Here is a 144,179-nt window from a genome sequence, read left to right on the forward strand (position 1 = left end):
AAGATATTCTCCATTATTATAAACTTAGATAGAAGTAAATGTCTGTGTATGCATAATCATTGGTGGTACTGATTTTGTGTTATTTAAGCTATTTAGAAAATTTTAGGTAAGATACAGAATGGCACTTTAAGACTTATGTATGAAAAATTGACATTGGAACCTAAGAATCGTAATATAATATTCTGTTGCTTTAAAAATCTAACCAACAAAATAGAACAGAAAAAAGTAAGCTGCCCTTTGCAAACATTGATGTTCATGATTACATAGTTAAAGCTACTATATCATTCTGAAATGCATGTAAAGACTTTAAAGCTGTATATTTCTATGATTATGTTGGTTTCCTGTGGGGAAAAAAAAACAACAAAAGTGCACAGTGCAAAAAAAACCATAAAAATGAATGTCAACAAGGAAAACCACTTAATGTATTAAAAATAAACCTGAAGCAAAGCCAGATTAATGTGAAGCACACAATCCTTAATTGTGAGCCTTGACTATTTAGACAGGGTGAGAAAACTATACAGCACAAAAGGAGAAAATATATGAAATGGTGCTTCAGCCGATAAAAATACCTAGATTATTCAAAGCCTTCCTGGTGCTATACTGTTTTCTAATATAAGTCCTTTCAGTCTTGTGGCCAGATGCAGTACAACATCATGCAAGTGATCCAGGGTTTGACAGAATATTCTGCGACGGACGACTGCTTTTGCAGAAAAAAACTGAGCTTGCTTCATGTGGAGCTTCGAGATTTTTTCCATCACCAGGCTGTTTTTTTTTCCTCTGCCTGGTAATAAGTTAAATTATTGCCTTGAGAGAAATAGAATTTTGTTGCTGATGCAAGCTGGGCTTGAACTGACCAGGAACAGACAGGACACCTAAGCTCTGGGCTTGTGTTTACAACATCCTTCCATTTTCAGGCCATTTGTCTTAGGGCTGCCGTAGTGTTTACAAGCCAAAGGGTCAAAATTGTTATTGGTCAGACAGATGGCAGGAAGGAGAAAGTGCTAAAAGTGGTTCAGAAAATGACAGACTTTAAGGAAAATCACAGATGCTAACACTGCAGCTTCACTTTTTTATGTCTGCCTTGCCAAATGGAACTGGTAAGTCAGATACTTGATGATTTATTAAACTAAATGCTCCTTTAAACTGTTAAAATGTTCAAAAACTTCTCAATATACTCACACGGAAAGTCAGTGTTTTTTTTTTAATAAGTACCATGTATCTGTTGCCCTCTGAAGTAGAACAACGTGCATTTCTGTTGAATAAGTTCACATACTTGGGAATTAATTTTGAAAAATGGTACTGTCCTCAGGATTTACAACCGAGTCCTACATTATTCAATATACAGGCTGTGCTTTCAAATAAACATTTGTAAAACAGTATCCAACGCAGAATTTATAAGTCCCTGATCTAGTTTTTAAACAAGGAAATGTTAAACTGAATATTTGAGACTCTTTCCACAAGCAGAACCTTTTTTTTGGTGAGGAAATGTAAAGTACAAGTGTTTTAAATTATAACATAGTTAACATGTCTGTTCTTTCTCCTAAGGTGGTTTAATTATGTGGCATTTATTTATTGAATCACCCTTCCCACCTTTGATCTTCCAAATTTTCACTGTTCATCCCCTGTTTTGATAGTCATACACAAAGACAGGCCATTATATTTTGCACTGAATAAAAGCAAAATTCCTGCTCAAAATGTTTAAAATATTGCAGTTTTAACTATGATAGTATCAGTATTGCTTCCTGGTGTCCCTTTTCATTTGTTACTCGTATGTCCTCTTCATTTGACAAACTGTAGTTTTTTTATTAGACTTCTCTATAATATACATATATATAATTCACAAAACTGAATGTCATACACAGTTTAAAACATTGATACCAATTCATTTTGCACCAATGGTTTATTTTATTAATCATTTCAAGGAAAAAATTACTCTGTGAATTACAATAAGGCATAAAGAAAATATATATATAAAAAAAGATACTAATAGAGTAATTTAATAATAGAGGACCCTAATTAGGGTGGTAAACAATTGGAAAAGAAGTATAAAATGCACTATGGACAACGGTAAATAAGGATTTTCTTTCACATTTGAATTACATTTCTAAAACCTTCTGCAAATACGTACACACCTTATGTATAATACTTATTAAAGCTGTAATGGATTTCTATTTTATCCAATTATGTGACCCTTCTAGAAGAGAAACAAAAGAAAGGGTCTTTATACTCACTTAAACACACTGACTTCAAGTCAGATTTATGTGGAGATTACCATTTTAAATAACAACTTATTGCAAAGGTAACCTGAAGGACAGAAAATGAGACATTCCATTGCATATTAAAACTTAAATATGAAAGCCAGAGAAGTCTGCTGTACAAGTAACTCCAGCTAGAATTTGAGTTATCTGATCTTTGAAAGTCTTTATCATGGTCAGTTATTTTGCAATTGTCTTGCCGAGTTGAATGATTTCTAAGAAATAACCCAGAGCCTACTATATTGGGTCTCGCTGACCATTTTTATGAAACACAGATAGCTTTCTGTTGAAAACTCATTTGTAACCTTGTCTTTCGCCTGAAGCTACAGCATTCTTGCTTCCAAGTTCCTAATAAGTTTTAAGGGCTTCAGCTCAAAGGAAAAAAGGCAGTATCGCAAATAGCTTAATTTCAGCAAATAGTTTCCAAGAAGGATTTATTTGGAGGAAGATAGAAAAAAAAAAGGTTGTCTATCGAAGCAATAATGCAACATCTCTTGGTCATACATATGAGTATGTTTTAAGAAAAACAAAACACAAAAATATTCCGTACTGCTGCACATTTCATAACAGACTAAATATTATGACATTCATGATATTGCAGATTACAAAATTTGCTTTTTCTTAGGATCAAAGGCTTAACTGGGTTCTAAAGGGAAAAACATGAGGAAGATACTGCACTTAACGTATAATAAATATGAAGACACTGTAAACTAGGCTTTTAAGTGGTACTATGAAAACTCTGTACAGTCTTTGCATTTCTGTTGTATGAAAAGAATCTCCAGATGGGTTATAGTTCAATATCCTTGTATTGGGCCCCCAGTATTCCAAGCCCTGTATCATGCAGCATTGCACAACATCAAAAGATGACAAAACACATCAGTGAACATCACGTCACATGGGCACATGGTGGCAAGTTCCCAGCGTGAACTAACTAAAAGTCTTTACTGTTAAAGGCGCTGGTTTCTATGGAGAAGGGCAAGCACAGATTTAAGCCCCTTTTTACAAGAGGATTTCATGCATAGCTATAACAAGTCACCATGCCTTAATATGGACAGCGTTTCCATCTCTTAAACTTCAGAATTCAGACTTAGATTTGTTAACCTTGGGTCAGTGTTGATTTCATATCTGTAATGATATCCTTCCATATGATCCCTGCAGGCATCTCTAATGTTGTAAAGCCACTTTTTGATGCCCTTTCTATTCAGGTACAGTACTAGCAGAAAAATCACTCCGATTAAGGCTAGTACAATTCCCAGGAAGACATATGAAGTTTGCAAGACACCTTTCATATCCTCAGAGAAAGTGCACTGGAGTTCAGATGCATTCATCTGGAGCAATCCTGTGTTTCTCAGGTTTTCAGGGAAAGCACAGACTAGGTCCTGCTTGTCCAGTACAGATTCAGATTTCTGTAGCCAAAGGAGAAAATCCTCTATGTTACAATTACAGAGCCAGGAATTGCCTGCTAGCAGGATTTTAATGTCTGGGTGCAGATCAAGCTCATTCAAAGTGTCATTTGAGAGTTCCTTCAGAGAGTTCTCTCTCAAATCTAGATTTTCCAGACGCTGATTTTTTAAAGCGCCCCTTTTGACGCTGACTATGGAATTGTTTCTCAAGTCAAGATTCTTCAGGTTTGGCAAGTTGGAGAACATCCCCTCTGGGAGGTAAACAAGGTCGTTATACGATAGTTCCAGGGTGGTCAGGTTCAGAAAAGTTCCGATTCGAAGCACATTTGAGATTTCCTCTATGTAGGAGCCATTAAAAATCGAACTGCTCAGATTTAGCTGCTGTAATACATTGTCGGCGCTGAACGCTTCAGAACTGAACCTGAAAATCCTGTTGTTGCTCAAATCAAGCTGTCCGAGCCTTGGCATATTGGTGAACACCTTTGGGTCTATCTGCTCAATTTTATTTCCACTGAGATTCAGGTAGGTCAACTGTTCCAGTGTCTGCTGGAAAGAATCTCCCGTAAGGTGAGAGATGTTATTCCCGGTGATGAACAAAGTCTTCACGTTTGCCGGCAAGGGATAGGGAATGGCAGACAGACCGTTGTTCACACATTTTGCAATTGTTGTCCTCTCCGAAATAGAGCACACGCATTTTTCTGGACAAGTGTTTGCCTGAGAGGAGGTTATAACCAGCACATGAAGGAAAACCACTAAACCAAACCTCAAATGATTTAGCGTCTTCTGGTTCGGAAAGATCTTAATACAAATCAAGGAATCGGCAACAAGCATTTTCTTCAACTACTTTACAAAAAAATCGTATTTATCGAAATATCCCAAAAATGCTGATAAAAGAACAAGGTCAGAGTGGGAAATTAGGGTAAGAAAGCCCTCCTTCGGTATCTGCTCACACCAGAGGAAAAAAAATGTTTCTCATGTGGGTAAAGTTTTCGAACTTTTTTTCTTCATTAAATTCGCACAAAAAAATGAAACAGCTTTTTAACGTATTCCAATCGCTCCACCTAATAAATTTACAGAACAGCTTCCATTTGATGGTCCAATTCATCACACGGATATGCAGTTAAAGTTTACAAACATTTCGTTGATTTTGGAAGAGAAGAAAACTTAAATGACTCACATATACAGTACGTGTTGTTCAAATCCTCCCCTCTTTCCGTGCTTAAAGAAACGGGTGGGTTTCTCAGGCGGTATCCTGTTGCAAAGATCCTTTGATCTCTCCTCGCTCTGCGCTTTTCTTACTTCAGAACTGTTTCAGCTTAACTGCAGAAATAAAGTTGCCATCGGATGTAAAAGTTCAAAAGGTTACAAATACATTTATGCATTCGTACAGCCGTATGAAATAAAATCTAAACAGATGTTTTACAAGTACATAATGACGTCTGCTAGCCCCAACCTTTTTCAAGCAGCTTCCTTCAAGCTACTGACCGCAGCTCTCCTCAGTTTCGTTGAAAATGAATCTGCCCGTGGAACTACACTGGGAACAACTCCTTGGGATGTACCACTTGTACAGAGCTAAGGTAAATAATACAGCTCCACCAAAACCTAGACTATTTAAAGTATTTCTTAAGGGATCTGTTGCCACGACTTATTGAAAGTTTCTTATTACACCGCCATTTTAATCTTACCGAGGTTTGAAACATATACGGTTTATTAACACCTAGAAAGTGAGACGCCTCATCTGCGTGCTCCAAGTCCTGTATTATCTGTAACAACAGCCTACCTAGAATTTCAATAATGCATCTAGCAGCGGTAATGAAAACTTTGGTTTTGGTCTCTGTGTACTCTTTAAATCCAACAGTATGTGGCCTCCGAATATGATTTCAGATGTCTTTAAACAATTAAATAAAAATGCTATAATTCTATGATTTTAAAGATAGTATTTGAATTTATTGACTTTCTAAATAGCGCAGAGATCTAATTTCTGAATAGCGTATCATTATTTCTCATAGTGGTTCCTCAGTGACAAGTTGTAATAATATCCCACTTCGAAATGCGTTCCTACTTAAATATTTACCCCTTGAATTATTTTTATCCTGTAGGCACATTTTCACCTCAGATTCTGAATAGTGGAAATAAGAAGTAGAAGCCCTTATGGCAGAGACATCCAATCTCACTCTTGTAAATATTAAACAATATGGAACTGAACACTACTTACAGCACGGAAAAACAGTAGTTCGTGCATGTTCTTTATCGCATATACTGTAGGCCCCATGCATTAGTCTTCATAGCTGCCCGCAGCTCAATCCGGTATTTATTTTAAGATGTTTTACTACTATTTTTACATTTTAGATATCTGTTTTAAGGTCCACCCTGATTCCATGAACAGTGTGATGTGTTAAATATATAATTAAAGTATTAGCCAGTGTAGAATTGTGCAAGACGCCGTGTAAGCTGCTCAGGGCGTCCCCGCTCTGCGACCTGAGGGTCGGCCAGAAAGACCATGGTCTTGTGTACACAGACCCCAACAAAGGTAGTGCAAATTTTGCTTTTAGGAAAAGAGAAGTGTGCAGAATAACTGTTAATAATGATAATGCAATGGTCAGTAATGGATGTGGTTTCCTACTTGTGTGCTTCTGTGAATATTTTCAGTCTGTCTTCTTAAAGAGAAGGAATACCGTAACATCTTGTACTAAAAGTATCAAGTATCATTCAGTTGTCTTATGCAAAATGTTACAAGACATTATTTAAAAAAACACCTTAGTTCATTTGTTTTCTTTATCTCTCAGTGACAATTGCTCGCGGGAATTAAACGAGCCGTTTTTTTACCTAACGACTACAGTCAAAAAGTAACTTAACGGCGAATTAAATGAATGAAGAGTTTTGGGTGCGATTAATATTACATGTGGAATAAAAGAGTTGTATTAAAAGCTTTGATGATAAAAAAATGACATTTGAGATATGTCCTTTGCCCGCTAAAGCCAGAAACGACCTGTGATGTCTGTGACCATGCTTAGCCTCAACAACAGTATAGAATGACCACGTTTTCACTGGCTAAAACTTTCTAAACACCCAGAAACATTTCCCTATTCCTCAACAACCTCCACAGCCAGAAGACTTGGCCCACTGTAGCCTGAAAAGATAAGTATGCTGATGCTTTCTCTGCAACATGCTGAGGACCAACTGTACATTACTCCGTTTACTGGTACAGGTACAATATTAACAGCATGCTGATCTTCATGTCATGTGAGTCATTGACACACAGATTTCCAATTGGACTAATGAAACAAATGATTTCCATTCACTTTAATTGATTTCTACAGTTACAGATAGCAAATTAGTGATCTGTGCACATTTCTATTTTAGGAAATGTTGAAAACTATGCTTCCTAATCTATATTTGCATGATAAAATTCCACCGTATAAATCTTGAGTATATAATGACTTATTGAATGAAATTCAATTGATGTGTTATTCTTTGAGAAAGTAATGTGGTGATACCGTATCTTGAACATTTGCAGCACATGAAACTTTACTCTACTTTTCACCTACAGATAAATCACAGATTACAGAATGATGGTTTCCACGTCTTCACTTAAACAGAATATCACCTTTATGAGTAAAAAATGATCAGGTATTACAGTTCTCTTTGGGTCATCTGTTGTAGTGTAAATATTTTAGTAATAACACTAAAAACCAAGTTAAACTTTTGCATTACACAACAAAAACCTTCTATGGTTAATCACTACCCAAAGGCACTTTAGCAAAACAAAACCTCAGCACAAAGAAACAACCATCTGTTTATTTGCCCAAGATGTAAAATGCATACCAATAATAAAAAGGGTGTGTTTAAATAAATATAATGAAAGAGAAGAAAACTCATTCAAATCTAAAAGAGAAACACTGAACAAGATACTTATTACAGGCTTTAATTAAGTGTATGGAAATGTTTCTTGCCAAAATGCAGGACATCTGTCGAGGTTTTCTGTTCCTTCACTTTATTTAAACAAGACATATTTCACAATGTTATATTGTACATGAATCATATTTTATTCAACTGTGCTGGAAAAAAAGTGTCTTCCATTTCAATTTTCACAACTTTCTGGTTTCGAAATAAATATTTTCCTTGTTTCTGGAAAGGAATCAGAAGTGAACAGCTCATTTCTTTCACATATTTCCACATACTTATTTCTATGTTTTTTTATTCACAGAATCTAAAATCTAAACATGAGAATTTTATGCATAAGCATGTCAAACACTTTGTAGATTCCTCTCCTGTAGACTAAGCATATTTTAATAATTTAACATGTCTGTGTATGCCATTCCTTTAAGAACATTTAACCTTGTATGAAGTGATTCCAGATCAGCAATGCCCTATACCTATAATTATATTTACTCTATAAATATAAAAGTCCTGCAACTATTTTAAATACCAGATGGATTATCCCCCTGCAGTCAGAAATGAAAGCTGACAATGTACTGTTTACCACATGATCTCCTTTTCTTTTCCCTCAAAATAATGTGATGAGGTATAACGAGGAGGCACAAACTTCAAAACCAAACAAACAAAAAAATACAATTCACTTCAAACTAAACATGGAAATTCATTTTTACAAGTTGCAGGTTCTAAAAGTAAATCTTCCTTGAAATAAAAAAAACTGTCTCCCTAAATTCACTTGTGGTCACTTTAGTGCTCAAAAATTCTTGTCCAGTTTCAGTTCTCAAGATGTAGGCAGATTCTGTTGTAGCTTTGGTTCAATTTTTTGTTCAAAGGTAGAACATACTTGCAATATTTTGCTTAATCGGCTCCAAGATTTCTGATTGGTGGCTAGTTGCAGAACCACCTTAAAAAACTCCCAACCTTACCTGATGGCTGTCTAGATGTAATGGAGTCACTGAACAACTGGTCAGCCAATGGTATCTGTGTCACGCTCTGTACACCTAGAGGGCGCTCTGCCTTTGTCCTGTTCCTAGTTCCCTGTGATTATTCTTGTCTTTCCGGTGTGTCCTGTTGTGTAGCCTGTTTACTTCCTGTGTCTGCTCTGCTCCTGGCTCAGCATTGAGGGTACGGATGTCTTGAGACCCGCCTAGTACCAGGTTGCCTCTTCTGTGGCCTGAGAGCATAGGTTTCTATACCGACATCGTCTGACCCCCTGAGCCTGGGCTAACCTCCGTGTTGCCCCTTTTGCCACTACGCATAGGGTCTCTTCTGCTCTCCTTGTCATTCCACGGCATGCCCTTCTGACATTCGTGACAATCTGTGGCTTACAATTTTAGTCGACCCTCATTTCTGGCTTGAATTGGCTAAATGGCACTGAATGGTTAATGGTTATTGGTATTACTGATATCCCCCTGGTACTCGGCATTAACCACACCATAAAAATTCTTGACTTCCATAACTATAGTGGATCATATTGCAAACAGGATATGCTGTCATACGTGCTAAAAGAAACTTAAAAATGTTTGCCTTTACCTGAGTCTTTGAGTCATAACAAAGCATCTTTTCACTAATAAATCTGTTTTCCATTGTGAAGATGTTGAAGTCCAGATCAAGAGGATGTTTAACTGATAAAGCAATTATAATCTCTCTCTGTCCGGCTCATCAGCATCTGCTGTTCAACTCTGTAACTCACGGCCTTTGCTCTTCACATACCAAAAATGCTTACCCCAGTGAACCCAGACCATGTTGAACTTGTGGAATTAATTTTCATTTTTTTCATACACAAAGCTTTCCTCTTCCATTACTGAGAATTGATTAACCTTGTCTTATTACACCAAAGTTTACTTCAACATGGTCACTACAGTGGTTGTCTCTCTCTCTAGAGACACCTGGCCAATACAGAGCTCTTCAGTGATAGACACAAGTGTTCAGCTCTCAAGCTTTAAGTAAGAAACTCTTAAATAAAATCATGAAATAATGCAAAGTAACTATTCTAATAAGGCTGAAGATGTTTGAGTAGAGAGCTGTGTCAGCATGTGTTTACTGCAAGGCAACAAACAAAGGAATTAACCTTCACTTACTCTAATAAAACCTCAGTTATGAAAAGTGATACAACTGCTACTTCCTTTTCATTTTTTCGAGTTATTTCTAGTAACTTAAAAACAATAAATGAAACAAATTCATTTATTTTTGAAGGATGAAGGTTACAAAACTAAACATTTTACTAAAACAGAGACAGTATCTTACCATCATGACCTAAACTAAAAAAACAATAAAATGAAAAAAAAACTGCTGCAAATACAATTCATCAAACAAAATTTAAAGTGACAGTGAAATAAACAGAGTACGTGGGATTTTGTTGACATAAAATTAATGTGCACAACTAAAAACATTGAAATGGTGCGTTTCAAAGAAAAAGTTATCCGTTCTCAGTTTTTCTTTAACTTGCTGACTTTGTTAGCCAATATTTCTAATTAGCTTGGTTTCACAGGCAATATCTTATTGGGGGCATTTCTCATTATATTTTGCCATGGGCTTTTTCCCACAGCTTTTGGAGTCGCTGAACCTCTACAAGAAGATGTTCAGATCCTGACAGGAGAATTGGGTCACTACATGGAACTGTAGTACAAGGTGAAACCACAACCCATTGTCCTGCCAGTTTTGCTGTGTGGACTCAGAGAGCACAGAATTGCTCTGCAGAATTTGTTGCTTGCGGCCGTGATCTGTGGTTGATGCTGTTGATGCTGTCGACTGAAGGCAAGATACACTGTAACAGTGTCCATGCTGTGAGCCTCCTGTGGCTGGGAGAGATGCCTTTGTGCTCAGAGGTCATCAGAGTCCTCCAAATACCACTGAAGGCCTGGTGAAAATGACTTGCTGGTGAAGATGCTCGCTGCTGTCTGTGTTGTGGATGCTAGCAGAGGAAGATCTGCACCATGGAGGAAATATTAAAGCTTACTGATGATGAAGATGAGGCAGTAGTTGAAAGAAACATCTGGAACAAACTGGCTCTGTGCTGTGAAGAGGCCATGTGCCCTTTGTCAGAATGCACCTCGGAGACAGTCACTGCTCTGCCTCTCTACTTGATTTGCAGCAAGCTGTAACATACAGGGCAGGCTCAGACAAGGACTGACTATGGCTTGCAAGGGCCAATATCAGAGGCTATCATCTTGTTGCACAATGGGATAACAGTACCACCCCTGTAGAGCTGCTGCAGGTTTCACTGTAGCCAGGTCTTCATGCTCTGTTACTTTCTTAATGGTTAGAAAAAGACAAAGCAAGAGGAAGAAGCAAGCTCTCCATCAGAATCTGTCTGGTGTGACCAGTCCCTTCTGTCCAAACCTGGCCTTGCTGAAGGAATCAAATGCCACACTAGATCCTAGTCTGCGATGAACTACAGTAAATGAGATCTGCCAAACTAGATCACCTGTAAAACCACATTGCCCTCTGTTTTAACCCACATAGTAACAGATCCTTCTACTAATACTGTACTTAGCACTATCAAATTTTATATTTGACTCTTTAAATGAACTAAATGCAGCTGTCTTAAACATTTCAATGTGAAATGATATGTCTCTTGCCTGTACATCAACACTCTTTCCATTACTTCCATTAAAAGTCTGATTATTCAGTTCATTTAGTTGTTTACCTTCATACTAATGTCTTGCTACTCACCTTTATGTGTTGTGCCCCAGCATAAAACAGTACTTTATTGTGGTTTCTTCAAAGTCAGTGCCTCACATCATGTCCCAAATGATGGCCAGGCCTTTTCCTTTTTTGAGTCTTTTGAAGCTTTTATGGGCTTTAAAACCAGGTCAAAGACTTGGACCTGAGAGCTGTCAAAGCAAATGCCTAAATTATCAGGTTTAAGTCTATGTTTTATAAGTCTATGTGAACATTGTTTTGTTTATTCCATCATATACTGTGCATGATGATTAAAAACAAATAAATTATTTTTTTAAAAGAAGCTTATGTATAACACCTTTAATTGAACATAACCTTTCTTATTTAAGAATGTGGTTCACTTCTTTTGTATTAAACAAAATAAAAGAGGAACTCCAACAAAATAGTCAACATGTTAAAATTATTAACACTTATATCCATGTCTGGATCACTGTGGAATAAAGTGATACAAATGTCTACCAATGGACTTATATTTTTGTTTTGTTCCATTTTGCACAGTGTATAATAACGGCTCCCCTTAGTGTTCATTATGTATTAAAGCATTTGATAGAGTCGATTACACTATCCATTTTAAATGAAAATGTGTATGTGTCATTTGTGTATAAAATATATTGTGTCAATTTTATCACAATTTTATTTTATTAAATGCACTTTTAAAATAATATTAAATCATAAACTTGGTCAGCAAAATTACAGAAACACCTCCTGCTGAAATTCAGTAAAGAAATTAGCATAGACTATTTGGATTGCTTAAAAATAGCTTAACTTTCTCAAAAGAATATCCAATAAAACATGTTTTACTGGGGTTTTATGGCATACATTTCACATTTCAGTAATTAACTGAAAATTTAAAGGGATAGTCTAATTAATATATTAACTTTATTAATGTGCCATGCTGAGAAAATGTATTCACCCCCACCCCCCAAAAAGAGATCATAAGACCCTCATAACACCGATGTAGAGGTTTTCAATGATGGAGACAGTTCAGATATGCACATTTCAGACAAACACCAATTGGAAAATGTGTGCAGTAGCACAGAGTGAATGAGCCCCACCTATGATGCCACAGGTCAGGGAACAGTTTGGTCCACAAACTCTAGATCAGCTGGTATCGGAATTCTGATGGCCTGGGGAAGATGCTTCCTGACCCTGATGAAGTAGTTGAAGATCATCTGCAGAAGTACAGTAGTAGCAAAAATCACTGGTCCTAAAGTTGTCTTCGGCCCCAAAATCCTGCGCTGACCTTACAAATTGTCTAAGCAGAGTGTGAATGTTAACCCTAACCCTAGCTGGGGTGTCTAAAGAGCAGTCCCGCAATCAATATCTGAAGCTCTCTGGGTATCGGATTTTGAAATGTTCCCCCAACCAAACAATTTGAAGGTGATACAATCAAAAGCATTGATTAAAGCTTTTGCAAATGTAATAGTTTCTATAATGTTTGGTTGCAACATTTGATTCGATCATCACAGTTTTGGGTCAAAATTAGCAAGCGGGGCTCCGCGCCACCTAGGCACCGAAGAGTCTCCGAAAAAAAAAATTCAGATAGCAGCAAAAAATCACTTGTCCTAAAGTTGACTTAGGCCCCAAAATCCAGCGCTGAACTTACAAATTGTCTAAGTAGAGTGTGAATGTTAACCCTAACGCTAGCTGGGGTGTCTCCCGAGTAGTCCCGCAATCAGTATCTGAAGCTCTCTGGGTTTCAGATTTTGAAATGCTTCCCCAACCAAACAATTTGAAGGTGATACAATCAAAAGCATTTATAAAAGCTCTTGCAAATGTAATAGATTCTATAATGTTTGGTTGCAACATTTGATTTGATCATCACAGTTTTGGGTCAAAATTAGCAAGCGGGGCTCCGCGCCACCTACTGTAGGCATCAAAGAGTCTCTGAAAAAAAAAATTCAGATAGCAGCAAAAAATCACTTGTCCTAAAGTTGACTTGGGCCCCAAAATCCAGCGCTGAACTTACAAATTGTCTAAGTAGAGTGTGAATGTTAACCCTAACCCTAGCTGGGGTGTCTCCCGAGTAGTCCCGCAATCAGTATTTGAAGCTCTCTGGGTTTCAGATTTTGAAATGCTTCCCCAACCAAACAATTTGAAGGTGATACAATCAAAAGCATTGATAAAAGCTCGTGCAAATGTAATAGATTCTGTAATGTTTGGTGTCAACATTTGATTCGACCATCACAGTTTTGGGTCAAAATTACCAAGCGGGGTTCCGCGCCACCTAGGCACCGAAGAGTCTCCGAAAAAAAAAATTCAGATAAAAGCAAAAAATCACTTGTCCTAAAGTTGACTTGGCCCCCAAAATCCAGCGCTGAACTTACAAATTGTCTTAGTAGAGTGCGAATGTTAACCCTAACCCTAGCTGGGGTGTCTCCTGAGTAGTCCTGCAAGCAATATCTGAAGCTCTCTGGGTATCGGATTTTGAAATGCTTCCCCAACCAAACAATTTGAAGGTGATACAATCAAAAGCATTTATAAAAGCTCTTGCAAATGTAATAGATTGTATAATGTTTGGTTGCAACATTTGATTCAATCATTACAGTTTTGGGTCAAAATTAGCAAGCGGGGCTCCGCGCCACCTAGGCACCGAAGAGTCTCTGAATAAAAAATTCATATAAAAGCAAAAAATCACTTGTCCTAAAGTTGACTTGGCCCCCAAAATCTGGCACTGAACTTACAAATTGTCTAAGTAGAGTGTGAATGTTAACCCTAACCCTAGCTGGGGTGTCTACTGAGCAGTCCTGCAATCAATATCTGAAGATTTCTGGGTATCGGATTTTGAAAAGTTCCCCCAACCAAACAATTTGAAGGTGATACAATCAAAAGTATTGATAAAACCTCTTGCAAATGTAATAGATTCTATAATGTTTGGTTGCAACATTTGATTCGACCTTCACAGCTTTGGGTCATAATAACCAAGCAGGGCTCCGTGCCACCTAGGCACCGAAGAGTCTCTGAAAAAAAAAATTCAGATAGCAGCAAAAAATCACTTGTCCTAAAGTTGACTTGGTCCCCAAAATCTAGCGCTGAACTTACAAATTGTCTAAGTAGAGGGTGAATGTTAACCCTAACCCTAGCTGGGGTGTCTCCTGAGTAGTCCCGCAATCAATAGCTGAAGATTTCTGGGTATCGGATTTTGAAATGTTCCCCCAACCAAGCAATTTGAAGGTAATACAATCAAAAGCATTGATTAAAGCTCTTGCAAATGTAATAGATTCTGTAATGTTTGGTGTCAACATTTGATTCGACCATCACAGTTTTGGGTCAAAATAACCGAGCAGGGCTCCGTGCCATCTAGGCATCAAAGAGTCTCTGAAAAAAAAAATCAGATAGCAGCAAAAAATCACTTGTCCTAACGGTGACATGGGCCCCAAAATCCAGCACTGAACTTACTGTACACATTGTCTAAGTAGAGTGTGAATGTTAACCCTAACCCTAGCTGGGGTGTCTCCTGAGTAGTCCCGCAATCAATATCTAAAGCTCTCTGGGTATCGGATTTTGAAATGTTCCCCCAACCAAACAATTTGAAGGTAATACAGTGAAAATCATTGATAAAAGCTCTTGCAAATGTAATAGATTCTATAATGTCTGGTGCAACATTTGATTCGACCATCACAGTTTTGCGATAATATTACCGAGCGGTGCTCCACGTCATCTAGGCACTGAAGAGTTACCAACAAAAAAAATCTTTTAGATAGTATAGGAACTGGCAGTGAGCTACCACTTGCTGAAATGGTTAACGTGAACAGAATTGTTACAAGTTTTTCCAACTGAAGGTATACAGCTTCTAAAGTAATTTTCTTGAAACTTTCTTATCTGAAAGATAAGATCAAGAACTTAAGTAGATAGTATCAAATAAGCAAAAATAACAACTACAATATCTTGAACTGAAGTCTTTGTTTCTCTTAAAAGTGCACAGGCACTCATAATAATAATAATAATAATAATAATAATAATAATAATAATAATAATTTGCTTACACTTACTGTATATAGCGTTTTTCTGGACACTCCACTCAAAACGCTTTACAGGTAATGGGGACTCCCCTCCACCACCACCAATATGCAGCATCCACCTGGATGATGCGACGGCAGCCATAGTGCGCCAGAACGCTCACCACACTATCAACTATCAGTGGGGAGTAATGAAACCAATTCATAGAGGGGGAGTATTAGGAGGCCATGATTGGTAAGGGCCAGGAGGAACTTTGGACAGGACGCCGGGGTTACACCTCTGCTCTTTTTGAGAAACGCCCTGGGATTTTTAATGACCACAGAGAGTCAGGTCCTCGGTTTTACGTCTCATCCGAAGGACAGCGCCTGTTTACAGTATAGTTTCCCTGTCACTATACTGGGGCATTAAGACCCACATGGACCGTAGGGTGAGCGCCCCCTGCTGGCCCCACTAACACCTCTTCCAGCAGTGACCTTTGTTTTAAACAATACTATGTATCCCCACCACCCATCCTCTTCAATGAACAGGGCACTCTAACCAAAGTTAACTATAACTGCACAATGTTATGCAAGGTGGAGGCACACAATGTCCAAATAGATCTATTTACCTTGCACTAAGCTCTCCCCTCTTTCTCTTAGCTTATGTTTGAATGTGCTAGCTGCCTTACCCCAGCATCCTGCACTGACGGGTGGGCTAAACCAGCTGAGGGCAGTCATACTGTAGGTCTCAAATTTGACAGTCATTTTAGGAGGAGTGCATCAGGCATTGTGATACACTAGAGAAGTTATAACTATCTAATGCTCCTAGGACACTGAACCTGGGATAGCAGAGAAATTCATAAAGACTGCAGACAACTGAGCTGTTAGAACTACGGTATATTGTTCACCCTTTTACAGGGAAATGGCTAGAAAGGGTACCCGAAGCTTGCTTGTGCTGTGTATTCTGGCCAATGTTTTGGCTAATTCCCATAACTTGTTCTGCTGACACCTATAAAGACAAGTTTGAAGGCAGTGAGAACTTTGAAGTGAGAGAAATTGAAAGACTGTCTCAAAAATCCACCTATGTCCTTAGGTCCACTTAAAGGTTTCATCAGGTCTTGTGACAACTGGCAAGAAATTATAACCCTTCCAAATGAAAATAAGAATGACCTTTTGGTCTGCCAAACCACGCCCATTTCAATTTCAGTACTTTGAAGTGACATTGAAGTGAGTACTTCTTTGAGCTGAAGTGTTTTTAATATTCCAGTATGTTAAGCATAGATAAAAGGCATGTGAATAATTAGATAATCGCAAAGATTCGTGTTTTAATAAACATTTAACATTAGATCACAAGCAATTACTAAAAGATATTTTCTGAATACTTAATTTTGTCTTAATTACTTTTAAAGGCAATGACTACAATAATTAAAACTTTTTTAACTGTGAATTGTTTAACATAGGGCAAACTAAACTACCAAAATCAGGTTCAAGTAGAAAACATATTTTTAAAAATATAGTGCCTTGCAAAAGCATTCACCTCCTCCCAACAAAGTCTCATTTTGCTCAATTATGATATACAAAAATCCTCAGTTTAATGGACTAATAAAGGAGAAGGGTGTCTGTTATTGCCGAATGTCCATTAAATCACAAAACCTTTCAGTCTCAAAACAAAGTTTTCATATTTTCTTGCTTTAGAGCAGCTATGACACTTTGAAATAGACCAAATATATTGAAAGCTAGGGTATCCACATAAGTGAAGCTTATGCATTAATTACTGTCAGTAAATCATATCCCAGTGTAACCAGGTGGTGAGGTGTGGGGCACAGGAGTTGGGAATAGCGCCTTGCGCAGGCTGGTAGTTAGATACCTAATACTAATTCCCATATATTAATACTATTAATACCTAATCATATTATTAATATTATAGTATTATCAATATACAATTGTGTTCATTATGAATAATAATTGATAATCTGTTATTAATATTGCTTAATACCATTATTAATAATACTAATATTCTAATACCCGGCCCCCTTAAGACAGGGTTACACCAGCATGTTTAAGATCATGTATAAAAATGCTGGTTGCCTAAAATTATTGCCAACATGTCTGCAAGATGAGAACTCGGTGATCTTGAATGAGAAGTGACTGTTACAGCCAACTTGCCAGGAGCTTCAGTTTCCAAGACAGAGTAACTTGCTTATGTTTCACTAGCAGTGGTGTCCAAGGAGGTGTCAGCATGTACAGTAACTCAGAGGGAAAGAGTCAAAGCCAAGTGCAACAGTGGGCGTAAGTGCATACTCCAGGATCGTGATATCTATGCATTAGTTTGAAATGCAAAACTGTCACGCCCTCTGTAGCCAGAGGGCGCTCCTTCTCTGTCCTGTCTCTCATTTCCGGTTCTTTGCTGTCCTTCGGGTGTTTCTCTCTCTCTGGGGCTATATATTTCTGGGTCTTTCATTCTGCCTTGGCTCAGCATTGACGTTCAGATGTCCTGAGACCCGCCTAGCACCAGGTCGCCCCACGTCCGCTGCCTGAGGGCATAGGTTTCTATACGGCATTCTCTGAACAGCTGAGCCCGGGCTAACCTCTGTCTCGCCGCTACGCATAGGGTCTTTTTTGCTCTCCTGCCACTCCATGGTTCGTCCCTTCCGACATCCGTGACAAAAACAAAACAAGAGAGCAACTCTAGAACAATTGACTGCAGACTTCAATTTCTAGCATAAGCAGTGAGTTTTTTCAAAGACGACCTGCCGGGACCTCCATAGTCAGTATGCAGTGTACAGTATATACACTGTACTGCTCATCACACCCCTGAAATCCAAGTTTCAAAGTCCAGTGGTCCAAAAAGAATGGGCAATGGATTGCCAAGCAATGGCGAAATGGGATATGGTCAGATGAATCATCTTTCACTATCTTTCACTCGGCAAGCGGACAAGCGCACATGTGGCGCAAACCTAAAGAACTCTACAGCCCCGTGTTGCTGGTTCCAACAGCGAAGAGCTCTGGTGGTTCTGTAATGTTGGGAGATGGATTTTCCCACATGGTCATTTCTTTAGAAGACAAGGTTAATGCTCATCGCCAGTATGCAGATCTGGAACAGACTTACCCAAACAAACTTGCATCTGCAATTGCTTCCAAAGGTGCTTTCAACAAACATTGAATTTTCAAGTTTGAAGACTTATGCATCCCTTCATAGACTTTTCTCTTTTCTCTCTTAGAGATCTTCACTCTGAGAGTCTGGGTTTTGAAAAAACTACATTTGAGAAAATGTGAATGCATCGTTTCATAATTTCACCAAATTGTACACCATGGATAGGGTTAAGATACTCTTGCAGTGCCCTGCATATTTGAGTATGAGTATTAAAAATGAAGAAGAAAAAAATATTAGTATTATAAGTATGAAATATTAGCTGTTAATTAAAATGCAATTAATTTAAATAAGATCTTCTGGCAATAACATGCCGTTCACTTTAAGGCTCTCCTTTATTGTGGCTCTCTACATACAGTACATAGGCATGATGCATGCTAGGCTGTAAAAGGAAGGTGAACACATCCTCCAGATTGCAAACAAATCCTATTGCTACGTCATTTACTTTGAAGCCTTGACTAAAATCAGATTCAATTTATGAGCCATGCAGTGTATATTTGCAGCAGGGGGGTGATCTTGCAGCATTTTTTTCCGCACCTTTTTTACATTAACTGTTATAGTAGCAGCCATAGCATTGTGCATAACACTAAGCTTTGACTGGCAAGTTTGCAATCCCAGATCTTTTTGGGAGAAGTTTAATATTTTCATAGATAGAATAAGCATCAATTTACTCAAATCAGTCAACAAATCCAATATTTCTATTTCTAAAGAAAGAAAATATAAAGCTATTTCTATATTTTTTGTGTCCCTCATACAGGCTGTCTTTTTTTCTTATTTAAAACTTATTGTCAGTTTTGTTAACAAAGACAGTAATAAACCCATTGTCCTGTACATTTTGACTGTTGCTGCTTTTCTCAATATTTGTTGGATTGTTTGGATATGTGTGATTAAAAGAACCACTGAGTTTTTTAGGGAATATTGCATCATACTTAGAAAACAAATGATATTGTTTCAGAATGCTTCGATAGCTTGGGAATTCTTTTCTCTCGTTACAATAAAATGGTGAATCAGTGACTATAGCTGCACGGTATTTTCATGTTTACTTATGCTTGTTGAGACTGTTGACCAACACAGTTGATGACAAATTTTCATCCACATAAGGTATCTTTTTAACAAAATGTTAGATCATCTGGTATGATAAAGACCTTGTCATTAGTATGTCACACGATAAAGAAGTAGAATATACTGTACAGTACATTCCTTAGTGTGTTGTACTATTGGAAAGAGAACTGATGCAAGAAACCTCAAAAGAGGTATGAAGATTTGTTCAATGTACCTCTGGTGCATTGTACAAAGACAAAAATAGAAAACCATTGAGGTTATATGAAGGGAGACAATACCCATGTAACCTAAGTGCAACTCAATGCAGTGGCTGGTAGATAATAAACAGCAGGATAAACAATTTAGTCTGTAAGAAGCTACGCAACTCTCACTGCTGTTGGCTGAGTGGTCCCATATCACCATGGATGTACAGTAAGTGAAATTCTTGTGGAATCTAGAACTTCCATGGTTATTGTACTCTCATCATATATGGAAGAAATTCTTGCTGTTTCACATATATCTCTCTGAGGGCACTTTGTAAAGGAAAAGTGACATTAGCCAGAAACATCTAGACTGCTTGAGCAGAGCTTCTGCCTACCTATGAAAATTATCCTGTACGTATAAAGTATTTTTGTGGAAATAAGAAATCCCCAGTTAAAACTACACTTGCAACACAGTAAACAAATGTAATGCCTGGCATCATATATCATTTACCAGACAACAACACTAACCTTGCTCTATCCACACCAAACTGCTCCACTAAATCCACTCTCTCCCTTATGTTCAAATGGGGCTGCAGCTCTGGTGTTTAGGATTGCTACACAACTACACAACAAGGCCATAAACAAGTATTCCTGACTCACATAAAGCGAACTGATAAAAGAGAGTATTGTAACGCATACGGCCGACATTAGAGGCTGTGAGGGCCGGCTTACCAGCGCGGTGACGTCACCGCCCTTCCCTGTGAATAGCAGGGACCTCAGCCGCCCGGCTGACAGGGGATTTCCCTTTAGCTCAACTGGCTGGGTCCCTGTTGAGTGATGCCGGAGGCCCGAGTTCGAGTGGGGGGCCGACCTGAGGTGGCAGCGGCGAGGGCGCATACCCACGTGAACCCGAGAGCGCTACAGTATTCTCTTAAATATTAATTAAGATATTTATGTAATCATTTATCCCAGTCCTTTTATTACTAATTTATTGAGCCAACTATTTTATCCCCAGCAATTTACATTTAATAATAATTAATAATTGCTTACACTTATATAGTGCTTTTCTAGACACTCCATTCAAAGCACTTTACTCCCCTCCACCACCACCAATGTGCAGCCCCACCTGGATTCCCACACAGGATTTTGGTTCTATTTACAAGTCCAGAGCCCGCTACACTCTCCTGGGCTCTTCCAGAGCTGACTTGTTTCCAAACTGAAGTGCCTATTGACTTATGTCAAACCTATGTGTATAAATAGGCCAAGGCAGAGGGTACACGGCCCCTTTAAGGCCTTTTAAAGCTTTTCCTGTTGTTTATCCAATGGCGAAATAATATGCTAGATTTTTCTACCAATCAGATGGCCTCATGTTATTCGGTCTCTTATGTTTAATGGGCAAAGAGAGGTTCTTGCTTAACTAATAATTTGCAGTGCAACTGTCAAAAGCTTATTTTGTACAACGTACGAAGTATATTAATTGAAAAATGAGTTTATGGACAAGTACCCACGAGAGTAGCCAATGCACCATTTTCGCCTTCAACTAGCGACAGGTAAGCTTTCTGCAAACGTTGAAAACTGGTTCACGAGTACAATCCATAGTGATGATGTGTCAAGTCAGTCTGGGTTTATAAACATTGTGGGAATTACATACATATTTTTAACATACGTGGAGGTTCCCACCCCATTTCGCTCATTATCCTTCCTCAAAAGTACAATGAAAAGATTCACTTGTAGGTCAGATTTTTTGGAATCTTTCTTATGTTAAGTGTTGAACTTCGTGTTATCAGTGAGTTAACGTATTCTACTCAATACAAGCTATTTTCAGACACCACAGAAAGTGTCCCTGCAAAAATCAAAACGAGGTCCGTTTATACATAACTTGCGTAAGTGCTGGTTAGACGCCGAAAAGATTCAATGCAACTTGAATAACGAAGACCTTTATTTTGTTATGCCACTTGCAATGGCTATCTAGAGAAATATTTTAGCTTACTGCATTCAATTAACACTTTAGGAGTTATTAAGGAATTCGGGATATAGCTAGAAAAGTGCTGTCTCATTTACATGTCTGTCATCTTCAGTCCTAGTGTAATACGTTTAATAAAGTTTAATTTTTATGTATGTCTTTGACCCATGGGACCTTAGGCTGTTTGTTATAAAGTTTCATTTTACGAATCAAGTGATAATTTTCACACGCCTGCTTTGTAGTATTTTAGTTAATCCTTTTGCACGTGATGCTCCACAGGCTTCTTCTTAACCAGTTTTGCCAAACAAATACGAACGTCGGTGCTAATGAACCACTGAACTGTATGAACAGGTTTACAGTACCAATTTTTCACTTTGCTTTAGAGAAACATACTGGAAGGCACAAACGTTTATTCTCGTACGTTTCCTGCAATTAATATCTCTAAGATAAAAAAGGCCGACCTAAATGTTAACGGAGCATAGTCGTATTTTTTAAATGATATACAGTATAGTGGGTATTCCCCCAGGACACAATTTAGGGGCAATGAGGTTTTGAAGTTGCATGCATTAGTGAAAGATTTTCATTTCGAATGTTTTGCGCCTGTCACAAGATTTCTGTCCCTTTTATTGAAAGATTTTTCTGTCAACGAATTATTAAACAAAGACATGCTCATGTTGGTGAACATAACATTTAGGCTACTTTGAGTAAAATCCAACCTGAATCTTAATATTGTAATATTGTTGAACTTGAGTTTTGAGTTTAGTTGAGCAGAAAGTGTTGGTTGAAGTGACTTTTGAAAGCAGGGTTTTCCAACCCTCTTTCTGGAGAGTCTCTGTTCAGGAGGTTTTATAGGTAATCATTAACGTATACATTTCTGAAGACCTGGAAAAATTGGACATTGTTCAGTGTTAATTTTGTTAAAATTAAGAAATTTAGAAAACATCCATTTTCAAAAACCGTTTAGACCAGCACAGAGTCCTGTTGAACCAAAGCCGAACCTGACAGTGGGCGCAAGGCAGGATCCACCCTGGACAAGTGCCATGGACTGGCATCCTGCTCACCGGGGACAATTTATAGATGCCGGCTACCCTAGGCTGCATGTGTCTGGCCTGTGGGAGGAAACGCCAGGCAGAGCGCCTGTTAGAGCCACATGCAGCCACGATGACAACATGGCAAACTCCACACAGCAGGTCCCCAGGCTGGACTCAAACTCAGCGTGGCAACAGCACCGACCATCAGGCCACCCACTTTAGGCAGCATCTGGAACAAGACACATCAGATCTCAAGGACCTGAGCTACCTTATGTGAACAATGTAGTGTCCTGTCCCCAGGAGACAGCACATGCAGTGACACTATAAACTCTGCTATTTGGTTGAGTTGGTTTGGCCACGTTGTTCAGATGTCAGAATCCAGGCTTCAAAAAGTGGTTCTCTTTTGGGCAGTTGCGCCAGAGAACAGGAGTAGATTTCTTAATATATGGTAAAAGTAAAATGTTGCATTGCATCATATCAGCTCCCAGAGGATTATGGCCCAAGAACGAACTGGTAGCAGGAATAATATCTGGGAAGGAGCCCAGCACTTTCAGGTTTAAAGACACCAGAATAAGGAAGCACAGTGAAACGGAATGTGCAGTACACAACCAGATATCCTCAGAGACAACACCCACTCAACCTGCGAGAGAGAGTGCAGATCCTGTACTGGAATGATCGGGCGCCTAGGGGCTTATGGAAGACTGTTTTTGACCGTGAGAGATCGCCAATGACTTGATAAATTGTTCAAAAATATTCAAATGATCAAATAATTAAAAAAATACAGGTGATAGGGTGCACTATAGGATTAACTGGACGAGTTCTCCAGGATGAGGGTTTGAGAATCCTGTGTTAAAACCTTAAACATGGGTGGCTCCACAAAACCTGCACAATACACAGTAAGTCAAGTCTTGTCATTCTTGTTCTGTGCCAGACAGTGAGGTAGTTATCAATTGTAATGGTTTTGAAAAGGATACAGCTAGAATTTATACTTCCATTCTATAATTAGTTAGGTACACTTATTCAGAAGAGGGACAGAATCTGTTGAAAGCTGAAGATGAATTTCATCACTCAATGTTGGCAACATCCTATCTGATGTAAAAATTGCAAGTGCTGTCATGAGAGTCCAACAAAGCAAATGTCTCTGCTCTAGTCAGAATGACTCAGAATCTGCACTGTCAGGTACATTGTTTGCTTTTAGGAGCTGTTTGCTGTGAGGTTCTTTAATATCTCTGTCTACTCAGAAAAAGGTTGACATTTTTGCTTTGTGACAGTTGATATATGCACCACTTCAAAATAGGGCTGGGCGATATGGCCTAAAATTTATATCACAGTATAATTTTAATTTTGGATGGTAACGACATGTATCACGATATAGAGTTTTTAATAATAAAAAATCTGAAGCTTTTTATTACCAGTACTTTTCATCAATCAGATTTGAAATTAGAATGCTGGTGAATAAATACAGTAATCTGTATGTATTTGTTTAAATAACTGTGTGGTATTGTATTGCCTCTGTCTCTGCACGAAGAGGTACAGTATAAGATACTTATAGACTGAAAAGTTTCTATTGGCTTTGAATCTTTGTCCATGTACTCTCCGACATGTCTTGAATTGCAGATGCTGCTGGGTTCGGTGGTACTGTGTTTAAGTTTTTGGGTGGAAATTTCTTTCCTGTTTCCTCATTACTGTTGTAACCATATTATCAGTCATACTTCAAACACACCAATTGTTTTGATAAATACCAACAGCTATACTGAGACTTTTGTATGAGCCATGAGTCCTGCAAACTTGCTGCACTGATAAAGTAACCATCATTTGAAAAACTTTTTAAATGCCTTCCACAGCCTGGTTTGAAACCAGTTGTTCCGGTGAATTACACAGGTCTTGATAGTAGGTGAATTCTCTCACAAAGCACCTGCCATACAACAAAAACTTGTTTGAAGCATTTGCTTATCTTGAAATTTCAATAACTTTTGATGGATTATACATGAGTGTACAAATATATGATATCTTTAAATTTTACAACTTCTTCTTTTTCTCAGCTGCTGATCAGAAGTTGTCTTAACACAGTGTGATGTACTCTCTGGCAAAAGATACTGTACATGTAGTCTGCTTGTGTTTTTAACACAGTGTTTTTGAATATGTGTTGTATTTGATTAGAGAGAGGGAGATGGTTGGAAAATGACAAAACTGTCCCTTACGTATTATGTTACTTTGGTTGTGTAAAGCAGAAAGGAATGATGGTGTAGTACACCTGAAACTTCAAAAGATGTTGGCAAGCAAATTGACAGATAATTGGTCATAAGCTGCAAAGTGGACAGTTCAGAGTTATTAGACCTGCTAAGACCCTTCCATCATCTTTGAGAGTGTTGTTTTAAGAGTGCCACATTAGAGATATTTATCCTCACTAACCTTTTTAGTGATTATATGTCACTCCAAGACACAATAAAGCAACCACAATTCTTCCAGAAAGTGATTAGTAGGATAGAGTCCTACTTTTGTCTGACCTGGTATCTCTGGGACAGCACTGATTATCATGTTCATGGTCTTTGAAGGCATCCACAAACCCTAAGGGAGATGGACGTGGAGACTATCAAAGAAGTTAACATCATTCCCCACAGTCAGATGAAAACTCTAATTAGCTTAATTAGACTGTATCAGTTGAAACACATAAAATCACTCCCGCATGGGGTGGATATACTAAACCTTGAAAGAACTTTAGCCTCTCTACTTGACTTTGTCCTCTCTGAGATGTGCCCAGGCAGCAAGGCTGAGTTTTTAATGTGCAATGAAGGTGACTAATGAAATTGAAAATGGTTAAGTGTGCTAACACTACAGTAGCATGCATTACTATTAAAAAGTAAGTCACATAACATGTCAGTTGTATTGTATGTCTGGTTGCCTACATTTTTCCCTGTAGAGCTGAAGATGTGTGTCCTGGAGTCTCCACTAATATCTGCAGTTGGTGACCTCTGGCTGTAGTCTTGTCTTCTTCTGTTTCCCTTTATACACCCTAAATAATGTCAACCAAGACAACCACTCAAAATCTGACTGCAGTCCCATTGTTTACAGGCATATGTGCTTTTCATCACCTTAAATGACATTTATCCATTAGGTACTGACTACTCAAACATTTTGATTGGAACACATGAGAGACAAATTTTTGGAAATAGACAAAACAGTCTAACACTATCATAAACTTAGATAAATGCATAAACACAAACAGTAACTAATAAGAAGAAAAGAGATACTTTGAGGTATTTTAAAAATCTCACAATGTAATAGGAATATATCTATGCTACATAGTTGATTAAAAAGACAAATATTATTGCTGTTATACTGTAATTAAGTTATGATTATTCATTTTTAATTAACTAGTGGTTCTCAACTGTGATGCTGGTGTGCTTCTTTGTCTACTGCCTTTCATTGAAGTTGAACTTTTAATTACTTAGGCTAATTAAAGCCTTGAACTGAACTACTATACTTCTTTGATCAGACCTTGATCAAACTGTTTTTTTGCTGTTGAAATATAGACTTGGGTTAGGAATTAACATCAAACCTGTATCAGTTTGAGTTTTCAGAACTCCTGTGACACTTTCTGTGTCTGGAAAAGGGACACATGGAGAGCAAAGACTGTATGATCTGGCAGTGGCTGAGTCTCTGTTATTCCTGAATCATTATTCATCATGAATTGGTCACTTATTAAGACATGTTCATACAGTTTATAGGGGAGTAGAAATTAAATAGGCAAGCTGAAAGATGAGCAGATTTATATTTGTTGAATTTCTTGGCAAGATGATTTTGAATCCAGAGAGACATACAGTAGTGCATAAAACAGTTGAGGAAGGTCTAATCAAGCCAGCAGTTCAGTTGAAGGGGGCATTTCGTTTCTCAGATGGAATACAAGTCTGATGATAGAGGAGTCCTCAGGGACTGGGGTTCAGAAGCAATGTTTTAAAATTACTCTAGTTTATTAGCTGAAAGATCTTAACTACCACTGTCCAGGATGGTTGAGTGTTCATTAAACTTAAGAAGCGCAATTGTCTTACATCTGCATATATAACATTCTCTTTTAAAGTACATTAATTAGGACGAGTTGTAGAATAAGGCCAGTTACTTAATAACAATGAAAGGAAAGCTGGAGAGGCTAGACTTTAAAATGGTCTGAAAAATATTCTAGAACAATCTGCTTTCTCTGTTTTTAAATTCAGAGGTCTTTTAGAGGTCTTGGCTTCAATCCTCTCTTTTAAACTCTTGGTACATGTTTAAAAAAAGTACTATACTCCCTGGCAGGGCAGGGTTGAAATTGTTTTGTAGTGTTAGAATTTGAAATTGAACATGAGTTTTATATCGCAGCCACAGAAATTTTCTCTGTTCTCAATGTTGTGTTAGTAACTTTTAGATTTTATAGAAAGATTTGAAAGTAATAATTCTTTTGTCCTTTCCTCTGTAAATTAATTGATATTTTTTAATCTGAGTTCAACTGGTTTCAGATGTATTAATGGAATTTTATGTTAGAACAGTGATTAAGAAAGAATGTTTCTATAGTATTACAAATGTGTCATACAGGCCAAGATATAATTACTGAATGATGTCAGAATTCATTACTGATCACAGATAGCCTATTAGAAGTGTAATTGAAACCTATATTTCATTATTTGTTTAGACTTTGTTATTTGTTCATTATTCTTTGAATTCCAGACTTTTGCATTTAGACCTGACCTCTGTGTACTGCAAATATCGCATTAAATGAATGTTTGTTATGCTGAGACGGGGACTTGAAGGCACATTTGCAGTTTATTGAGCAGTTCCAGACATTCCAGGCAATTTAATAGACTTATTTCACTTGTGGATGTGACTGTAGTGTTCTGCCTAAATCATATGCTCTTAAATTGTTTCAGTAATTGTATAGAGTTTGAAACCACTGTAGACAGTAAAAGTGGTTCAGTTTTTGCCTCAAGGTTGACAAGTTTTCTTTTCCACTTCCTTTTAGGTACCCTCTACAATCATGGAGGCTTAAAAGGATTTGAGCGTTTGGGGGGGAAAGGGGTTCTTCCCCTTTGCCGGATGGTTTCGTTTGAAAGAATTGATTGAAGGTTGTCAGAACTGTTGCCTTTGCGGAACACTTGAAAATAAAACAGCACTCAAAACTGTAAATTGAAAACAGAAGTATATATTTCTAAACTTTTATACTTTATTTATTGATGCTACATAAAGTGCCAAATGTGTTCTTCTACTATGTTCTGCGTATCGCAGTTTTCAAGCTGGATTGAAATGAACTGAAAAGGGGCAATGTGGGGTTGCTAGTGTGCAGTGGGATTTTAACACAAGCACAGTTCTAGCACCCTGCTGATTTTCTGGCTCTGGTTATTGCCATATTTTCCAGCGTAAGAATTAGCCTCTTTTTCTGGAGAGTATTAGTAGGGATTAGTAAAGTATTGCTAGGAAAAATCGGGGACTGACTCACTGAGGCAATTTAGAATGAGCCTGTTACCCCCAGACTGCACAACCAAGTGCCGGTCTCTTCAGCACGCTCGGGAGGTCATCTCTGCGCTGACCAAGGGCACAGAAAGCCAGCTCAAGGCCTTTCTCACAGCCCATTGCCACAATGCAGCCACACTGAAGGATGAGTTCGGCCGGACGGCCCTTCACTTAGCAGCTTCGCTCGGGCAAAAGTCCCTGCTGGACTGGCTCCTGGAGGTGAAAGGAGCAGACCTGCTGGCGAAGGACAAGGAGTCAGGATGGACGGCCTTGCACAGGAGTGTGTTCTACGGCCACGTTCACTGCCTCATGTCGCTCGTTAAGGTACGAGCTAAGGAAGTTGATTCTGTTTCCTTTTTGACATAATATTTTAAGTGTTTATACGTTTTTCTTGACAATTATTACTACAGTTGTACTGCAGTATCTGGAGTTATAATTACAACTCGTGGTATTTGTTAAGTGTAGCTTAACGGAGTCAAGACAAATTAATGCTATATTCTGTAGAGCTAAAAAAATCACAGGTAGAGATATACGGTAGGAACACTTAACCAAGTGATATTTACAGGTAGAAATAGTTACTGTACAGTATAATGTGTACATTTATAACATTTCAACTGAAGTTCTTTAGATAATTCATTTGTTTAGGGGTGCTTCATTGATAGTTGTGTTGGAAGTATATTCATACATGGAAATTTTCTCCTAAGGTGTTTATGGATTATTATAAAGTAAGCAATAGATAATGTAAAATGAAGACTGCATGGACCACTGGCCTAGTTGTGTTCCGATGGCCTAATGTAAGGAAATTCTAAATGCCGTTAGTTTTGTTTCTGTTTTTTTCCAGCATGGAGGCTGTCTTAGTACTCAAGATAAAGAAGGGCTTTCAGTTCTGGATTTGGCTATGAAAGATAGACCAGCACACGTTGTTTTTAGAAATTCTGGTAAGTGTGAGGAAATTTCAATCTGAATAGATTTTTGTTTTAAAATAAGGTGCGTGCGTTTTTGTTATTTAAGCTGTATTATTTTTTTACCCTAATTTCTCTTTTATTATTTTCATTTTTTAATGTGTATCTCCAAGTTTGTGCTGCATGCATGAAACTATAGTTTTTTTAATGATGGTCAATGGAGAACCAGTCTGACAATGTTGCTGTAGTTTTTTCTCTTTACTGCACGTTTGGGAATGTTATTACCAGTAAAATAAATTTCTCATCTTTCAAATGATACCACATATTGCAAAAAGTGCAGATCGATTTATATACTCAAAGTACATAACCGCTATCATACAATTAAGTTCTCATTCTTTTGTTTACCTTAACTTTGTCTAGGCATTTCTCAAGCAAGAAATGGAGACATCATTTGAAAACTCCAATTTGAAAGTTATGCCTTATAACCGATTGATAGTAGCATTTCAAAACAAATATTTTTCAATATTTCAGATCCCACTGAAGTGTATACATGGGGAAATAATACCAATTTTACTCTGGGTCATGGGAATCAACAGAGTAAACATCACCCTGAACCTGTGGATTTGTTCTCAAGGACTGGTGTTTATATTAAACAGGTATTTCATTTGTCCTCCTTGTGAAGTGAAAATGAAAGGTGAAAGAACACGCCAAACAAGTTCATGAATATTTTAAAAAGCAAACAAAAAAAACTTGTTTCATTATAGCTTTCTTTGTATTAACATCGATTCAGCACTTCTTCGAGTCTGTGGTGTCCATTTATTTTGTAGGATTTGGGTTCTGTCTACTCCACATAGCCTTGCACAGATTGTCTCAGACTCGGAGTGATGAAGCCAGTTCGTAGATGGGAATGATTAGGAAGCCATGACTGGTAAAGGCCAATTGGCCAGGATGCCAGGGTAAAACCCCTATTCTTTTGGGATGTTTAATGCCCACAGAGAGTCAGGACCCCGGTTTTACATCTCATCAGAAGGACGGTGCCTTTTTACAGTATAGTGTCCCCGTCACTATACTGAGGCATTAGGACCCACACAGACCATTGGGTGACCTGCTGCCCCCTCACACACCTCTTCCAGCAGCAACCTTAGCTTTCACGGGAGGTCTCCCATCCAGGTGCTAACCAGGCTCACACCATCTTCAGTGGGTTGCCAGTTGTGAGTTGCAGGGTGATATGGCTAGTATTCTTATGCACAATTTATAATTTTAATCCAACATGGTGGTCATCACCCAGATCCTGTATCCCATATGTATAATCTGCAAATTTAACTAATTTACTAACTATATCAGAATCTAAACATTGGTACATATCATGCAGAGCAGTGGGCCTGAAACAGATCCCTGTGGCACACCTCTGCCTGAATAGAATTTGTACCTACAGTATTAAGGTGATGTGCCATTTCCTGTTCATTACCCAGCTGTCAATTAATGAACACATTACCTTGGATTCCCATGTCTTCTAATTTGAGAATAAACCTTTCATGAGTGACGTTGTTAAATGCTTTCTGGATATCTAAATACATAACGTTTTATTCATTGCTGTCTTTCCTACTTCCAAGTATTATTTCTAAAATTTCACCTGTATCAGAAATGTGACTGAGTGATTTTTTTTATTTGGTTTTATAAGGTGGTGTTAAATTATTTTTCCAGTCTATGGATACTTCTCTGATTGTAAGCTAGAGTTGAAATAGCCTAGCAGATGATCTACTGTGTGAACATCCCCTATTACCATATTTGATTTTTGCCTCTCTAGCCCTGGTACATTAGTTCTCGTGGTAATTATTAAAATGCAGTACAGTATCTAGAGTATATGGAGCTGCCTATTTTACTCTTTTATGTTGACCTTTGGTTAAGATTTCTGCAGCATCCAGTTTTTTTTGTTGCTCTTCTTTCTCTGTGGCTTCAGTCACACGCTGCCAGCTCTGTAAAACCCATCTTTTTTATGTTTCATTGTCACAGGAAAAGGCTCATAAATGGCTCATATGCCAGGTCAAATTTCACTGGGCATGTTACCTGTGATGTCTCTTAGTTTCATTTGTGTTATAGTGTTCTGTTTTAGTTTCCGGGAGTGAATTTTAAATATTTATTTCATAATGACACACTTTAATTAAATGAGTGACATGGGGGGTAAGTTCTTTTCAGTGATGATGTGGTAATACTCCTAGTAACATCTATTCTCTTTAGGCCTTTGTTAGGCTATGCATTAATAATGATGTTTACTGTTGTATCTGGTTGTGTTGCCCTTCTACTTAAAACTGACGTAACATGTTATGAATGACACATTATGCTGTAAATTAAAATGTTTCTTGTTTTGAATATTAAAACTTGAAGTGTTGCATTATATTTGTAAACAACACAGACCACAAGAATGTGTAAGCATTAACAATTTGTGTTGTGTTGTCTTTCAGGTTGTGCTGTGTAAATTCCACTCGGTTTTCTTGTCCCAGAAAGGCCAGGTGTATACTTGTGGTCATGGACAAGGAGGCCGTCTAGGCCATGGAGATGAGCAGACATATCTGGTATGATAGTTTGCACTAAAAGGCTCTCATGTGTTTCATCTGCCTATATATATTTTTTCTTGCTGTTGTGGAGTAACGGAATGGTATAGCTTTCTGTCAAATCATTGTAAATGCGTGATGCTCACTCGGCAGATTTAAATAGGCTTCATAACTATGAGTATGTTCCTCCTGAGAACTGCTGTCAGGATGCTGCGTGTTCCTCCTAAATAACTTCCAATTTGGCATGAAGCTTGTAAAGCACTCCTAGGTTCTTACCAGGAAAATAGTGCTGCTAGTTTTCAAATATGGTAATGAAAAATTCATGTTTTTCATTTCTTTTTATGAAATAACATGTTACATAGAGTATGATTAAGGGGTGGTTATAATCTGAGATTCAATATCTGCTTTCCTTTTCTTGCGTGCTTTGTATGGCTTTCATTTTTCACGGATCACGGTGTGTATGAGCTAATAATAACAGTACCATTTTAGATGCTTCAAGGGGCGAATAGTGGAATAGTCTGACAATGGAATAGAACACTTCTTTCCCCTTCACTGACTCCTGTCTCTGGTAGGTTCCACGCATGGTGGAGGGCCTAATCAGCCATCACTGTTCTCAAGTGGCTGCTGCCAAGGATCACACTGTGGTGCTGACAGAAGACGGATATGTTTATACTTTTGGGCTGAATACCTTTCATCAGCTTGGCATTGTACCTCCTCCTTCGACAAGTAATGTACCAAAGCAGGTAAATAAATATTGGCCCTGCTGTATTGTTTCCTGCTGACACTACTTTTTTGGTTCGATTGTAGGTAATGCTTCATGAAGAAAAGTGTAAATCTAGTTGGTTAAAAGACTTACGGGTGTACTGGGTAGCTACAACATTGTTACAAATGGGGGGGTTATGAAAATGGAGAATAAGCAGGAATTGACCAAGTGGATTAGTCAATAATAAAATAAATATTCATAACCCCCAACTTGTAAAAGATTTCTCCAGAATATATTCAAGCAGTATAGTTAGAGGTATACAAATTCTTCTCTGGCACAGATTTGGTGTATAGAGTAATAATCCAGGCGCGCTTGGTTAAACAAATATTTATTAACAATGACAATACAAACACTACACTACACACAACATAAGCATACAACACAAATATTACTGTATTTACAGTACAGACAAGGAATTCTAGGGGCCTAATGTCCTGACCGCCCAGAAAACCCCAGACTGCTACCAAGTATTTTGACTTTTAAATAATGCAGAGGCCTAAATAAGAGATAAGGCGCTTTCTAAACTAAATGCAATACAAACTGCAGTTAAATTGCTCTCTCTGAAACCCAGATGCCACAAAATAAATGGAGCCTATCCTCCTATTCTAAAATCCACTCCCAACCAGGTAAGGCAATCTAACTGAGGTATTTTTGACACGGGAAACCCATGGACCCTAAAAACACAGAATATGAAGCCTTCTCAAGCAACAACTTAGCAGTTCAGCTGCTTAGCTCCAATCGGTTCATGTGTTCATGTGTTCAAGATCATGTGTGAAGGCTTTTAATTTTTGTTTAAATAAAGAAGACTAGATGTAAGTTAAGAGAATCTTTTATGAAACGAATGCAGGTTTTGTCCAAGGCTCTCAAAGGACGGACTGTTATTGGTGTGGCAGCTGGCAGATTCCATACTGTGCTGTGGACAAAGGAGGCAGTGTACACTCTGGGACTCAACGGTGGTCAGCTTGGTGAGACACAGTTAACACATACATTGCATGGCTTTTTTGAAAAAGAAGGAGAAGATGCTTAGATTTTTTTAAGCTTTAAAGGAGACCATGAGGTAATTTGATTGTGGCAGTATACAGTATATTTTTAATTTAAATCATGCCCTGGAAGGAAATGAAACAAATGCATCTGTGTCCCCAACAGAACTCAATAAAGCACCCACAGAAAGACCTAAAAGCTAGCATCTCTGCTGCATCAGTACACAAGCTGTCACATCTCCAGCACATGAGTACAAATTCTGGACTGTTGTTTTTTCTGACAATGAAAAATCAGTCATCAGCTGAAACGGACTAACAGAGTTACTTTTTGTTGTTGAACTCTCAAGGTTATCTTTCGGACCCTAATGGGGAAAGGTGCGTGACCGCTCCCCGTCAGGTGTCTGCATTGCATCACAAGGACGTCTCCCTCTCCATGGCCGCGGCCAGCAACGGCGCCACCGTGTGTGTGACCGACAGGGGGGATGTGTACCTGCTCACTGACTACCAGTGCAAGAAACTGGCTTCTAAGTGAGTTAGAAACAGGATCACCGCACAGGCAGCTTGTCTCCAGCCTGTACTCGGATTCTCCATGTGGTCTTTCTGTTGTCCTCCGCAGGCAGTTCAACTTGAAGAAGGTGCTCGTAGCTGGGGGCTCTTTGGATCACAGGGTGGATCCCCAGACTCTGAAAGAGGGTGGAGGAGACAAGGTGTCAATCCTAGCCCTGGATGAAGCTGGAAGAGTAAGATTTTCCTCACTGATCCTGTGTTCCCAATATGATACTGTATCTGAAAAAAATCTGAAAAATCAACAGACTTTGGTTTACGTTGATGCGTTGTTTTCCAAAGATTTTGCATGAAAATATTTGTTTCCTATAATTTTAAGACGCACATACGCCTTAATGACTTGCTTATTCTGGAAAAGAAAGTCATATGCTTTTTGAAAGCATATATGCTTTGCTTCCTGCAGGAAGTGGTAAACAAGAACCTCTTATTTTTATACATTTGTATTCTGTAGTTTCTACCTCTTCCATCCTTTTGGCTGGCTAATGATGATAATGTACTGATTCTAAGTAGAAAAACTGGAAATGAAATGAAAAACTAAATGCAATAATTTACATATAACATGGGGCTTAATATTAAATGGCTTAATATTTTCTTGTTAATACCTGTAAATCCTCTATTAGCATTGCTGTATTCAAAACAATATAATCTGTCTTGTGCTGCCATCTAGAGGGAATCTTTATCATGATTCTTCTAATACTTAGCTTGTCAAGGTGGCTGTCACGTCACTGCAAGTAGGTGAAGATAATTCTTACCTTGTTTAACCTTCTGGTACAGGCTAGGTTAAAGTGACTAAGCCTGGTATTTGTGCTGTTTTAACTGCAATGATGAACTTTGAGTTACATTATATTTGTAATAAGGAAAGATGCAGTGGGTAGTGGCTAGGATGGTTTCAGAATACATTACTTTCAATAATAATTCAAGTTGCATTCTGCAAAGTGATCAAGATTTTGCAGACAACTAATAAAGTAACCAAGCTTGAAAAAGACAGAAGTGCTTCTTCAAACTTCAATGGATAAAAAAATTAAGTGGTTAACTGAAAGTCAGACTTCGGTAAATTAGTGAACATCTTTATCATGGAAGGAAGGTGCTGATAATTATGCCTGCACTTATAATAGCTACAAGCGACAGAAATTACATGTTTATATTAATATATTTATATATGTTAATTATATATATGTGTTTATTATCACAAACTTTTTCCAGCAAGAAATTGAAGATGTGGGAATAGATATTATATTCTTAATTTAATTAAAATTAATAACGTATTTAACTTTGATCCTAGTTTTATAGAAATACTTGATGTGATTTTTCACATGTGCATGGTGAAATGTGTTAAAACGTAAGAACCCAAAGAATGCCATAAAGTATTATACCAGAGTTTTGATGTGGATTTTTTGTATTGTATCATTTTAACTTCACACACACTTTTTCTTTTCAGGTCTTCTGCTGGAAATCGTCTAGCAGTTGCCTGAAGCATTGCAGATGGGCTTATGGGCGTCAGGTGTTCATGTCTGATATAAGCCTTGGTAAAAATGAAATGATGTTTATCACTCAAGAAGGTGAAGGATTTGCAGGGCACTGGGTGACAGACAGTAAGAAGAGCACAGCAAAGAGAGGTGGGTATATGAAGAAATAAATGTATTGGATTTAAACTTCAAACACTATTAGTTTCTCATCAACCGTATTATAGGTGTTTCAATTACATTTTTCCTGACCTATCGTATTTCACTGGCTTGTGTTACAGAAAATCGTGCTGTGCAGACTTATATGATTTTAAAAAAATAATTAGATTTTTTTTTCAATTGCCTTCATAGCCTGAGGCTTCTGTGACCTGTGGATGTCTTCCTAGTATATGATTGTGTGTATTTTAATCCCTTTTGTAATTGCAGAAATCTAAGGGCTTTGTGAAGTGGTTCTTAACTTAAATAGGAATTTGACAAGGCATGGCCTTGCGATTCTGAAATGGTACAAGCCAAGTAATGCTGTCTTAAATGGCTTAATATTTCCTTGTCAATACTTCTGTGAAAGTTTCTCGGCTTTAAACTCATAGGCATTCCTAGTCTTTATGTCATTACATACATGGATGTTGCCAATGTGTCTTTTTCTTAGACTTATATTAAAGCTTTCTTCTCTGTTGATTTTGTTTATGTTCCTGGCATGAAGATGATGTTCTAGCCTCTGGAAGTGGTGCAGAGGTGTCCTGTCACTCTGACGGCACTCAAGCATATGAGAGAATTCAGCTAGAAAAACTTCCCCATGTGCATCGAGCTGTCAGTATTACCATGGAACCCAAAGGACGTAACTTTGGCCTGTTGCAGTCAGATCCCAAGACCAGGTATTTTTTTTTTGCTTTTGAATGGACCTTTGATATTTCCCCTGTTTGGTCAATTTCTTAAACCACCAAAATCATCTGTTAGAGGTACGTTATTCCCATTGTATGTGTTGTGTTTTACAAATCCAGGGTTTAAAATCCAAGAAAGAAATGTGTGTAATCTAAACATAATAACATTGTTCCCTGGAAGTCTAGTATCGATCTTCATAAATTTGGTAGAAATTATGGTGATGCTCATTGGGAGCACTGTTGCCTCAGCTCTTGGGTCCTAAAAGTAATTTCCAGATTTCCAGTCTAGAGTGCGTTCTGTCTGCAAGTTTGCATGTTACTCAGCACACAGGGGTTCTTGCCAGTATCACTGTGCTTGGGTTTCCTCCCAACTCTCAGAAACATTCTGGCTAGTTTAGTTTGTGTCTCTAAACTGTCTGTATGTTTGAGAACATCTTTAGAATCAGAAGTGAAACACATGGAAATTAAGGATAGGTGCATTTACAGCATGCTACACTTTTTTTGCACATGTTTTTGCGAGTCTGGAACAAGCTGCCCAGCCATGCTATTGAAACGTTTTATGAAACAGCTGGATAACGTCCTTCGGTGACTCTGCTTTTAGCAAACAAATGAAATAGGTGGCAAGAATGGTCTCATCGCAATTTGTAAACTTTCCTATACAGTATGGACTGGGATCCTGTCCTTGCAGTAGTCCTGCCTCACACCGTGTGGTTCTGCAGTTGACTCTGGGTAGTTGAGACTCTTGTCATGAATAACTGCTTTCTGATAGTGGATGGAATCTACTTAGTACACTGTTTATTTATGTAAAATTTCTTGTAACCTTTTAATGTGTTCTCTTTTGTAGCCTGTATGAAATTCCTACCGTGTCAGCATCTACCTTCTCCAAAGACTTACAGGGGCTGCTTGATGAAGCTGGTGAAACGGATGACCTCCATGATGCAACTCTTCAAGTGGGCAACAGGACTTTCCCAGTGCACAAATATATCCTCGCCATGAGGTCTGACTTCTTTCGAAAACAGTTCTACCCTGAGTCAGACCGGGTTGAATTGCCAGACATTCTTCAAACCAGCGAGGATGCGGTGGGGTGTGAGCTTTTTGTCATGGAAAAAGTCCATCCCGACATGTTTGAGCAGCTCTTACAGTTCATCTACACTGACACCTGCAACATGCTCTTCCACGGTTACAAAGCAAAGATACCTCAGGAGGAGAGGTCAGAAGACCACCAGGATACACTTATCTCCACCTTGCAAAAGATAAGCTTTAATGAAGGGCTAAAAGGCAAATCTGCCTATGAGGTTTACAGGAGCTGTCATGTCAATGGCGATGGAGAAAAACGGAAAATCAAAGCAAAAAACAGTAAGAAGGGTAAAGAGGGCTGTGAGGAGGGCAACCCAGTAAAAGCACTGCAAGCCATGGCAAAGAAGTTTGGCATCATTGGCCTGTCTGCACGGTAAGAATGAATTTACAGAAAACGTTCATATGTGCTTATTTTTCAGTCCTTGTCACGTTAGTCAAAGACAAAATACTCTGATCTAACTAATAAAAATAACCCGGAAGCTAGACTTTAATAAATGAGCTTGAGCTTCGTTTTGTTTGTGTATGTCCCTGTCCATTTTTGATATGTCTTAAGTTATTTTACTGTTCATGCATTGAGCAAGGATATTTGATATTGTATTGGCAAAACATGAACAGAACATACAGCAAAATACCATGGGGAAAAAAATAACTTTGTTTCTAGTCTACATTCTAAGATGTCAAAGTGTATATTTTATTTTAAAACTTAGTGTTTTTCTGGATTTTGGAAGATACATTTCCAGTGGTGTCATAAAGAAACTGGAAATTAATCTTGGTCTTGCAGCATTAAGGCTTTCACAGAAGTAAAAACAAACTTTTGCATCTCTTCTTACAAGGATGGACTTACATAAATGGAAAACGTTACTGCTGATACTGTTCTCCTGACCATACTTAATGGCGATGAAACTGAGAAGTATATGATAGTCACTGATACTGTATTTTTAAAAATTATTCGAATGCCCAATTTAAAATTGTCAGTTGTTTGTCTTGGCATTAAAACTACACCCGCCCTACTATTATGGGAGAAATGAGAACAGTGCTTTCCTTTGGAGTGTGCACTGTAGTGTCATCCTCTTCAAAAAAACTACACTGACATCCATCTTCATTTCCACTTAACTCAGTGCAGGGTAGATCTGTCCGTATGCCCGACTCTGTACCCTGCTGGGAGATGCCAGTCCATCTTAGGACACACATACTCGTGTGTTCACTCATACTTATGAACAGGAGACAGATTTAGACATTTCCATCAATCTTTGCAACGTTTCTTTAGAGCCCCTTATGATCACAAAGAGAATGAATGTGCAAACTCCTCACAGTAGGCACTCATGTTGGGATTCAGCCCATGACTTGACCCCAGGAAGGGTCAAGCAAGAGTGCTAACCCTGCCACCCTAGCAGTAACCTAGCAGTAAGTAAGGAGGGCTTTGTTTTCTAGCAGTTTCAGGTATTGTTGCATAATTGTGTGTTACAGTGTTTCAGCTCACTTGAGTAACGTACTTTTTATGAACATTTCTGGACTTTTTTATAGCTTGGATGGAGTTAAATTTGAAAATGGAAAAATCAACATTTTACACAAGAAGGCTGGGAGCAGACTAAAATTCAATCAGAAGAAGTGGCAAGTATCATTTTTTAAGGAATCATTGCTAGCTTAGATTCAGTTGTTTGAAAGTTTTTAAATATTATGCAAGATAGATGTTTTACACTTTTTTAATTGTTACTAATCTGTTGGTTCATTCTAAAGGTAGTAGGAGAAAATTAGTTTATTAATGTATCTTGCAATTCTTTCACTTAAATCTTTATTTAATGAAATGAAATGCTTCTCACTTGAATAATTAATTATGATTTGCTGCAGAATTTTACGGTTCATTTTCTGTCTTGCTCAGCTCCTATCTTTGTGATGTTACTCTGATGTCTGAGGATGGGAAAGAGTTTCCATGTCACAAGTGTGTGTTGTCTGCACGTCTAGGTAAATGGACATTTTATATTGATCAATATGGAAAAGCCTTTCATCTGTGTACATTATGGTACTTTTAGTGTGGTATTTCGTATGTGATAACATTTGTTGTAAATACATTGGTATTTCTCTTGCAGATTATTTCCGCAGCATGTTGGGCAGCTCCTGGATTGAGGTAAGGCCATGGATTTTAAAGGTTATTTTTTTTATGGACGGAGTTTAACGCTGCTATTGTCTGTTTGCGTGTTTATTGAAACATTTTTTCCTCACTTCTTCTGATGTCTGAGAAATATTTATCAGTGTTTCATTTGAGGAATTTCAGATGGAGTAATTGATAAGTTAACAGACATTTGATTGTTTTTACGCCACTGTCGCCTGTTTAGAGATTTTGTATTGCAGAGTATTATGAAAGGAAATCCCAACAGATCAGAGGCGGCTATGGTTATCTCCAATTGCTACATGGAATAATTTGTGTCTCTTTTGTTCTTCTACTGTGTTTAATAACATCCTCTTACACAAGATAATGCTTAACTGACCTGGTAGTATTTCTCACTAACCCTGGTCTGTTCTCTGACCAACACAGGGCACTTCTTGTGCTGCTCTGGACATGCCTATCCAGTCGGATATTCTGCAGGTCATTATTGACTACATCTACACAGATGAATCAGCAACAGTAAAAGGTACAGTTGTTAATATATAGAATCATTCTAGGTAACTTTGTTGATCTAAACTTCTATATTTATCTTAAAGTAATGTATGTCCTTCAAGTGTCTTGGCAGTTAGATGTTAGTGGAATTGCAGCTTTCAGCATAAGATAATTCTAGTAATTTACGGAGTATAATTAACTACTGACTGCCGTTAGTAGTAACATCACAACCGGTGTTAAACTGAAATAGCAGTTTACTGTTATGTTGATGGCACATTTTTTGCAACCTAATTGTGTAAAAGAAAACTGCAAGAAAGTTAATCATGGTAAAGTTTTTTTTTAACTTAAGTTTCAGCTTTGTATTTTTCTTTTTATGACCCTATTGCTAAGAGGAATTCCTGAGTGTCTTAACCAAGGAAGGCACTTGCTTGCTACCTTTGTGTGGGTCTGAGTCAACCTGGCTATCCTTGGATTGCTTTACATCGACAACTTCTGTGACTTGCTGTGGCAGCTGTGTGCTGTCGGTGTTGTCTGCGAGAGCTGGTCAGCGTTAATTCTGCTGTAACAAGTTTTGGAGCTCGGCACATTCCTCTTGGCATATGAGTAGCACATGCACAATGCTGACCTCCTCCTTGCCGGTATGAGGGCTGCAGTTGTAAGCCAAGGTGATTACAGTTAGGGATTGCAACTTGGGAGGAAGTAAAATTGGCAATTCCAAATAAAAAATGTTTGTGAGATTTAGGGATCTGTATTCTATCCATCTATGAAGTCATTCTAATAACATAACTAAGAACATAGGTCTGCGTCACACAGAAGCTTCCTGTGATGGAAACTCCAGAGGCTGGAGAGAACGTTGTAGACTTCAGGATTTTAAACTTCCTAACTCTGTATTGTGTGGTGTGGATGCAGGCTTTTATTGGATATGTGGTAAAAATGTACTTATTGTCTAAAAACAGTAAGTTACCTTTGCTGCGTCAATACCGTTTTTTTATTTTCCCTAATGACGCATAATGAGAAAGCAAAACATTACTAAGAAGGTTTGCTTTAGTCAGTGACTCAGATTTACCTATTGCTGCATATAGAGATCTGTGCAATTCTGGATTAAGTAAGACGCAGAGGATGGACACTTGGTGGAGACAGCCAACCAGCAACATAACCAACAACATAGCACAGTACTCCTACAAATTCTTAACATTTTGCCTGTGTGCAGTTGGTTGTTCATATTTGACTCGCGTATTTACTTAAACTGAAGCTTTGATAATCCAAATGTGTGGCTTTGATGACATTGATGCACAAATTTATGTTTTAGTGTATTAATGAGCGGTCACGTTAGGAATCTTAGGAAGGCCTTACAAAATTATAAAAGACCTTATGAAAGAAATCTTTAAATCGTTATTTCTGCTTACAGTCTAAGTTGCTGTTTCACTGAATGTTTTTTTATCTTTATATTTTTTTTATCTAAAAATAGGAGCAGTTTCAAAATTTGTCAAGCACCTACATTTACTTTCTTTAAAAAAAATTTACTTTCCTTTAAATTCAAGTTGTAATGTTCAGCAAAATGCAGCATTGCACATTTCCGCAACTGAGAACATAAGAAAAATTATACTCCAGAGGGAGCTATTTGGCCTATCTGTTTAATGTAGTATAGGTTGTCATTGTTCATTTTCTGAAATGTTTTTAGATTTATATTAGTTTTGTTTCTACTACACCGTTACCACGCAAGTCTTCAAGATCCAAAGTAGTTTTTCTTTGAGGTTGCTATTTATCTTATGTTACTCACCGCAACTGGAGAAATCCAACTGCAGGCATTACCATTGCCTCATAACTCAGAATTAAGACATTTTGTTGCAGCTAGTAGAGAAATTAAACAGCACCCTCAAGAGCACTCCCATGCTGCACCAAATGCAAGCTGACATTTTGAATGTTACTGCAGTAGTCCTGATGTAACACAAGATTGTGCAGATTAACAAATGCTGTATTTTTTAGTATGGCTACTTGTACGTTGACTTATCTTTGTCTTCCTTATGGAATAAAATCTGTAAAATAACTGGTGAAAATGAAGTACCTTAGGTAAATAATAATAATATTCTCTTTACCAATTCTAGAATCCCTTAATGTGGAGTTCCTGTGCAATGTGCTTGTCGTGGCAGACCAGCTCCTCATCACCCGTTTAAAGGAGATGTGTGAAGTTGCAATTACTGAGAAATGTTAGTAATCCTTATTTTTAATTGATTCTACATTTTTATGCTTGCTTCTAAGATTGGCTTATCATTTTTTTTAAAGTTAGAACACTGTAATGTTGAAAGATGTATGTGTGGATTGTTTATGCCTTTAATGGTCTGAAAGGGCATCTGTAAAAATTGATTATAAATAATAAAGATATCAACAAGGATCTTTTACGTTAATTTTTTTTTCTTTGTAGATTAGAAATTCAGATACAGCAACACACTGGCAATATGCTTATCAGTATGAATGTTTTATTTATTGACCAGTTAGTTTTCAGTGATCGGTTTCTTTTTTCCTTTCCAGTAACACTAAAGAATGCTGCAGATCTTCTTGAGTTTGCTGCAATGTACAACGCGGATCAGTTGAAACTGTCTTGCTTGCAATTCATAGTGTTGAACATGGCAGCATTATTGGAATCAAGGTGACAAAACCTAACTATTTTTGTTGCTTATGTCTTATGTTCCGCTTATTGTTTTACTAAATCTGTTCTTTTTAATGTTCCTAGAGCCCTGGATGTCCTTAGTGATGAGGTTTTGGTGGAGCTGTCTGTGGCCTATAGGAAGTTGGTATGCTGGAGTCTCATGGACTGTTTGCATTGGATTATTGGTTATTGATTGAAAATAGTTTGTAAGAATTGATTAATATTCTATATGAAATGCCTGCTTCAAACACCCCATCACATTTATAATATTCAGCAGAAATTACTTAGGTTCCTATTAAGTCAGAACTTAAGCCAACATGTCAATTTCCACAAAACCTTAATAAACCTATTACTGTCTGTGCAGGCAGGTTTCCACATAAAAATAACTGCTATCAAGTGCCAGGCTTATTATTTCTGATTTTGCAACTGTTTGTGTTAGCAGCGGTATTCCCTCAAACGTGGTGATTATCATGTTAGTGTTTATTACATGCTTTTTCTTTGTATAGAATGTTAGCAGCATATGCATGTACATAAATTCATTTTACACTTTAAAGGACAACTTCAATGTTTAATATTGCAATATGCAGATTCCTGCCATGCAGAGGAGAGTGATCACTCCTTACCCTGATGGGCCAGACCTTAGCTCCTTTGAGACAGATGACTGGGAAACCTTGCTGTGCAGTAAACAAGACACGGATATGGATCAAGCTTCCAGGTATGAGACTGTGGAAACTAAAATGTACTTTTGAGCCACTGACAGCTGATTCGTATTAGTCATCCTGGTGGCAGCTATGATCCTATAAATTTGTAAGGATTTTTGTTTTTAGACTTTCAGACAATCGTTGTGAAGATTTTTTTATTCCCTTTTTTGAAAGTGCTGGTGTTCAGAGACTGGGCAGCCTGGAAACTGTATACTAGAACAATGTTCTGGGATGGAGAAGTTGTTAAGTTGTTGACAAAAAAAATTGGATATTGTGTCTTTAAAATATATAATTTTATATTGTGTCTATTGATTTGCACCTATGTGAAAAATCAAAGCTTTGTAAAGTTTGGACACAAAAAGGTACTACTTTACTTTTTATGCCTGTCGTGGGTCATTGGCTATGTTGGGAAAGGTGGTTTAAGTTGTATAGCTTCTCCTGCTCAAAAACTAGCCAGTTAAGTCCAATCTGTCTGGATACAGTGCCATTCAATACCAACTAGATGAGAATGGGTATGATAGGGCACAGATAGGGGTATGATTTCAATGGAACACACATGGGGAACCTTGTGTACTTTATAACAAAATACTAGTGTGACCTTTGAACTCCCTTAAAGTCAGATTGCATAAATGTGTTAACAAGGAAAGGATACGTTGGCATGGCCACTAATGATTCTTTTTGCAGTTATGGTATCATTAGTATTACTGTAGTATTGTTAAAGTTCACTGTCACTGGCATCTGAAACATTCAGAACGTAATAAGCTTTTAAGCAGAATTAAAGACTTGATAATTTGTTCTAAAGATGGGTTCTGTTTAAGCCATACAGAATTGCCACCCTTGTATTTTTTTTTTCCATCTTTTTTACGGTGAGTTCATTTTTTTTTCCCCATTTCAGAGAAACCCTGTTAAAGAAAGTCAAAATAAAGGCCAAGAAGAAGCCAAGAAAACGATCTGACAGCTCTGGAGGTTATAACCTGTCCGACATCATTCAGAGCCCACCTTGTGCAGGTTAAACCATAGCACTTAGTCTTTAAGCAAGTGGAAAGTTGTGCTGAAATGTGGCTAGGCAAGAAGCATTGTCAACAGTTTCTGATCTACATGCATTTAATATTATATTTGAAGTGGTACATGGGACATGTTTTTCTGAACTTTTATTACATGCTTTTCTCCTGGGAATACCCTTATCCCTTGCTAACAATCACAGCATGGAGAATTCCCACAGCATTCTCTACCACTCCTTTGCTCTAGGACATGATAAGGATTGAATGGGCAGAGTAGGCAGGAATATAGAGCTGAAGTTGTGTAACATAATACCTTCAGTGTTTGAAGCTGTTGCAGCTTGTCAGGGGGCATTTTGATAAGCATGCTTTCAGTGCTCTAATCTTGATAAAACGGAAATTGTCTCTGGTTTAAAAAAAGAAATATTAATACATCTTCATTGTAACCAGTAGTTTAGTTTGATTCTTCCATTCCCAGCTAGCTGCATCTCAGTACAATATTCTGATGATCCAATATAATATTGACATAGTGTATGCCAATAAGAGAAAAAATCTAAAGTGTTGTTTATTACATCCAGGTACAGAACTAACAAAAAGCTTTAAAATAGCGTTCATGTAGTTAAAAAGATCAGTTTGAAAGTCTTATTTTGACTTGATGCTGACTTGAGGCTATGCTTTAGTGTATATATATATAAGGTCAACACTGAACAAAGGTAAAATGTATGAATTCTGAGATTAAGTAAAAGCTAATTGTCAAATGATGCTTAATGTACACTTAAAGCTATTAAGTAGGAACTTCTGGTATGTGCAGTGCATTCTGATGAGACAAAAGAGAATGCTCGCTGCCGTATTCTGTATAAACACAAGGCATGTTACAGCTTGATTTTCAAGACCAGCAAACTGAGCAGTCAAACCCTGAGGAAAGGAATGCTTGGAAAGCTTCTCTGAATCAATAGTAAGAGAAATACTACTTTTTCTCAGATGGTAAACTAAAATGTTGACAATACTGCAGATACTGTTTTTCCACTGAAATCTGCAGATGTTCTCATAGTTCCTGGTAGTACATATAAAATATCTATGTAAAATGTAGGCTGTGTATTTGTAATCTAAATTTCTTTGGGTCCATCATGATGGAATGTTTTGGGGAAAAAAAAACTTTTTTTTTTCTCTTTTAGGCTTAGGGAAGACTGATAAGACAAATTCCATTGAATCACTTCAGGAGCTCCTGACGTCAGACTCAGAGGGTAGCTATGGAGCTGGCAGTCCAAGAGATCTGCAATCACCTGTGTTCATGCTGGGACTTGGTCATGATAAATCTGAGGTCTGCCATTACACATTTTCAGATGACATATACAATATATATATATATCACAGTTTATAAAGTGAGTTAAAGCTGCAAGTAATATTGCAAGTTCAGTTTTCTTTGTCTTTGATTAAAGGCATATTTTTGAAGTATTAATTTTACACGTGGCCATGTGCTGTTCTACATTTTAAGAATAATTCTGAAGATCTTGGATCATTTACATTTTCCATCAAGGAACGTGCCTGTTTATCTTTGTGATCTTGGCTACCATCTTGTTTGGGAAGGTTAATTTAAAACCTAATTGCAGTTTACATGCAAAGCTTGTGTGTCAGTATTTTGAAATGTGAGGTGTGGTTAGGACAACATGCATTTATTCAGATGGAAGCTGATTTTCTTATTACAACACAGTGTAGACCTTAATAAAAAAACCATAAAGAGGCTTTCTGAAGCTGAGAGAAAATGTTTTGAATTGTTAGTTGTGAAATTCGTTTTTTTTGCTTTTAAATAATGATATGCATCCAGTTAAGGGGCCATGCAACAAAGGTGGAGGAGAAGGAGGTGTAGAATGCATCAACAACTTCATGGGTGCAGAAATTCCTCATGGGGTTGGTGTTCTGAGGACTTTTCATGACTCGGTGAACAACCTTGTTTAATGACTTGGTTATAAAGGTCCAGTGCAAAGAAGTCTCAGGAACTATAAGTGGGGGAGAGACTGTTTTGTGCTTTGGGATGGATGGAGCTGTAAAAGGAGATAACTGTGTGAATCAGTGGACATGCAATACCAGAAGTGCCCGAAATCTGCTGTAACTGGTAAATCAGGTTGCAGCACAAATGCATGAACACATTGTTTATAGAGTTCAGGTATAAAGCCCTTACAAAAGGAGAAGAAGCAGTTTATTGCATTATATTTTGGTGGTATAGTGTTTGTTTTATGAAACTTCATGTACTGTACAGTAGTGGTGTGGTGTGGCTCCATTATACAAGTATTCAGAAGTGTCTTAAGTTTTCAAAAGTCTTCTTCATAAGTAATGAAAAAATTCACATTTGAAACGTGTTATACAATGTTACCTTATCTCCAAGATTCAGATTTACTTCAGGACGGGTGGATTGAAGACGTGGTGTGGCTGTCATACTGGATTTATAGAAAATATTTTATGTGCTCGACCTCTTGGGGAAAAAAAATGTTGACTTGGACAGGTTCCTCCCAATATTGTTTCAAACGACTTTATACATTGCAAATCAAAGCCACACAATTTCAGGCGTGCTTGATATGCATAGAGTATATTTGCTTTTGTTGCAGATTGTATCTAGAGTGAAATGTTGCTGGGTCATGTAGAATCACAGGGAAATAGTACCCCATGGGAATTACAGTCCATAACTAACTACAGCCTCTGACTTTTCCATACAGTCAAATGGAAACTTATCTTGTAACTTCATAATTGAAGGGTCATGGTTCGTTATTGAACACAATTATGAACTGTGTGTCCTCTAGCAAAACAGTGATCTTGCCCATGACCTCTGACATGATCTCAATTCACATGCAAATTATTTTGGATTTTTTTGCAGAGATCAGATAAGAGTCACTGTCCTTATAGAACACATATAGGAACACATTAATAACCTGGCTAACTATAAACTTAAGGCGAAATGCAAAATGGCTTTATTGATCATTAGGCATTGTAGATAGGACCAAGTAAGCTTTTATCATATGTACTGTATGTCCATGAATACCCATTAACATCAAAAGCAATATATATTCTTGCCCACCCTTAATTTCCACTACTGCCTAGGTTTCAGTTTAGAAACAGATGAACGTTTTTGTTAGTTTTTCTCTTGACAGGTCTGTTATTGTTTTATGCCATTTTGTCCACAATAGCAACACCTAACTGCAATCTCTAAATTCAAAAACGTGATCATTAGATTCATTAGTCTGCAGATTCATAAAATTAACTTAGTCAGAGCACAGTATTAAAGGCAGTGACGATACCTAGCTCTGTAAATATTAAGAATATTAAGATACAATGTATTGCAATAAAACAGAACCTAACATCTGTAGATTATAATTTTTACAAAATACCTTCCACTTAGGTTCCAAGTTGCAGATTCTGCAGTATATAGACAGTATGTATTTTTTTATATGCAGTCTATACAAGCTGTTGAGAGCTATGAACTAGTCTTTTCTAGTTTGAGCGTGTAACGCTTTGTGGATCTTGCAATGAATCAGATCATCTGATTGATGATGTGAGCACAGTACATCAGTGGAGCAAATTCTACAATCTGTCTGTCTCCTAAGTAGTACTGGAGTTTTTGCATAAGAGCTGAATGCTATGCACAATTGGCAAATTGCGTAGACCTGTAATTATAAGAAATGTTATGTTAATATTTAAAATATATTTTTTATCATTCAAAGTTCATTTTTATGTTCATGCAAAAATATTGTATCATTACAGATTTGTTTTTGCTGACATCTTATTTGTGGTCTGCATTTTGAATTATTTTCTTTCCTCAGATGGAAGAGAAATCTCAAATATTGAGAACAAAAAGTCCACCACCAACTCCAGAAGTGAAAAATGAGAAACCTTCTCTTTCTAAGACATCTACCCCACGGCCTATCCCAAGACCAATATCTAGGTATGCGAGTAGCAAAGTGCGTCATGTTTTTTTTTCTCTCCAATATGAAATAAAAAAAAACACCAGTTACCATCATCCTGGTACCTTCTGTCGCTGAGACTTCTTCATTCAGCGTTTTTGGCACAGTGCATGAAGTATGTTCAATGTTGATAACCTCAGTGTTCTGTGTTGCTCCCACATGCAAATGCATGCACATGTTTTGTACCAGTCTCCTTACAATCCTTATTACACAGCCATTTAACCCTTACATGGTTCTTTTGACTCCTTAGTCAATTGAAAATCCCCCACAACAACACTATGCATGCTGAATTCTGCTTTTAAGTACACTAGCTGTTTAGAATTAATGCAAATGACAAACACAGATACTGTACTCTGACTTGAAACAACAGTATATTTGGGTTATACGTTTTCTGTGTTCTGTTTCATATTTAAAATGTAAAATAATTTTCTCTGCTGCAAACCAGAAGACTGTATTTTTTAGATCTGAAGGCCATTTAGTGTATGGTGAATTAGTTTTAAGTAAATCTGCATATTAAAGTGAAAATTGACACTTCTCACAATGGATAAAAAAAGCATTTTGCATAGAATAGTTATATTATTCTGAGTAATATTTTTATTTTTTCGTGTTTAACGGTTAATGTACATGTTATATTTACAATAGAACAACCAACAAAGTGTAACTTAAAGTTGATTTAACATGAAAAACCAGGTGTATATCCAGGTGACTGAAATAAATCAAACTATAGGACTTTAAATATTGTGTGTGTAAACACAATGTGCAACAATGTGTAACAAACTGTTACATACATATTTGAATGTGACATCCAAGTTTATTTGTATATCAGAATCATTGCTTTGTGAAAACTTTTTTGGCTTTAATAATCTGAAGCAGACTCCAGCCTCTCCAGTTGCGTGACCTTTGCTTGGGATTTGCATTCTTCAGGTCTTACTATACATGTTCTACTTTAGACTGTGGTAATGAGTCAGGATCATTCATTTCAATTCTTAACCCTTTGGTCTTTGGATTTGATGCATGCAGTGTGTTGTTATTATATTGTAAAGTCAAAATTCATCAACAGTCTTGAGCTTCTTGTTAGAAGCTTTGACCTTTTCATCCGTGTGTTCCTGATCACAGGACCAAGAATGTAAATCAGCCCTTCAGAACACATCCATTTTTATTCTTTACAAAATGAGTGGCATTCTTTTCCCGCATGGGTGTTACCCGTCTTTGTTAATCGTATGCTTGATTATTACTGCTCAAATTCCACCCATATCATATGGTCTGGTTTGACTTGGGAGTCACTTAGTTGCTTTTTGTTCAACTATTAGCTTTTTTACATTGCCATAGTAGAGTATTACACGGGCTCCAGAGTTGCGAGCTCATCCTTAAATGGAGGATGATACTAGAGTTTTTTTTTTAAGATTTCAAAGATTACCTAAGGTGTGGGTCATCCTCCCGAACCATACTTTCCTGACTGAAAATTTGGATAACATCTCTTAAGTCCTTTCTGCTGGGGTAGCAACTATCACATTAGCTTTGAGCTTCTTGATGACTGACACCCCATTTAAAAGAGTTTTGCTATGGATTTTTTAATGGTCTTTATAGCTCAACCTGATGCAACCTTAAATCTTCAGACAATTACCGTGACTTTCCCCCTGATAATGTTCTGGTTTGCTTCTGTGTTCAACCTCTTTTGATACCTTGTCATAATACAGATGTTTTCCAAAAGCTTGTTTGTACCTTGTTTTTCTTTAGCCCGGCCAGCCCTCCTGTTCTGGACCTCAGAGCCATCATGGAAATGGAAGAAAATATACAAAACCGTGGGGCCACCCCCAAAAGTCCTTCAGTGTAAGTCACCGGCATGAAGACATGTTGTATCTCAAATCTTTGGTCAGTTTGGTCAGTGGATTTATTAAATTGATAGTAGGTCATATTTGTTGATGTGAACTTCGGCTACAGATTTCATCTGCGTCATCTTGAGCTCAGAGAAACAGCTGTAGAACAGGCTGGGCTAGGAACAGAAGGACAGAATGTAAAGGGAGTATTCCTCAGCTTCTGGATTACTTGAACGTAGTTCCTTAGTGTAGTAAGTGAGTCTGTCTTTTAATTAATTTAGTCTCGAAGCCTGCTCCGCTTTTTTTCTGTCAAAGAAAAAAAAGTAATCCTTCCTTTGTCATAAAATTGCTGTTTTTGGAAAGGGTCTTGACAATCCCGAGCCCTGAGATTTTTTCAGGTCTGTTAAATTTCTCCTATAACACATCATGCCAGATAAAGGTAATCAAATAACCACCACAGAGTTTATACAGGACTGCTTTTAAGCTTCCATGCAGAGTGTTAATAGATGTATTGTATAAAAACTAGATTTTTTCTTTTATTTACGTTTGAGAAATTGTTCCACTTGAAGAAAGACTGGCCTTTATTTGTGAAGTTCAATATTTAATTTAGTGTTTTATTAGACATTGTGGATTGCGTTTTAGCATAATTTCCCATAGTCATGCAGTTAATAATGACTTGGTGAAAAGACTCATGAATCCCCTGAAAACATGACATTCCCATTCTCCAGTCTTCCATAATCATAATCACAATATCAGAAAATGTAAAATCCAAGAAGCTTTATTGTAACCCCCTTTTAGGATAAACAACAAAGAACAGCAGTCAAAAGTTCCATATGCCCCATCACCATGCAACTCCATTTATATACCAACCACAAAGCCTTCACCAGTTGTGCAGTTAAGTAATTCACCCCCAACTTGGCTATTTACAGGACTTAGTCTAGTGACAGGTCATCTGTAATTGCAGTCCTTTTTTTAAGCTGGCGTAGTAAACAGGGAATTGAAATTTCCTGGGTCCATCCATTATCAAAAAGTTGCATATTCCTAATAGTTGGAAAAATATACATTTAGCTACCACGTAAATCACTTTGAAGTATTAATTTATTTGTTCTACACAGATTGTTTGCCACTTTATAGATACAATCATATTCCCTGGGTATGGTGTTTGCAGTGGGCGTTGTAGGTACGTTTATACATATTTTGGGAGGGTTCAGGTGTGGTTCAGTTTTTGAAAAAGAATTGTGGACAGGAAAGTAGGAACCTAAACAGAGATATTCCTTGCTTTTGCCTAGCGCTAAAAGAGGATTCTTGGGCTCTCACAGATACTGACCTGGTTGACTCCTCATAGCAGTTTAAAAGATATTGGTGCTGCATTGGGGGCCTCTGTGTTCCGTTCCCTGGCATCCCTGAATCCTGTCCCATCTCCCCGTTAGTTCATGCTTCATTTTGCTTTAGCTAATTAATTAGTAAGGAATACAGTTTTCCAATCTCTCTATTTGCATCTGTTTTATAACATTGGAACAATGCAGTATTAACATGCAAGCTCCTGAAATACAATTTTGCATGTGTCAAAATCGACATTAACAAAAGTACTTATTTTATGATTGATTAAGATTGATTGGTTTATAAGCACAAATGAGTCAGAAATGTCAATGCAGAATGGCAATACAACCTGCAATAAAGACAACCAAACTGCTATTTTTACACTTGATTTGCAGGAGCAACACTAAACTACCAGCACATGCAATGAAACTTTCCCAAAAGCAACGAAAAATGATTGCCATGACTGCTAGAGAAGGCAGTATGGAGCACACCACTGTGAAAGTGTCTCCATCATCTGTTCCTACAAAGACTGGAACTGCGTGGTAAGTTCAAGCCATTTGCATGGTGTGTTTCATGTCATTAGGATGTTACTTGCTATGATTGTATGTGGCAATATGTAATGTAATATTTTCAGAGGACTAGTTGGGAAAATATATGTCAGATTCTTTTCAGCAACGTGGAATACAGATGTAATTTCTGTGTCATTAGATGGCATTGATTTCCTGGTAATAATGGTGTAGTGTGAACATTTAGGAGGGCAAGCAGTAAAATATCCATAATTGGAAATAATTATGGAAATTATGCAAAGGAAGGATATATAATATTACACGTGATACTCAATTGCTTATAGCTTTTGTGTCAAAATAGTTAGATAATAGTATAAGAACATGCTACAGTGTCATTGTCAGGAAACCTTTTATAAATTTCTGTGCCATATCAACTTATAGTATATTAGTATGGACAGTGTTACTATTGGAGACTAATATATATGGTTTTGTTCCTTTTAAAAAATATTTTCAATACTGTATTTTCAAGGGTGTAAAAATGTCCCATGTGTATGGACACATGAAGACATTCAAAGAGTAGCAAACTGGTCTTAATAATATAGACCAGTTCATACTGCACCTTTGAGAATGCTGAATAAATTATTTGAGCAGATCATGATCGTTTGATCAATTTTCAAACTGTGCAAAATAGACAAACCTTCCTGTATTGCAAGTGTTCATCGAGAGATATGTCAGTAGAGTGTATTTTAGTAAGAAGGGAATACTCAAATGCATTTCTAATGAATATAGTCCCAGATCTACACAGTAAGTTTTTACTGTGACTTTGCACTACATTCAACTTTACAAAAAATGAATTGTAAATATAGGCCAGAGTATGTTGTATTTTCTGTATGTATTCACAGTAAATTATAAAATGGGGGGTTTGTGCTTTTTAATCTGATCTCTCATTAACAAGCAATAAAGTCTGACCTTTCAGACTAGATAACAAATAGACCACAATTCTCAGTTTTGCTTGCTGGCATTCTGGATCCTTTGTTAGGGAATGTGAACTGACCACACCTATTCTGTTATCTTATATAAAAATGCAAATTAGTTACAGAGCCAGCCCGCTTAATTTTAATGTGTACATGAGCTGTTATGAAAGGGCTGAAGTCTTCATTGGTACAAAACAGTGAATTTCCGTTTGGATCTGTTCCAGATTTTCTTTAGATGCTACCATTGGGCGTTATCTTGTAGATGTTTATCTGACCTGAAGCATTTCCTATGTGCAAAAACAGCGGACATGGAAACTGATCTTTGGTTGTTGATGTTAGTAGAATGGTTCAGTCCTGTAAGTGTATAATAAAGTGCCTTCCAAATGTATTGAAATTGCTGGAAGAATAGGAAAAATAACAATCAAATAACAAAAAGATTTATAGATTGCATAATTTCTTTCTTTAAACATTCTAAAAATGTTATACAGTTATTTTAATAGAATTGCACAAAGCATACTCGTAGTTTCATTATTTAAGTCCAGGAAACACCGGAGGCCTTCTCCGGAGGCTGTGGAGCCTCGACACTCAATGAAGGCTCCACGGCCGAAACGTTGTTTCTTCGTTTCTCTTTTCATCACGGAATAAACCTTTTCTTGTTCTAAAATGTTGAATATACTGTTTTGATTGTTATGTCCAATAGTATAAGTCATGAATGTGATCAATATTGGGTTCTTTTTTTTTACAAAAGAAGAATTTGGACTCAAGTTATTTTATTAATTATCCTTTTAAGGACAAAAGCTGAAAGTACATCTAGGTACTATGTTAATAAATGTCAGGTCCATTGTACATTTGCATCCTGTTATTTGATTAGATGGAAAGAGCATCTGTATTTTCTGCACAAATTCTGTCACCCTTTAAACCAGTTTTGCCTGTGGTAGTTCTATGGCGTTGGATTGTTTTGAAATTATAGAAACACATTCTACAGTATTAAAGTAAATTGCATTCCTTGGATTAAATCTCTTAGGGATTTTCAAAAAAATGTTTTTACTGGATTGAGCCATCAATAGCTGCAAGCTATCTTAAAGTGACTAAGCTGTGCCTGGAGGGGGTCCAGTGCTGTTCCATGTGGAGAGCCCTGAACACCTCTTTGCCCTGGAGGCAGATGAAGCTACAGTATTTCACACTTTACCCATGGCTGACTTATTATTGGCCTGGCCTAGATGTACTTGTATGATGCAAGCTTAATCCTGCTACCGAGAACTTGGGAGACCTGTCACAACGAAGGTGTTTTATGTAACCCTGACAAATGTGAAGATTAGTTATGCTGCCCCTTGGTAATACTCATCATGAAGAAACAAGGAAGGGGGCAGATAATTGTGTCTGCAGCTATTCTTTGCACAGCCATCTCAATTATCTGAACACAGTGTGTAACTGCTGGGCCCCATTCTAATAAAGGGTAGTAAAGTGCGTTCCTTTTCTCTGCAGTCTTTTACACCAACTGTTATTACAGGAAAATAAACATTTTCCTTGTTGCTGTAGGAAATAATTTGAAAATACATACTTTCTTGAAGTATAAAGGTAAAACTATAATAATAATAAACTTTATTTTATATAGCGCCTTTAAAGGTGGCTTCTCAAAGCGCTTTACAGGATGACAATAACAATAAATAAGAAGACTACAACAATAAATAAGAAGATTTCACAAGATAGGAGACAATTATAATTACAACAATACAACAATAACAATAGAGGAGACCGTGGAAGGTGGTATTAAGAAGAGCAGAGGGGTGAAGAATGGAACCAGTTAAGTAAAGGCTTTTCTGAAGAAGAAGGTTTTGAGTCTGGATTTGAAGGAGTTTAGAGAAGGTGACTCTCTAATATCCTTGGGCAAAGAGTTCCAGAGCTTGGGGGCATAACAGGAGAAGGCCCTGTCGCCCATAGAATGTAGACGGGCTTGGGGGACAGTAAGGAGGGCAGAATTTGAAGAGCGGAGGTTGCGAGGTGGGGAGTAGGGCGATAAAAGTTCAGACAGGTATTGAGGTGCCAAGCCATGTAAAGCCTTATAAGTGAGCATGAGGATTTTAAAGTCTACGCGGAATTTGACCGGAAGCCAGTGCAAGGACTCCAGGATAGGAGTAATGTGAACACTTGCACTAGACCTGGTCAGAATTCTGGCTGCTGAATTTTGGACATACTGCAGCTTGTTCAGAGTAGATTTAGATACCCCAGGGAGTAGAGCATTGCAGTAGTCAATTCGAGAGAATACAAATATGTTGATCAGCTTTTCAGCCACAGTTAATGATAGCATAGGGCGTAGTCTTGCGATATTTCTAAGGTGAAAAAAAGATGTTTTGACAGTATGCTGTACATGTGGGTCGAATGTTAAGCCAGAATCGAATATAACCCCAAGGTTTTTCAATTTTGATTGAAGCTCAAGTACAGAGCCATCTACAGACAGGGTTACAGGACTGGCTTTACGAAGTTGATGGGGGGTACCAATAAGCATGACTTCAGTCTTGTCACAGTTAAGATGAAGGAAGTTTTGAGTCATCCAAATTTTTATGTCAGAGATGCAATTTGATAGAATAGAGACAGCCACATCAGTGTCGGGTTTGGTACTATGATGCAAATTAAACCTATAGTGCATGTCTGTTATTCCTGTAGATACAGTTCTGTTCTAGTCACATGTCATTTTAAAATGTATTTTGTTTTGGGATTTTGTCTGCATTTTCTGCTGCTGCTGTGTGCAGTACATCCCAATGCTGTGTTCAATAAGGATCTGACAAGACAGAAGAAATTAATATAAACTAGGAATATATTTAAGCTCTCTTAGAAAAAAGGCACTAGATCCCTCAGGTAGCTTTTTGTGAAATTGTTTCATTGCATTGCTATTGTGCAAACTGTGTAGTATTTAGAACTGAAATAGTCGATGTTTGTTTTCTTTCATATTAGGGCAACTCCACTGCACACTACACCTTCCTACACTTCTTTCCGTGATCTCCTGATGGAAGAGGAGAAGAGTGTAAAAGCTGCATGTGCTTCATCTCCAGTTATAAAGAGGGTGTCTTTTAAAGCCAGTGAGCAGGATGAACATGAGAAGCTATCAGGGTAAGCACAGAGCAGAAGTGTTGCAAAACCCATGAACTGTGGTTAAGGCCTTTCCTGCATCTCTTTCTTAGTCATGCTTCTTTTGCCTAATTGAAGTGTGGGCTCCTTCAATGGTGTCTGTTCAAATTTAAAGTATGTTACTATGCTTGAAGAATTTGGCACCTACAAAAAAGAGTATTTGACCACAATTTATATTTACTACATTTTTGCTGGTGTGAATTTCAGAGTTTGCAACAAAAATGTTTAGACATCTTGTCAAAGGCAGGGATAGAAATAAAACTCCATCCACTCAATTGTGGCTCTTGCGTGCAACCCAAAATTTCATGCTGGATATTTCATGTTACCTTATTTGTTTGTCATCAAATGGAGGAGTTAGATTGAATGAGCTACTTGAGTGAATTTAATATTTATTCTTCAGTTTTACTTGTACATTTTTACTTTTTGACACTAATTTGGATCATTTACATACAGTGGTGTGAAAAAGTGTTTGCCCCGTTCCTGATTTCTTATTTTTTTGCATGTTTGTCACACTGAAATGTTTCAGATCATCAAACAAATTGAAATATTAGACAAAGATAACACAAGTAAACACAAAATGCAGTTTTTAATGAAGGTTTTTATTATTAAGGGAAAAAAAATCCAAACCTACATGGCCCTGTGTGAAAAGTGATTGCCCCTAAACCTAATAACTGGTTGGGCCACCCTTAGCAGCAACAACTGCAATCAAGCGTTTGCGATAACTGGCAATGAGTCTTTTACAGCGCTGGTGAGGAATTTCATTTAAAAACTGCATTTTGTGTTTACTTGTGTTATCTTTTTGTCTAATATTTCAATTTGTTTGATGATCTGAAACATTTCAGTGTGACAAACATGCAAAAAAATAAGAAATCAGGAAGGGGGCAAACACTTTTTCACACCACTGTATATGTGGGTAAGGGCATAAGTGTCTATGCAAAATGCGCCAGATTGTTATTAACAACACATTTGAGGTGCGAGGAGACCTTTTTCTGTCTTTTTTTTTCAAATGGATACACCAGTGGTTTTAATGCACATGTTCTAACACTTTTTCAATTTTGTTATCAAAATCGGCATGATTTGCAGGTTCTGCTGTAAATTGCTCCTTTTGACTGCTTGGGTGTGATCACCATGTCTTTATATAAAATTGAAGATGCACAAATAACATTATCATGAGGTTCTATTTTCTTCTTTCTTTTTACTGACCTTTCACACAAGGAGTGGGATTGGTCATTTTTTCTTTATTTTTACCCTGAATTTGATGTTTAAGATCCAGTAATATAAATCTTCTTCCTAGAAGGCAAGCTGTTAATACTGCTGGCCTCTGATAGTGTGTATTTAAGTGTCTAATAAATTAATCAGATAAGTATTGTATTGTGCCAGCAAGTTTTACATGTAATGATATTTTCCTCTCAACTGCACTGTTGCACCTTTTTTCTGTTGTGCAGCAGAATGAATTGAGCAGGTTTTATTCTTCTGATTTTAAAGATATTTAGTTGATATTTAAAGTAAGTCATAAAATGGTAGTAATAAGCATGTTCTAGTAAAATAATAGAAATGATTGCAGTCATTGCTAATGTGGTGCATCAGTGGTAGAAATGTTATTCTAATTTGTTAAGGCTTAATTAAATTCAAGATCTGTTGTAATGGATTAAAGATGATTTTATAAGGTATCCTCATAGGGTAGTATTAGATAATATATGATTTCTAAAACAAAATCTAAAATATTAGTAATATTAATTAAAAACATATGACAAAAAACAGACATTAATGCTGTTTTAAGGGATTCAAAAAGATACAACTAATAAAAATGGAAAACTCCTTTAAGGTACAAATCTCAAAAAGTCATATGTTGCCATATTTTAAATCTGTTCTGTTTAACTCTTGTTTTGGTAAACTTGTTTTTACTTTTTACTTTTTTGATGTAGTATATCATTCTTTGTAATAATGTTTTCTAGGTGGTCTGCCAAAGGAAGCACGAGTTCTGGTGACCACAGTACTACAGGACTGCAAGCTGAAAATCTCAAGTGAGCATTTTTATCATGTTACACACGGATACTTTTTAGATTTTTTCTTAAAAAGGGAATAAAAAAGTTGCTGTAGAATTTTGAAGTGTACTTAATACACTGTGTAATTAAAAAAAAAATACACAGTATCTGAGACAGGGTTTCAAATTACTGTTACATTTTTAACAGTAACAGTCTGTGGTTCTTGTCGGGATGTTCCCTAGACTGGCCATGGTGATCGTACTTTTTCATCAGATGAGGTCTCCTAGTTTTGTTGCAAGTTCATCTCTGAAATGTACTTGCTTTTCCTGGCTGAAGAGAGCTGTGGAGTAACAGAAAGGATGAGGGCTCATTTTCAGATCAGCTGCTTCTTACCATTGAACTGGAAACAAAATCATTAAACAACTTCAGAAACCTTGGAATTGTACTAATCAATCAAATCAATCAAAGTTTATCAAATGCACAACAATACAGCATGCAGCAGTAGTTGCTGGCAATGATAGCCGTAGCCTGATGTTCTCGTCCCCAAGAAATAGGCTATTTGAAAGCAAATTGAAACAAGTAGAAGCATTTCAAAATGAATAAAAAAAAACAGTTAAATTAGCCCTATCGGAAAGATGCATCCGCGGTGTGGCCAAGTTCACTGTGGTGTGGGCTGAAAGTGAAAGAGATGGCAGTGATGAGCTTCCTCTGCGCAATCCGAGGTGACGAAGCAAGCCAGTACGCTTGAAGTGGAAGATGAGGTGTCAGCCTGCTCGGGGGCTCGAGAGATAGCAGACGATAGTGGATGGTTTCTAAATGATGCTTCTTTTTTATACACATTGGAAGTGTTCTGTGCACATTAGTATTGCAAACAAATAGAAATAAATAAGAAAAAAGACGTTTCCAGGTGTTGGGGAGCTTATAGTTTTTGTAGAAACATTTTAGGGTGTGCGCCTTAGAACGATAGAATGATCATGTATGAAGCTATAGTAATGGATGCATTCTATAAATCTAATATTTATGTTAATGTATTGTGTATATATATTTTTGCAGTTCCTGCTAACTCTTACTGTAGAATTGTGTTACTTTTAGGGCTGCATTACCAGGACCTCTTTAGTAGAATTATTTTAATTGTTTGTGAATTTAATTTTTTCCCAAGGCTTTTCAGATATTTCTGCATCAAGTAAATGAGCATTGTGATCTACAATGAGCCACTTTCTTTCAAGACATCAAGTAAAAATTACATTAAAAACATTACAGTAAAAACATAATGTAAGGGATGTGTGGGTCAGTAGTCCATTTCTTTAGTGTTGTTTATACCTAGAACTTGTGGCAATGTGTGCATCGGTAATCCTGACCTTTCTTTGCTGGGCTGTTTGTGCTTCAGCCCCTGGGTGATGCCTGTAGTGGGCAGCCCACCAGCAGTACCTCCTGTGACATTTGCCTCCATACTTGAGGAAGAGCGGCAGCAAGAAGCTGCACTTATCAGGAGCAGAGAAAAACCCTTGGCTTTGATCCAGGTAATCTCCCGTAAGAAAAGAGGGCAATCACAGCATATAGGCTAGCGAACTAAAACCTAAAGAGGAATTTTCTGAAGTGTTTGTTTTTTTTTATACATTTGTCTTTAATAGCATACATTTTTGGAAAGGTATAAACCCTTAAACAGCAGAGCTCTGACAAGGATTGTGGATGATCTGACTGCTTCAGAAGTTCTACAGTAATTTACTTTTGTCCCAGTTTATCTCGCACAATCCTATGGGAGATCGCCTCTGTGATTTGCAGATGCTTTGACAGAAATACAAATAAATGAAAAAAGAAAATGAATTTCAAAATGTAAAAGGAAGATGGCATTGTACTGTTTCACACACATGCCAATAACAGCATGATTAACAATGTGCCAGATAAAGATGATAATTTAACACCGTCCTTAATCAACATATTTCAGACATACATGCTAGTCGCCCATAATGACAATGTTGGTTCTTATGACTCAACTTGTAATTATAATACATTAGAAAAAATGTGAATGTGGGCAGGTGATTAAATTACTGCAAAAACATTCATAGAGTGAATGTTCATAGAAATCCCTCCTGTTCTCAGTTTTAATTTGAGATTAATAAATCCCCAGAATGCCTCCTATTTTCATTTTGCACGACATAGTTTCCATATCTAGTTAATCTAGTTTGTTATTTTTTTTCCATTTTGAAGAAGTATGCTGCATTGACTTTGTAAATGACTTTAAGGATTTTGAATACTTGTATTAGACCTACAGTATTAGTAGTCTTCTCTGTTCCAGACTGAAAGGTTCAGTTCTTTCAATCTATCAGTGTACAACATTCCTTTAAGTCAAGGAATGCTTCTGGTTGCTTTTCTGTGGACTGATTCCAGAGCATCAATAACAGTTTTGTAACATGGTGACCTAAGCTATGCAAAAATTCCAAATGGAACCTTACTGTTATTTTATACATTTTTAACATAATATCCCTAGATTTTGATTATTTTCTTTTAACTATATATTCAAACATTTTTAATTGATTTTCCACATTCTGTTCCCAGTCATGAATTTTCTGAGTCTCTTTGAATTTCACATGCTGATTCCGCAGTTATTTCTGATCCTCCGGTATCATCTGTGAACTTGACTAGTTTACTAACTAGTCCAGACTCTCTATTGTTGATGTAAATGAGGAAGAACAGATGTCCTAGTACATTTCCTTTTTCTAAAAAAAAAATCTCCCTATCATGCACAGAGTCTTTAAGTTTCACTTTCTTTCTTCTCTCCCTTCCTTGCATTTATCTTAAATTAATAAGTAGTAATATTGGGCATAGTACAAATTACATTAGGCTCTAAAAACACACAGCTTCCACGTGGAGTTTGAATAAGTACTGGAACCAACCATCTGTTTCTGTTTCACTGTTAAAGCATTTGCGGATCTGCGTGTCTCAAACATTCATTTCTATTTGGCTTTTTCAGATTGAAGAACGTGCTATTCAAGATTTGCTTATCCACTACAAGGCTTTGAACAACCCAGACGAGTTCATTGTCGTTGAAAGAACCTCACAAGGCCCAATAGCAACTCCGATGTGGAACAAACACTGAGCTTTGTAACAAAAATACACCATCAACATGTATTTGAAAATGTGTAATGCATCTCAGAAACACCTGATATAAGGTTTTCATTTGTATAACTGTCTTTATATGCTTGCATTTATTTTTGCATCTGCATAAAATGGACATCATACACATGATTAAATCTTATTTTAGCCCTTGTGCCCTTGAAAGACTGGGCAGAAAATGCAGGGTATGAAATAATGATAATGAAACATTGTCCATTCTGAAACTGGTACGATTGCTCAATATTGTTTACATGCATATGTAATATTAGTTGAAAGTATATATTTAAAGAAAAGGAATTTAATTTTTTCTTTAGAATGCGGAATCATTAACAGCAGCCTAGAGATAAGAAATGACAAGATAAGGTTTGTGCCTGCACTCCCCTCCCCCTTCTCTTTCTCTGTTAGTGAAGAACACCAAAAGCCTTGCTGGGATATGAATAAAAGCAGCTGTGTGATCAGCTATGATTAACAGAAGGGTGTTCACACATCAACAATTTGGGATGTCGGATTCGTTGAGTTATGCAATCTTTAGTTTGTAGGTCTGGAGTTGATGTGTTCATTGTATATTCTTTTTGAAAGAAAGCTAAGCTTATGTATGTATAAAAGAGAGTGCCCTATTATGCAGTTGCTCTGCAAAGACTGCAGCCTCCAGAGAGAAGCAATAAAGAACACATCTGTGTAATAAACAGTTCTCTTCAGTGCGGTAATGGTTGTATTAATTTAAGATTTTTTTCAAGTGTACTGATGAGCAATTTTTTGTTGCTGTCAGCATATTGGAGACTTTTAGGTTTTGTGGTTTCCTAATCATCTTCACTTTTGTCAGATCTTCTGAAATATGTTTGTGGTCTTTTTGGACTATTCATGATGCAATGTCAAAGTTAGAAAAGTTGCTTATTATTAATACTTTTTTTTTGCTATTATTATTCTTGAATTAATTTACATTATACTAGTTATAGAAAATGCCATGCTATGCTATGGCTAAGCATTATTTCTTTAAGTGTTGTGGTAGGGAATACAGTATATTTTACAGTCACCATTGTCCATTATTATTTTTGCATCTGAGAGGGTGAAACAATGCAGGAAGGACTGGTAAGATCTGTTTCCTGACCAGTTGTGGGCTCTGGTTCCTGGTGTTGACACTACTGCTGTGCCCTTGGGCAAAGTATATTACCCAAATTGTTCTAATTTGGGCCAGAATTATGTAATACACTGGTAGTTGTAATTATTTATGTTGCTCTGGACAAAAGCATCAGGCAAATACTTAAAATGGAATAAAAGAAAAATGGTTTCAATAAAGAAAAGTGAACCTATTGCAAAAAACATTTTTTTCTAAAGCAAATTCATTTTTGAATTTATTTCTCATCATACAACAGGATAAAATGCATGCTTTTATTATATTACTCTTTCTTGTCTATTTATAATAAGATTTACAACAGATTTTTATTGTTTTTCATCATGTTTTAGAAATAATATTAATAGAAATACAGTAATCTACATACTGCATATACAGTATAATAGTTTAAACAGTTTTCAGTGCACTTGTGTGAAATATGTAGAAAAGTTGTGATGTGCAATTTTTTTCCCCCACAGTTCAGCTATTTCAGTTTTCTGAAAGAAACGCAGTGCTGGCTGTTAGAAAACCAAATCAGTTTTGCAAAAGAAAAACATTATCTAGTATTTAAATACCATCTCCCTTACAATATGGGAGGCGAAGGGAAATAAAAGTACCAAGATGTGATGTGTATGTAAAATTCAAAGTAGAATTTTCAGAAAAAGCATTTCGTAACCGAAGGCAAAAGATTTTATGCTCTGATTTCCAAGAAAAAATACTGTACAGTATGCAAGAATGTTAATTTTACCATTACCCACTTTGTCATTTTTAATCAATGTACCATTTCATAAAAATAAGAGTATAATGTAGCCTCCTTCTATTTTATTAGTAGCAACAATATACAAGATCAACCAGGATGCAGAAAGAGTAAAAAGTGATTTTGTTTGACTGCAGGAATCGGTAATCAGGCCCCGTGTTGATAATTCTTCACTCTGTTTTTATGCAAGAACCTACAGACACTACTTATTTCACTGGCAAAAAAGGTGTTTACAGTAGTTTCTGCTTGGGGTGATCTCTTGAAAGGAGAATGAGGTAGTTTCTGTTATGGGTAGTCAGTGTATTAATTTGGCATTAATTAATAATTCATTTTTTATAATTTAGTTATAAAATACAGAATCCCAGCAGATTTAATACAAAACAAATACGTTCATTTAAACAGGCGATACAGGTTATACATGTGTTGTATGTATATGTGTAATAAGCAACATCATCCGCATGTTACCACTAGTTCTTTATAAACCTTCTTTAATGTTAATATTGTTACAAAAATTACAAAAATTGTGGGGTTACAAAAACTGTGAAAATCAGGAATTGACCAAGCAGTAAAGTTAGTAAGTAACATTATTCATAACCCCAAACTTGTAAGTGATTTCTCCAGAATATACCCCAGCTGTTGGTATAATTAAGGGCACATGAATTCTTTATTCTCTGGCACAGTTTTGGTGAAAGGAGTAATAATCCAGGCACACTTGGTTAAATGAATGTTTATTAACAATGACAATTCGAACACTACACTACATACAGCATAAACATACAACACACAAGTTACTATGTCTACACTATGTACAAACAAGGTGTTTCAGAGGCTTAACATTCTAATCAACCAGAAAACCCCAGCCTGCTACTAAGCATTGAACTCCTAAAGCCTACAGAGGCCACACAAGAGATGAACTGCCTTCTAACTAAATGCAGTACAACCTGCAGTTAAATCTCTCTGCACCCTGGATGCCACAAAATAAATAGGAGCTATCTCCCTATTCTAGAAATGCACCCACAAGCAGGAAAGATGTTTCTAACAGGTATTTTTTGCCCAGGAAACCTACAGTAAGCTTCCTAAAAACACAGAATAGCAAGCTCTCCTTAGCAAGGTTCAGATACTTAGCTCCAGTCAGGTTTTGCCTGGATGATCATGAAGTAGGGGCTCTTGTCTGGGGCAAGCCTCAAGTTCCAACTCCTGACTCCTTTCTTGCCTTTCTCTTCTTCTTCTGCTTGTCTCTCCTCTTGTGTTCTTATGTGTGATCTCATGTGGTGTGTTTCTGTACTGCTCATTGACGATCACTAACCCATGATTTACCTAGCCATACCAAGGTAAACTTTACAATTGTTCTTGCTCAAGGGACCCCCCCACATCTCAGCAAACATCCTCTCTGCTTTAAAGCTAAAATAACAGGTGTCACAACTTTATCTAAACTCTAAGAGACACTTCCTAGTGTCCTAAAGCGGTAACCATATGAATTCTAGTAAAACAGAATGTAGTTGATTTTCTCTTATTTCATTTGATTTGTTAATCTGCAGCACAAGTTGAAGTTGGGGTAAAGTTTTTCCCGATTTTGAATGATTGAATAAATTAATTTTTATTAACTATCCCTAATCTGTGCTGTTTGTTCTGTTGTTGTGACATTGTATTTAAGCACACTAATATTTTCAGTATGGTTTCTAAGCTGTTTTTTTAAACGGTACCTATTGCTTTGGTACAGTATGTTTCATCATGGTTGGAAGTGTTGTCAGTTCTGGTTAACTGCATACTGTTACAAGGCTGATGCCAAGCCTGATTGTATCTGTCTTTATTTTGTGGAAGTATTGGTATCAAATTTTGCATGCACCAGATAAATTATCGCGCTGCTTTCAACATAAAGATGACTGTAATTTACACTTCAGCAATGCTGAAGATCTTAAAAGCCAAGTGGATTGGAGGCTACAACTACTAAACTGAAAGGTAAAAGCAAAGAATAAAATGGCTCTGCAACCAAAACATTAGATATTTGACAGGTGGATTTCATCTTTTATTTGTTCCTTTTCAGTTGCCTACTTTGACCTCAACTGTCACCTATCAGCTTAGACGTTAATACTCTTTAGTACAGCCGAAAACCATTTTTTGAAATACTGGTATTAACAACATGGTCAAGAACAATTGTGCAGTAAAATTGTTAAGCACTGCATAAAAAAGGAAACTAAGCATTTCGCTTAATAACAACATTAGTTTATGTTTTTTTCATAAAGTTCACCAAAAGGAAAACGTTGATTAGAATGTGCTTTCACTTTAATAATAAAAATAATAAAATATTTGATGGAGGCTTGTTAATGTTCTATAAAATATAAATATGCATTTGTACAAATGTTTCTTATTAGGATTAAATGTGTGATTGTTATGTAGACCCTTCAGGCATAGTGCTGAGTTTAGGAGCCCCTTGACAATTTTTCCAATTAAATTAAGCCAATTGTGTGGGTGTTTACTGTTATTTACCGTTAATGGAAATAAAAACCTTACAGCTGTTTTGTTTCCAAACCTTAACTGGTCCCAGATAATATTGTCAGTCCCACAGTCAATACAGTGTAAAACAAAAGGGAATAATACAATTGCAAGTTAATAACATGAAGAAGAAAGCGAAGCCAGAAAGCAAAATAGCTTTTAAGATTGTGTTTCTGGCTGGGCTTTTCAGAACTCTTTTTGCTAAACTTCACACAGTCCCGTCCTTCGTGCATTGAAGTATCCTACATTGTGCCCCATGCCTGCTGGACAGCCTCTGGCTCCTCCACGACCCTGTATTGGATAAAGTGGCTAGAAAATGAATGGAAGGATAGAAATAACTTACACTCCTTCAGCAAAGACCATTCGGTAGATCCACTTTTCTTTAATAATCGATGAAAGATATTTAATATGTCGATAAATGGTTTTGAGTATTCATCAATAACTGCGATAGAATATTTTCAGTGGTTATTATCAATATTATTATCATTATCATTAATGGGTTGGGACTAATTTTTAAAGTTTAGTAGTTAAAAGGTTTAGTGTATACACTATAATCGGATGAGGCTGCTTAAAATATTCAGGTTATCGTTTGTTTTTGGTTGTGACCATGTGAGTGTGAACACAGAAAAACAGTCTGAAGACTACTTTAATGCTTGTGATGATTTCACACTTGTAAGCTAATCGAATCCTAGATCCACTAAAGACCCACTTGTCATTTTCACCTGATGCAAGTCATTTAATGCACACAGGCTGACTGTTTCTAATCGCTGAGACATGTAACAGGGAACTGTATGTGTCGTGCTATAAATGGATATCTGAGAGTTTATCAATTTGTGGCCAAGATTAATTAGAATAACATCTTCACAGTGTTGAGCAAATGGTGGACACGGACTATTGCAATACTGTTTCGGGCCAAAAGCATCTTTGAAATCCTTGAATACTTTTTTTAACCAGTATTTAGTCAGCTGCATGCTAAGTGCAAGACTCCCCTTGTACACAACATTTGCCAACAATGCAGTGCAAAAAAATATACTTTAAATTACTGCCTATTTGACCAGCAAATATTCCACAAACAATAAACCACAACAGTTTCCAGAAGCCCACGTTAATCACTTTTAGCAAACATTTGGTAAAAAAGGAAGCTGACTGCGTTCAGTACTTCTTCTTGTGCTAAATATACTGTAAGTGGCTTCATTAAGAAGAAAGCCCAATGATTATGCATTTTGTTTTAAACGTGTCATTACCTCAATTGATTAATCTTTTATATGTACAGTAGGGGAACTTGTGACTGGAAGATGTCTGTGTTAGGTGTACAAAACAAATTGTCTAAAACATAATAAAATGTCAGATTTAAAAAAATTGTAATGCTTCTTTACTTTAACATGAGAAAGGATGTAAAATCTTCAGCCGTTTTGTGGTTTAGTGCCTTAGTGAAACTAAAATTTGGGCCTCTGCAAACTGGGAAGCCTGTTCCAAATGCCCACAATGGTTTGTGTAAAAATAATTTTCTTATTCTTTGTCCTAAATGAATTTGTTTACAATTGTGACTGTGTATCCTTGTTTCAGTGCTGAAAGCAAAATAGTTGTATATGCTTGAATCAAATCTCTCAGTGTCCTATGTTCTAGACCAAAGAGATTGAGCTCTCCTAGCCTGCCTTTATATGGCTATCCCCTGAGACCCAGAATCATTCTTTTTGCTGTTCTTCTTCAGGCTATAATAACTTGTGCTAAGGTGTCCAAAAATAAGCACAATATTCTAAGTGAGGTAACACATCGAGGTTAATTCCATGCTGAAAAGTGTGGAGTTAAACTCTTTGTGTACCTTGGCATCTAATTGCAGAAGCTTCCCTCTTGATATTCTAAACATGGTCTTACTAGTGCAATGTAAAGTGACTTCTCTAGATTTTAAATTCCACACCTTTTGCTATATTCCCATATATCCTGTTTGTTTTCTTTCCCATATTGTCTCTTTGGGAACATAGAAGTACCAGCCATAATCCTACTCCGTGTATCTTCCTGCAGTTCTGAATCTCCTATGCAATGTGTATCGTGCACATTCCTAATACCACTGTTGAAGCAGTTACGCTTTAGCTATAATGCTATATAAACACAAATGCTATATAACACAAAAAGAAACACAGAGAGAAAACAAAACTTACATTACATCAGGAGCAGTTTGCAAAGTAGAACGTGGACTCACAGTAATCTTCAATATTAACGTCAGGCCTCCCCAATACAGCCTGAACCAGACTGCAAAAAGAAACCTCCCTCCTGGATACTCATGCTACTCAACTGAAATCCATTAGGCCAAAGTCAGCTTGTCCCAGGGAATGAAAGTACAGCTAACAAATGTGTCCACTTACTGGTCTGCAAAGGCTCTACAAAAAAATCTCTCCTCTTGTTCCATTCCACAACTGCTCCTTATATCTAGAAACTCACGCTTTCTTATTTACTGTAATGAGTTGCCACAGGTGCTTGTCGATTCCCACTCAGTCAGGGTGGAGGTGTCGGGTGTGGACCTGGAAATGTGATTTGAACGACAGCTGCAATCTTTTCATTCTATTCCTCACAGGCAGGGTCTGACAACACTGGGGTGTGCACCACACCTGTAAGTGAGGGGCAGAGAGAACACAAAAGACAGAGGAAGACAAAACCCAGAAGAAACCTGGGTTCATTGTACAATACCAGCCCTCTATGTCATCATGCAACTGCATTCATTAATAGATAATAAATACATAACAGGGGATATTGTATCAATAAATTACAGGGTAATTCTCTATTATTTTCTCTGAATGTATGCTAGGATGTTAACAAATGCCTGTTGTCATTTGCTGAACAACAAAAGAGAGCTTGCCATTACTTCTACAAAAAACTAAAAAGGTAATACATTGTGAAAAAACGATTCCTGTATCTTCTAATAGATGTTTAGACAACTGAGGCAAGACGTTCCTACTAGATAGCAGTGTTACCACCTTGGAGTTTGATCTTTTTAGAGCTCATAAGCTAAGCACGGTTGGGCCTGGTTATTACTGAATTTGGAAAATTAGATTCTTACTGTGAGTGGTGGTCTTTGACCAGATGGCTCTGGATCCCGCAGGACCAGAATTTCCAACCCAGCTGTTGTGTAGTGGTGACACAGTGATATAGGTTGTTAAAATGAGACATCAAACATAATTCTTGGCTGGTGTCCTACTGTAGCTAACTTCTGCTCAAGCTAACTTTTTTCCAGTACTTTTTCCATATAAACACATTTATGCATTGATGTGACTGCTCAAAGGATGTATATGTATTTTATTTACATAAGCAGTATCTGTCAATGAGTACTATGTCCGGATTTGTATCTATTAGTTACCAGAGAAGGTGAACCTAATATTCCAACTGCCAAGTGGAAAAAACTTCCAGTTCTTTTGTTGTCCAGACCTCATAAGAGTGCGTGCAGCAGAAAGAGCAGAAACCATTTTTTTCAGATAACAGATGGAAGTTTTCTTTGGGATTTTTATCAAACTGAACATATCAAAAATATAAATATTGTCTGGTTTCTGTGGTTAGAGATGCTGATATTTCATTTTGTGATGTTCACAATTCATTTGCATTGCATATTCTTGAGAACATTTAAAGGGAGCTCCACCAAGGAGATGCTGAGTTCATAAAAACTATGACCGTACCTAGCATAGTGTCATATAAAATTAGTTTTCTTGGTTGCCAGTACAAGAAAGATCTACTGATCTACAGTACATACAAAATGTGCAATTCTGACATTAGTCTTAAAGAACTGGTGCATTCATCAACTCACAATTAAGAAATCACCTTTACAACTCTTCAGAAGATGATTTCTTTGCCCCTTTGAGGAAGGCATCTTATCTCTGAATTAATATTTTAATTAAAACTGTGATGATTTAGTTTAGGATACATTCATACTTAAATAAATCATGCACCACCAGACTTTCCTTGTTAGAATAATTAAGTGAGAAATCAGTAAGAATTAAAACATAACACCTTTCCTTAGTTTTATGACAAATTATTAAAATGAATCAAATTTTATTATTAATCCAAGTTGACCCACATTACAATTATTAAAAATAAATTAGAATGTATCTGTTGAACATGAATGATATGAATGATAGTGCTTAATGATGTGTCATGTCATTTGCCAAACTGCTTTATACCACGCCTACCCAGCAAGCAACGAGCACAAGGCAGGATGCACCCTGGATGGGGCACCAGTCCATCACAGGGCAAGTGCAAGCCAATCATACATGGGGACAATTTGGAGGTCACAGTAAAGGCCAAGGGGGGAAATTTGGCCCGGACTCCAGGATAACTCCCTACTCTTATCGAGAGCTGCCCAGAGATCTTTAATGACCACTGAGTCAAGACCTTGGTTTAATGTCTCATCCGAAAGACGGTGCCCACTACAGTATAGCATCCCCGCCACTATACCGACCCACACAGACTGCAGGCTGGCGCCCCCCACTGGTCCCACTAACACCACTTCCAGCAGCAGCCATAGCTTCCCAGAAGGTCTCCCATCCAGGTACTGACCAGGCTCAATCCTGCTTAGCTTCAGTGGGTAGTCGGTTGATAGCTGCAGGGTGATATGGCTGCTGGCGTTTAATGATACAATCTTTTTAAATCTTATGAGTCTTAAATCTTAGAGTCTGTAAGCTGTAATTGTCAGGGTTCTCACATCACTTATTTAAACCCTGTTCATTGCTTGTAACATGCAAACTTACAAAGCAGCAATTTGTAAATTACCCAGGTCATGTGGTGGATTAGCATGTTTTGTGAAGTTGCCCTATCTGATCCTTGATTGGGTTTTGGACTTGGAAGCATATGGGTCTCATCTTGTCATGACAACATTCCAGCTGGACAATACTTATCCTCAAGTTGCTTGTGTTGCAGTGGCTTTCTTGCAAGATGGTAGTTACAGTGTTTTACACATGCTTCTGCTAGGGAACATGTAAACTAAACACAAAATTGTATTTGTCTATGAAACCCCATGATTCATCAGTCATAAACAATCTACTGTATCACGCATTGCTGACATTAATAACTGGGTGACAAAAAACCTTGGACGGTCTGGTCTCAGCATAGTTGGCTGCAGTCTTAACTCCAAAGCCTCAAAACACAACATAGGTGTACTACTTGGCCAAAAACTCTGGTTTGATTCAGATTTCAAAACAAAGTCTACGGTAGCTTTTCACCGTCTTAGAAATATTTCCACAATAATGTGATTTCTTTCAACACAGGATACTGAAGAACTGAGATACCTCTGGCCGTTTTTGTTTTTCTCTCCTCTGTGTCTGATGATGAACTGTAAGATGATGAACTGTTACTATATCATACTATATTATATTACTTTAAAAATATGTAAAGTGCTCTGTGGCAAAACTTGATGAAGGAAATTATATCAAAATAAAAGGTTGATTATTTACTGATTGAAAATGTAATATTTCTGCTGTGGATGTTCTATTCCCGGTGGGTGGAGACATAAATCTGAAAGCTAAATTTGTGGTATGTACTGTAGGGCACCACAGAAGAGGAGAAGAAAAAGCTGAAACCAGAAACAAAGCATTTGCAGTCCAGGTAGAGCTTGTATACTGTAGATTCCAGCAGTGGACCACACATGCTACTCGCCTCTGAATTTCTCAGTAGACCACCAACTGATCATCATGATTGATGACAAATGTTAAACAGCATATTGATGCCATGTATGTTCAATAAAATGTCTGCAGACTTGCTACAGAAAGGAAAGGACTGATGATAGCTTTAGTTTGTTGCGGTTCTAAGTTTCTATTTTTTACGTAGCATGCAGACATCACATTTGAAGACACAAATGAAGAGTTGAAAGTTAAAGTGTCAGGTAACTCGATTAGTGAAAAGCTAAGGGAGCTGTGAGAGCCTCTCTTTTCTACAGTCCCCAGACACGAGTGTACTGTGAGTACAGTAAGTTCATGAATGCTTCTGATGCACATTGGAGTTTGAAATGTAATGTGACTGTCGAAAGATCATGTTTTTTGATGACCAACTAGAAAAGGGGTGAAAATAGAAATAAATGTTGCTGACCTAAGGCCTTGAGCAGCCATGTTTAGTTTCAGAAAATTATTAGTTGTTTGTGTGGGACACACCTTGGAGAGTGGAAAGGGGAACAAACCTTTAAAAACTATCATGCAAAATTTGCACGGGCTGGTTAGTTGTCAGTAGAGAACAGCAAAATTATTGAAGGGAAAACAATTGACAAAAAGAAGGTGGTGAAGCAACAGTAAGTAAAGGATAACAGAGAAATTCCACCAGAAAATCTCTGTAGGAGAACATTCCAGAACCAAAGAGAAATGCTCTGCTTATAGGAAACAGTGAAACTAATGTGCGGAAATATAACAATTTCCATTAAAGTACATGACATAGAAAAAAAACAAAAGTGCACAGTGGTTGAAGCTGAGAAGCAATATGAAAAGATCTATGTGACCACACAGACAAAAATATTAAATGCTGTACAAAATAACAATATTTCTGGATATGCTCATCATATTAAATTAGTCACATATTGGGCAGGCAGTAATATCATTCCAGTTAAATTGCTCAATTCTGTAACACAAAACCATATAATTTACTAGTAATGTGCAATAAAACCAAGCTACAGCCCTTAGGCAAATACATGATGAATATTAGTAATCATCAAAACAAGAAACTGCAGTGTCCATGGTGGTCAATTAAGAGTCATCATTGCCTCTCTTTGACAGGAAGGTTGTGCAAGTTGTGAATCTAGTTAAAGTGCAGTTTAAGAATTGCACTTCTTCACATTGATTTAGCCAGAGACAGTACATCTAATGCTACAGTGATGTCAGGTCAGGAGGGCCTTCTGATTTAGTCCAGTGCTGGATGACCTGATCCTGATACATTCCAGGACTTAAAGGATGTCCCAATGTCCCACACTGTTGTTCCTTTGCAAGCTAAAAGAAGTGAATTTTTCATGTTAAACAAGGGCTGGTGGAAGGCATTAGTGCCTGACAGAGCGGGCACAGCACACTGGCTCACTGGCCAGCGATGCCCCTTCCTAAAGACAGAGGAGTATATAGATAGCACAGAGTGAGTCTTGATTGTTCCCTGTGTCTTAAACATCAGCAGAGAGACAGGCTGTCATGGACTGTAATCAGAGAAAAAAACATCAAGCTGGCTATTGCTAAGTCAGTGACACAACTTTTTTTTTTTAAAGGGCACTGTCCCTGGTCGAACAGGATCAGGCTGTAGAGATAGGCATGATAAAAAATTTGTGGTTGCTAATCAAGATTGAATGCTTCGTGATGAGTGAGATAAAAGAGTAGTGCTTATTAATGTGAAAATGGAGATCTGGAGATCTTTAAAAGTTAAGCTGAGTTCATGTCTTGTTGAATAAAAGAAAATAATCATTTAGTGAATACTGCAAATGTCTGATTTAGTAATTGACTAGTCTTCTCCAGTACCTTAAGAATGACAGATTGTTGAAGAGAACCTATAGTAACTTGAATGAATCTAAACAAGAAGCAAGTGAAATACAACTAAATGGATGAGGACCATGCTACAGTATCTTCCCTGAGTGGGGAACATTGTTGGAGCTAGGATTCCAAAGGGGGGTCTGAAAGGACAGACCACACAAACAAATCCAAACATCGTGAAAGCAAACATAGTAGACAGATACCTAGCAAGCCTTAACAAGTTTGAACAACAATGTCCTGGTAATGAATCCACAAGCAGGGGCCATGATCCCTGTTAAAACCAATGCAGGACAAACTGTTAAGTTACCACAACATCTAAAAGGCTTTGAGTGTTAAAATTACAACTGAACAAAAACAACCTTAGTTAATGTGTAATGATTCATATGCATTTCATCACCTTAATCAAATGTTAATTTCACTTAATTTTAAAAAGAAAGAATGTAATAGCACATATTAATGTGTATAATATGTTACAGACAGGTATGGACAGAACTTTAATCACAGTACATTGAAAGTATAGAAGCTGACAAAGTGTAAAATGGAGAAAACATGCAAGATAATGCATAGTGGAATCAGTTGTCTCATACATTTTTATCGTTTCATTCAAAACAACGTGATGTTTTAATTGTTAAGAGTAAGGGGCAATTAAATACATGCTAAGAGATTCTTTGATTTTTTGGAAAGGGCATTTCACAGCATAAGAGCATAGGAACAGAAGACTCTATCACCCACAGGGGACACATTAGAGTCTTGCGTCAGTGATCACAGAGATAGACATGCATCCACACATTTTCTAACTGCCTTATCTAGTACAGGGTCATGGGGGGAGACAGCCTAACCTGCAAAACAACAGACACAAGGTGGATTACACCCTGGATGAGACGCCAGTCCATCGCACTACACCAAGACAAGCACTCACACACTCACAACAGCGCCCATTTTTCCCAGAAGCCACTTAACCTGCCGGTATATCTTTGGACTGCGGGAGGAAACTGAAGCACCCAGAGGAAGCCCATGTGAACCCAGGGAGAACATACAAGGAACTCCACACAGATCCCACCCTAGGAACTGAACCCAGGGCCTGGGTTAACCACTGTGCCATTGTGCCACACAGCAGCAATGCATATAACATTTAAATTAAATCAAGTATTTAAGAGCTAAGAATCCTGCTCGGAGGAAAAGTGTCATTCACACCTTTCATATTTAGCTTCAGGTTTAATAATCTACGGTAGGGAGGCCATAGATAATTCCCAGGAATCCTTAAAGAATATGTGTGACAATGAAATGCACAAACAATAAGCTAGAATCATGCTATTTCCACATACAGTAGGTAAGAGGGAGAAATATGGGTATGACTTCCTCTTGAACTTTTGTATTACATTTCATTAAGCAATCAGTGTCACGATCGTTACTCCTCCTCTTAAGGGCGCTCCAGCCCTTCCTCGTTCTGTCCCATTCCCCACACCTGTTCCTTATTCCAGCCCCTCATTAGTTCCACCTTTAAAGCCAGACGCAGGCGTTTGCCCGGCGCTTCTCATTGAATCCCATGTAATGTTGCCATAGCCAAAATGTAAATGTAGTGGCTCTCTGAAGGCACCAGTTCTGTAGGGTTTGGGCATTTACTGAGACAATTATTAATTGTAGCAGTAAATCACAAAGTTGATTCTTTTGATGGCTTTAGAATCCAACCATGCGACATAACTCAAACAACGCACACACGCAGGTACTAATACACAAGGATACATTTATTAATACATAGAATATGCATATAAAATTAACAGATCTTATCGAGAGGGTTATCAGAATACAAAAGGTATATATTCAGTCAGTTACGAAGTGTTATACTGTATCAAGAGGACATACGTTCAGTATATCATTCATTAAGACCGTTTCATAAATGAACTTGGTTATAACTTCTACATTAGATACTCAAAACAAGTACATAACTCTTAGGAATTAAATTGATATCAACTGGTTCGGATAACAATTGAATTCTCGAGCTGTAATGCATTGAAGTTGAATACTCATCCAATCTCTGGGGATTCAGATCTCCTGCGGGCTCAAAGAAACAGTTGCAGGCTGTTGCTGTCCAATCCGCGCTCTCTGGCTCCGTGCCAGGCTGTGCTGTGCGGCTTGCGACGGTGCGCTGCTGATGCTCACTGTCCGGCTAGTTAGTGTTGGCTTTAACTAGCAAAGTTTGTGCACAGGAGAAAAGATGACTGTGGGTCCCAGCAAGTCAGGAAGAGGACCGGTTCGTTCCTGATGAAGAGCTAGTTCTGAATAGTGATTCAGCTGTCCACAGTTCTGACCTGTTCACGAGGCCTGCTGCTGGTTACTCTCTGGCAACCTCCACTCTAGACTCTTAGAACAAAGGAAAGTTCTGGCACTCGGACACACTGGCCGTTCAGTGGTTGTCCGGGCTGAGTCTCAGGATGGTCAGGAGCCGCGCTGCGAGAATGTCCTGCCCTTGGGAGCCTTCTGCTCCTCGGCCGTCCTGCCCTGGAATTCTCCTTTGAATTCCCTTTAGAACAGTCCACAGAATCCTCTCCAGAATCTTACTTGAATCTTATTGAATCTCCCGAATCTTTCAGGCTCTCTGTGTTGCCTGTTTTTACCTGGAGGAACTTCAGCTCATTCATTGGCTGAAAGTTCCATGGGCATCAGAGTCCCACGTGGGTTACTCGGCCCTACCAGTCCCTGATTGGTTGATCAAGGTGAGATATGAGTCACTTACTCCTGACACTTAGGAATGCAGTCCAGATGTCCATCTGGCACTCCCTAGACAGATAGGCGCCAATGGATGACCATTGATCATGATAGCCAGACTTAGCTAAGTGCATCCCCCTTTGGGAGATGTCCTAGGACTTTAAATCACCCTGCACTAATGGTCTCTCTGTGGCTGCACCACAGAGATGAACAGAGAAATGGGGCCTCATTTGGGAAGGCTCAGAACACTTAATTCTTTCTTATTAATAAGCCTCGCCGCTACACCCGTTTCGTGAGAGCCCGGGGTCCTGCCGCGTCTGGCTCCGTCATGGTTTTAGTTTCCTGTTCCTGATTCCTTGTTCCGCCGGTCCCGACCCGGTTCTGGTTTTTAATTACTTTGGATGGATACCCTGGTCTTGGACTTTGCCTCCCGTTTTGGATTTCCCTTTTGGATTTATGCTTGGATTGTTTGCCCCGGACTCACTTCCCCCGGACACCTGCTCACCTCGGACACGCCCCCCTGTCTCCTGACCGACTCCTGCATGATATTTTTCCCTATTGTTTCTTCACCTTTCGGATCGTGTCGTCCGCATAGGGCCCGGAAAGAACTGTTCCTGACAATCAGAAAAACAACATTAAACCCTACATAGAGAAGGACCAGGTGATTAAACAAGAGGCCAGACCATTGACCAGTTTACTCTGAGCATGTGATGTCACCATGGCAATGAAGTCCACAAGAGCACAGCCTGCAGTCCCATCTCCCCATCTCCCACCTCCAAGGCCATTAGCTCCTTTCCCTTTTTGGTTTCCTCATTTCTGGAAAAACTGAGTACAGATCACAGTGGTTTTTGTTTTCAAGGCTGTGGAAATAAAAACATTATCAGCTGAAACCAAGGTGATTATTGTAAAAAGCTTCCTTAAGATGCAAAAATGTGAAAAAACAGAAGTCTGATCAACTGTGATAGAAAACATTATACAATCAACTGTTTGAAAACGGAAGACGAAACATTGCTAGTTAAACAGTTCACAGATACCTTCCCCATGTGGTATTGCAAACCAGAAAAGATTATGTTAGTGAAATTATTGCAAAGAAGAAGTCAGCTTGCAATACAATTGGCCCTCATATTATTTGTAAGTCATAGTCATTCCTATGTGACTATGAAAAATCCATGGTATATATATATTTTTTAATTCTAGCATAAATGCAGTGCAGATGTGGTTTTCATTGGTAGAAAGTGTTCTGTCAGCTTTTAAACCCCTTTTTCTAATACATATGAAAGTGATACAGGGGACATTTATAAACAGCAAGTACACTGAATTCTAGCAGTGCTAAACTGCACCTAGGATGAGACCTGGACTAAGGTCTCATTCTGAAACCAGAACTAATCAACAGAACAGCCAGAAAAGCAGCAGGGAACATCTTCAGTTTAATAGGTTTATTCCATGCTGAAAAAAAGAAGAAAGAGAACACAACGTTTCGGCCGTAGAGCCTTCTTCACACACCTGAAGAAGGCTCCACGGCCGAAACGTTGTGTTCTCTTTCTTCTTTTTTTCAGCATGGAATAAACCTATTACTTGTTCCTTTGCAGCCTACGCATGCTGATGCAGCTACACACCTGAACTACTACCGTCTTCAGTTTAATGCTTTTTATATATCACATTTTGTTGTTGGGCACTTTTTTTCTATAGTAAGGTAGCCAGCATGCAGAGTTTACACAGAGTATGTGAAAAGGTTTCTGATAAACAACACTAGAGAATCACATGGCAAAAGTCAATGGTAAATGCTCCCCTGCCAAAATGAAACAGTTAAAAAGCTTTGCTAAAAGAAAAACAAAAGACAAGTACTATGAACCAGAAGAGTAACTATATGTCAGGTGAAGTAAAGTCAACCACAGTCAGTTGGTTTCTTACTATTTTGAAACTCATCCCTTTGAAACACCCTTGTAAACAATGGAAAAATTGACTGTTTTTTTTCCAAGAAAACTCAACAGCTGTTGGTTTTTTTTCCACAACAGTTTGAACCCCCCAGTTTCCTAATACAATCCCTTCTTTGGCACTTAAGGAAAAGTGTCTGTGTATTCCACTCCAAAAGATGCAGGAAAGCTTCTTGTCATCCCAGAGACTGCAAGCCATACTGATTGTTCAGTTACAGGAGCCACAGTGCCTTACAGGCAAGTTTGCATCCATTTAAAGAGTGAGGTGCTCCTCACTGACGATACTACAGTGTGGATCAGTCTGAGGTTAACCTGCCTGGCTCAGACTCGTCCAACACCTGCACTGCTTGGTCTGATACGTGCTGCCACCTCGCGAGTCTTGTGACGTAGCCCAGGCCTGAATCAGAGAGATTCCAGTCAGTGAGATCCATCCAGTTCCAGTCTGATTCATAGGTCAGATATCCCATCAAGAAAAATGAGTTAAAAATTTAATTGCAGGATGTGATTTTTCCATCTCAATCACTCAGTCCAAGATTTGGTCTCTGATCATCGTAATCATAAACCTTTTCAATTTCAGTTTTCATTTTCTAAACAACTGTATATTTCTGGAAGTCTGTGTTTTCTTTTATGAGAACATTCATTATTTAGTTCATCAGAACAGCTGTGCTTTAGTAGCACTGCCTGCCAGAGGTACTGTATGGGGCTGGTGAAGTAACTGTGCTGTAGCAGCTAAGCTATAGTTTTAAAGGGTAAAAAGGTGGATATTGTAATGCGACACCAAGTATTGAGAGTACTAGTACGTTATAATTCTATAGTACAAGGTTCTTTTGATTGGATGAACAACTGAGGTGGCAGTGACCGAAAGCACACAGCATTACAACCAACAAGGTTTATTTCTGACAGTCAGACTAATACTGTTCAACACATAAAACATACATTGCAAGGCTACTGAAGATTGTTCTCAGTTACAGAAGTATCAACATAAACACTGATGAGTTGATACATACAAACAACACTGCACCAAAATAGCTCAAACGTGAAAACAAGGCTTACATGAAACCAGAATCACTTTGCAAAGCAGAAAGAGGAATCACGAAAATCTCTAACGCCAATGACACCCTTATTCCAGTACAGCCAGAACTAGACTGCAAAAAGATACCTCGCTCTTGGGCACTCACGCTAATCAGAACTAATCAGCAGAACAGCCAGAAATTTATTATGCAGGAATGAAAATACAATTCACAACTGTGTCAGCTTACAGGTCTGCAAAGGCTCTACAGGAAAATCTTTATTCTACTCTCTATGGCTGCTTGTTTTATTTAGGAGCTCCTGCCTTGTACTGTACTGTAGGAGTTGCCACAAGTGCTTGTTGATTCCCACTCAGTCTGGGTGGAGGTGTCGGGTGGGCCTGGACCTTGAAATGTGATTTAGACAACCTTTTCATTGTTTTTCTAGGTGGCTATCTATTCTCACAGGCAGGGCCTGACAACACTGGGGTGCAACACACCTGTAAGTGAGGGACAGAAAGAACTGCTTGCTGCTACTTTACCTGTGTTTTCCTAATGTATTGTCTCACAGATAGTGAGACTGTGTTCGAAGACTTCTGCACCTCTGGGGATGTAATGACAGAGTGGTGACTGCTATCAAACCAGAATCCTGAGCAAGAAGAAGCTGCCCAAGTCATCATCTTGGCTTCAAAGTCTCTAGAGTAATATTGGACACAGCAATGAACACCCCCAGGGTCAGAACACTAACACAGTGCTCCAAAGAGCAGAACGATATTTATAACAACAAAGTTCCCTTCATTTGACTTCTGGCTTATGGCTGTTATACTATTTAAATTCCCCTTTCTGCAACATTTAGTTTGATTCATATCATGCTCTACAGCAAAAAAAAACCCCACAGACCTGAAAATAATTACTCAACACAAAATGAATTACAAAGCTAACTTTTTCAGATTGCTATATTTTTCTTTTGCCAATTTAAATGAATTATAGAGACGTGTATTTTGGGCTGGTATTTGAAAAATAAGTAATTAATTGCACTGAACCTCTCTTTCTATAGAATTATTTTTTTACATGTAAAAACATCTGACAGTTTAAAATATGTTTAATGGGTCAAACATTAGAAAATACATTTAAGGTACTGTAGCATTAGCCTCACTGCCAAACCACTACTGATGGAATACCACAATCAGTTTTTCACAATCCTCCTGCAAAGACGTTACTTAAGCAATTCAGTGGTTTAATGTGTGGTTACTTGTATTTTTTTCTCATCAAAGAAGGGTGATTACAAGGTGCCATCTCATCCTTATGGTGTTGTTGAATTACAACAGATGTATAAACATTCTAAGTAAATATTTCAATCGAAATCTGAAGGCTCATGCACTACTACAACAAAACAACATTATTATTATTATTATTATTATTCACTTCCCAACTTTATACTGCAGTTTGCAGAAGCACCTTTGTCAAGAATTACAGCTGTGAGTCTTTTTGGATAAGTCTCTAAAGGCATACATTTTCTATCCACCTTACTCCATCCATTTCCCCTCATTCTTGGCAACCTTTCCAGTGCCTACTGATGAGAAGCCAGCGCTAAGCATGACACTCACACCAACATAATTTAACAACAGAAATGATGTTGACTTGGTTATCTGCTTGTGACAGAGTTGTCAGGGAAAGTTAGTGTTGAAGGTCTGTCACTAACTACTAGGTCCTAGTGCCCCTAGTGAGGTGGATTTTCCTAAAATAAAAAGAGCACAAAAGTTTCTAAAAACAAATCCGTACCCTTTATTGCTCACAAAAGAGAGAATTAAGGCTTAACTTTTTTTTACCTTTTAGCCTGAATAAAAGCTAAACCTGAGAGTGATTCTTAAATAAAATGTACTGAGATAGCTTACCACCAAGATTTTATCCACCACACCGCAAATTATGAATACAAATGTTTATCGTAAATTTGCTAATATTATATCAATAGGACAGGGGTGTAATCAATGGACTTTCGCGGTCCAACAATAAAAGGGTTCAGCAGGAACATTCAAATTTGATTAATCACCCATCCATTTTTCTGCTTTATCCACTACAGGGTCACAGGGGAGCCAGACCGGAGCCAGCAAGCAATGGGAGAAAGGCAGGATACACCCAGAGTGGAAGGCCCGTCCATTGCAAGACACTCACAGAACAGACATGCACACAGTACCAGTAAAACTTTGGTCTGTTGGAGGAACCCTGAACACCTGGAGGAAACCCACACAAACACGGACACACGGATAGCACCCTAGGAATTGAATATAGGACCTCAGCACTGTGAGGCAGCAATTCTATCCACTGCGCCAACATGCCACCCATTTAAATATATCTTCATACGAATTAAATCAGTAGCATGTATAAAGTTTTATTCAATTAAATACTTTAATTTAATTTCTATACTAAATGGGGTTTTAAACAGAAGTTTGGGAGGAAGTCAAAACCTAATCCTGACCAATTCTGCCTACCTAAGTACAGTAAATGTTTTCTTTTTTAACATCACCTCCCTTCACACCATCTTTGTCTTTTGTCCTGTCCTGGCTCATCCCTCATTAAAGGTGTATGTTTGTGGACAGTTGCAGCACCTCGGTCCTGTCCTTATGTATGGGTTTCCCATGCAAGTTCCCCAATGATTATCATTATTCAAATCACGCATCTTCTCCACCTTAATTATGGCTTATTAAAATTACTAAATTGAAATATTACAATTAATGCAATAATGGCTAACTGACAAGAGTAAAATTAGGAGCATTATAATTGGCATGTGATTTATCACAGAGGCCACATGTGAATGGATGTTAAAAGGATTGAATTAACATTAACATATCGAACATTAGGGAAGGCTGTAAATAAGTTGTAGACATTTAATAAATGATGGCTCTGTTTATGGTTAGTAATTAGTTACCAACAGTGAAATGAAAGCATACTGCTTTTAATAACTGATGATAAATGTGCTAAATATAACTTAAACAATGTATGCATCATTTGGTTTCTTTGGAGTATCAGTTCTTCTGGACCAACTTGAAAGCTCAGAGTGAAAGCTCAGAAAAATACATTACCCAGAAGTGAGTTGAGACTCCAGGCAAGAATACCTGACGTTCTTTAATTGTGTTGATTGATGACTTCCAAATAGCTGTAGCTAATGCATATGTCTAAGACTGCAATACTCTTCTAAGGTACTGTCATCATCTTCAACTCTTAAAGTTCTAAAAAAATCAAGCAATAATTACTGTGTACAGTATGTAACATCATTTAATACAGTAGACAAAAGTAACAGAGACTTATTTCAAACTATAATGTTAGTTACTCAGATTTTGTATCTAAAGCTACACAATATAAAATATTAAATATTTAGCTTTAACTTGATTTCAACAAATACAGCCACAAAAATTATCTTCTCAAAACTCTATATAGTGTGGCTTCAGTCTCTGCCAGTAAACCTGAAAATTCGAACAGGGTTGCAGATGAAAAAGTCATTGAAGCATATTCCAGAAATACTAGATAGTTTAAAATTAATTTGTTTATGACAAGACTAGGATATATAGTATGCCCAGTGGAATATTTAGAATTCAAGTAATCTGTGTCTCACAACTGTACAAATAATTTGCTAGTTCTACACTTGTGCATTTTTGTATAAAAAAATGGAATCTACTGTGCAGATCCCATTTATCTTAACAAGTATAAGTACCATTTTATTTTCTCTTCTTTAAATAAATACACATACAGTAGATAAACAAAAGAAATCAAGTCTTGTAAACGCATATACAGTATCAAATTCACAGAAAATGCTATACACAGCAAATACTATATATATAAAATAATCATGACAGTATGAAACATGAAACTGTCAAAAAGAATTCATTGCAAAATTTAAATTGGGAATGATTATGAGTATTAACAAAATCCTAAAGGTCTTTACACACAGATTTGATAAGCCTTTGGATAGACTGCTTTGGGATTTTCTGCTGCTTTTCCTGTGCAGCTGCTGTTAGTTGGCAAAGGTTTGCAAGTCATGGTTGTATCTTGTTGTTGACTCTGATGAGTAGATCCCTCACATGTACTATTAGACTCAATGCCAAACAAAAGCTGGCTGTGACAAGATATAAATATTGTTAACTGGACATTGTGGCATATTAATCACAGCTGCTCTGAGGGACTTATTTTATTACATAATCACAATATGTAGTAGTTATCTGTAGTTTTTCCCTGCCTCTGGGTTGTTATATACTGTAGGTAACTCTTTAAAGTGAGAAATAGTTTGAGTAATAGTCTATAAAAGGCTTTAGGAAAAACAATTTACTGTATGTCCAACAAAGTAACTAGGAAAATAATTTGGGTAATTGTTTGACTAATCAAAGTTGGAAGACAGACCTTGTAATAATCCTCTCCTCACACTTCCACCAGTCAACTGGTCAACAACACAACGCTAAGCATAAAATCTCACAAATGTGTTCTGTTATGCCTCTCATAGGCAAATTGACATTAGTCAGTGAATAAGACACTCCAGCACTCTCTAAGCTGCTATACAGTATGTGTTTTGTGACAATTTCATTTCTCTGGTGTAAGGGTTATCCCTAAATAAAATGCATTGTTTCCATGGAAAGGCAAGCTATTTCTTCCTGCTTTTCTGACCTGCACTTGTGCTAATAATAATAATAAAGAGTTACATGGTGATATACAGTACAGTAGCTGCTGGCTACATTTCTGTTTTTAGCCATTGCAGTCTCAAAACAATTACACAGATGGATCAGACAGCACTGTGCTGAACCTCTGCAGATCAGATCCAGTTTCCTGGTTTCTCTAGTCTGCACAAAGAAGATTGCCTTCAATCAGGGCATGCAGGGCAAGGTCATATCTTTTGCTTAAAACATGCTTCTTTGAACTGCTATTGTATTTATGAAGATTTCTAAGTAGTGACTTGAGCATAGCATTTAGTATATCAAGGGACAATACTTCTCAAAGTTTAAACAAAACCATTTTACACTCAATATGTAAATACCACTAAGCTACTCACTCACAACCACCAGCACAGCACAGAGAGAATAAGAACCTATTCACCCACCCCTCCACCACGCCCATCCGTTAGAGCTGTTCATCTAACCTGGGAGCTCCACAGGGCCAGACAAGAGCTTTAATACTGAACATCCTAGTCAGTCTACAGTAGTGCACAGACATAGTCCAGCCTCTAACATACCAGTGACACAAAGGTGTACATTGCTGAGTGGGGCATTTTGATTTCTTTTTTTATATTAGTGCATTAGTCAAGATGACAGAACCATTACATGAATATCCAAAATGTATGTACTTTATTTGCTTTGTTTTTCTAAAAACATGCATGCATACAGTGAAAATGTTCTTTTGAGTCTCATTTTATTGTTATAGCTCAGTGGTCATTAAAATTGATAACTTTTGGCATTCATATTTTATTGCACCACTCCACACCTTATTCAAACATAGGTATTTTTGGAGGTGCTTGCCTAGCTTTAGATGGGTGAGAGATAGGTAAACACAGGTAATTAACTGGAATTTCTGGTTTACTCTAGCTTTTTGATAACACATCAAACATCTCAATAGAAACACAGCAGAAAAATGCATAGAGAAGAGAAAAGAAGGGACGGTGAACAAAAGAGGACAAAGATAACATGAAATATCATATTTATATGATATTTTTTATCATTGTTATCATAGTTCCTTGTTATAGAGAGCTTGCTGTCCTATTTATTTCAGGAAATTCTGATTTCCTTTATTGTGGAATCCTGAGGCTAACAACTTTCTCTTCTACTTTGGTAATGTATTTTAAGAATAGGAAGAAAGATTTCCATTCAATTTTGGGCACCCATGTTGATGTGAAATTTAGTCTTGGCTTGCGTTATGTTATTTAGGATGCAGGGCTTTGTTCTCTTTGTAGCCTGTTTAAGGGTTGCATAGTGTTTCAAGTTATAGGGTGAGAATTTTGGGTTTCTGGTTCTGTACAACAGGCCTCTGAGATACATTGACTTGTATATACTGGGTGTATAACTGGAGTATGGTGTGACTGGCATCCCTTTCAAGGTGTAATCAGCCTTGTGCTGTGTTGCTTACTAGATTCCCCACAACTTTGTACTGAATAAAGTGTTTATAAAATGGCTGGATGAATGAATGATGGATGGTGTATGTTGCATAAGGTTTTGTGCTGTTTAGTTACTGTGTTTTGTTAATATTTGTCTGTCTACGTTAGACTAGCATCAGTTTTGGACTTTGGACTGTGCCCCGGATTCTCCCTTTTGGACTGTCAGAACTTGTTTGCCTGCCCCACGCCCCCCGAGCACTGTCATCACGCCCCCCTGTCTGTCACCCATCCTAATCCTGCTGTTCCTTCCCCTGATGCTCTTCTCTTACTTCCGGATTATACCGTCTGCATAGGGTCCTGAACTATGCTTCACAGGAGCCTGGACAAGCTTCCGTTACACTTTCCATAGTTTCCACTTGTCTGTAGGACTGACTTTGTTGGTGCCATTGAGGATTTTGAGTATTTGAATCAGGTTCTTTTGTAGTCTTCCCTGTTCTAAACTAACATTTAGTTTTCGTGGCCTGTCAGTGTAGGAATTTCCTTTAAGCAAAGAGGAGGATCTGTCCACCCTTTGGAATCATTTAGGATTATAAAAAGATTTAGAGAGAATTTCAAACTGAATAAACATCTGTCAGAAGACAATGTGAACAACCGCAGTGTGTTACAAACAGGTACTGTAGGTCTGCAAGTTTTAGCTCTAATGACGGAGCGGAGATGTGGCGTTCTGAACAGACATAAATAATTATAAATAAATAGAGAGGTGATTCGTGTGGTTGGGAACTAGATTGGTAGCCTGATTGAAAGATTGAAAGTTTAACTGAAAGATGTCCCGACCTAGTTTGAATGACAGGTTGAGAGCTCACGATCGCAAACCCCTCCTCTTAAGGGCGCCCTAGCCCTTCCTTGTTTGTTACTCATCTCCCACACCTGCTCCCTGTTCCAGCCCCTTTTCAGTTCCCCCTTAAAAGCCAGACGCTGACGCTAATCCCGGCTCTGCATTGATTCCCGCATCGTGCGAGCCCGGGACCTGGATGCGCCTGGCTTCCGCGTTCCGTTTCCCCTGTCAGTCCCAACCCGGCTCTGGTTTTTTATCGTCAGTCCCGGATGGATCGCCTGGCTTTGGACTTTTGCCCCGTCTTTGGATTCCGCTTTTGACTAATCCCCAGATTGTTTGCCTCGGCCTCACCTCCCCTGACCACCAGCACCCCATGGAAACGCCCCCCTGTTTTCATTCACATATCCTGCATTACTTTTTCCCCGTGTTTTCTTCACTTTTCCCTGGATCGTGTCCTCTGCACAGGGTCCGGAAAGAACTCTCCTTGACATCATGGGAATGTTGCTGTTGTCATGGGCAGTAGCAGGATGCAAGTCAGTCCCAGAGTACACTTCTCCTATGTCTGCCTTGTCATGTCTTGTACATGTCTCCCTTCTTGGCAAATTCTAATATTTTTCTTGAGCTCTGCAATAATTCTCTTTTTCTATCTTTAAATCTCGTGCCTGTTTTTCTACTTTTTTTCCATATCCTTATTAATCCATTTAGGTAATATTTTCCTAAATGTGGATTTTACTGTTAGGAATTAATTTGTCACGAGTCTTTAACATTAAAGTTTAAAATTTAAGATTGTGCCCTGCCTCATTCCTTCATAGTCTACTTTAAAAAGAAACCTTAATTTTAGCCTCACCCTTTAAAGATTTAAAGTATACTGTACCAGAGAACCTCCACCCCATCCAGGTAAGGTTGTTATTGGCTTGTCTGCACATAATGATTTTTGACTTTACTCACTCTGTTACAAGTTTTTCCTGTTAACAATTTTTTTTAAACTCAAATCCATCACTATTACAATTTCTTAATATTATTCCATTTATTTTACAATTTGTATGTTGTAGCGGCGAGGCTTAATAATAAGGCAGAATTAAGTGTTTCTGAGCTTCCCAAATGAGGTCCCATTTCTCTGTTCATCTCTGTGGTGCAGCCACAGAGAGACCATTAGTGCAGGGTGATTTAAGGTCCTAGGACAGCTCCCAAAGGGGGATGCACTTAGCTAAGCCTGGCTATCATGATCAATGGTCATCCATTGGCGCCTATCTGTCTAGGGAGTGCCGAATGGACATCTGGACTGCATTCCTAAGTGTCAAGAGTAAGTGACTCATATCTCACCTTGATCAACCAATCAGGGACTGGTAGGGCCGAGTAACCCACGTGGGACTCTGATGCCCATGGAACTTTCAGCCAATCAACGAGCTGAAGTTCCTCCAGGTAAAAACAGGCAACACAGAGAGCCTGAGAGATTCAGTGAGATTCAGAAGGGAGATTCAAGTAAGATTCTGGAGAGGATTCTGTGGACTGTTCTAAAGGGAATTCAAAGGAGAATTCCAGGGCAGGACGGCCGAGGAGCAGAAGGCTCCCAAGGGCAGGACATTCTCGCAGCGCGCCTCCTGACCATCCTGAGACTCAGCCCGGACAACCACGGAACGGCCAGTGTGTCCGAGTGCCAGAACTTTCCTTTGTTCTAAGAGTCTAGAGCGGAGGTTGCCAGAGAATAACCAGAGGATCCACCCGAGGTTAGCACCAGCAGCAAGCCTCGTGAACAGGTCAAAACTGTGGACAGCTGAATCACTATTCAGAACTAGCTCTTCACCAGGAACGAACCGGTCCTCTTCCTGACTTGCTGGGATCCACAGTCATCTTTTCTCCTGTGCACAAACTTTGCTAGTTAAAGCCAACACTAACTAGCCGGTCAGTGAGCATCAGCAGCGCACCGTCGCAAGCCGCACAGCACAGCCTGGCACGGAGCCAGAGAGCGCGGATTGGACAGCAACAGCCTGCAACTGTTTCTTTGTGCCCGCAGGAGATCTGAATCCCCAGAGATTGGATGAGTATTCAACTTCAATGCATTACAGCTCGAGAATTCAATTGTTATCCAAACCAGTTGATATCAATTTAATTCCTAAGAGTTATGTACTTGTTTTGAGTATCTAATGTAGAAGTTATAACCAAGTTCATTTATGAAACTGTCTTAATGAATGATATACTGAACGTATGTCCTCTTGATATGTGTAACTCTTTGTAACTGACTGAATATATACCTTTTGTATTCTGATAACCCTCTCGATAAGATCTGTTAGTTTTATATGCATATTCTATGTATTAATAAATGTATCCTCGTGTATCAGTACCTGTGTGTGCGCGTTGTTTGAGTTATGTCGCATGGTTGGATTCTAAAGCCATCAAAAGAATCAACTTTGTGATTTACTGCTACAATTAATAATTGTCTCAGTAAATGCCCAAACCCTACAGAACTGGTGCCTTCAGAGAGCCACTACATTACATATTTGGCGTCCCTGAGCAGGTTTTCCTACAATGTTCTTACAACACATTATTCACAATAACGGTCTGACATGTACTTATCCACTGCTAAGGCCTGCCCTTGCAGGAGAAACATGTCAGACTTCACTCCCCACCTCACTGTCATGAGCCGAACAGGTAGCCACTCCCACTCTTCTTACACAGAGTGGGGACCCTTTCTGGTTACTGTACATCTCCTGCTATCCTGTCTCGCAGTCCACTTTCTCACTACACAGGCGTCAATGTCAGTTTGAACATGATGCATGATGCAGGAAGTCTACAACCTTCCAAATCTAAAAGGAAATGTAACATACTGTAAGAGACTCCCCATCACTTGTTTGCACTACTCGCTCTGCCTGTAGATGTAATAGAGTCCCCAATGGTGAACATCAACCTTTTTGGGATTTGTGCTCCTGTCTGCCCTGGGGCCCATGAATCTTCCCAGCATACTTCCAGACTGGTATGGATTTAGCACAGCATTCAGCTCTGAGTGGAATGGGAACTTCCCACAGCAGTACAGTATATCCAGAGGCTCATCTGAGGCTGAGGTTTACAAGTCAACACTGCAAGTATTGTTTTAATGCTGAGTTGCATTTCTTGCTAATGCTAATATGTTTTTTTCTGTTCTGTTCAGTTTTTCTGAGAGAGTTTCATATTTCATACTGATAACTTCTGAAAACAAGTTGAAGTTCTTTAATCCTTTTTTTTGTTCACAATTTGTCTGTGATTTTCTTGGATACTGACATTTAAAATATTTGATTACATTAATTTGGCCTGATGTTGCTTTTCTTTTGTACATCGGTAATAAACACCCTTCACTCTAAGTACATTATCGCAATGAATGCTCTATGAAAATAGAAGTGCAGCCAATTTATGAGGCAAACACAGTCCTCTGGCAGGAAATGTTAGAGATTGTTTCTGTGAGAACCAGGCATATGTTTACAATTTCTTCATGGGTACTGTGGGACAGAACAGAGGTACACTGCTGCTAAGCTCCTAATATGAAGCAAAGGCATTACTCTGTTTTTGCTAGGTACTTATGTACCGCAGATTCTGAAAAGGGTTGTAAACTGCACTGCCAATCATAAAAGCAAAGTGCCCTCCTATTTTTAGTGTTAGTATGTTCTTTATGTCCAAGTGTTAATATCAATAATTAAACACCATTTAAGATACCATGTATTATCACTGGAAAAAACTAATTCTAAAAATTAATTAAAATTATAGCTGTTAAAGCTTTTTGTGTCTGCAATTCAGAGACCTGAATTATTGAATTTTCTGATACCACCACTGCCTTGGATATTGAAGTTCTGAAGCCAGAGCTGTCAGTGTGGGTGTATTCACATTAGGATGAAAATGTCCAGACATTTAAATACCTTTCAACTGTTGCAATGATTCATGGATGCTTCAAGGAATCATGCTGTCAGTATTTCCCTATGACTGTGCATACTTCAGTGTCTATTGTTTTTACAGTGCTCTATTCATTCTTTGCTCCTGAATGCCTTTAACATATTGAAAAAGGATTCAGGGCTGTGTCAAGATCCAGGTTGCAAAATAAAGTGAGTCAAATCCCTTAAGTGCCTGTGGGTTTAAAATATTAAATGTTAAAGGTCTCTTTTAATGCCCTTCAATTTTCAAAAGACTAAAACTCAAGAAAAAAGGATAAGCCAAAATGATACTGCTCTAGACGGCATGATGTAACTTTAAGACTGCTTGAGTTCTGAGCTTCTAAAATGTCTTTTTAATATACTTCTTGACAGATGGTCCATAATACATTTGTACATGTCTCCAAGGATCCCCAAATCATGTAGTTCCAGCAAACAAAAATAAGTTAAGATAGAAATGATGACTATTTTCCTGAAAAAAAAACATAAACCAAACACGTAACATCTACAAAAAGAGTAAGAATAACAAACGGGAAAATGGGACTTAATAGACTGCGATAAGAAAATGCATTTTACCACGATTTTGAGTTTCTGCACTAGCAGATCTAACCTAAACACTTTCTCTTTACAGATGTTTCAGTAAATTAATTCAATGAATGGGGACACGGGGACTGCTCCCTTGCAGCACTGAGGCCCTGTTTGCATGTTCTCCCCTTGTTTGTAGGGTGATTGTGTTCTGGGAAAACTAGTCCTGGGTGTGATGGGTTTATGACAGCCCTGAAATGGACTGGTGCCCCATCCATGGTGCATCCTGCATTATGCCTGTTGCTTGCCAGAATAGGCTCTAGCTCCCCCATAATCCAGTATTGGATAAAAGCAGTTCAAAAATGGATGGATTGAATTCAATCTATTATGATCTATGAAGATGTCAGAATTCACCAAACCTTTGAAACTTTTTTTTGTAATTGCAGTAAGAAAAAGATGTTGTGCGTGGAGATCATAATTTGTGAACTGTCATTGAGAAAAAAATGTTCGGGACTCAGTGGCAGTGTCATACCAGGCACATCAGAGAGCACGTTAAGCACCTACTGTACTTCCAGAGGTGCGATAATACACAATACTCTCAAAACACATAAGTGCATCTGTAACATAGATTGGTAAAAGCTTCTTCTCGAACTGCTAACATAGTGTTGTTTATATTTTATGCACAAATTTAAAGCAGAAGAACTGAGGTGCCAATTATTTACAGAAAAAACAGTGTATCGCCATACAGCATTCCAAACAGAACTACCCTCCAGCTACCTAGAGCTCTGCCTCACAGAGAAAAACAGTAACTGGGAGACTGGAATAAAGAGTAAAGCCTTTTCTGAAACCTACATACAGTATGTTTTTATTTATGTGTGTGGATGGGTAGAAGGAGACCAATTGCCTTCCTGGAAATCCCTTGTCGTAATTTTCAGTCTGGTTGTAGTCTGGCTCTCTCAAACAAAAAGGTGGCCAACTCCTTTTCTAGATGAATAAAAAAGCTATTAGGTAATGATGAGGGGTGACTTAGCATGCAATAAACGCACCTCTAAAGTTTTATGAGTTATGAACTACAAAGTGTAGGAGACATCTTGGAGCACTTTGGGAGAGTGAATGTCACGCATTAATCAAGCATTATGATTTTTGAAAAAAGTTTTAGCACTTCAGATTAATATTTTCTTTGGTTTGGTTACAGCTTTCATTCATGTTCTTAGATAATGCTCATGAGACAGTTCATAGGACTTAGGTATTAGGGGTGATAACATTGTTTGCTTACATGAGATTGTCATTTTGAAAAAACACCTCTGGAATGTGCATGCAGCTTTCAAGAGGGCCCACTGGAGCATCAAACTGCTGTACCCATGCCAGAGCTGCATAAGCACAAGAAGGCTAAAATAAAATTACTAAAACAAGACATTGGTTTATTTACTAAAGTTCAATAAATGTTATGGAATAGTAAATGTTCAAATCAGGGTGATGAAACTAATGGAGTTCCATATTGATCTGTACTAGGATCACTGCCTCTCCTAATTTACAGTATATAAATGATCTAGAGTCTGGCATAGTTAACATACTGGTCAAGTTTGTACTTTAGATTATGCCAAATTAAGAGAATTAGCTGACACTGTAGAAACAGAAAATGAAATGCCAAAATATTTTGATGTGGGAAACACCTGGTGGATGATATTCTATGTAGACAAGAGCAACGTTTGGGCAATGATTTGCATGTACAAACTTTTTCAAATATAAACTATACTGTAACTACAGATTAGAAAACACTGACTTGGAAGAGGCTACTTAGGAAACATTTTGGGTGTCCGTTAACACATTGTTACCATCTTCCAGAAAGCATGGGGAAGCAATTTTATAAAACCCCAACATTTTAGTGAAAAGCATAGAAATCAAACCAAAGGATGTTACCTGAAAATTGTACAATTGATAAGCATCATTTATAATATTCCCAAAATTACATAACATATATTGCTGCTATGAAGTCTGTACAGAGAAGAGCATTCACATACTAGAGAGGTGTTCCCTGACAGCCTGAAAGAACTGAACCTTTTTTGTCTTCAACAGAGGTGGCTTTGAAGAGAGTTGATATAAGTATTCAAAGTTTTCAAAAACACTGACAAATTGTAAAGCACGAATAAGAGGAACTTCTTTAGAGCCATGTGGTTAAAGATGATACTTTCGCTTCCTTCAAGAAAGGGTTAGATGAGATGCTTAGATCAATAAGCTACTAACTGCCAAACATGATAGATGGGCTTTTATTTGTAACCTTAAGTTCTTAAGTTCTAATTTTTACCTCTTCATTTCATTTCGTAAGCACTTTAAAAGCATAATTAAATGGAGGAACCCAGACTACATTATATGGATTCATGTAGACTTACGCTTTATTTCAGATACGGTTTATGTCAGGTTCTATAGTTCTTCTATCTCATTCGTTTACTTGTCGAAATATTTTCTAGAGAATTTGGAGAGAAAAGGACAACCATTCCTTTCTAAGTATAATATCAGATATAAACCAACCGTTTTATTTCTCTGTGGAGTTCTGTTTCCAAAGAAAACAAAATTTTATAGAAATGAATTCTAGAGCATTACAAACATGCATATTTTTTTTCAGTCTAGGATTTTGTATGTTCTCCAGTTTTTTAAACACCCAAATTTTGACTTCACAAAACTGTGCAGTTTTGTGAAGTCAAAACAGCATTCTTTTTGGAAACCTATCCATAACATTAGAGTTCACAAGACAAACACACAAGTTAATGAGTGTATTATTCACATATTCATTCTCTGCCACACAGAACAGCAAATAATGCAAAGCATACATTTGATCCCACATCACCACAATGAAACCACATGTAAATTCCTGTTTGTCAGAGCACATTCAGCACCAAAGATCTTCTTTTATTTGTAGAATTAGTAGGTTCTGTTAACAGTGTTGTCCTAAGATGAAACTGCGACCTGCTCCCATGCTTTTCACATATCTGAATCATAATAAATCTCTGCAGTAAAATTTGATAGTGGTCAATATTTTTAAATGGAGGCATGAAATGTCTATCAGACAAATAAGATGAACTGAGAATATAACAGTTGTAACAGATACTGATACAGTACATACTGAGAACTGAGTCCCACGGCTCTCTTCAAACATGCACACCCACCTATCACAGAATTTGGATATCTCGAGATCCAAAGTAAATGTGAATATAAGAAATAACTGCAAAATTCAAATTGAAATTGTTTGGTGCTTACAATAAATTTGCGTCTTTTTAAAATGTGAAATTTAGATAAGTTAGTGAAGCAATTTTTTCCACTTGTATGTGTTTCAAGTGCATCTTTACATTTCTTTGAAATATATGATGAGGGTATTATTAAGCATATACTGTACTGTACATACACTGAGCATAGACGTCAGTGGTAAAATCTTCCTCATCCAGTTTGTAATAATGTGTGCACAGTGTGTTGCTTCCTCAATGAGAACACTGGATAAATGTTTGGGTAACTTCATCTTGTCCTTATCTAATGGTGCATTCTAAACAAAAACAATACCACCTCAGTATAGATAAAGGACTTAAAGTATTTGTAAAATTACAAAGATATCATTTTGATAAATAAACTGGTTGCCACCTTGGGCATGTTGTATAATGGAAGGGATGACAATGTGATCAAGTAAAATATGTATTGTTTACTTTTGTTTTTCACAACAGCTCCATCACTACTAATAGAAGTATAAATACTCTTGATTTGTGTGAAAAAGTCCATTATTCTGTGTTAGGAATTGTTGACAGACAATTTTGTAGTGTGTACATTTTGTGGTCATAGTAAATGACACAATTTCGTAAGAAAACATTATCTTGTTTAAAATATTTAAAGCCAAATTAATCTATGAATCTGGAAAGCATGTACAGTACTGCAGTAAAATTGGGTTTCCTCATGTAGAAACATATGACACTCTGTTAACAGAAGAAACACAAAGTAACCACAAATATTAAAGAATTACCATAAATCCTCCAGAACAAAGATAAAACAACACCCCTTCTCTAGCATACCTGCTGAGCATCTCCGCAGTGCAGAAATCTGAACTTAATACATGAATCTCATTTAACTGGCATCTGGCCAGTAAGATGGGATTACCTTATTGTCAACTGCAGCCTTAAGATAATTAGGGTCAGTGCAATGCCAAAATAGGCAAAGCAAATCCTTCAGTGTCCTGAGCCTGCACTCTCTTTCCTGTTTCTCTCACTTGAAAATTGAGTGTGAGAGACCGTCCCACTTCTTGACTAAAAAATTGGCTTTTATCTGACAGTTTCCAGGACTTTCAATGACATATGTTTTTAAAAGTGTTTCATTTCACGATCAGCAATATTCTCTTTTTTTAGACACTGGCTATTAAGCTCTATTGCAAATATTCAAGCGAATCAAAATCAAAACTGTAGACACTTCTGCATTACATCCAGATTATTTAGGAAAATCATAAAAAGAAAAAAGAACATCAAATCAGATTCATTGTTTATTTTGTCCCACACTGTAACATTGTAATATAAAAAATTCAAGAGTCACAGTTACATAAATATTCGAACCTTTTGCTAAGACAAACCTAGATTAATTTAGGTGCACAAAATCACTTTCAATGAGGCACACAATAATTTGAGAAATCTCTGAGTGTAATAATAGTGGTTCTAATGACATCAGAATACATATAAATACTTCTACCTCAAAGACCAAGGAGCTTTCAAAGTGAAGAGGCTATATAAAGGTGCAGATTAGGAGAAGGGGATAAAACCTTGTCAAAGGCCCTTAATATCTTGATCTTAATATCGTAATATCATGAGCATGGTGGTGTTATTTATTAGGAAGTGAAAGGCACCAACACATTGCCTAGATCAGTTGCCCACACTGAGCAACTGGGCAAGGAGAACATTTGTTAAGGATGCCACTGTGAGGCAGACAACTTCTTTGAAAGAGTTACAGAGTTGAGTGGCTGCTATGGTAGGAACTGTCCATGGGTCAACAATACCCTGATCACTCCATAAAGTATGGCTCTGAATTAATCATCACAAATCCCAAATGGAGTTTGCAAAAAAGCTCCCCAGTGATACTTCAAACACATAGCGAAAGGTTTTGTGGTCAGACAAGACAAAACTGAAACATTTAGTCTAAATGTAAAGCATCTGATGTAAACCAAACATCACGCAATACTCAGGCAGCATCCCTACTGTCTAGCTGGTGGTGACAGCATTTGGTTATAGTTCTGCTTCTCACCAGCAGGGCCAGTGAAGTGAAGCTTGTCATGATTTCTTCATACAGTAGATCACAGAAATGGAAATGTACAGTAGATGGAGACAGGTACAAATTTTCACCTTTAAGCATGACAATAGTTCAAAGCAGAATCCCGAAGATACTGTATACTAAAGTAGTTTAAGATTAAGAAAGAGAACATCCCTAGGTGGCTCAGTCGAAGTCCTGATTTGAATCCAAGTGAGAGTCCGTGGAAAGATGTGAAACTACTGTCAATAAGTGATCCCAAACTAACTTAAAAATTAACCTAGCCAGTGTGCTAAGTCGGTAGAGAATTACTCGAAAAGACTTGTGGTTGCAATTGTTACCAAAGGTGCTTCTACCTAATATTTAATTTATGGGTCTGAATACTTATGCAATTAACATATTTTAGCCTTTTCTCTTTAGTGTGTGCTGACACACTTACTGTGATCTGACATTTGGTCTTTTCTACTGTGGGCTTCTAGATCCCACCACATTGTCCCCCTTCTGGGATATACTGAACTGTGGTCTTCTCCTCCTACTGTCTTCCAGCACCCCATTCATACTCTAACACTGTATGCCAGCCACATTTCCCGAGTGTTTGTGACCAACAGCCCATCAGCCATCCAGGCCCTGCCCCCTGCGCAGTGTCGCCAAGGGACACAAACTCAATCCCACAGGTTTTTGACACCTATAGCTGGTCTCTTGTCCAGCCATGCCACATCACTGGCACGTACAACCAGCCATCCCTGCAGCTTACAAGTCTGCTACCTCCTGGCTCTTTCAGCGCCCCAGCAGTCAGCCCTAGATTCCTTTCATCAAGATTTTTTCCACTTCCACAGCATTTACAGACTAAGAGTATCCCAGACACTACACACACTTCTCAGCACCTCAGTGGCATGGGGCCAGCAGCAGAGGCTGCCCTGCCTCATCCATATACCTGGAGAACACACAGACAAACAGAAGCAGTGTTCCTTCTCTCTCTGCAGTCTGAGAGAGAACTGGCAGACCATTAAGTCTGACCACCCACAACTGTAGCTCTTGAAACCACAAGTTCCCTATACAGTAGCTGTGGTTTCATAAGCTGGAGGGGTCTGATATGGAGCATATGGTGAAGTTAGTAGTATGGAGTGTAGTTCCTGGTGGTCTGTCAGAGTGCAAGAGATCGTCTCACCTGACTTGACATGTGATGCTTCTACTGTGCAGCCCGTAAATAAAAGGTTTTAGTCCCCAAATGCGGATAAAGGGGTTACTAATCACTTTGTGCAAATATGCTAAATTGCAAGGGAATATGCAGTGGAGGCCAAAATAAAAGGATCTTCAGGATTAATTACACCATAAAAGGTAGCAAAGAATGAAGAGCCTCTGGCATAATAATGGGACACTTGTAGACAAAGAAAAGGAAATGGTTGATGTATTAAATCAATACATACTAATAAATAGATGTTTACTATAGACAAATTAACCCCATAATTAAGGTTGAGGACAAAATTCTAAATTAGAATTAATTAAGAAGAGAAAGAAGTGATAAAGGTAATAAAAACACTTAAACAAATGTCCAGTACCAATTATACTTTGTGGAACTGCATACAGTATCTGTATTGATATATGTAAGCAGAGCAGATATAAGCATAAGCAGATATAGTATATTTAAATATGTTGATTTTTTTTATAAGGTTAAATAAAAGATAAATTCTCAAGTTACAGGCAGTAGGAATTACTTAAACTAAGAACTGGTTAGTGGATAGCAGACAAAGATTACAGATAATGAGTGAATGCTCAGATGAGGGCAGTGGTCCTGTAATTACAAGATCAGGGAATTGTATTAGAAGCACTGCTGAGTCATACTAATGATCTAGGATACTAGTGTAGATCAAATTTTAAGGACTAGCAAACTCTAGAAGTTGCAAAGGAAATTCAGAAAGGCATAAACCACACCATGGCTCCTCAGCAACTCTCATTCAAGTGCAACCTTTGGCTCTTCAAGGTTGCAAAGGAGGCTGCAAAGTAAAAGTTTATTCCATGCTGAAAAGAGAAGAAAAGAAACACAACATTTCGGCTATAGAGCCTTCTTCGGTTGTCAGCATGGAATAAACCATTTTTCAGCGTGGAATAAACCTTTACTTGTTTCTTTATATTAGGATATAGTAATTAAACTTCTTACCCTACCTAAAAGATACATATTAAGGATTTAAAAAATTCCTCATGAAAGACTATTTTTAATATTATATGCAGTAGGCATTCAACGTAATGTGTGTGATTGGTATGAGACATGGTTAATGAGTAATGATTTGATTTTGAATGCTCAAACACGGGTGCTGTAATTAGTGGAGTTCCATAAATTCTAGTATTAAGACCACCTCTCTTTCTAATTCATTTCAGTTATCTAGATTGTGATATAGTCGATAAACTAGTGAATTTTGATCAGATGTTCTAAGCATAGAGGATGGCAGCATGGTGACACGTGAAAATGAAATGTGCAAGTGAGTAGGAAGGAAGTGTGGTATTTATACAGTAGATGGGAGTGGGTGAGGTTAGGGTTTGACCTCCTTTCATTTTAAACTCCATAAAAGGTTATGGTCAACTCACTCTCCATTGCTTGATGTTAACTCCATTAAAATAAAGCAAGAAGAGAGTGACATAGGTGATTAGTTGCTTTGTGAGATTAGAACTGAATGGGCAAATCTAAATAAATCTAATTAATAAAATGTAGTTAAAGTTGGAGTTAGTGTGGGAGAACTGCATCAGTGTGAGAGCTACAGTACAAAGGAACAGTTTACTCCAACACTTAATGAGGTCTTTACTGTCAAATAAAGTATATCCTCTACTGTGAATAATGTGAATAAAGTACTGTACATCCTCTCTTGCATATTGTATAGACAATATGCATATACTGTACATAAATCAACAGTTAATGCTGGTTCTCAGTGTCAGTGTTGTAGAAGTCCATCGTTATATACAGGACATCAGAGCTATACTGAACATATAATAGCCATAAGGCATCATTTGATATCTTCTTTTATGTGTGAGCTTACAGAGCTGTGATGTGTAAGTTTCCTTGCAGAGATCCCTACTGTTTTTGTGCAAGATTACATATAAAATATGAAATTTCTCTTCAGCAAGAAATACAATTCTCCAAGTAACGAAGTATGCAAACACTGGGAATACTAGAATTTAAAAACAAAAAAAAATGTCCTTCAGTTTCTTTTTCCACACTTTTTTTAAATATTAACAATTATATTAACATGTTTGTAGCAAAGTTTAATATTGGAAAGGTTAAAAAAAACACATTATTAGTGTTTATGATATTAAGCACTATGGCAAAGTCTCACAATGCACTTTTCAGCTGCTGCCTGATTCCAGGAATTTTTGTGTATTCACTGGGAACGTGACTCATTCCCCACAATTAAATAACTTCTGATTTCAAGGGGGAAATTTAAGGGTCATTTTAATAAGAACATACAGTATCAATAATACAGTAAAAAAGAAGGAAAAGTTACAAATGAGTGTAAGGCATTCAACTTATCTGTCCTGTTCTTATGTGGTGGCTTGTTCTGTATTGATTCAAGGACACTATTCTGCTGTTTTGTGACATATACAAGGGAGTTGTGTCAGCTTGGGACTTCAACAACATGGCAAGGCAATGTGCATTTGAATTTAAGCATACAATATATGAGTCTGGAAAACGTTGTACAAGAACTAATTGATGGCAAATCCTCAGGGGCTATTGGCCTGGCTTTGGCTGTTGCCGTATCATTTCCAGGATGCAAGAGTAAACTGACTCATGCAATTTCCCATAAATGATGTTTTTTGTATCTCAAGCTGTTGCTGAGCTGAAAGGGTTTATTCCACTGGCAGTAATCAATAGAAATTGCAGGCTGTTCAAGATATTTCAGATATGAGTTCACAACCCATCAAACACATTAATCATAACTGTAATGACTGAATTAACTTGATGTTTTTTTTTTCTCCCAGTTTGTAACTAATGTGTCCTGCTTGAAACACTCTCTTCATTGTATTATGTAGCCAAGCACAGCTGCAGCATTTTCTTTTTATTAAGGTTTGTTTGCTTGCTTTCTATCAGATGGTCTTCTTGCTCCAACTAACTTAACAAAGACGTTTTCATTTGAAAGAGCCATTCGTGGTACTTTTATTGAGCAGCAGAAAGATTATGAAGGTCTATTTACTGAATACATTTGGCTTTATTTAGTAATCATCTGCAACATGTATGCAACAATAACATGTAAGGACAATTCCAGCTTTGATATTACACAAATAATGATATTTATTTTACCATAGAGTGCCTTTCATGTCATATCATTTCAAGGTGATATACAGTGATGTACACAACAAAAGCAAAAAAAATCTGAGCACATAAATATAAAACTTAGTGTATTAGTAGGTAGGTAATAGTGCTAATTGATTTACAGTACTATTGCAGAGCCCTTCCATAGAGATTATCATAAAATTGAATCAAGTAAAATTTAAGATATATCTCAATGTTCTGTTACATGTAAGGTTATGGAAACATTAATCAGAAGTAGAGGATCAACTCTATGCAAGTGACATACTGTAATAAGAAACAGTTAAAATGGTCTAGAAGAGGTAGATTTTTCTTATTAACTAATCTAACATCAATGGCCACACACAGAACATGCTGTACAACACAGTGAATTACAGAATTACAGCAGGCTATTGATGAAGTTCTTCAGAAAGTATTAGAAATTACAGATGGCAGGATTTGGAGAAATGTTTGTATTTGGATGGAGAATTGATTAACAGATAGAAAACAAATTGTATAGATAATACTCAAACTGGGGTGGTGTAGTTTGTGGTGTACTATAAAGACTTGAACTAGGACCATTGTTTTTCCTAATTCATATCAAAGATTTAGATTCTGGTATCGTTAGTAAACTAGTTAAACTTGCAGATGATAACAAAATAGGAGGATTAGCAAAGACTTTAGAAGCAATGAATGAAAATTAAAAAGATTTAGGCTAAGATTGAGATTAAGACTCAGCAAACACCTGGCAGATGACAATGTAGTTAACTGCAGAATATTACATGCAATTAACACAAAAAAATATATAAATACAGTACAAAATGGGAAACATGGAGCTTGAAGAGGAGAAACCGAAGAAACACACATAATTTGGATTTTGCAAGCAGCACCATAGTATCTTATTAAAATGCAATAAGCAACATACAGTATGTCTACCAAAGTATTGCCCTGCTGTCCCATACAGTATACTGTAGTATACCAGTGCATAGTAATGCTCAGCAAAATAATTTCATCACCACAACTTTCTCTGCTATCAGTATATTTTGTCAGTCTGTTTGAATGCACTTCTGTTTTTGGAACAGCAACGAAACATTTCTTAAACTGACATGGCAAGATATTTTTTAAATACAAGTTTAAAAAGTTGTATTTAAAAGTTTAGTTTAAACAAATACATAAAAATATTCATTTTTAAAACTAAGCTAAAAATACTAGTATTTGTTAAATACAAGTTCTAACTACAAATGTTAAAAGTAAAAAAAGGCCCAAAGTCAAAACCTTAAGAGGCATCTGTGAAAGAAATTTCACAACATAAGCAACAAAATGCACATAAAATGTAGTAAAAACAATTAACTAATCTTAACGATAATAACCTACATTGCCGTAAATCAAACTAGGCCAGTAAACCATTATTTCACGAGGAATGACGGCAGCCGAAAGCTTGGGAGAAATTAGAATCATTTATTGAGATGTGGAGATTTGGCGTAACCCGCTTGGCTGAGGGCCAACCTCCCGGCCGTTGGACGGGGAGGATAGGACCCCCATGCGACCAATGGGGTAGCTGCAAAGGTGGAGAGGGGGTGGAGGAGGGAGGAGAGAAAGTGCCTGCTTGAGGGTACCGGGGTTAGTTTTGATGTATGCATGATAAGCCTCGGAGGACCAACGGCCGAGTTGCTTGATGAGATACTCGGGTATGCCTTGGCGAGCGGCAGAGGACACGGCCCCTGATCTGAAGGAGTGCCCGGAGAATTGTTCAGGGGGGTATCTGGCGGTTAGAAGGATGTCGTGGAGGTGAGAGAGGAACCAGTTGCGGGTCACGATACGGCCCTTCTCGTTTACGAACAGAGGGTCAGTAGGCAAAGCTCCGGCAGAGGTGCGAAGATGTGCGTAATGGGATAGAGGCTCGTATGGGCTTACGTATGAACAGAGTTTGAAATAATAGATGAGAGTGCCGGACCCGAGTTGGTCGGTTTTGCTTTTCTTGAGATAGAAGGTCAGTGTATCGGAAGATAAGATGGAGATGTCGGATAAGCAGGGTTGAGAAGAAGGATCGAAGGATGTGGAAGCAGCGGTAATTTCAGAGCATCTTAGGAAGCCGAAGAAGGCTAACAAGAATAAAGATTCAAGAGTGCGGTCGACCCAGGGTGAGTGGTAACCCAACCTGAGAACGTAGATGCAGGATTCGAGGATGTCCGAGGTAAGTGGTGCGCGTTGGTTCGGAAGTGGTTTTTCAAGCCGCTGAAAGCCATTAAGCAGGAGACTAATTTGAGGGTGGATAAGGGAGGGACAGTTCGTGCTGAAAAGGAGTTTATGGAAGAAGTGGATGCTGCACAGGTATACTTTGGTGGTGGATGCTCGTACCTTGAGTGAGTTTCTACAATAGCAAACGAAGGATGATACGGTGAGAATATCGAAAGAAGGGAATTTTATGTTCGTGGAGAGGTGGAAGGATTGGAAGCCCTTCCAGGCAGTCCAGTAAGAGTTGAGAGTTCGAGGGGCAATCCCTAGGAGGATAGTTTGCTGGGCCAGCTGGACGTAGTGATGGAAAGGATGATTCAGAGGAACGTGAGTTCCGAATAGGGAGGTACTGTGCATGGGTTCGGTCTTGCATCTGGTGCCAAGTTCCTGAATTTCTGAAACTGAAAGCGAGAGAGAGAGTCAGCTATCTCATTAAGGTGACCTGGAATGTGAGCAGCTACGAGGACGAATCGATGTGTGAGAGAAATCCATTTAAGGCGGCGGAGAAATTTCATGATAGATCAGGATGAAGACCTTCCTTTGTTGATTATATGGACTACTGCTTAGTTGTCCGAATGGATAAGGACGGATTTTTTTTTTCCAATTGTGGCCCCAAAGAGAAGCTGCAACGACAATTGGAAATATTTCGAACAAGGCCGATGACTGGTCGGCGAGAGGGATTGAAGAGAATTCAGGAGGCCAAGGGGCCGCAAACCACTGGCCTTTGTAATAGCCTCCGAAACCGACTAAGGGGGCTGCGTCTGTGAAAAGCTGGATATCCTCGGCGTCGGAGAGGAGGTCATCGTAGAAGAGAGATATGCCATTCCAGTTGGCCAAGAAAAGCTGCCAAAGCCTGAGCTCGGATTTGCAGTCGGCTCAAAGGCTTACGTGGTGGTAAGGAGAGGACACGGAAGAGGCGAGGTCGAGAAGGTAGGAGATGAATGACCGTCCTTGAGGAATGATACGCATGGCGTAATTGAGGTGGCCGAGCAGAGAGAGAAGTTCCCTCTTTGTGCAAGATTTGGCAGAAGAATAGGTAGAGATATACGTCTGGATCCTGTCGATCTTGTCGCGAGGCAGGGAGGCGGAGAAATTGATGGAATTGAGGGTGATCCCGAGGAACTGGATTATATGAGAGGGACCGGTTGTTTTGTCTGTGGCGAGAGGTACCCCTAGTTTCCCGAAAACAGAAATAAGTGTGGAAGAGGCTCTTGCGGGTGGGGCGTGAGGAAAATCTATGGTAAGGAAATCGTCGAGAAGGTGGACGAGAAAAGGAAGCCTATAATTATTCAAGAGGATCCAGCAGAGAGCTTCGGCTAAGGTATCGAAAATTTTTGGGCTACTCCTGCATCCAAAAGTAAGGTGGACTGCGAAGAAGAACTTGTTCCGCCAATGAACTCCAAAGAGGTCCCCGAAGTCTGGGTCGAGAGGCATAACTTTAAAGGCACTGGAGATGTCGGCCTTAGCGAGCCGGGCGCCCGGACCTGAGATTTTGATGAGAGAAATGGCATGGTCGATTGTGGCATAGTGGAGGGAGAAGTCTGAACTGGGAATAAGGCTATTGAGACTTGGCACGCGGGAGTTATGGGGGGCTGACAAGTCGATTATAAGGCGTTTTTTACCGGAATACTTACGGACCGCTATACCGATGGGATTGATGCGGTATGCAGGGAATGGGGGAGAGTCAAGTGGGCTGATCATGAAACCGTTCTCGACTTCAGATGCTAACAAGGAATCTACGGACTGGGGATCGGCGGTGGCAGATTGCAAATTTTTGCAAAAGACGGGGGAAGAAGGAAGTGTGCACAGGCCTGGTGAGAATCCGAAGGAAAGGCCGTCGAGTAAGATGTGGGTGGAAGAGGGGTCGGGGTGACGGAGCAGTTCGGAAGCAAGAGCAGGGATATCGATTGGGGTAGACAGAAAAGCCAGAAGTCTTTTGGGAACACTGAAGGTGGAGCGAGCATGGAAGGGCCGGCGGGGGCAGGCAGAGCGAGCATGAGCTTCGCCGCAGAAGCTGCAAATGTGGAGGAAGCGACAAAGGGAAGAGGTGCGTGTCGAGGAATTGAAGTTGTTGCAAATTTGTTGACCTCTGATCATCATGATGGGGCGACCGTGAACGTCTCTGGACCGGGAAGGTTTGAAGAAGACCTGGCGGGAGAATTGATGCTGAGGGGGAGAAGGGGCAGAGTCGGGGTTGAGCTTGCGGACTGTATTTGGGCACAGATTTGATGAATGTGTCCAAGAGGAACAGAAGTCGCAGGAAAGAGCTCTGATGCCGGCGAAAGTGCGGCAGTAAAGCTCAATGTCAAGGGCTCCACAGTAGGTGCGCTGGTTCCATTGGAGTAGGCGGGCAGCGGCCTTGGCCGAGAACTGCTTGTGGTAGTCGTAGAACAGGGAGCCCTCGAAACGGACAGATAGATCGAGGATGATGTGCATGTAATCGTCGAGTTCCTGACGACGTTCAGGAAAGGCGGAGCACATGATGTCGCGAAAAATGCTGAAAGTCAAGCAGAAGTCGGAAATTCGAAGGACTGAAGCAGAGTGAGGGTCAGAAGATTTGAGAGTAACGGAAATCGAGCCGCGAAAACGAACCATGCAGAAAACGAACGAGGAAGAGGAGAGGGTGACGTTCGATATATATGGAGACCAGTTGCTTACGTCAGGATTAGTGAGAATTGCAGCAGCTGTGTCGAATGAGCTTGACTGCTTTCATTCCTCCCGAACTTTCATTAAAAACTCCATGAAATGAAATGAATTATGAAAATGCTCTTGAAAGCATTCATTAATATAAAAAATGTAATCACAGAATGTTTTAGTTCTTTATATACAACAGTCATCCAGTAGTTTACATTCTATTAGTCTAATACCCAAGTCATAAACAAGAAGGACGTTCTACTTGAACATAGAGACTTCTGTGTGGAAAAAGTCAAATACGAGCAAATGTGAGCAGCATGGTGGTGTGGTGATTAGTATTGCTGCCTGGCAGAACTGGAGCCCCGGGTTCATTTTCAGGCCTGTGATGCTGTCTGTGTGGAGTTTGTATGTTCACCATGCATTTGTGTGGGTTTCCTCCGGGTGCTCTGGTTTCCTCCCACAGTCCAAAGACAGAGTGAGGGGTTCAGTGGTTTCTGGGAAAGCTGGTCCTGGTGTGGTGTGTGTCTGTGTGAACCCTGTGATAGACTGGTGAGGCTCCAGCTCCCTAGCAACCCAGAATTGGGTAAAGTGGTTAGAAAATGAATGGATGGATAAGCAAATGCAAAAGGAATGGTTTCTTCTAAATTCATCTATATTGAGATCAGAAAAGATAAAGTCTGTGTTATTACAGCATTTATAGAGTTACCTCAAATGTCTGAGAAAATACACTTTTTAAAGCTGGGTTTCATAACTGCTCATTTCACTTATATTTAAAGGAAAAATTAAACACAAGGGTAGATGCTGGCAAGGGGACTGAACTGCAGCTGACTGAGGACTCATGAGGTCTGCCATTAATGTACTGGCCATTCATATGAGGTCACTGTTTTTCCCTCAGATATAATTGAATTCATAAGTTCTAAATAAATGCATTTAAATAATAGAGTAATGAACACGATAACCACTTAAGTTACAAAAAGTCACTAGTCACTAGTTTTCTTACTGCTGAGCATGATTTCACAAGAACAGATTCGTTCCTGAGACCCTGCAATTCGGAAAGCAAAACCAAAATCCTAAATCCTTTCCTTTTTTGTAGTGGCTCTGCCAGGTGGCTCATTGATCTGTAGATTAGGCGGCTGGATCTAAATTCCTAGAATTCTGACCTTGGTTAATTAAGAAGGAAAATCACCTCAGGTAAAACAGCATTTTGGCATGCAGAGGAAAGGAATCTTCTGTCCAGTGCAGTCATCTAGGCTTGATTCCATATGCCTGGGAATTCAGTTTGACTTCACAGACTTTACTCTCTCACTTTTCACAAAAGCGCTGCTTGTCAAATGAGCTATCAATTACTTGAAGGATTCTTCAGGTATATTGCCTGACTTAGTGAGTGACCTTACAGATAATGCTTGGCCCTCTATTATGTGGGGATGCAAAACGAATTAGGAGTCTTCTTTAGAAAAGATCAGTCTTTCAGGTGTCAGGAATTTTGAAGTGGACTCTTAGTAAATGAAAACAGCCTTGGGAGCATCACACAAGAATGAAGGCAGAAATCAGGGCCAGCTGAAAAAGAAGTCACAATCAAAAGTTAGAAAATGGCCTGGAAAGCATTCTTCACGGTTCACTGAGTCTATTTGCCACTGATTAAGTAACATGTTTAATTCTCTAAAAAACAAACACAAGTATGTTTGTCTTTCCATTATACCCCATGAACCTACATAAACAATAGGAGAGACCTATGGAAGAATGAAAGAGACCGCCAGTATATCCTGTTTGGACTGATAACTGCAGAATAGTTACTGTAGCTGCCTCAAGTAATAGAGTAAATGCTCCAGATATTACTATGAGATTGGATGCTTAGTTAGTCATATTTCAAATATGATTTATCTTACAGGTATTTTATATTTACTTTCTTGAAGAACACAATCTGAATTGGTATCTTATTAAAATGCAATAAGCAACATATGTCTACCAAAGTATTGCACTGCTGTCCCATACAGTATACTGTAGTATACCAGTGCATTACATTCTTTACTTCATTTTTTACTTCACATAGCCATGAGTAAACTACCTGATAGTGAGTCCAACATGGAAGTCATAAGAATTATGGGTCAGGCAAATGAATAATCCAGAAAGTTTCTGTTTACTAAAAATGCTCTGATACAAGGAAAATATTTATCGAAGGGAAAACACAAATACAAAATAACAGTAGTTTCTCAATGGAAAGTTCCTGCTGACAGTTAAAGATGCTGGCCTACTAAACCGAGCTGTGTAGTAACACACACAGACAAGGATACTCAGCGCAAAGACAAGACTAAAACAAAAACTAACAAAACTACTGTATCTGCTACACCATATGTCAGGTTAAATACCCTAGGTCCTAGTCCTAACTTCTCTTGATGACACAAAATGGTGGAATAGACAGACAGGGACTAGTGTGGATCCACAACAGGTTAGACACAAACACAACAATATGTATTTACAAAAAGCCATATATAAATACAGGGATTCAGTGTTTTTTGGTTCCATATTGTGCAAATAAAAAAGATGAAACTGCAGAGTGATAATTGATATGCAAGATTCTGTGACATGGGTGTGCCACAACTCTTTCTTTTATTGAAATTATTTTTTTAAATAAACAATCAAGACGTTAGCTTTTGTACTTTTCTTTCCAGGCATTTCACAGGATGATGATCCAGTTTATTATTACTGAGAACAAAAGGCTCTGAATGCCAACTTAGAAAACTGTTTTCATTCAAAACTTGTGCAACCCAGCATGAAGAGTAATTATCATTTGATCTCACTGCCTGGCTAGATCTTTTTCACACCCAAAATCAAATTATCTACCACAAATAGATTCAATTGTGGTACATGTACCTCAGCCCATGAAAATGCTCCTTGGAATTCCAATAAGATTGATTTGTCAGTCCAGAAGCACATTAAATGCTATTTATGTATGCTTTACCATGGAAAAACACAATGTAATATACAGTACAAAGACCTTATACAGTACATACCCTGTATTGCTATTGTATTGGTTTAAATGCTCCTTAATACCTTTTTTAATACCTTTCAGAATTGATTTCTAAATTCTCTGTAGCATCTGTAAATCTAGTGCCTGATGTGCCAGAATGTTTAATTTTACTCCCAGAGGCTCCTAAGGCTCAACCACTAAACAGATTCAGAAATGTAAATCATGTGTCCACAAGATTGCATAGTTAGAATTCTCAGTTTCGTCTAGCTCTGCGGAACAACATATTCTAAATACATATATTCAGACATCATAATTACAGTGCATCAGGTTAGACAGGTCAGTATAAGTGAGTGTATTGTTTAATTCAAATCACTCTGTGGGAAGATTTTGCTCTTTTGTATGCCTCAGAGAGATAATTAATGGAAAATAAAACATTCATGTGGAAGAAGCCCTGAATCTCTTTTTGTAATTATGATGCTTCTTGAAATTCTAATTAGAAAGAGAAAAACTGCCTTGAAATGTTTGTGTGTTATCATTTCCTGCTTTTCTACTGCTGGACCTGTTGTTTATCCCTTCCGAAGCAAGTATTATTTGCGCCAGGTTATTTTTGACCACACAGTCTCAAATACAGTCCATCATGTTATAAAGGAGCCATAATATTTGGAAATATTTTTCACTGCAACAAAGCGTGTTTTGTTTCATTTCTGTCTTATTTGAATGAACTGCGTGATCTATTACAATGTGTGTTCTTTTAAAACAACATTCTTCTTCGAAAGATTTTTACATTACTGTAGTTGGAGTCTGGGCTAAAGTATGTCATTAGATGACCTTAATACATGATTGCCCACGTGCTGGCATACTGCTAACTGAGAGCCACTTGGGTGGGCTGGGCGTGAGTTTGCCAGGATGCTCTCATCTTGTCAAGAAAGATTGCATTGTGTGATTGACTGTGAGAGCCCATCGTTCCTTAGAAAAAGAGAACCGATGGTCTCCTTCCTGAAGGAACTACAGTATGTAAGTGTGGTACAAGACCTGATGCAGATGGCTCTTAGAGAATGTGTATTGAGTGTACGAATAGCCCTGGCAGACTAGCAAGTGCTAGAATTCTGGATTGACATTGGAGGCAGACGGCAAGGAGAGACTTACAATGTAGCTAGTTTGTTGTGGGAACACAACACCAAGGACAGGAGATACAGTACTGTGAAAAAGAAAGCCTGTTAAGATTCTATGGTTTTACATATTACGGGTTACAGCTATAAGGAAGTGTCTCTATCTCTAGATAAAGTTTGTGAAACCTGGCAGAGTAAACACTTCCAGCTTCATAGCAGAGATGTTTGCTGAGATGTGGGGGGTCCCCTGATCAAAAACAATTTTAAAGTTTACCTTGGTATACCTGGTAATTACGTTGCAGGTTAATGATTGATTGATTGATAATAAATCTTGTTACTCTTGACAAAAAAAAATTGAACTTACCATACCCTTGCAGAAATACTCAATCGGGCAACTGCAGATATGAGCAGATATAAAGTTTACAAAGCAAAAGCTGAGACAGTAAAACAGGATGTGAGGAAGTGAGAGAAGCGCTACTTCACATACTGTAGACCCACATTGACAGCTGTGAAGAGAGCAGGGAATGGAGATCTTGGAGAAGCTCCAAGAATTCAAATCTGGGAAGAAAGAATTTAATAGACACAACAAATTCATCGTGGATGGGAAAAGTGGAAATGATTACACAATTAAGGTAAATAAATGAAATAATTAAGTGTAACGTTGAAATATTATATCACGGCCCATGTGTGGCTGGTCTGGGGCTCGTGGTCTGTAATGAACACAGACACTCACAATCAGCAACCCACAGCAGATCACAGCCAATACAGTTGTACACATCAGCCTCAGCTGCCCAGCACTGCAGGTAAAATCGAAAAAGGACCGCCAATAGCTACTGTCCTAACAGCATGAGTGATTGGACTAAGAAATCTTACAGTTTCTGATTTGAAAGACTGTTTGGGATAATTTGCCTCATAGGATAATGTCTTTGATACATTTGGGAACCAGGACTAAATCACAATATTTCCAAATTTAAATGTAAAGATCTGAAAAATTGGTTAAGGTGTATTGATGTGAGGTGTTTTAATTTAACGGTATATGGGTTTTTACAGAACTTTATACAGTTCTCTGTCTTGGTGGCAGTTGGTAATAATTGTATTATCTTCACAGGGCAATAAAAAGACATTAACTGGTAACTGGGGAGGTTACAGACAATACTATAGATGCTGTGGAAATAATCTGAAATTTTTCAAGTAATCATCCATATTCTATATACTGGGTTCATGCACATCTAATACATAATAACAAAGGAGTTTTGTAAAGCTTATTGTCATTGCCCTAAGGGACAATATTGTACAAAACATTGTCTCCTTGGTGATATTGAAAAGCTGTTTGGAAGTGCTAATTTAGCATTACACTCTTGGAATTTTGTTGAAAGCAATGAATATTCTGCATGGGTGGTTAGAGAAGTAGCCAAATATCTATTGTTTAAGGCAGAAAATCTAGAATTCACACTGGTGGCTGCTGAAAGTTTAGAATGAGAAATGATACATGCTGCACTTAATTTAGAGCAGCTATAATCGATACAAGTGATTTATATGCCCAGAAGTGGGCATGTGACATGTTTGCATGAGATTTAGTCAACCAAGTCAAAGGTGATATAATGAACATATGTCTAGACACTACACCAAAGAGAATTTGAACACAGCAGGTCAATTTAATGAAGACCAGCAATGAATTGCTCTGACCCAATACAGGATGGTGCAGAGGGAGTTAGAATGTTCCTATTAGCAATACTTTGCCTGGAGCTCAGAAACACCAGTATAATAGTAATTCCTTCTGAGCCAGTCATTAGCCCTTTTCATTAAATTTATAGCTACCATCAACTCAGTGGTGTTTGTTCACTGACAAAAGAACCTTTATGGAGGCCTGCACTGACCAGTGCCACCAGGCACCAGGCGCCACACTCTATCTACAGGTGTTAGAGTCATTCACATTGGAGGATTTGCTTGTACCTGGAAGTACATCAGCAGGATTGTCATTTATACTTAAACTGAAGAACTAGGAAAGGGGCCAAGAGCATTAGTGTGTAAAGCCCAGATACTGACACAAAAATCAGTAAAATATGCTGAAGAATATGAGAGGGGAAAAATATAAATGAGTCCAGGGAAAGAAGATCTGGAGTAGCTGGTAGATTCTGTAAAGCAAGGAATCTACAGTATACAGTTTAACCTACTTGGTGACAGATTGGGCAAATGGCTGTTGCCAGAGTCTCATCGGTAGTCCTCATTGTCAGCCTATTTGTCTTTATCAGAAAATGACCACTTCTAATGCACTTCAGTTGCTACAGAATACTATCAGATATAAATGCCCTCCAGGCTCAGACCCTTCTGCTATGAAATGTCTGAGGCTGTAAGTTGAGAGTAAATTACCTGTAACATCGGCTGGGCTCTGCAGATGTGTACATAAAGAGTCTTTAGGCTGGCCTTTCAGTCTGCAGACTGTTTCAGAGGGGTTATGAGGAGGAACTGAGGTGAAATAATTAATTAGATGTATTATTAATATGCAAAATGCTTTAATTTGCTGATACCTGTGGAGAAAACTAAGACCTTTGGTGTATTTCTAAAATTGGCACATCTTTCTCAGGTGCATGGCCCTGTATTCCAGTGAGGTTTTCGTCCTTATCTTCTGGTGCTTTTTTTTCTTTGCTACTTGAAAGGTTTCTTGGACAATGAACACGCTGGGTAATCCTAACAAGGGTTCTCTTTTACTGCTGTTTGTGTAATGGAACTGTATAGAAGTCCCATGCCCGTCTCAGTCCAGTAGGTCTCTGGCTTGGAGCCAGAATCACTGCAGGTGAAGCCTGTTGGGCCTTTGATTCTCCCAGAGTAACTGAGAAATAGTGTTTCCTAATACCACTTCTCTGTCTGCAAGCAGTTATTTTCCATTGCACTCAGTGATTTTCTATCAGTCTTGGTTAGGAGTTCTAAAACAAGGCAGCAGTTTCACTTTTGCAAACCCTAAGGAGGAGGAATAATTTCAACACAACCCAGTTATTTAGGGAAAACACTTATTAAATAAATGTTTAGTATGTACTGGAGTTACAGGACCCCATCTTAGTACCTGGCAGTTAATGAATTCAGGCTACTCTACTTTCAAAACAGAAAACCTATACAGTATCGTACAAACTTATGAAATATTGAATTGAATCTGATAGTTTATGTACAGTATACATTAAAAAAAAGCTGAAAAAAAGCATTACATTGACTTTTCAATGTAATTTTATGTGATATGCATAAATTACTTCCTAAATTAATCCTGATACAAATGTTCAAAATTAAAGTGGAAACAAAAACCGCTTTTCAACAACAGCTCTTCAACAGCACTGTGTAATTTGACTAATCTGTTAAGATACTCTTGTGCAAAACCCAAAGCTGTTGGATCTACCAAGATGAACAAAACTTCAAGCAACTTTTAAAAACAAAATGCAAAGAAAGTTTAAGTAGCCTCAGAAGTTACTTTGTGATGTATAAAGTGAAAACAAGTTTCATAACTGTAATGCCACAGGAGATGATATTTTATACTAATGTACCAATACAGTTTATTTATATAGTATTGCAATTATTATTGTATTATACAATATATATATATACTGTATACTATATTTGTATAAGAAAGTGTGTAACCTAGAGGAGTCGATAAGAAATATTTAATTCAATTGGAAGTTTAGTTGTTAAATTAATGTATTTGTTCATCGTGTATCTTCAACCCTTTAACAACCCATTTTAGTGAAAAAAAAAACTTTTATCTTTTATCATAAATGAATTTCCTTGCTAGTTTCTAAATGGGAAGCTTGTTCTTGTTTTACTACTGAGTTTAAAATAATTCTCTGGCTTGATCCTGTCTATAACCTTTAGTATATTACACACTCAGATTAACTCTCCTTTCACTCTCTTTTGTGCTAGACTAGACTGAAGGGATTTAGCTCATATAACCTGTCTATATGTGACAATCCCATGAGACTAGAATTCACTTTGAACTCTTTCTAAATCTACACAATATCCTTTCTGTATGATGACAAAATCTGACCTTCCAGTGAGGTCCTACAACTGCACTGTAAAACTTGAGCTTAACTTCCCTTGACCTACATTCTGCACCCTTTGCTGTGTAACAAAATATTCTGCTTGTTGTTTTATTGCTTTCCCACATTATCATGATGTGGACATTGAATACATAAATGCATAAAAAACCTACATAAACACCCAAATCCCTATTTACATATTGTATTTATATACATACTGTAGCTTCCTACAGCTCAGAATCACCTACACCATATATACAGTGTACTGAATGTTGCTATAGTCTGTATGAGGGTCACTTTGCATATAACAGGATGAAAGTTAATTTGCAAGGTGCCTGTCCAATCCACGATCAAAAACACTCCTTTCTGGCCTTGAGCCAAGATGGCTGCCTGGTAATTGGGAAGGGCCACATGGTAGCTTGAAGTAGATATAATGAATGCTATGCTAACATGCAAATCATAGGCTCTGGATAGCTTGTTTGCCAGGCCCAGTGGCAAAGAAGGGCCCTGCAGAGGAACAGGAGCAGTCTCCTGGATCAGGCCTGATGGGAGCAGGAGGGAGCAGCACCTGCAGGAGTGAGGCCCTGCCCTGCAGGAGGAAGGAATGTCCCTTCTCCCCACAGAGAGGAGAGCAGGAGTCTGTGCAGCACAGAGTGAATCATTAGAACACCCAGTTTCATAACAGCCACAGGCAATGGATGAGTGCCCTAGAACACATAGAGGAAAACAGTGCAAATGAAAGGAATGAAGAGAGAACAACAAGGGGAGGAAACTGCAAACTGACTGTTGCTCTGCGGGGATACAGAGGCACCTTCGACCGAAAGCAATTAGCCCGTAGCAGACTACAGTAAGAAAAGAGAAGAGTGGCGCGGAGAATTAAAGTAGTAAAGAAGAAGAGAACGAAAGAGAACTGAGCACCACAGAGTAAGTTTTCCAATTGAAAACTCTAATGCCTAGTGAGGAGGATAAAAGAATGAAAGAGAGCTGGGTCACATAAAGTGAATTAGAATGAATACCTCACCGCATTGCCTATTGTACAAGTTTGTCACAAGACCAAGAAATCGAGAGTGTGACGAGTCAAAACATGTGTGAGAGAAGATACCAGGGAAGAGCTGTACAAACAAGGAATCCATTCAGCCCCCACCCCCTCTCCCCCCAGATGAGGACCAGTGCGAGAATCCCAGAGAGGAACAAATGCAGTGAGAGTGGACAGACCACTAGAAATGATGAAAGATCACATGGCTACCTGTAGCTGTGAGTAACGTAGGACAGGGTTGCAAGCGAAACAGGACAAGTGTTACCACATCCCAATTGTCTAATAAACGGCTTTCAATTTCAGCCTGTTTGCTGCTGTATTGGAATAAATTATTTGCAGTACTTTTTGCCAATGGACTTCTCCATTTTAAAATTTTAAAAAATCTGTTGGATGAAATTCCAAGATGCTCAGAACACTTTGCTACTCGAAACAAAATGAGGCTGATGGACGCAACAACCTCCTTCATTTGTAACCTTTCTTAATCCATCCATTTTCGACCCACTTCATTCAATTCAGGGTTGTGGGGAAGCCGGAGTGTATCCCAGCAAGCAACGGGCACAAGGCAGGGTACACCCTGGACGGGACACCAGTCCATCAAAGGGCAGACAGACAGACATACATTCTCATGCTAAGGTCAATTTTCCCAGAAGCCAGTTAAGCTCAGAATAAACACACATGAACACGAGGAGAATGTACACACTCCATGTACCTTAGATAGTGCCCCAGGTTCAAAATTGAACTCAAGACTCCAAGTCTAACCACTGCACCAACGTCCTGCATTCTTATGAATCTTGAGCCCTTTCATGCAAATATTGAATCTTGTACTGTACATCCTTCTTGTCTGACTGAATCCATCTGGTCAAGCTCAGCTTCATTCATCGTTTCCCCATTTCATTTATAAATTTATATTTATAAATGTATAAATAGTTAAAGCATGCAAGTTAACATAAAAGATATATTGTAGTAACAATTCCACACTAGTTACAACAAACCATTGCCCCTAGTTATAATCCAGTTTTTTAAAATATATTATTTCAATAAAACAACTTTTGTTGTAATTATCTTTAAATGTGGTCTGTCCAAGAAGCTCCTACTGTATATAACACATTAGCTCAACCTGTGCAATGAAAATTAAAATTTTAATATCCAATAATATGTCGCTTTTGCTACGTCTTCATATCTTCCAAATCTCATCAAGTATACAGTATAAATATACAGCAAGCTACTTGCACCCATATACACTACAGACCATGCAATGTGCACATCTTTTGTTAACCTCTGAAAATGTCTGCTTTCCATTGTATATCTGAAAAGAATACTGACATCTGTTCCATCTTTTCTCACTTTATCATAACTCAGATAACAAATAGAAGGAGTTCAGGTTCTCACACCTGAAGAAGGTTCCACGGCCGAAACGTTGTGTTTTCTTTCTTCTCTTTTCAGCATGGAATAAACCTATTACGTGTTCCTTAACAAATAGAAGTTCTAAAGAGTCTGACAATAAATCCTTTGTTATGAAAAGGAAGGCCAAACAAAAACCATGCAGCTGTAACATGGGTAATGTGTGCAAAAAGGGCAGTGGCTTCACTCACTTAAATCAACTCGCCTTTTCCTCTGAAATATGGAAGAAATATATTTGCTGCTTCATCTTACTTGTGTGCTCTGGAAATATGTCTAAACACACTCATACTGCAGTAGGATAAGGTAAAATATGAGTAAAGTATAGAATTGACTGGTATAACTCATAATGTGTTCAATGATATTTAATGATCTTTATTTTTGCAACTATTATCATATTTACCAAAATATCCCATGTTAATTAGGTAATATAATTATTACCTGCTTTACAACTTATTTTTTTAATTTTAATGACGAAAGGAATTCAAGTAACCTTATAAAGAGCTCATAACCTGCTGCTATTAAGAAACTTAGAAAACCTGCTGACACATCTGGCCTCCAGGACCAGGACTAGACAGCTCTGGATTGCAATGATGTGATATGATACTAACTAAAGTAATCCTAAACCAAGTGAGAAGATGTAACAGCAGACCAACAGCATATTAACCATCATTTTCAAAGAACGTACAATACCAAATTATAAATCATCATTGTGTGATAAGACAAATAAAGATTCTTGACCTCGATGTAACACGAAGAGTAGATTTTCAGCAAAGTGGGAGTGGGATTCTCTTGTCACTTGTTACTCAGTATGGTTCTTCAATGTTTGATGGACTACGTGGTGTTGAATAGTTCTTGATTGCCAAAAAAAATATGGAACTAAAGAGATTTCTTGGGCTATACGTTTTTGATCTGTTAACCGTAAACAGAATGAAACCATCCTGCAACCTTTACAACAGCAGCTGTTCAGAGTTCTGAATTCTATCTATATCTCACTATTTTGGATCACTTTCAGACAAACTAAAATTATTTTTAAGATCCACAGATACATGTTGAAACTAACTTGCTAAAAGGGCACTGGCAAATTATTATTGCTACCGGTTACTTCTAGAAATAACAGAAATGTGAGAGGATTGAAACAAGGTGGATATGGGTGTGGGAATTAAAAAGGAGCAAAGCGTTTGAAATATTTCACTCATTTCTGTGCTGTTCCCCACTTGCACAAAATGTAACAAAATAAGAAAGTACATTTGTAAAGGCAACAACCAACTATTTCAAAGTCTACATATAAACTCGAGAATGCAGTGTCTGTGAAAGGTTTGTTGTTCAACACCAGTATTATGTTTTTGTCAATGTTAATGTAACACTATATTCAGCGCGAAGTACTGTACAAACATGTAAGTTCGTTAAAAACAGTAACCCATTACATTTACAATGGATTACTCGAGTAAACTTTTTCAATTGATAAAAAGTTCTTGGTTAATTTTTTTAAAAACATAATCCCTTCCACAGGTAACGTGTAAGTGTAATGGATTACTGTTTTAAAGTAACTTTCCCCAGCAATGATGATTATTTTCCTCTGTGGAATTCAATGGTAAACTATTGAACCTGAGAAGTACCACTTTGACCCTCTAGAGTGCGCTGTTGAAACACAACATTGTGATACTCTATGCCTAATATTAACTACGTTCATCCTATAAAAGTGGAAACTACCATTAGCCCACAGCTTGCTATGTTTTCTGCGGGGTAGGATGCAAAGGCCTTTCAAAAGGTGATTCGCCATTAAAAGATGGCCGAAATGTAAACTGCAATTGAGTTATGTACTGTACATAGGAAGTACCAGTTAGACATGAGATGATAAGCTAAATACGAAAGCAGGAAAAAAAAAACGGCAAAAAAAAACATCGATGAGAAAAAAAGTTTCTCCATTAAATAGAAACGTTCTGAAAGTTTTTAAGATAATATGAAAATGGATCTTAATTTACATAGTATTTCCATATTGCACACTTTTCTCATTAACCCTCATACAATTCAAGATCAAATAATCATTTGTAAGATAACATATTTGCTGAAATATTGCAGTTTTTTATGTTATGAATGTAGGATTTTTCAGTCATGATTTTATATGAAAACAAACAATACTGTAGTCAGATATTTTACATTACTGATGAAAATATGAATGCATTGGGATTAAGTTTCTCGCAAGACCATATTCGATAATTAATATCGTGTATTTACGCAGATTTTGATCCGTGAGGAGCAGAGGGTGGATAAGAAAGTCTTTGAGAAACCTCCAATTGGACAAGAGGACTGCCATTTACACTTACCTCTTTTCTGCTCTACTGTAGGTAAAGAAATGACGCTTGTTAAGGTATTTGCCAATTCGCAACGCGGACACCACGGAGAGCACGACAGTATATGTGCTTTTCCCTACCTTTGCCTAGAAGGTTGTTGGATAGCTAGTTATTTATTTGTTTAAATACGTTTTTAAAGCCGTTCATGTGGTTTAACTTAAAAAAAATAAAATCGTTGTTTTTGTCATTATATTCACCACTACTATTACTGCAAGAATTCTTAAATACTAATTTAAATGGTGGTGTGTAGATATGTATTAATATTACGCGCTACTGAATGTGTTTTCAAGCTTTATTTTACTAGCAATATTTCCTGTTAATAAACCTTAAGGGGAATGCAGTCCTTCGTAGTTCATAAGAAGTTAACAGAGATACATAAAAGCTTGCCAAGTGCTATCCGAACATACATGCAAATTTATAGGCGTGCCCTCGGGCTATGAGTCACAGCCGGAACTTCAGAAACCCCACAATATATAAACTAGTATGAGACTTTAATCCGCAAATCTGGAAAAGCCCAGGAGAGCTGTGCGGACGGAGAAGGAATGTTTAACGGTTGCATTCATAAAAAAGGGAAAGAAACAGCTACTGACTGACTTTGAGCAGATTTGTTCATTCTTAAACTATCATAAGAAAGTGGCGAAGGAAAAACAGCCGCGGTCCACAGCAGACGAATGATAAGTAGGCAAAGCAAATCACTGTATCCAAAATTTGAAAAGAAAAGACAAAAACAATTAAATACAAAAAGAGGGACGCGTTCAACCCACACCAACCCGGCGTGCGAACAGAATTGAAGAACGGAGAGGAGGAAGAAACTTTCATAATTTCAAAATATAGATTTTTGACGATGGCAGATGATGATAATGTCAGTGCTAGTGGGATAAATTTTGCTTGTGAAAGCACAAATTTTAATGTGTTGAGCTGGGAACAAGTGCAGCGTTTGGATATCATTTTAACAGAGACGATCCCGATCCATGGCAGAGGAAATTTCCCTACCTTGGAAATGAAACCCAGGCAAATAGTTAAAGTAGTGAGGAGCCGTCTGGAGGAGAAGAAAATTAACGTGAGAGATGTCAGGTTAAACGGGTCTGCAGCCAGTCATGTCCTTCACGAAGACAGTGGGTTAGGGTACAAAGATCTTGACCTCATCTTTTGTGCAGATCTTAAAGGTGAAGCGGAGTTTCAGACTGTCAAGGATATCGTTTTGGACTGCCTCCTGGATTTCTTACCCGAAGGGGTGAACAAAGAAAAGATAACACCTTTAACTTTAAAGGTAACTTTTATCTTTCTAGCTTACAATATATTTAATTTTAGTTAAGTGTGATTTAAAATAAGACAGTCACCTATTAAAATGTAGCTGTGTGAAGCACGATTTTTTTTGCAAAGGAGATTGTAGTAAGTAAATTTAAAGGGGGATCTACAGTAATTGCTGCTTTCAGATAATGTTCCTTGAGTAGAAAAAGTAAGTGCAGCTTCTTTAAATAATTAAGGTTAACGCAGAGGGCTATTTTCCAAAATATTTACTTTACTCGTTCCAATAATTAATACAGCCACTTGAATACATTCACTCTTGCTTTTGAATATTATCTCTTCCAATGTAGTAATGACATAAATTATTCCTTTACAATACTGTATTATAGGAGAACACATAATAAGAAAATGTGGAAATGTTGATATTCTATTAAATGACCAGTTAAAGGAGAATTGTCTTTGATCTGCCTGTCAGACCTTTTCTTGGTATATGATGATTTATTTAATCTTAGAATTATGTAAAGCTTTTTTTTTTCATTTAAAGGAAGCTTATGTTCAGAAAATGGTGAAAGTCTGCAATGACTCGGACCGGTGGAGCCTCATTTCCTTGTCTAACAACAGTGGCAAAAATGTGGAACTGAAATTTGTGGACTCCCTTCGGCGCCAGTTTGAATTCAGCGTCGACTCGTTCCAGATCAAATTGGACTCTTTGTTGCTTTTTTACGAATGCTCCGAGAACCCCATGACCGAAACCTTTCACCCAACCATCATCGGGGAGAGTGTCTATGGAGACTTCAAAGAAGCCCTGGATCACCTCTGTCACAAAATAATTGCCACCAGGAACCCTGAAGAGATCCGAGGTGGAGGCCTCCTGAAGTACTGCAATCTGCTGGTGAGGGGCTTCAGAGCTGCCTCCGAGACTGAGATCAAGTCTCTCCAGCGGTACATGTGCTCTCGATTTTTCATTGACTTCTCCGACATAGGAGAGCAACAGAGAAAGCTGGAGTCCTACCTACAAAACCACTTTGTGGGGCTGGAGGACCGCAAGTATGACTATTTAATGACTCTTCACGGGGTGGTAAATGAAAGTACAGTGTGCCTAATGGGACACGAGAGGAGACAAACCCTCAACCTTATCACCATGCTAGCCATCCGTGTCCTGGCAGAGCAGAACATCATCCCAAATGTGGCCAATGTCACCTGCTACTACCAGCCTGCCCCTTATGTGGCCGATGCCAATTTCAATAATTACTACATCGCCCAAGTGCAGCCTGTGTTCGCCTGCCAGCAACATACCTACTCGACCTGGTTGCCCTGTAATTAAAAGAATGGACGCAGAGATAAGGGAAGCTTCTGCATCTATGTATAAAAGGGGTTGAACCAGTTATTCAAATGAATATGTGTTTTGGTGGGTTCATGATCTGCTCTAGCATTCATATTTGATAAACCTTGTGTTTTTCATATTATATTAGAGTAAGATCTAAAGGTTAGGGAAATTGGTTTCAACTCTACAGAGGTCTGTCATAAGCCTAGCGCTTAAGCTTTCTGTGCAGAGGACATGAGAAAGCTGCAATGACAACTTGGGCAAGCAGAAATAGTCCCAAAGCCTCAATACAGCAAGTACTGGGGAGGCCAAACTATAGTAATTCAGCAAGGTTTGTGACGCACGGAGAACTGGACTATTATTACAGAATTGGCTTTGATCTTTGATCAATCATAAAATAGTCAGAATGTAGGAAAATAAATAGCAGAGATCCAGGCATCTGCGTCATGCTGTTGTGCATGTATCGATCCCAAGAAAGTGCAGAAGCTGCTTGTTTTTTATGGAATGTGGGGTTTAGAAGTTACAGATACGTATGCACTTTTCAGTCAATAGAACAGACAAAAGATAACATCAAAAACCGCTGCAGCTCCCAGCTTATGCATTTCATTTTCTGAAATGTGAACTCTGGAGATAAAATAAGCATAAACCTAATGTGTTTACAGACCAAAGATTTTTCCTTTTAAACTGTAATGTTTGGAAAATCAGAGAAATTATGCTATATTTGTATATGTGAACATGAATAAAAGTGCCTAATACCTAAAATAGGTGGGAAGAAGTAAACAAGTCTTTCACTTTCGTGAAAAAATCCAATATTTCACTTCATCAGGGACACAGGATAACTAAATCTAAAGCTTGTGAATGTTTGAGTGGAAAAGCCCTGTTTTTTCAAGGCAAATATACCTGTACAGAATGGTCTCACAGTTTATGGTCGTGTGTTTTTAAGGTTTACAAAATGGACTTGGCATCTACAGTATGGCAGGTAGGGGCTTATTTTGTAGTACAATACTGTGCTTGTGCTCTTATGTTAAAAAGGTTATCTTTAAACTTTGGAAACTTTGCAGATATTTGGAAAACTACATCAAAACTAGAATCTGAAGTTTTAAAAGGGAATTATAATGTAGCACAATTTTACAGCTACTGGTAGGTTGGTGAGACTTAATTATTTATTTTGTTATTTTTTGCATCTAGTTTCACATTAAAAAAAAACTGTATAATTCAGCTATCCATGTCACACCTGAGGAAATACTTGATTTTGAACCGTTTTATGAACATCTTGAATATTAGGAACGGGAACTTCTGTTAAGTTAAAAAATGCATTCCAAAAATCCATATCAGAACAATGGAATCCATCTGTTACTGTGTTAGTTTGTTTACTGTAACTGCATTATTGAATTGCATTTAATCCTTTAACCTTTTTAAAATGAACTTCACCAGTTTCTCTCAGGGCAGTGGTAATAATGCATCAGTATAATCTGACCTCAGACAGAAAGTGAATATATAATCACACAAGGGTCAGCAAAAATAATATTCCTGTCAGCAGTTCAATATGTAAAATACTGAAAACAAATGACTTCTATCACATCTATCCCACCTTACAAAGGGAGATTTTTTTTTTCTCAAAATGACACCTTTGCTTGGAATTTTGCAAGGTCTGTCTAAGCTATTGATACGCCTCTTGTTACAGTGACCCTAAAAGCAAGTCCCTCTGTTGTCCATTGGATTGCATGTATTTGGCTGGGTGCGCAGTGTTGGCTTTGCTTGATTAATTGAGAGAAGGAAGGTTTTGCTTCCTGCAGCCATTCCTTTCTAGGTAGGAGATTAGGAGCCGAGACAAACTTGTCAAAGCTGTAGCGTTGCTGTAGCTGTTTTGAGAGGGTTGAACGGAAGCAGAGGGAGGGCTGGGGAAATAGGATCAGCTGGTGATGGGGTATGTCTTTTCTTACCACAACTATGTGGTGTAAACATGAGTCGCTCACTTTGAGAGCAGGCTGTAATGTGTAACGTTGTTAAAACCACAATGTTCTGCAATAAAGTCCACACCACCAGTGTTTTTATCACAAAGACGATTTTGCAAAGTTTTAAAGTGTTTGCTATGTCTTCTTAAAAAGCATGACAGCAACAATTTGAACCTAACAGGATTCTTAAGGAGAAGGAATTTATTTTTTTTACAAAGTGCTGTTGGCACTGGAAACAGAAAAAACCTTTATGGGCTTGTCAAGGATCCTTATTAATATTTATGACATCTGCTCTTGACTGCTGTTTCTGGATGGAGGTCGTGGCTTTACAAATGATAGGAGCTGTTTATTTTCTTACATACCGTGAGGCTTAGTTTTGCCTTGAATGAGAAGAAATGTTGAGCACATGTAAAAATGTCACTATTAACAAAAGATACAATTAATTAGCAGTTAAACGAGTGATCAGTAATGCAGAAAATGTGCTCTGATATTAAAAGGGTTAAATGCAGTATGCTTTGTACAGAGAATATCGCATTGGTGATTTGTAGAAAACTGATTTCTGTCCCTTTGGAATGTGAGTTAGTTTTCACTAGTGCTTTATACTCATCCCATCACCTGTTTATTTTTTGCTATTATTTTTTCTTACTTCAGTCTTTTTTTACACTTCTAACAGTATGCTATGGAATATGTTATGACCTTAATTTTAATAATCCAAGGTTGTGAAGTAAACACTGTTAATCCCGATTTCTTTGGGTGTTTTCATTGCCCTTGCAGTTCATGTGTTAAATTGAACAATAACGATGTTTGCGTTGTTTTTTTTTGGGGGGGGGGTTATAATGTTGCTTTTCTGTGGCTGAAAAAAGAAATCCTATAAGGTATATTAATATTGCAAATTGTAATACCGCTGTTATGTTTTTTGTTCAGGTAGCTTGTTGAAGATGCCTGCATAAAACATTTTTAATGAAAAATAGCTTCTTGTAACACATCTCCTGTGAGTTTAAGGTAATTTCATTTTACATCATTAAAAGACTTGAAAAAGACCTCAATGTGAAATTTTTAAAGTTTCTACCTACATCAAGGTCAAGTCGGAAAAATTCATTTTGCAGATTCTGTAGCACTAACATAATGATATTTTGTGGGCCATTACTTGAATTGAGTATTGTTGCGTTTCCACTAATCTCTAAGGCAAACATTCATAGACAGCATTAATAAGGCTTATGTCATACTGATTACAAAATATATTTATTTTGGCAATTCCCATTGACCATAGTCATTTCTTTGCATCATACTTTTTCAACATAACAATACATCACTTTTTGTATAACTTGTAATAGTGGCTCTGAGGAAAAAAGAAACAATATGAAAAGTCATATGACTAAGAATTCTTGGTTGACTCTTTGCAAAACCTTGCATGATGAAGGAGGCTCTGTGCATTTACTTTTCCTTCCCACACAATATAAACATTTAGCTTCTTAGAGGCATTTTGCAGCGACAAGCTGTACCCTGGATTGGTTTGATTGAATTGGAGTGGTGATTGCTGAAGGCTCGGGCATGGTAAGACAAAGAAACAGACTTCAGCTTCAGTATTTGTATCATTGGCAAGGGGAAGAGACTGTAAACTTTGTTTACGTTATCCAATATTTGGATTTTTTGTGGGGGAAATAAAAGGAAGTTACTATTTTCTATTTATCAGTGTCTGGTGTCCTGTGTCTGAATTTGCCGGGGCTATTCTAATAAATCCTAAACTGCCCTCCTTTCGAAATTCAAGAGCAGCACTTTTAAAAGAAGCTGGACATTCAGCAGGTTTCTGATTGGATCCCCGTTAATAGACAAAATCCTGCCTTCTGCCTGCCAACTTCAACTGGTTCAGTCAGCTAGGAAAAAAACGTGCTAGCTTCTGCCAAAAATAGCTGGCTGTTTATTGAATGTGGGATTTGTATGAACCCAAAAAGTCTTTAATGCCTTTGTCTCATAAAGGCTGTTGCCTGATCATCAATTTTATATCTGGTACATGCTTTACAGGGTACACTGGCATCAGTTAATAAAATTCGTTTATTAAAGATGGTTCACATGTAAGTCAAAATGTTAACCCTAAACACCTAAGATTTTCTAGCAAGAGACGTTCTTGATGAGAAGATGAGAATTCTCCAAATGTTAGAAGAATGAAATATGTTTGTATGATCTTCTTAGTCTGCTTTTAACACTGCAGAAAAAAAATGCCTAAAAAAACACATTGGTTTAAAACTTCAGGTTTTCATTGAAGTTGAGTTAATATGCTTGAAAAATATATACGGATATTATGGAGACATCTGTAAAGGTAGTGTTGTTCAGTATGATAAGAGCAATGTTATTGAGATAAGGAGAAAACATTCTAAATTTAGAAGCCATGAAAAGGATATTAATATCGAAAAGCTTCTTTGCAGCTTAATAACTGGAGCAGTAAGTTGCTGCATGCCTCACAGCGTTTGAAAGAAGCAGGTTAACATTAACAAAATAAAACACACTTTTATTTAAAAATAACTCATCACTAAGATCATTAACCACATATGCAGCACCCCGAGTTTTCATAGCATTTTATGTCTAGATGTAAAATGGCTTAAAGTTTTAAAAACAAAGCTTTTGCATTGATGCATTTATATTACATTTGGGGGTTTTAATAAATTTCATAGGGTATAAAATAAGTTCCAATAAAAAAGAGAATACGCAAGAGAAAAACATATTATCGAAATATAATAATAATATGTCAGTTCAGGTTTCTAAGAAATAATAATTGTGTTTGTATGAGGAGATCCTTTTTATGCACTGCTGATGTGCTGCACCTAACAGCTTCAATATACAGCAGACCAGATGGAGACATAAAGAGATTGTGGTTCACACCCCCTATTCTTATAAAAAGTGCATTCAGACCATTAATGACTACCTAATCAAGGCTTCAACTTAATTTCTCATCTGAAGGGCAATATCTCCTACAACACAATGTTGGCTGTCTCTGTTCTGAACCATTGGTTAGAAATTCTCATGAAGAGTGCCATCTACTGTACTTGTCCTCAAGAGTTATTAGTCACTGGGGTGGTGTGGAGTTCAGTACCTGCTGCACAGGTGCTGGAGACAAAAGGAGATCCATCAGAAAAAGCAAGATGTGTGAATGTACCATCACATGTTGAAAAGAGCAATATGAAATAGGTCAGCGATTTGGGGTTGTTTTAGAGGTTCATGCTACTGCGTGTATTGTGCCATTGACCTGAATATTCAAGGTCACTTTACGGATGCTTTTAGAGAATACTTGTGCGTAGTTTTGTGCTGGAGAGTAGATGAAGACCCAATGGCAGTACAATGCATAGATCCGCCGACAATCCAAGTTTTCTGTTAGTTATTAGAGGAAATATAATGTGATTTAAGTTTTTCCTTTGTGTTTTTCTTAATGTCTCTTCAACTTGAGAGTTCATTCAAAGTACAGAGAATACACCAGTACACCAGGCAAAGGTGACACCACAATATTTTGTGTGCTTAACATACTCTATCTTCTGAACACAGAAGGTAGCATTCATTGGTGTGAAACCTTTTTTAGGTTATTGAGGTGGAGGATCAGCTTCTACTTGGTAACCTACAGTATTCACTGTGAATTCCCAGGCCTTGAATAGGACCTCACATGGCTTGATTTTTCCTTCGAGTTACACGTAAAAGTGTTTTTACCCTAGAATGCCAATCCAAAACATCATCAATTTAAAAAGGCCAGAAGTTTCAATAAGTAGTCCCTGTTATCACACAGTATCTTAAATCAGACAACAGGTCCCCCAGTACAATACTTAGAGCAATATTCTGCTTAGGCTAGATGCCAGCTCTGATGGTGACCTTTACCATGTCATGTGTTCCAACCAGGCCTGAAACCCTTTTCTTAAAGCAGATTCACATGAATTGTTGATGTAAGGCAAAAAACCAAGGCCTTCATTTATCCATTTTCTAACCTACTCATCCAATTCAGGGTCATAGGGGGAGTCGGAACCTATCCTGGCAAGCAACGGGCGCAAGGCAGGGTACATCCTGGGTGGGAAGCCAGTCCATCGCAGGGCAATGACCTGTAACCTTGTCCATGATATGTGAATTTGTACCACTGAATCCATCAAAGCCTATGTCCCCCATTTGTTCTAAGGAGTTTAGGAATGATTATGTCCCTGCAACCCTGTGATTCTTCATTCCCACCAAGGCTTTACTTTTTACTTTACTCATCTTCCTCATGGTGTATGAGGAGGATTCGTTCCACTGCTTCCTCCCAGCTCTCAAGATGCTCTGTGTCTGGTGACAGGATTAGGCTTGTATTTCTGGATCATCACTCCTTCTGGAATGCTTCAGCCTCTGCCACCCAACATGAAGCGCTTGCTCTTTTTTGGAAATTCCATTTTTAGAAATTGCACAGATCAGGGGGACCTCAAGTTTGATGCAGACTGATGACCCAATTCTGTAACTTATCTTGATAGATTATCTCAGATCATTTGTAGACCGAAGTTCACCTTATAGCTGGAGGGTTTTAATTTTCCATTTGCTGATGACTCTGCATTGATACCCTTGTGAAAGGTACTTTATTCACATTACATTGGTAAAATGCTTACCTAATGTTTAGGCTTGTAGACTTGGGTAGAACTGAAGACATTGTTCATATCAACTAATTAATTATTTTGTCATAGTATTTATCTGTGCTTCTCACACATTAATAATGACAGGGGAACATAGCAAATTACAATGATAATCTTACTGTAATATTTGTTTAAGTAAAATAAGAGGTCTATACTTAAGAGAGTATTTTACCTTTCCCCCCTGAAAACAGAATGATCAGATTTTTTTGCTCACAAATGTAAATTCTAAACTATATTACACAGTACATGTTTTTCTTCCAGCAAGAAAAAACTTGTGAGATTCAATATCTGAGAGCACTGAACCTGAATGTGTTTGAGTTGTCTTTTGATGAATGGATGGAAATGGATAAGACAGCTTTTTCCAATGTACAGACTTGTTCTAATACAATTTATGAAAGTTGGCTCTGTGAATATGTTGCCATGAGGCTATTGATATAAAAATGTGTTATGAAACTCTTTCGTTTGCAGCTAGAAATTAAGACTTGCTAATTTCACGCATTCAGCCAACTTTGTTAACTGAGCAATGTTAACTGTACTGTAAGTGTTATACTGTACATTGTTAATAAATTAACAAATATAACTGAACCTCGGTTGTATTTAATGTCTGCATAACCATTTCAGACTACAGGATACAAAGCCTTGTGCTTTTACCAAACTACAAGTTTGTGTGATACTAATCCAAAATGTACAAACATTGATCTCTCTTATTTTTGTTTGAAATAACTGACCACAACATTTTTCTAAGTTATTGCAAAGGTTGTAAATCCTTTGTATCCACAATTTTATGTAAAGTGGTACAAAATGTGTCTGTAGCAAAGATTTTTTAATTAGGTCTGCCAGACCCTGCTCTGGAAGGAAACCTGCACAAGGCGGTTTGTGTGGATTGCTGTGTTATTTTAATAATGCTGAACGCAACTCCTAGTGGCAGTAGCTGAGGAGCATGACATTAATCTCACAGTTAAACTGCACCTGTGGGTCACAGGTTTTCAGACAAACCAAGATGTGACAATGAACACGTAAGGATAGCTCTGTGCTCTTCACAGATAGTTCTCTGTCTCCTGGTGCACTCATCAGTGGTGTCCTTTATCCTCGCTGTTGTTTGCTATTTCAATAGAACACAAGCACTTTGCTGGCCACTGTCACCATTAACATTAAAAAACATACAGTACTGTTCATAGCAGCAAATCTCAATTTATGCTGATGATATCCTATTATTCCTTTGGGATTTTGCCCAGTGACCTTATTATGTAGTCCTTTCATAAGTTTTAGGAACTTAACGGTTGTTGATTTGTTCTGGCAAATTTAGTTCTGAAATCTAGTTCTGACAGGTTTTCTCTGGGAACAGTTGATGGGCTGCAAATGTCCTACCTTGCCATACATTTTCTATTGGATTTCAGTCAGGACTTAGACTGCGGTCAAGGACAAGTCAAGCCAAGGACTTTCACTTGCCTCTTATAAGACCACTTCACTTTGGTTTTAGAATATCCGTCTTCTATGGTGACGCAAGTGAGTCTTGTGCCAGACATAGCAGCTAAATCACCTTGCAACTCACAACTGACACCCACTGAAGCTAAGCAGGTATGAGCCTTGCTACTACCTGGATAAGAGACTTTCTGGAAAGCTAAGGTTGCTGCTGGAAGGTTGCTTAGTGGGACCAGTAGGGAGCGCTCACCCTGCAGTCTGTGTGGGTCCTAATGCCGCAGTATAGTGATGGGGACACTGTACTATAAAAAAGCTGTCCTTTGGACGTAAAACTGAGGTCCTGACTCTCAGTAGTCATTAAAAATCCCAGGGCATCCATCGAAAAATGTCCAGGTCAAATTTCCTATCGGCCTTTACCAATCATGGCCTCTTAATAATCCCTATCTCTGAACTGGCCTCATCACTCTGCTCTCCTCCCCACTGAGAGCTGGTGTGTGGTGAGTGTGCTGGAGCACAGTGGCTGCCGTTTCATCATCCAGGTAAGTGCTATACATTGGTGGCGGTGAAGGGGAGTCCCCATTACTTGTAAAGCACTTTGAGTGGAGTGTCAAGAAAGTGTTATATACAGTAAGTGTAAGAATTATTAGTATAACACTGCATTTAGACAAAAAAAGCTAGAGTATCAGCAGCTGGTGGGAGTAATAAACTATGTGTACACTAGTGAAGATTCCATTAGTACATCACTCAGTATTTAGAATGAAAAATCCAGTAGTGTTCTAATTTTTTACTTTTCTTTGATCACAAAAATTACAACATTTACAGATGTCTATCTGCCCTTTGTAAATGATTAATTCCAATCACACTCATAGGTGGTATTTTTAAAAGCTTCCATAGGTGATCAAGCAAGCACTATTTTTTTTTGTCATATTTCTTTTCCAAAACTAATGTACACATAATCTATCTAGCTAGTGTCATGTTATATCCTACATTGGCAAAGGTAGCTAGAAGCAATGAAACTAAGTTATCTAGGCGTGGGCAGAAAAACAAAAGTAAGAGAAAAAAGTATATGCAAGTTCACAAACAGTACTACAAAGTCAACACTTTTATGAGATCTGCAATGCCACTGAAGGGTCTGAGAGGACTGGCACAGGTTTACGTTAAGCACCAAGTCTGCTGATTTCTGTATGCGGGTAATATTGCATCAGCATTTACTGAAGTTAAGGCCAGGACAGTTCGACTTGTTTGGTACTTTTTTGATGCTGCTAACAAGTAGAAGCATGTCTACTTTACCAACTTAATTTTTTTTTTAGTTTTAGCTGCAGTATGTTGGTTTTTGAGGCCAATACAATGCATTCACAATGTCAATGACTACAGTATGTCAAATTAATCTAGATGCATTACGTTCCAATGTTCATTTACTTTTCATAGTACATTTATTTATGTTTTGTATTGATTGATGCATACTTGGGCAATTGGGGGTGGTAATAAAGGGCGTGAGGGGTCCCCATCCTTTACGTTTGTTCAGGACCCCAGAATCACTTCCTGTAGACTGCTGCTGCTGATACAAACCCCTGTGTCATGGTGACAGCTAGAAGAAAACTCTAGTTTAATGAATGTTACAGTTTCAAAAAAGTAAATTCGTATTTCTACGTTTTTTTATGTGATCACATCAATTACCTATGTTTCACAATGTTGCCTTTTCTGCTGGTTATCCTTTCATTTTTCCCCAGTGCTCTGATTTCACACTCTGGCAGATAACATGGAAATCAACTACTGTATATATTTCAGGATCACCCTATACTTTTCTGCCTTGTGGTTTTTTTTCCAGTCTTTGCTCAGCAATGCAGGCTTATGATATTCCCTGGGGTAAAGCGCTTCCGTTTTTAATAAAACGCTGAACGTACGGGGCAGAACAAACAACAGTATTCACTCTATATTCACCTCCTGGGATCCTCATATAAACCACTGGAGATCAGTGCTCTCTGGAGCCGGGCCAGACATTTGACAGTTGAGGACACTTTTTTGACGACTCTTTGGGATAATTAGAAGTTGGTCTTTAAAAGCCCTAACCTTTATCTGATCACTTTTAATTTTTACTCACAGAATCCTTTTGAGTATTGAAGATGATTCCTAATGGGTCTAAGGACACCCTCGAGTGTGCACACTGGATTTACGGAGCAATGGGTCCCTTTGTTTGTGTGATCAAGGAGGTTTTTAGGGTAGTTTCTCTTCAACTTTATCTACTTTTACGGAAAAAATAGATATCTTGTTCTGCAGTGATTCTTTCGTTCGTTGATGACTAGATGTGTCTGTGCAGTGGAGGCAGGTTTGGCTGTCTGCCACTGCTGCTGCTTAAAGGATAGTTGCTCAGCACTGGTAGCCTCTGCATTCCTTTTCCTGCCATCAGTGGGACTCTTCTATGTTGATGTCATACATACTGTACTGCATGCAGCTCTCTGTTACATGTTTCCATGGGCCTTATAGGGGATGGAATCTAAGTAAAAATTGCAGGTTTTATTAAAGCTTTGTGGACCTCACTCCTAAATAATGCTACCCGTCGGGAATTCTTTGGGTGCTATTTGGATGCGAGGGATGACGGGTTGGAGAAACCTCTTGGGGGAGGGTTTTGAAGACAGAGGAAGGGGAGCATGAGAAAAATGCTATGTGACTATTTTGTTCTCTTTCCACCCAAACAAAATGGTCACAAACAATGAAGTAATCATTATCCATGGATCCCATGACAGCATCACATAAACACATGGCATTAGTCATTAGCATTAGAGTGGTCCTGCAAGTGTAGCTGCATAACAAAAACTTTTACTGCATGAAGGCTGACCTGAAGTGTTTTTATCCAAGTGCCACCTCTAAGCAGTCCTTACTGCAAGAACATATTTTAGAGCTTTTCAAATATTATAATTTGTAATGGCAACCATTACGTATGTTTGTCAGATAGCAGCAGTTAGGGCCAGAGAACTTATATTACCATAGAAAACATCTGCATATTTTCAAATTCATGTTTACCTACATAATGTTATCCCTCATGACAGCTCTGTTGTAAATGTAGCGGCGAGGCTTAATAATAAGGCAGAATTAAGTGTTTCTGAGCTTCCCAAATGAGGCCCCATTTCTCTGTTCATCTCTGTGGTGCAGCCACAGAGAGACCATTAGTGCAGGGTGATTTAAGGTTTCCTAGGACAGCTCCCAAAGGGGGATGCACTTAGCTAAGTCTGGCTATCATGATCAATGGTCATCCATTGGCGCCTATCTGTCTAGGGAGTGCCAGTTGGACATCTGGACTGCATTACTAAGTGTCAGGACTAAGTGACTCATATCTCACCGTGGTCAACCAATCAGGGACTGGTAGGGCCGAGTAACCCACGTGGGACTCTGATGCCCATGGAACTTTCAGCCAATGAATGAGCTGAAGTTCCTCCAGGTAAAAACAGGCAACACAGAGAGCCTGAGAGATTCAGATTCGGGAGATTCAGTAAGATTCTGGAGAGGATTCTGTGGACTGTTCTAAAGGGAATTCAAAGGAGAATTCCAGGGCAGGACGGCCCAGGAGCAGAAGGCTCCCAAGGGCAGGACATTCTCGCAGCGCGCCTCCTGACCATCCTGAGACTCAGCCCGGACAACCACGGAACGGCCAGTGTGTCCGAGTGCCAGAACTTTCCTTTGTTCTAAGAGTCTAGAGTGGAGGTTGCCAGAGAGTAACCAGCAGCAGGCCTCGTGAACAGGTCGGAACTGTGGACAGCTGAATCACTATTCAGAACTAGCGCTTCATCAGGAACGAACCGGTCCTCTTCCTGACTTGCTGGGACCCACAGTCATCTTTTCTCCTGTGCACAAACTTTGCTAGTTAAAGCCAACACTAACTAGCCGGTCAGTGAGCATCTGCAGCGCACCGTCGCAAGCCGCACAGCACAGCCTGGCACCGAGCCAGACAGCGCGGATTGGACAGCAACAGCCTGCAACTGTTTCTTTGTGCCCGCAGGAGATCTAAATCCCCAGAAATTGGATGAGTATTCAACTTCAATGCATTACAGCTCGAGAATTCAATTGTTATCCCAACCAGTTGATATCAATTTAATTCCTAAGAGTTATGTACTTGTTTTGAGTATCTAATGTAGAAGTTATAACCAAGTTCATTTACGAAACGGTCTTAATGAATGATATACTGAACGTATGTCCTCTTGATATGTGTAACACTTCGTAACTGATTGAATATATACCTTTTGTATTCTGATAACCCTCTCGATAAGATCTGTTAGGTTTATATGCATATTCTATGTATTAATAAATGTATCCTCGTGTATCAGTACCTGTGTGTGTGCGTTGTTTGAGTTATGTCGCATGGTTGGATTCTAAAGCCATCAAAAGAATCAACTTTGTGATTTACTGCTACAATTGATAATTGTCTCAGTAAATGCCCAAACCCTACAGAACTGGTGCCTTCAGAGAGCCACTATGATTACATATTTGGCGTCCCTGAACGGCTATGAAACACTACATTTATGGCGTCCCTGGGTGGGCGTGGCAAGACTGAAATGAATCAACCAAGCGGAATAATTCATATAAAACGCCGCGGGTTTCATACACGATAATACAGTGTGCTGAAAGCCGAAAGAAAAAGTTCCCCTTGCTCTTTAAGCAGTGCTTGAGTGTTTTGTGATCTTTTGCAATCTACCGGGTTGATTGCATACTTGATCTTGTGGTTTTCTGTGGTAAAACTGTGATTTCGTACTTAAAAGTAATACTCTTTAAGTTTAACGATGGTTGCCAAAAGGTCTGAATTCGAGTCGCTATTAAGCACTCTCTCTAGCAGCGACAAGTCTGACCACGATCTCTTCCATATCTCCGTCAGCGGAGAAGCTAGAAGAATAAATCTCCATTCTCTGAGAGAGCTAGCGAAGGACATAGAGAGATTTGACCCCGCAGTGTCAGAGAATAATATCGAGAGTTATATTCAAGACCTCAGGTATAACCTGCAGTTCCTGCCAAACGCCACAGAACAGGAGAAAGTGTTTCTGGTCAGGAAAACTACCAGCAGAGCTGTACATGAGTGGATGGCTAGGCAGATGAAAGAAGTCTGTAATGACTTTGAGCAGCTATGTCAAGCACTTATCGAAGAATACAGTGCGTTTATTGACCCGACTGCCGCGATAGCCGCCGCCCTTAACATTAAGCACGAGAGAGCAGAGTCCCCTCGCGAATATTACGAGAGACTTAGACGAACTTATTTTGCAGGGCGAAATGATGAGGGTTGCGAAGAGAACATACATTTCAAGGGTTTATTCATTGCGAATCTCCACCCATCAGTCAGAAAGATGATCTTAATGCATACAGATGCACAGACCATGAAAGTGACTGATATTAAGAGATTCGTGCAGAAAGCCTGGGAGTATGATGTCCAAAGTCGCTCTGAGCAAAAAGCTGCTAAAGCGACTGTGTTCGCCGTCAGAGCCAGCAGGGTTAACTCCCTCCTGCTCGAAGGAGCACAGGCTCCTGAGCTGGCTAAGCCCCGTTCCAAAGCAGGCACACAGGACCGCACCCAGCGTCCTAAGTGCCATGAGAACACCCGGGGAGGGAAAGGGCTAGAAAAAGCTGAACAAAAGGATTCAGTAGCCACCCGCCTGGCCAGGCTTGAACAAGCTTTATTAGGACAGGGACAACCGCTCCCCAAGGCTGCCGGAAGCGTGAATGAGCTGATACTCTCCACTGGAGGAGGCGGAGACCCGCCCCCTCCCACTCCCTCAGTCTATCTGATTGAGCGGAAGGGTTCCTGCCTGGATGAGGCCAGCCACTCCCAAGTGAGTGCTGACTCCACCCCTGAAGTCACAGAGCAGGCAGTAAAACACAGAGGAAAAGCAGGAAGCTTTTACCTCAAGACTGCCATGGGAGATGTCTTACCCAGTGAGACACTGATTGACACTGAGGTTGAAAGGTGTTTGATGTCACACGGCAAGCTCAAACGGGTTGAAAAAGAAAAGGGCATGCGACTCAGAGTGGAACCTTTGGTGGATCACCAGAAAGGCAAAGTGTGGAAACAGGTCAAGGCTCCTAAGCCTTCTGTACAGAAGGAAAGGGGGGCCAAGAGGCAGACTGTGCTCACACAGTGCCCACCGAACACAGAAGCCTATGTGGAGATTCCTTCTGTTCCCTCTGGACAAGAAATAAAAATATTTTCTTGTTCCCCGGATATACAGGGAAGTCGTGTCCCGGCTGAGGTCACAACAGCCTCCCTGCCACAGGAGCGGTGCTCCAAGCAGCCGCCTGATCCACCAGGTAAAGCACACCCCTTTTACATCCCTAAAGAGGAGCAGATCTCCCCACCTGGCGATGAAAAGGAGCTTTCCCTGTGCACCCTGGCACCCAAGAGGGGTCAGGAACACCACCCTGCAGTGGTGGAAGGGATCCAGATGGCAGGAGAGCAGGTTGGTGATGTAGCCCTCACCCTTAGCCCTGACAGGTCCTCTATTAGTGAGGATCTGCTTGAGCAGCTGTCACAGGGCCACCACCAGGTGCCCCTGGTGCAACATTCACAGGTTAGACAGGAGGTCCAGCTGGACGCTGAGACTACTGCGCTGTGGACACACCTGATCCCAGATGCCGATTCCCTCTGCTGTGACCCAGGGAACCTGCAGTCAGGTAACATTATTTCTCACAACTACCAGGTAGTGAGTGAGACTGACCTGATTGTTCCTGCCTCAACGGCAGGGTTTCCAACACACCCAGTCCCCCAGAAGGGACAGGGAATGAAAGCCGAGCTGGTTTTCTTACAGCCACCAGCTCAGTCTGTCAGTCTGAGTCTGACCAACAGTGGTTCACCCAGACTGGAGCTGGATGGTCAAGCCACCCGCCTGTCAGTGCAGGACATCGCAAAGAGGGGTGTCAGAATCCCCGCCTGCACTGACATGGGCCTGGTGGGTGATAGCGAGTTCGAAGACAGTGAACTAGCTATCCCAGTGCTGGGGCAGCTCCCTGAACCCCTAGCGAGGGAAGGGGGGAGCGAGCAGGTGTCCTACACCCACGCCCAGCGAACGATTGTAAACATGCCGATAGAGGGATTCCTCAATCAGGAAGTGTGCAGGGTGGACCTGAACAGTGAGAATGGGGTAACAATCCCAGATCACTCAGGTGCTCCAGATGACCACTCAGCCGAGGGTCAGGCATGCTCCACCGCTGCACCGCCCCCTGCAGAGTTCCTAGAGCACAGGCATGAACAAATCGAAAAAGCAGATGCCCTGGAAATGGAGGAGCAGCATCAGCAGCTGTGTCAGATCTCCCCAGATTTCCAGGATGTTGGTGCCCAAGATGCCACATGGCATACTGAGAAAGACACCATGTACACGCTGCGCCAGCTTAGAAAGGCAACAGTCACTCAGAAGGAGATGACTGGGATCAGCCACCCGAAAAGACTTTTGGGAAGACTGATTCCTGCCGCCACTGTTGCACGTTTGCTTTTTCTGGTAGGTTTGTGTGCTACTGGCACTCTCACCCTGACTGCCCCAAGAAGGCAGGTGTCAGAGATGCCAGAGGGTAGTGACAGACTGTATCGACAGCAGCAAAAGTTGGAAAGCTTAGGGAAAACCCTACAGGCAACTTCCTATGCAACAGGGTTAAACCTTATTCCCCAACCAGTGGACATGATTGTTGGTGTTATACAGTGGGTTTATGCTTGTGTGCAACAGGCCAGAATGTTGACACAAGACCTGTTAAGGGAGTTTAGTGCCACTGTAGCCAGTCTAGCCACGGCACAATTCCCAACCCACTTGATTCCACTCTTCTCAGTAGAGGAGTATGTGACATTAACCCCATCACTCATAGCTCACCCAGAAGGCAATCCAAGATTGAATTCGGTTCCAAATCTTGAGATGGGTATGGCTACTAAAGCTATCCATTGGCTGTGTCTAAACGATTCACCAATGAAGGGTGTAAAGCTACTAATGGGCAGTGGGAGGTTAATGAACCCCATGAAGAGCAGGTGGGAAGTAAATGGCTGGTCAGCACACCACATTTAACTGTCACCATGACTTGTGACAGGCATGATACAGCTACCGCAATGCAGCTACCTAATCAAAACAGTTTTCCTGCAAGTTCCCGAGGAGGCCACAGTGTTCTTGAACTTAATACTGTACGGTCTGGAACCAGACAATATAAGACCAAACTTGAGGTCTTGGATGCCTTCAGGTGCCACACTATTGAATTGGATAGAAATCCAAGAAACAGTAAGCCCTGAAGAGGTACAGGTAGTTTAGTTTGCTTTAATGGAACAAACCTCCAAACCACCCTAGCAGATACCCAACACAGGTGTTGTGGTTTATCGGGGGGCTGGGAACAGGAACTGTTGTTATTGTAACACTACTGCCAGGTAGCTGGATCATGACTGACAGTGTACTCTGAATGATGTACTCTCACATCAAGATGTACTCCGGGTAGCATGAATGAGTCAAAGGTAGCATGTCAAAAGAAAGGAAGTGACTTCTCCCCAAATATCTACTACAGAGGTATCAGATATTGACAGTGAGCTTCCTGATGTGTAATTCCTAGACTTAGATAATGTCTCCTACCGTGTTTATACATACTCCAGATGTTATTCATCCTGTTTGTATCCAATGCTGGTTCTGGTATGAATTCTCGAGGAGTAATGTGGACATTTAAGATTAATGTTCTAATGGCAAGGGACATCACTTAACTCTGTTTTGTTTTGAAGGCAACAACGCCTCAGGACCTCGTGACCTTCAAAAAGGGGGGATATGTAGCGGCGAGGCTTAATAATAAGGCAGAATTAAGTGTTTCTGAGCTTCCCAAATGAGGCCCCATTTCTCTGTTCATCTCTGTGGTGCAGCCACAGAGAGACCATTAGTGCAGGGTGATTTAAGGTTTCCTAGGACAGCTCCCAAAGGGGGATGCACTTAGCTAAGTCTGGCTATCATGATCAATGGTCATCCATTGGCGCCTATCTGTCTAGGGAGTGCCAGTTGGACATCTGGACTGCATTACTAAGTGTCAGGACTAAGTGACTCATATCTCACCGTGGTCAACCAATCAGGGACTGGTAGGGCCGAGTAACCCACGTGGGACTCTGATGCCCATGGAACTTTCAGCCAATGAATGAGCTGAAGTTCCTCCAGGTAAAAACAGGCAACACAGAGAGCCTGAGAGATTCAGATTCGGGAGATTCAGTAAGATTCTGGAGAGGATTCTGTGGACTGTTCTAAAGGGAATTCAAAGGAGAATTCCAGGGCAGGACGGCCCAGGAGCAGAAGGCTCCCAAGGGCAGGACATTCTCGCAGCGCGCCTCCTGACCATCCTGAGACTCAGCCCGGACAACCACGGAACGGCCAGTGTGTCCGAGTGCCAGAACTTTCCTTTGTTCTAAGAGTCTAGAGTGGAGGTTGCCAGAGAGTAACCAGCAGCAGGCCTCGTGAACAGGTCGGAACTGTGGACAGCTGAATCACTATTCAGAACTAGCGCTTCATCAGGAACGAACCGGTCCTCTTCCTGACTTGCTGGGACCCACAGTCATCTTTTCTCCTGTGCACAAACTTTGCTAGTTAAAGCCAACACTAACTAGCCGGACAGTGAGCATCAGCAGCGCACCGTCGCAAGCCGCACAGCACAGCCTGGCACCGAGCCAGACAGCGCGGATTGGACAGCAACAGCCTGCAACTGTTTCTTTGTGCCCGCAGGAGATCTGAATCCCCAGAAATTGGATGAGTATTCAACTTCAATGCATTACAGCTCGAGAATTCAATTGTTATCCCAACCAGTTGATATCAATTTAATTCCTAAGAGTTATGTACTTGTTTTGAGTATCTAATGTAGAAGTTATAACCAAGTTCATTTACGAAACGGTCTTAATGAATGATATACTGAACGTATGTCCTCTTGATATGTGTAACACTTCGTAACTGATTGAATATATACCTTTTGTATTCTGATAACCCTCTCGATAAGATCTGTTAGGTTTATATGCATATTCTATGTATTAATAAATGTATCCTCGTGTATCAGTACCTGTGTGTGTGCGTTGTTTGAGTTATGTCGCATGGTTGGATTCTAAAGCCATCAAAAGAATCAACTTTGTGATTTACTGCTACAATTGATAATTGTCTCAGTAAATGCCCAAACCCTACAGAACTGGTGCCTTCAGAGAGCCACTATGATTACATATTTGGCGTCCCTGAACGGCTATGAAACACTACATAAATAATAGTAAAATAGGAAAAGCATAAATGTGATAAAAGATTTTTATTATTTAATTCTTTGTCTTTAGTAATCCTTCCTTCAGCAAATTCTTATTTTGCTTTTGGGCTGGCCCAGATCACACTCTGATAATCTATGATGGCCCAACGTTGTTTGCTAGTATACATTTCAAACACCCAACAGTGAAATATGAACCATGTGGAAGTTACTCTTATTTCATTTGTCAGAGAAAGGCATATTAACTTGGACCTACTGTAATTCCATTATACTGTAAGTGTTAGTGAGCCTCTTGAAGTTGAGTCCATTAAAGTCACTGAAGAGGTCACTGGACATGGTTTCTTCTTCTGTGTAGTACTTAAGCACTGCAATCTTCAGTACTTGCTTCCACAGTTCTCTGTACTGTTTGGAAATGACTAAGAAGCATTCATTTAATTTCTGATGATACTGCCTCACTTACAGTATTGTTTGTTAGTTTTTCTTCTGAAATTGCAAACAGGTACACTACTACAGTATGTTCATTGAAAAATGTACAACATGATATTGAGGAAAATGGCTGGAGTTATATATGAGATGATGTTCATGATTCCTCACAACTTCTTTTCAGCAATATTGGCAATTGCAAAAATAAAAATTAGATTTGTTTCTGTCGTATTTAGTTGTGTTTTTGCACATTTTGGCATATTTCTTAATAGCTCAAACAAAATAGTAATAGGAAGCCCAACATTCATTTCTGAAGATCAACCTTAGGTGAGAATTGAGCGGATAGTTTTTGTTGGATGCTTTCTGTTTTGCTCCAGAAATGTAGATATTTTATTTTCTTTCAAAAAGGATTGATGCTCTTTGTTTTGATGGTTTTAGTGCCCTATTTTGCAGGGACTTTCAATGAATAAGTTTCAATGGTCTTGAAGAGTCATAGGCTCCTCTGCTTTTTTTTCTACATACTGTAAGCTCTTAATGAATTAGGAGTGGCTAAGGTAAAGCGCTTGCTGTCAGGAGGTTCCAGGTTCACGATTTGACTCTGCTACTAACTCAGTGCGGATTATGTTGAGCACATTACTGAACCCACTTGTGGAAGAGACATAAAACTGAGGTCGCACCGTGCGTACCTCAGCAGGGTCAGTTTTAACGTATACTTCACTTCCTAGCCTGTTTAAGACTAACTGACTTGGATAAAAGTGAAAGCTAAATGAGTTTCTTTCTAATATATTCATATATATTTATATTTTATATTCCATCATTTATATTCTTTTTCATATTTTTATTGATAATCAGAGTAATTTTAAATTAACCTAAAAACATGCAGGGCAAACTAGGTTCAATAGGCTGGTGGTTAAAGAAAATTTTTTTTGAAATCAAAGATGTTTAGTTACTGCCCCACTTGGATGATACTGTATATTGCAATGAAATTTACGTATAAAGAACGTATTTGCAACGGGAATTGCAGGTAATCAATTGACTCCAAACATTAAATAGTCAATTTTATTTCAATTTATGTAAAAGTTCCATCAAACTTTAAAATGTAGATTTTGCAATTAAGGTAGAAAAATATCTAAACTTCAGATGAGATCCTTTGCTGCTGTTTAATGCATTTTCCAGTCATGGACTGGAGGAGAGCCTATTCTTTCATGGGATTCTTTTCTGTTTCCATAAAACATTTTTTTCCAGATGAAGATTTTATAGAATTAGGGACTTTTGGTATGGAAAAGATTCTCTGGTTAAATACTTTTACTGGTACATTTTAGAGCTCATTTCAGATTCCCTCTGCCTTATGTATAAAATGCAGACCTTCTGTTTTGATTTATTGTGTGGCCTCATTCTGAAACCAAGTAAGCTGATAGGGGCAGGATTTTCCAGTTAAAATAATAAACGGAATATATACCCAACACAACAGGAAGTTTTATAAACAAATACCAGAGCAGTAACTTTGTGAACATTGAATGAATTATATCATACAAACCACCAAAGTGGAAATTGTCCTCAGGACAGAGTTAGGTTTTTAAACAAATGTTGAAGGACTGCCTGAATTGTATTGTATGTTCTTTTTGCACAAACTAGACTTTACAAATGAGGTGCATGATAATAGAACATAGACCAAATGGATGAGATCAAACATGTTTTTAAAAGAAATGTATATATAAATATTGATTTATCCTGCAGTGTGATAATACTATCTCAAATATGTTTAAGCAGTTCCCTAACCAGAACGTAAACATTACGCACTGAAATGTATTCTAGTAATTTAAAAGCAGGTTATTCTTGCTAGTTTACTTAAAGATAGTTTAGGAAACAATGTGGTTGTCTTATACAGTATGTATCATATTGTTTTTATGGTTAATATCCTTGATATATAAAGTGTTGTGCAAATGCATTGGAAATTCTCACCTTCCTGAAAAATGTTCCTGTTAAAATGTTTGGTTGATGAAGGGTGTAAAATGAGTATTGTTCTCTAATTTATATTTATACACCAGTCAAATTACTGATTTATACAGCATGTACCTGGCTAGCTGAAAAAGGCAGGTACTGGCAATGAGAGAGCTGAAACATATTAGTGTGATATCCAGTGTTAAATACTTGAGACTGATGGTTATCCAGACATCTCACAGCTAATCATCATTAGAGCTGGCAGCTTCGGCTTTAGTCAGTGAGATGCTTTTCACTACAGACAACTGAGATAATCATCATCTTACTGTATTAAGAGCCAGAACTACAGTTGGTGGAGATCGCAGCACTACCGTGTGATAAAGGAATTACATATACTGAAAAGTTAAAAGAATGCATGATGTAAACCAGTTCTTTTCAGAACTTATTTCAAGTGCGTGTGGTTTCCAGTATGAGTATTTAAGTGTGAATGAGAATGCTGTGAAAAGTCGAGTGTGATAAAACATTTTTGTACCTCTATGATATAGTCCAGATTGTCTCATGGGTTCTTTCGATAGGACGAAATGTTCCATTCTTTGTCTCCTTAAGATGTTGCGATCCTGAAATCTTTCAATTGCTAAAGAATGAATAGCCCCTATTATACAGTTCTTCTAAAATATTTATTAAAATTTACCATAAGTACAGTATTTTTGTGAAATGGAAGTCAGATCAGGCTTCACTACTCCTGCTGCCTTAATGCAGCTTACAGAAGGTTAGCTGTTTCTCAACTACAGGCATTGCACAGTGGGTGTAGAGTGAAGTGCCATAGGCCTCATTTGATGGTGCAGGACTTCAACTGGCCAGTTATTGCCTTGCATAAAACCAGGTAGTGCCCAGCCAGTAAGATGACCTACTGTAGTGTCTTCTTGATATTGTGCATGACTAAGGGTTAAAAAGGAAATTATATATGGGGCAAAAAGTATTATGCTTTTTACCTTTTTGATTTGTAACTGTAATGTCAGCACTGTGCACACTGACCTGACAAATACTAGTCAACATACCAAACATTACTGCATTCGTGAAGCTGAGATGCCTTCAATGTTTCGGTGATTTTCACAGTAAAGATGATGATGATGATGATGATGCATTCTGAATGTCTAGCTTTCCAAATGTTAAAAGGCCAGAAGACCACAAAAAAGTATCAGTCAAGGATTTAGGTAAGCAGAACATGAAAGCTATTGGTCCTGATACAAATCCATTTGAAGCTTTGACAGGGTCCAGAGACAGATGACACCACACTCTCCAACACAGATTCCAGCTCCAAGATGAATCAGAAATCAGGACACATGGATACAGAAACAGGATAGAATTGTTTCATCAACAATGGTTGCAACACAGCGCTCTGAAACTTCTGGCAGTGTGTGAAAATCTTTAATTGCCTTTAGCACCTGTGTTAAGAATGTAGTATATTTTGCTGAAGAGTAAATGTAAAAAGGGATGCTACAATACCGATCAGTTATTAAATAAGCTACATTTCTAAATAAATATATGTATAAATATTTTATTGTGTTTTGTTTCACAGATAATTGCAGAGAGTGAATTTATGTGGAAAATGTTTTTCAAATTTATTTCTGTATAATTTTCAGTTTACAGCAATTTCATGTTTTAAATGGTCTTCTTTTCTAAAACCACATAACTATACGTTTTACCACTCTAAGTCATGACTGGCAAGTATATTGGAGAAATATGCAGAGGTTCCAATAATATCTCTATGGCCATTTTTAAAAGTGAAATGACTGCAGTCATTCTCCACAATTCTTGTGGTGGATTTTCCTCTTGCCCTGAATCCCTCGTCTTAATTTGCTTTAACATTTGTATTTATTTTATATTTTTTTTATTTCAAACAGTCTGGCATTTGTGACTCAGACACATTCCTTAATTCCTCCGAGGAGCACTTCCAAGAGATAGAGCAGTGACGCTTAAGCCAAGGTCTCCCCTCAGAAGCTTTACTCTTTCAGTCGGATTAGTCGTATTAACTCTTTCCTGTCTAAGTCTTTGAAAAGGCCTTACACTGGAATCTGTCTTTTTGCAGATGTGCCTCTGCTTATATAAATGTTATATTATATTAACTTATATTAAATGTTTCCATAATAATACTACTACTTACAATAGTAGAAATTCTGTAATGTAATGCATTTAAGAGAATGTTATGTTTATTTGTCAGTTGTTTGTTATTATACAGTATATATAGTATTATAATGAAATTCACAGCAGCATTTTGAAATACACTGTACCCTAAAAGCCAACATTTAAAAGAATAAAAAGATCTTTTAAAAGTTAACTGAAAATTACATTGAAGCAATTAGCTTCTACAATAGTCATTCATTATTAATAAATTGTAGTATTGTATAATACTCAGAGGTTTTTCAAAAGAAGGAGCACTAGTTTGTTTAATACATCAGTTAGAAAGTCGACTCAGGGTGAAGTTTTATTTGTTTTGGTTTAATCAAAATTTTTGGAGTTAATTAAATTACCTATCATGAGTTTATATTATATTAGCACTACAGCCAGAAGATGGAGTATGGGGTGCATATCGAAATGTAACACACAATCCTAAATATAAATACTTTGGAACAGTAAGTGAAATCCCTCCAGTAAGTACCTCCATCTTCTTCTCATTCGTGATGTTCTAACACAGTATAGAAAAAATCAAAACAAAACTTAAATGTAAGTCTACAAGGGATACAGTACTAATTACATTAAGGACATAAAAAAGCATTTTAATATTTCAATGCAGAATTGTTTTAGCCAATTGTATAAAAAACAATTCTGAGTGAATGATTAATAAATGGCTCCACATTCTGAAACAAACTACTGACTCTTTTCTTCTATAATGGAAATTCAAGAGCTTATAGCAGAACGTTCAACAGAAACATAATTAAGTCCAAAAGTACACATAATTTTTGCTGCTCATTAAATTGCATTGCGTGTCCTAAGTGGTAAGGTGACTTAAGACTTGGCCTGTTCTGCTTTTGTTGTCTTTATTCAATCAAGACAAACCAAATTTGAGAGTGGAACTGAAAAAGGTCACTGTTTTCCATCCTTTGCAGTTGCACACTGCAGTTACAGGGCATGACGTGACTCATCAGATAAGCACTATAGTTCATATACAGTATGTTAGGTTAGGCAAGGTGTTATAAATGAGTAGCATTTTGGAATTCTGTTTGCTGCAGAGATTAACAAGACTCATAAAATGGCATGTACATTCTCGTAGATGAAGGGTGGGTATTATCATATCTGTCAGATGTTCAGGCATGTAAGAACTACTCAAGTCCTACTGTCCTAAGAGCACATCAAATTTCTCCATGCCTTTTGAACACAATTTACCACATGAACTACTTGTTCACACTTGGCTTTCCTTTTAGTTCAAATTCACTTTTAAACTCTTTTAACTGTAAAAGTGTAAAGCATCTTAAAATTAGATTAAAGTAGATTAAAAGTTTCAAAATGAATTTAGATATGATGCATTATATCTAGAAATCTTGTTCCATGGTGCATTAAGATATTTAAGGTGCATTATATCTACTGTACATCTTTTTCTGTGGTGCATTTACATATTTAAGAAACAAAGATAAGATATGTGAATGGGAGGACAGGCTTCTGTGAGTATCTTGGATCAGCAACAGGCGATGGTGTAGTCCAGAGGCATTCTAGAGAGCAACTTGAAGAGAGAAGTCAATCTGCATCTAGACTCCAGCTTGGAAGCCATGAGTCTGGGCCTTGCAGTTAGAAGTTTTTTCTAAAGCCAGACTGGGCTGCCTTAATGAGTGCTGGACTGAGTTTCATTACAGGTTCTGATAACATGGTGATTGAAGACATGTGTGCCACTGTATCTTTTCAGCACAGATGAAAGAACAACACTGAGCAAAG

General features: G+C 38.3%; 4 protein-coding genes across 4 annotated transcripts; 2 read left to right on the forward strand and 2 right to left on the reverse strand.

Moving 5' to 3' along the window:
- Positions 1–1,885: 1,885 nt before the first annotated feature.
- On the reverse strand, positions 1,886–5,220 carry tpbg (trophoblast glycoprotein). The gene has a single exon (XM_088909173.1). It carries the CDS (start codon positions 4,487–4,489, stop codon positions 3,323–3,325), a length of 1,167 nt encoding a protein of 388 aa, XP_088765299.1. The 5' UTR covers positions 4,490–5,220; the 3' UTR covers positions 1,886–3,322.
- A 15,748-nt stretch (positions 5,221–20,968) lies between these two features.
- On the forward strand, positions 20,969–61,688 carry ibtk (inhibitor of Bruton agammaglobulinemia tyrosine kinase). Its single transcript, XM_088909478.1, has 29 exons — positions 20,969–21,161; positions 27,599–28,410; positions 28,928–29,024; positions 29,520–29,644; positions 31,451–31,561; positions 32,113–32,283; positions 33,151–33,268; positions 33,631–33,811; positions 33,900–34,023; positions 35,286–35,463; positions 36,011–36,182; positions 37,033–37,638; positions 38,790–38,876; positions 39,145–39,227; positions 39,353–39,390; positions 39,799–39,895; positions 41,967–42,068; positions 42,391–42,508; positions 42,593–42,653; positions 43,096–43,223; positions 44,105–44,217; positions 45,383–45,528; positions 48,020–48,141; positions 49,898–49,990; positions 51,693–51,839; positions 55,730–55,885; positions 57,859–57,927; positions 59,276–59,408; positions 60,860–61,688. Exons 2-29 carry the CDS (start codon positions 28,087–28,089, stop codon positions 60,983–60,985), a joined length of 4,026 nt encoding a protein of 1,341 aa, XP_088765604.1. The 5' UTR covers positions 20,969–21,161; positions 27,599–28,086; the 3' UTR covers positions 60,986–61,688.
- Positions 61,689–99,561: 37,873 nt separating this feature from the next.
- On the reverse strand, positions 99,562–105,771 carry LOC148839790 (uncharacterized). Its single transcript, XM_088908424.1, has one exon. The coding sequence runs from the start codon at positions 104,177–104,179 to the stop codon at positions 102,461–102,463; it is 1,719 nt and encodes a 572-aa protein (XP_088764550.1). The 5' UTR covers positions 104,180–105,771; the 3' UTR covers positions 99,562–102,460.
- Positions 105,772–117,615: 11,844 nt separating this feature from the next.
- On the forward strand, positions 117,616–122,667 carry tent5aa (terminal nucleotidyltransferase 5Aa). The gene is made up of 2 exons (XM_088909721.1): positions 117,616–118,372; positions 118,895–122,667. The coding sequence occupies exons 1-2, from the start codon at positions 117,947–117,949 to the stop codon at positions 119,672–119,674; spliced, it is 1,206 nt and encodes a 401-aa protein (XP_088765847.1). The 5' UTR covers positions 117,616–117,946; the 3' UTR covers positions 119,675–122,667.
- The last annotated feature ends 21,512 nt before the right edge of the window (positions 122,668–144,179 follow it).

The sequence above is a fragment of the Atractosteus spatula genome, chromosome 2 (assembly GCF_055471065.1).
Source record: "Atractosteus spatula isolate fAtrSpa1 chromosome 2, fAtrSpa1.hap1, whole genome shotgun sequence".
In the NCBI taxonomy this organism is placed as follows: domain Eukaryota; kingdom Metazoa; phylum Chordata; class Actinopteri; order Semionotiformes; family Lepisosteidae; genus Atractosteus; species Atractosteus spatula.

Coding starts and splice junctions, on each gene's coding strand:
- tpbg (XM_088909173.1), bottom strand. CDS start 4,489: ATGCTTGTTGCCGATTCCTTGATTTGTATTAAGATCTTTCCGAACCAG.
- ibtk (XM_088909478.1), top strand. CDS start 28,087: ATGAGCCTGTTACCCCCAGACTGCACAACCAAGTGCCGGTCTCTTCAG. Junction 29,645..31,450: donor CTGGTGTTTATATTAAACAG/GTATTTCATTTG, acceptor GTTGTCTTTCAG/GTTGTGCTGTGTAAATTCCA. Junction 34,024..35,285: donor CCCTGGATGAAGCTGGAAGA/GTAAGATTTTCC, acceptor TTTTCTTTTCAG/GTCTTCTGCTGGAAATCGTC.
- LOC148839790 (XM_088908424.1), bottom strand. CDS start 104,179: ATGGTTCGTTTTCGCGGCTCGATTTCCGTTACTCTCAAATCTTCTGAC.
- tent5aa (XM_088909721.1), top strand. CDS start 117,947: ATGGCAGATGATGATAATGTCAGTGCTAGTGGGATAAATTTTGCTTGT. Junction 118,373..118,894: donor TAACACCTTTAACTTTAAAG/GTAACTTTTATC, acceptor TTTCATTTAAAG/GAAGCTTATGTTCAGAAAAT.